Source organism: Ahaetulla prasina, chromosome 4 (genome assembly GCF_028640845.1).
Source record: "Ahaetulla prasina isolate Xishuangbanna chromosome 4, ASM2864084v1, whole genome shotgun sequence".
Taxonomy (NCBI): Eukaryota; Metazoa; Chordata; class Lepidosauria; order Squamata; family Colubridae; genus Ahaetulla; species Ahaetulla prasina.
In genome coordinates, this window is record NC_080542.1 from 45,313,615 (window position 1) to 45,457,793 (window position 144,179).

Below are 144,179 nucleotides of genomic sequence, written 5' to 3' on the forward strand. Positions count from 1 at the left end.
TGGCCAAAGGAGGCCTGGAATAACAGTATCCTAGTTTTTAACTCAGCATCTTAGCTACTACATCAAACTAGCGCTCAATACAATAATGTGCCCAATAGAGAGGAGTGATTACAGTAGAGCCAGCAATATGCAAATTAATCATTTTTGTAGTTGTATCATGCTGGTAGTGTGATGGCTCACCAGGGTATATTTATTGTTTGTACATGGTGCAATTTCTAAGGATTCCAAGTACAAAATTATAATCAAAGGAAACCATTTTTATAGACACTTTCATTGGGATATTCACCAGTTATGTTCCTTATTCACTGCCAGCTCTGATCCCAAGAATTTTCATGTGCAGGGTTTTTAAAAAATTGAATTTGATTATATAGAACTGTTTTTGATATTTTGGTGTCCAGTTTGGTATAGCGGTTAAGAGTATAAATTTAGAGGACAGAAATTTAGAGACCATGAATTCTCATCCTGCCTTAGGCATGAAGATGACTGGGTGACTTTGGGCCAATCACTCTCCTGCCTAGGAGGCAGGTAATGAGAAACCATTTCTGAAATTGTGCCAAGAAAACTACAGGGACTTGTCCAAGGGGAGTCAACACTAGTTGATGGACAACATCATGTGTCAACACTAGTTTGAAGGCACCCTCTTCTCCCTCCGAAAATACCAAGTTTGGGAAGAACCTCTTCAAGGTCTTTGACATTGTTTTGACTTTACTATCTTGAACAGTATGGGATCATTAACAAACTTTCCTACTTCAGTACTCATTCATATTTTCATACTTTGAATAACTTTTCAATTTGAAAATTGTCGGTTTATTTCTATTCTGTTTTCTGCTCTTTGATCAGTTAACAATAAAAATGCATGTCTTCCTGTTCCTTTATTGCTGAGTTTCTTTGTACCTTTTGTGAATGACCATTTATTTATTTGATTTTTATATCAAGTTTTGGAATTCCCAGTACTTGTTCTATTTAATGTTATAACACCTGTCAATCATTCTTTAGATGTTGTCAGTTTGCATTTATATTTAATAGTTGTGAACTAAATTGCTAGCACTTTTGTTAATTTAAATGTTTTTCTCTTTATTGGGTTTCTTTCTGGTTTAAACAATAAAGCATTGTTAAATGCGTATCAAATATACCATCAGGAAAGTTTTAAAGCTGTATATTATTTCTGTGGAATAGAGGCAAAAATATTCACCATTTGTCAAAAACCTTTTGATTATGTCTATTAGATTTCCTGAAGAAAGAGGCTCTTTATGTGTAGAGCCACCAGCAATAGGGTTTCTGTCCTTCATTTCTGCTGGAGGTGTTACTGGAAAATAAACACATACATCTGCTTCCTACCTCCCAAAGCTATTTATGATTTGTTTGGTTTTAGTTTTACCTCTACCATGGTTAAGCAAATATTTTCCCTCAAGTACTGTGCTGCTTCATTATGGAGGGAGAGGAGCTGTTGTTTTTGACTGGGAGAATGAAGAATTCTGGGAATTTACAAGAGGGATGAAGTTTATTCCAGCAGTCCAGTTAAATCACATAGGCAACTATATTGAGCAACAATCATATAAGAAGATACTAGAAGTAACTGATCAGTGACAATGATAGGCATCATTTCATACTGCAGGGAGAAGGCAATGGTAAACCATTCCATCATGCTTTTATCTCATCTTCAGGTGCTGGGTTCATTTTACAGATGGCTGTGAAGTTTTATGTTGACCCCTGCTCCTATTACTGTACACTCAACAGGAACAGTGCGAAGAGGAATCTTCATGATGAGGTTGCTGTTGATATTATGATGATCTCATTGCTGTTTCCTTATAAAAGTGAGGTCTAGCATTTCAGGGACATGTGCATTGCTGTTTCTGCAATGTGTGTAATGGGAGCAGTGATGGAGAATGATTTTCATAGTAGTCTTACTTTCAGTATTCATCTTGCCGTTGCTCTTCCCCCAAGCCTATTTTTCAAAAAGATCTTTTATTTTAAAAAGAGAAGGTTAGTGCTTTCTGTAGAACTCTCTCACAAATGGTGAATATGACTTTTAAAGAGGTCTAGCATCAATCATTTTTCAAGAATAGCAAATACAAGTTAATACAGGTAGTTCTTGACTTACGGTTCAATTAGTGATCATTCAAAGTTACAACGGCCCTAAAAACTGACATGTCCATTTTTCACACAACCTGTGCAGCATTCCCATGGTCATGTGATTTACATTCAGATGCTTGACAACTGGTTCATATTTATGACGACTCCAGTATTACAGGGTCATGTGATCGTCTTTTGTGAGCATCTGACAAGCAAACCCGGTGGGGAAGCCAGATTCACTTTACAGCTGTGTTACTAATTTAACAACTGCAGTGATTCACTTAACATATGTGGCAAGAAAAGTCATAAAATGGGGCAAAACTCACGTAACAAATTTCTTACTGAGCAACATAAATTCTGGGGTCAATCGTGATTGTAAGTCAAGGATTACTTGTAATGCCTCTGATTCAACTCCAACTTAGAAATATGTGGGCAGTAGCATGTAGGAGCCATGTATCTTCTTAGCCCAGCAACACAAAGTGGCCTTAGAGGATAATGCTCAACAACTCGAGTGGGGGAGGGAGCATATATAATGCAACTGAACATGGTCAGTAGAAATTGAGTCGACCTTAAGCTCTAATAGTAATCAACATGGTGTTGATGAAAGTCCAACTTTTGGATAACATTCTATCCTCAAAATCTTGCCATTGCATCCTACCGCACAACAGACTACTTGAGGATGAGCCACAATGAGCTGCACAGCTCTCCTGGATAGAAAGGGCTTGATTAAGTAAATCTAAGGCTGAAGCAGTGAGGATGCCTGAAAACAGCCATTGTATTGTATCCTCAAGTGGCGAGGGTGCCAAGAGCCAGTTGGTTTTACTTATTTCCTTGTAGAAGGCCAATTGGCTGGTTGTAAGTTGTTTTCTGGCAACAAGAATGTTTCTTGCTGTAGACATGGTCCTATCTGGGATCTGGCTTTAAGAAGACAGTTCTGTAGTTACACAAAGATACCTCTCTGAAGAAATCAGATTTTTCCTGTGAACTGAGGAGAGAGTCAAGGAGTGACAAGGATGATTAGAGAATTCCCAAACTTTCTATAAGCCCACAGTCCTACAAAATCAGTAACTTGAGTGGAAAGAAACAAGGAAGTTAGTTTAAAGAAATGTGAATAAATGTTTCATAGCTTAGTTGGTGTGGTACAAATCAAATAAACAATTTGCTTGGTTAAGTACAGTGTAATGTTTTGCTTCAAGAATTCTGAAAATAAGAATTTTCATCTGTGCCTTTTTCTGTTTTAGAAAATCATTTGTACACATTTAATAGTCTGAAAATAAACACCTACTTATAATTTTGATCCATTCATGCAAGAAAAGCTATGAAACCTAATTTTCAAACACACTAGACATGATTGAGGGAAATAAAGAGTTGTAAATATATAAGATTAGAAATATATATCACAAAACATATAGTTAGAAAAGGGTGCAAGCAACCCACATTTATTTAGATTATTTATTAGGCTTTTATGTGCTTCATCCAGACACTGAAGGGTAGCAAATTCTTAAAGTTAATTTAGTTTAAAAATAATAAAATAATGCTTAATAATCAAACCACCACAAAATCAATAGTATATAAGTATCACAATTATAACTTTTTCCATCTATCTCTCTGGTGCCTCCTTCTCAATCTTAGAATAATACCCTCATACCCCAAACCATCTGGAAGAGCCAGATTGTAGTAGCTCCCTAAAATTCTAACAGACAATGGACCTTTCCCTATTTCTAGAGCTAAGTTGTGTCAGAGAAGAGGGGCTGTAATGATGATGTGAAGTGACATGAGTGACACAAGTGGAGCATAAGTTGAACCTGACCATTATTTTCACCTTCATTTCCAGCAGTTAAGTTGTGAGTTCAGAAATACCTTCAGGTTATTTGTCTATTCTCTATAGGTGTGCAGAGCCCCATTCTGAGTCAAAGATGGGCTTACTCTAAAACCTGAAGGCTACCAATTTTCAATTCCCATAGACAGTTCAGCAGTATACTATAATTGATGGTATCAAGATTCATGGAGGTTAGCCAAGGAAAGTGGCACTTGTCCTTACAGTCCCCGTAAAGGCGATCCACAACAATCTTCACCCCAGTCTGAATCCTAATTAAAAGCATCCAGATAATCTGTTTCATCCATAGCTCTCTATAACTACTGCTTCATCACCTTCTCAATCATCTTTCCAAGAAAGAGAAAATTGGAGGCAGCATGTTAATTACCCCATAAAGCTGAGTTTATGGAGATTCTCAGTCACCCAGGTCTTTTTTCAAGAGGCAACTAAACTTTCTTGTTTTTCTTTTAAGATGTTTCACTTCTCATCCAAGAAGCTTCTTCAGCTCTGACTGGATGTTGGGGAATGAAAGGATTCATATTCTTTGCAGACAGCCGGTCATTTGCATTCGTTTAGAGAGTCATTGAGGCCACTTGGAGATTTTTCTATGTTCTCAGGGTCACCTGAATAGTGCAAATGGATGTGGAGCCAACATAGTCCTTTCAGCAGTCCCAGGAAACCACAACACAGTCCTTTCAACCGTTCCAAGAAGGCTCCACACCCATTTGCAAAGAAAAACAAGAAAAGTCCACTTGCCTCTTGAAAAAAAAACATCTTTGAAGTAAAAGAATACTTCTTAAGAATGGGTGCACTGTTGCTTCCTTCGAGGCAAGTACTATCATCCTCTCTTCCAAAGAAATATTCACCAAAGCTCTAACTTAGCCTACTTTCACCTTTCTGACTGCTTTCATGAGGAAGATGCACACAGATCACAGTGCTAGTATTACAGAGAACCTGTTCCACTTCCCTGAGATCTACAGACATATCTCATAGCTTCATTAAAATTTCTGATTTGATGTCCCATGTAGATATTATATTATGCAGGAAATTATACAGCACATTTGGAGGACACTGAACTGGATCTTACCAATAAGAAAGCTAGCAGAGTTGATGGTATTCCAGCAGAGCTATTTAAAAATCTAAAAGAATGCTGTTAAAGTGCAGCACTTAATATGTCAGTACATTTTGAAAACTCATCAATAGCCACAAAATTGGAAAAGGTCAGTTTACATTCCAGTCCCAAAGAAGGGCAATGCCAAAGAATGTTCAATTGCACTGTTCAATTGCACTCATTTCCCAGACTAGCAAGGTCATGCTCAAAATCCTACAAGCTAGGCTTCAGCAATATGTGAACCAAGAACTATCAGAAGTACAAGTTAAGTTTCGAAGAGGCTAAGGAACTAGATTGCCAATATTCATTGGATTATGGAGAAAGCAAGGGAGTTCCAGAAAACATATACTTCATTGACTACATTAAACCTCTTGATTGTGTAGATCCCAACAAACAAGAAGCAACAGTTAGAACCAGACATGGAACACTAATTGGTTCCAAAATGGGGAAAGGGGCAGTGGTGAAATCTGAACTGGTTTACTACTGGTTCGCTGGCTGCACATGCGTGCTGTGTGTGCATACGCAGTGCACTAAATGCGAGGTGTGCATGCGCAGTGCATGCCAAAAGGAGGCATGCAGTAAGTAGAACAGTGTGCTGGGGGGGTGATCAGCTGTGGCGGGCGATCTTTTTTTTACTTTTAAAAGCATTCTCCGAACCACCTGCCGCTACCGGATCGGTTGATCTGGTCTGAATAGGGAGCATTTCACCCCTGGAAAGGCATACAACAAGGCTGTATATTCTCACCCTACTTATTTAACTTATATGCAAAGTACCTCATGCAAAATATCAGACTTGATGAATCAGAAGCGTGCTGGGAAAAATACCAACAACCTCAGCTATGCAGATGATACTACTCTAATGGCAGAAAGTGAAGAAAAACTAAAGAGCCTTTTGGTGAATATGAAAGACGAGGGTACAAAAGTTGGCTTGAAACTTAACATTACAAAAACTAAGATCATGGCATCTTGTCCCCTCACATCCTGGCAAACAGAAGGAGTGATAGGTTTTATTTTCTTGGGCTTCAAAATCCCTGCAGAGAGCAATTGCAACCATGAAATTAAAAGATGCTTACTCCTTGAGAAGAATGTTATGGCAAACCTAGACAGTATATTAAAAAGCAGAGACATCACCTTGCCAACAAAGGTCTGTATAGTCAAATTATGGTTTTCCAAGTTGCAATGTACGGCTGTGAGATTTGTAGCATAAGGAAGGCTGAGCACTGAAGAACTGATGCTTTCAAAGTGTGGTATGGGGGAAGACTCTTGAGAATTTCTTGGATCCCAAGAAGATCAAATCAGTCAAGCCTAAAAGAAACCAGTCCTGACTATTGTTTGAAAGGACAGATATTGAAGCTGAAGTGCAAATACTTTGGCCACCAAATGAGAATCGAGGACTCATTGAAGAAGTCCCTGATGTTGGGAAAGATGGAAAGCAAAAGGAGAAGGGGATAGCAGAGGATGAAATAATTAGATAGTGTCATTGACACAGTAGCCATGAGTTTGAATAGGTTCAGGGAGATACTGGAAGACGGGGTCCATGTATGCTTGGGGTTCATGTGATCACAAAGAGTTGGACATGACTTCGAGACTGATCAACAACAACAACAACAACAACAACAAAAGAAATGGATCTTAAATAGTATTAAAAAGTGTCCTACAAAGAGGAGAGGTAGACTATAATAGCTCTACTAACTGCAGATTAAAGTCATGAAGATTGAAGCAGTGTAGCAGCTGAAGTAATACATAAATGAATATACAAGTAAGCAAACATTTGCTGATTTTTTGATTTCTGTACTACAAAATGCAGTCTTGAATATTTGACAACTGTTTTGCTTGGGCTGTTTTTGGAAGCCAAAACCAAGGTTTTCCTAGAGATAAACATTGGAGGAATCATAACGGGTCCATCCTTTCTACCCTCCCAAATTTGTCCTAATTTTTTTATATACCTACTGATAATGAACTTTGGTTTATGTATATAGTGATTGTCTGTAGAAAGCCAACTCCTCAAAACTGTGAAACTTTTCCTTCTGAAGATCCTGGCTAAGAAAGAACTTGCTTAATTTTTTGTTGTTGGCTCTTCCCTCCATAAAATACTCTTTAAATACAGAATTTATTTACAAAGTTTTAATAGAGCAGAGAAACATTGAATGGCATTGCCCAATACACAGGGAGAAAGGTGTGGGAGAAAGGAAAGATGGAAGATTCAACTATTCAGTGATTGGATCTTGAATTATGGCTTTCTGAGCATTGATTAGAACAATGGATGTGGGAAATAGAAGTTAAAGATCTTTCTTTAGCTAATTCAGCTGAACCCAGCTATACATTCTAATTGCTGAAATACTAAATTTTCACATTTGGTTTTTAGAAATCAAATGGCAATATCTTCAGAGAAGAAGTGCTGCCAGACAAGGAATTTATTGGGCAATCAACCTCTTTGATGAAATTTTACATGGTTTACAAAGGACATTGCTTCCAGTTACTGCATAATATCGCTTCCGTTTCTCCCTCCCACCAACACACAATAGTTTCCATTTTTTAATAATGAAAAATAACATAGTTATATAATATTTTTTTATTACTAGAACAAAGCTCTATTTGTCTGGAAGCACCTCAACAATCTGATTTCCTTAGATAATTATTAATATTGCAAACCATGGCCACATAATTATCAGGTCTGGATGGGTGAGCAGAAACGTTAAAAAAACCCCCAAGAATGATCATGCTAGATCCAACCAAATGAGCATCTAGTTAAGGGTTGAAGGTCAAACAATGAGTGTGGGGATGGCCTCCTTCCTCCCCTTGCAGTGAAATCTACTGGCAAGGCACAATAAAAATAGCCATCCTGCCACATGTCCAGAACAATAGTCCATCAGAGATACTGTATCTTGCCTTTGAACATGAAGGTTCATTTCTAGGCAGCTTTAAATTCACCTTCCTTCCTTCACCCCTTCTATTGAATAATTCACTGAACATAACCAAACACTGCCAAATAAGATACAAATTCAGAACAGAAAAGAGAGTAAGAGGGAAAACAGTTGTTAAAGGAAGTAATCCAATTGGTCTTGTGAAAAATGGGAGATTGCCATCAACAGGATATCTCCCAAAACTATCCTTCATTTCCAATGCTAGGTTGTGGTGTGGATTGGGGGTGGAGAAGAACGGTTTTCCAGTTTAACAGCACAGGGAGGTCTCTCTTTCCAGTCAGAGTGACTCTGTTCCATGTCATGATCTATGAAGGAAAGGGAAGAAAGATCAGGGAAAGGCAAAATCTGCTTTAAAATGATTATTTCAGATCAATGTAAAAGTGGTTTGTGAATTTTGGGAATCAAGTTTTGTGAAAGTGTGAAAATGTTCTTTAAAGAAAAAAATTCCAGGATGTTTATTTGAGAATCACACCATAAAAATAAATTGGAAAGCTGAAGAAGCTAATTCATAGAATCCAGACTGAGAGGGATGAAATCATTATCATACATAATTCCAACCAAGATCAGATTTCTCTTTTTTCTTTCAAATTCCCACCCAGACTAATATAAGTTGTATTTCCCAGACTACTTTATGACTTAAAAAAGGATTGCATTAATAAAGAGAAAACTTTTGAAAAGGAAACAGTTCCAGAGAGCCAAATAATCGAGTCAATTTCTCTGTTAGAAGGAAAATTCCATATTAATTGTATTAAAGGTATATATATCCTACTCTAAAGAGCAGGAGTGTCAAACTCATGGCCCAAAGCCAGATGTGTCATATGCTGGCCACACCCACCCCTTGTTTAGTGAAGGGGGGGGAAGTCGTGATACATCACATGATGACAACATGACGTTGTGAGTTTGACACTGGTGCTATAGAGTCACAACCTTGGCCTCAGAGAATGATTAGAGATTTTGCATCTATAACTCTTTAGAAAAGCCTCTTTCCTTATTTTATTTATTTATTTATTGTTTAAATTTATATACCGCCCTTCTCCGAAGACTCAGGGCGGTGTACAGCATAGATAAAACAAATGTACAAAAGAATTAAAATACAATATATATTTAAAAATCTAATTCCATGAGTCGAGAATTTAAAATAGGAAGATAAAATTATAAAATAAAATAGCCCCGCTAAAACCCCGCTAAAACCCCTTAATTAAAATTTATCATAGGCCAGCCCTGCTTGATGAAAGAAAAAAGTCTTGAGCTCGCGCTTAAAGGTCCGGAGATCGGGGAGTAAGCGTAGCAGATATGGTCTTAAAGCTGCACCTGTTTCTCAGTCTTCTTGGTTTCATGACCCATAAAAACAAAGAACTGAGTTACTTATCCTTCCATCAAGCAAAAATGGAAATAGAGAACCCCTTCGTAAGAGATAAACATGCAATCAGGTCCTTTGCAAAAGAAAACTGCCACAAATTGTTTGGGGAAAAAAGAGAAGGCCAAACATTATGCTATTTAGCAAGCATTGCAATCCAGGGCCCAGCTCCATTACCTGTTAATGGCGGATTTCCCTCTCCCTCTTCCTGTTTCACATTTGTCTCCTCTTCTGGGGCATCACCCTCTTCTGACTTCTCTGATCCAGTAGGGACTTCCTCAACAGATCCTGCAAAGGATACTTTCTGTCCACCTAAAGAGACCAGACTTCATTGTCACAAAAAGAAAGAAAGAAAAAAGCTCCTGCTCCTTCAGAAAACTCAGAGTTACGCTCAATACATATTTGCACCCCATCATGATCCAATCCTAGAATTAAACCATCCACTTTCTGTTTGAAAGGTAAGCACATAAAACTTTTATTCAAATTCCACAAAAGCAACATATATAATTTTAAAAACTCAAAGAGCTTTTGTCTATATTTGGAGGTGTTTATATTAGTTCCTCATTGTAGGTATTTAATCTAATCTACATATAAGGTCTGTATTATTCTCATCTTCACACAGGTAGTCCTCATCTGTCTACTATTCACAGTTACAATGGTGAAGGAAAAGTAGCTTTGAGATCAATCCTTGCATTTATGGCTTTCGCAGGTATTTAATAAAAGGAAAGTGAACTAAAATTGAAAAATTATGATGTTTAACCTAGCAACTGCTTTAAGGACCAAGGTGTTGATCCCAATTGAAATTGCTAAATGAAGACTATCTGTAATTGATTCCATGATTCAGAAGCTGCTGACTGCAGATAAGCTCTTGTTGTTATACTACTTCAAAAGGTAGTAGAAATAGGGGAGGATTTCGAGGTGAGACAGAAGGCATACAGTGACCTGGGCTGTGGTCCACTGATATTTTCAAAATCAGCAAATCCTAGCAGAGATGTAAAAAGCATTGTGGCTAATGCAAACGAATTGTTGTTCTGGCAGGTCTCCTTTACTCACATGCATTCCCAACACACACAAACATATTTAAATTCATGAAGCAGAGCTTCACACAACACAGTCTCAGCAGGTCCCCCTTTTCCACCTGTATTTTCTGCAGCCATCTTTCCTTGGGGATGCAGTTTCCATGTGGGAACCCTCAGTAATGTGCTGAATAATTTGTTCTTTGTTAAGTTACTGATTAAAGTGGGAACATGGAAATCTTGCGAGAATGGGATTTACACAACAGATTGTCACCAACAAAAGTGAGAGTAAAACTGCCTTAATTTTTTAATGTAAACTGCCAAAAGGAAAATATGTACAGAATGACAAGACTCAAAGAGATTCCTAAGTATTGTTCTCATTCCCAACCATGAATATTCCCCATGTAGAATGTCTTGTCAATATGACAAATTCTTTTGATTTTATAATGAACAGAACTTTCACACTTTATACAATAGTAGAATTGTCGCAAGCAGCAGCTTACAAGAGCTCAGAGAAGCAGTTACTGACAGACATTCCTGGCAAAATGATATCCCTTGGGTCACAAAAAAGGGAATGAATGGCTGAACAACTACTGCTACTTACATATCTCATTTGCTGTGCTGTGGGAGTTAACCTTTCTTTCTCAACAAGGCTTTGATTCTGATCACTGCAGTTCTGACCTTACGTGGCTAGGAATTCAGACTTGATCTCCGATCCTGTTTTGTAATTTGCCTCTGCCTGATGCTTTTTACTACCAATGGGAATGTTCTTATTTTTGTAATTTTGCCAACTACAGAATAAAGGATTCTGGGAATATTGTGGCGGAGCAGAAAAGATAGAGCTCTTTTTAAACACATGCTGTAGACTTTAATTCTTTTAATGTCTATAATCAAATATTTTATACCGTAAGTTAATTTTTATTTTGATCATGAAATCTTTTTACTTTGTTTGATGCTGTAGGAAATACATTTTAGCTTGATATAGTTATGCCCAAGATATTGTTCCTCAGAGATTATCCTCTAATTTTGTAAAGTTCAATCTCTGCTTCTATTTGTGTGTTTTATGCATTTTCTCTAGCACAAAATGCATGTGGACAAACACTTAAGCACCATGCAGTTCCCAGGCTTCCCAGTCTGGTGCTTTGCAATTGAATGGATCGCAACAATTACTTAATTCCATGCAAATATGACTTTTACAACAAATTAGAGAGCCTATTGTCTGCCATTTGATAGACTGAAGCTGCTGAATTCTGTTGGAATGGTTGTCTTTAATAAAAATAACCTTGTTTCTTGGCTGGATGACAGAAATACATGGAGCATACAGCAAACCACCAAAAGCCCTCACCAATTTAAGATATAATAGTGAAGGGAGTGGTGATTGTGATCCATAGCATGGAACTACAATATCATGAGCATCTCCCAATTTTTATGCACAAACTATTGGAGAATAAGCAATTGCTCTATTTGGTGCATTGCTTTCTGTGACATTAATCAAAACACCAGCTGCACTTGCTGACAGTTAAGCCATAAAATGCATTTCAGTGAACCTTATTGCAGTTCAATTGACTCAAATGTTCTCTCTGCAAAAGCCAGAGAATTTGATGGATAATGGCATGGGGACTTGAAGGATTACAGGATTGCTGCACTGATATTATATTATACCAATGAAGGATGGAGAACCAGTTTGGTGTAGTGATTAAAAGGCATCAGGTTAGAAACCAGGAACTACTCCTGCCTAAGCACAAAGACATCTGACCTCTCCCTCAGCTCTGGGAAGAAAGCAATGGCAAATCCCTTCCAAAATCATGCCAAGGAATCTTAATTTGTCCAGGCGATCACCAGGAGCCAAAGGACACACATACACACACACCACAATGTTTGTCCATCTACATATTATTTCCCACACATGCACATAAAGAGATTACATGTATTGTCCTGTCATATAAATAATACAAACTACAAATTGGTGCCATCCAAATGTGTTGGTTTCTGGGGAGATTATGAGAATCACTCCAGTTCATACCCAGACTAATGCATAACTTATAAGATGAATGGAAAGGTTAATTTATAACTTACAAGATGTGTGTTGTAAGAGTCCAACACCCAGATAGTTCACATCCTGTAGTGCAGAAGTTGAATTCTATGGTCTATATAAATTATGCAAATCAAGCAATGCTACATTTATTTACTTTGCATCATATTACATTTGTCTGTTGTCATATGGAAGCAGTAAGGAATATGGTGGAATCACAGAATCATCACATGTTCAAGTAGTAAACTCAGGTATGACATTGGTTTTTTAAAAAGTCAGTTTTCACAGTTTAAAATAGAAATAGATTTGCTCAAAATACATGTATTAGACTGTGATAAGATTATTTACTAAAATACTGTATATACTCACAGACAAATCTACACTTATAGGTGCCAAAATAACCCCAAAAATTGGATTGAGATTATGCATTAGTATACATAATAATTCTGGTACTAACCTATGTCCTATATATACTTGCCTGTAAGTCATTCATAGATAAGTCAGCCCTTGAATTTTTCACCAAACTACATAAAATATGGACAAATGGAATATAAGTCAATTGTCAACATTAAAACATACCAACATTTTGAGAGTTTGGCTTTTCTGTGGATACATACATTTTTCATGGTATTTTAATTAAAAAAATGAAAATCGGCTTATCTATGGATGGGCTTACATGTAATACATGGTAAATCATGTGTAGCACAATATGTGAAACCAGTGATATGCATGCTGTTCTACAGTCATAATTACTCTATATAATTATTAGAATTATTCTAAAATCTTGCTTTCAGCAGACAAAAAAAAATATCAGTTTCTAGCTTATAGGTAAAACTTTAAATTTTTGTGGCTGAAGATGCATTTGTTAAATTCAGCTTCTCAGGCCCAGCAGCCTTAGCGGATCAACATGTAAGCCCTACCCTGGGATCTACAGAGATGGGCTGGTCATAGAAGCTGTTACGATAAGTCTTGTTGGCCCTCCAAAGATCCTATTCATTTAGCCCAGGGATCTGCAAACTTGGCTCTTTTAAGACTTGTAGACTTCAACTTCCAGAGTTCCTCAGCCAGCAAAGCTTTGCAGTCCCCTGATTAGCCCTATTGGTATTCTGGCTAATGTTTTTCACGTTCGTAACTGTAGAAATTAAGTCTTTAGTTGAGGGGAGTTGAGCCACAGAGATTACAGATCTCTGTAATCACATACTTGCTTGGAGCCTGCATTGGAATCTTCTTCAGCCAAGGAAAATATTTTCATGGGAACTACATACTTGCAAGAAATATTTCTGGATGTGGTTTTCCCCATTTCCTTTAGATAACCACGTTAGCATAAGTGTTTGGATTATTCTCAAAGAACAATATTTTTTGTATATTTTATATACAATATTTTATATTGTCAGCACCATTAACCCCAGTATTAGGCCCTATGGCATCAGGAGTTCTATCTTAAACTTATTATATTGTCTACTAAAAGAATCTCCCAAGTAATCTCTCACTATGATGATGACTCCTTTGCTTGTGAAGACCTTTTATTGCATTGCTGAGAACTGCATGATTATCACTAATCCTGCATGATTATCACCAACCAGCATTTTCAGATCAACCTTCCTTTTATCATCCGATGATCTCATAAAGACAAATCCAGATGGTTCTGGATTTTGAACCATCAGCATATCCTTTCAACTTTCTCCCTGAGAATATTACATCCTGCACAAGACAGCTTCTATAATTTTGAGAGCTGTTGAATTTCATAAAGCGAATTCATCAATAAATGTATAGAAGCTATGCAGTTACATCTCTGCTTTTTCTACATGCTCGTGCTTAGAAGTTTGTTTCTATAGAGATTATATTAGCTACTGACCATTAGGAGGCACTATACAACAAGGTTTTTTTTTCCCTTATTGGGAAATTTAGGTGCTGTATAGAGAATACCTAAATCTGAAAAATACTAATAAGATGAAAAATGGTTGTGTAATGTCTCCCACTAGTTAGTAGTCAATATACTATCTAAATAATCCTAGATATTATTCCGGTTTATCCACTTATGTAGTAGAAATCATTATATTCCAGCTTTTCTGCAGTTCGTAAGAAAAAAAACATGTGGCAGCTTTTGGATGATGTACCACCCAACTTGAAAAAGCAAGAAAATTTCTATCCATTCCAAATGGGGGAGGGAGTATTGCCAGTTTTTATTTTCGACAGGTTCTGCAGTTGTGGATATGACAAAGAACAAATCTAAGATTAAACCACACTTTGTCACAGTAGATGAGGAAGAAAGAAAACTGAATTCATATGGAGACCTGCTTAAGGCCTGCTTAGCAATCTATCCACATTTTCTGTATGATAAACGTACTTCTTTATTTTATCATCTACCTTAAGAAAAATGAAAGACCAGTTTTTCTTCTCATACGCGTAAGGATTTAAGTAGATCCTTTTGCCTTAGTTCCAAGAAAAACACAGACTTCAGAGGATAATTAGAACTGCAGAGAAAATAATTGCTACCAACTTGCCTTCCATTGAGGACCTGTATACTGCACGAATCAAGAAGAGGGCCGTGAAAATATTTGCAGATCCCTCGCATCCTGGACATAAACTGTTTCAACTCCTACCCTCAAAACGACGCTATAGAGCACTGCACACCAGAACAACTAGACACAAGAACAGTTTTTTCCCGAAGGCCATCACTCTGCTAAACAAATAATTCCCTCAACACTGTCAGACTATTTACTGAATCTGCACTACTATTAATCGTTTCATAGTTCCCATCGCCAATCTCTTTCCACTTATGACTGTATGACTATAACTTGTTGCTGGCAATCGTTATGATTTATATTGATATATTGATCATCAATTGTGTTGTAAATGTTGTACCTTGATGAACGTATCTTTTCTTTTATGTACACTGAGAGCATATGCACCAAGACAAATTCCTTGTGTGTCCAATCACACTTGGCCAATAAAAAATTCTATTCTATTCTATTCTATTCTAAATTTGTGTCACAGGAAGTTAGGTCACATACAGAAGGTCTCCCTTTTTTTTTTTTATTTGCATTTATATCCCGCCTTTCTCCGAAGACTCAGGGCAGCTTACACTATGTTAGCAATAGTCTTCATCCTATTTGTATATTTATATACAAAGTCAATTTATTGCCCCCAACAATCTGGGTCCTCACTTCAAGGCAAAGGTTGCTTTCATTTACATGGGTAGATGACACCCACACATGTTGAGAAAAGCAGAATGTAATTAAAAATAGTTGTTTATAATTAATCCATAGGTCACATTTACTAGGCAATTGATTGATAGTAGTTTCATTCCATTATGTGTGTCAAACTCAATTCTACAAGATGCTCCTGCTTTTCAGGTATTATCTGGATGTTTGAACATGGGATATTCATGGACTTCACTAATGGAGTCTCCAGTTAATTGATCTCTTTTTAACAGCAGAGAATGGCCCCAGCTGCCAAGTCTGAAGAGAAAGGAATGGCAGATTCTTTTCCTGAACAGAAAGCAGATCTGATACTATATATGACAGGGATGGGTTCCACTTACCTTTGCTACCGATTTGCAATGTGCATGTGCGTGCCTGCTTTGCTTGCACATGGCGCTTCTGCGCATGTGCAGAGCATCCGTGATGATGTCCAGGTGGGTGGGTGGAGCCTCCCGCCGCCGGTACTATTGGTTCGCAAGATCCGGACCGAACCAGTAACAACCCACCACTGATACATGGTCTTTCCTATTCATCATTTACCAGCTTACTTAAGCAGCTCTCCAATGGAGATATGGTATACATCACCATCTTGTGGCTTTAATCCTTTTCCACTATCAAGATTTGTACAGATATCAGACTTTAATATTTGGGAATAAGACTAAATATTCCATTTTGACCTGTCATCAAATAATACATGGTTTATGAACCAAATTCTTTTTTACAGGAAATGATGGGTATTCTGGGTAACTCAAATAATTTTGCATTTGGATGCAGCCAATTAGCCAATTTCACCATGTTTCTGATCTCTGTGTGGACCTTATTAATAGTCTTTTTACAATTATATCCTTATGTTCCAAAGAATGACCTTTCTATACAGGTAAATGTGGCGATTATCATATGGATTTTTGCTCATTAGTTTTTGCATCTTCATATAAAATATTTTCTCACAGGATTTTCCAATTAAACTGCCTCATTAGGAGAGCTGAACCAACACAGTGGCTAACTTATATTTGTCCTGATTTGATCCATAAATATTCAAATCTTTAGCTATGAGATAACCTTAAATATGAGACTTACCTCTCATATTTAAGGTTGTCTTTTTGGGGCTGGCCTTTACTTCTTTCCTATGTGTTCATAGAACTGATCATCCACAGAGACAATTATGGCCTGCTCCGTTATATCTTCCTAGGATTTATTCTCATTTCTATTGTATTCAGCCATAATTTTCTGTCCTTTTACTATCTGCTGTTCTACACTGTACAATATTCTTCATATTACACATCTTGGTACAACGTTGACTTTGTATTTTGGATCATTGTACCTCCATCCAAGAGTCTAGGACTGTTACATTTGGTCCATAGAACACGTGACAGAAGAGGCACGTCTAATTGGCTGTCCTACTGTCCTACTGGCTGTCCTACTGGCTAATTGGCTGTCCTACTGTCCTACTGGCAACCCTCTGGCAGGAGAAAGATGTTGCCTGATTGGCTAAGCCGTCTAACAGCTTGTATATAAAGAGCTGTCAGAACGGGGAAGCCGCTTGCTCACACTTGTTGTTAGCCTAAGAGTGGGTCACTGTTAGCTCATTATTGTTAGACAATAAATGGTTTGTTGAACTGTTACCCTGTCTCACCTCAATCCTACCCGCTGTGTACAGAGAACTGGACACTGGCGATGAAGGTGGGATTTAAGGCTGAGGCGGCAGGTCAAACGTAGTCATTAACAAAAGAGCTGTCACTGTTTACGAGCTGAGCCACAGCGATAATACGTCGCACTACGAAAATTGCCTCAGAGGACCATCCTCACTGAAATAGCCACCCTAACCACATTCATGCCTTTCAATCAGGCAACGGAAACATGGGACTTGTACTTAGACAATTTTGACTGCTTCTTAGCCACAAATGACTACAAAGAGCTCCCCGGGGATAGAAAGCTAGCCTTCTTCCTAAGTGTCTGTGAACAGGAGATGTTCAAAACCGCCAGAGCCCTTCTTGCCCTGCAGAAGGTCCATGATGTGCCATGGAAGACTCTGTTAGCCAGGTTGAAGGAACATTATGCCCGCTTGCCTTCGAGAATTGCTAGACACCATGCATTTCATCGCAGAAACCAGGAATCCAGGTCAATTTGCAGAGGGACACTTGTCCCCAGCCAACTGGCTGTAAGAGAGAATTAGCCAAGCATCCTGGCAGCCAATCCACATGCCAAGGAGTTGGACTTTGCCTTCCCATTGGATATGGTGGTGCTGGGTGGGGCAGCAGTGCCCTCAGGCACTGGGGAAGTGGGGGACATGGCAGTTGCTGTGCAGAGCAACCAGGCTGTTCCCCTCCACCAGGCAAGCCTTCCTGGGGGCAGCATAGCACCCTGCCATCCCCAAAATGGAAGGCTTAGTTCCACCCAATGGCTTCTGCCACTGCTGCCACCTGTTGCATTCTGCCTAGCTTTGCTCTGCAACCAGCTCCTCTGGGATGCTCAAGTCTTTCTTTTGGGGATAAGAGGGGACTGTGCTGCTCTTGGGAAGGCACTGGCAGAAAGGAATGGTCTGATTGCCCCACACAGCAACTGCCATGTCCCTCCCTGTCTGGACCCCAAGTCTACTGCTTACCCCACCTGGCACCACCACATCCAGTGACAATATAGAGGCCCACCTCTTGGCACATGGATTAGCTGACAGGATGAGTAATTGTCCCTCACAGCCAAGTGGCTGTGGACAAGTGTCCCTCTGTGAATCACCCAGAATAAGGGGGTGGGGGGCCAGTAGTGGGGACAACCTTACTGGAAGGCCAGCCTAGGATGAATGATTGTGATGGATTGGCCAATTGTCCCATTCTGCCATCCAACAGCTGTATGTTGACTGTGAAGATTGGAAGAAAATTCTATTCAATTTCTGGGAAAAATGTTGTCCACTAACAGTCAGCTCTGTCCCTAGTCCATGTACTGTCATTAAGACTTCTGGAACTTGGTTGAATCCTTGACCTTCATCCAGAATTGCAGTTCTTTCAGTTGTCACGTGAGTATTTACATAAACCACTCAGTGCCCTCTCTATAAGTACTTCTGGAGCTCTGTTTTTCTGAAAGGCTACTAACGCTGTCTTAGAGAACTATCGGTAGTATGAATGATACCCAGAAACAAGTGTGATTTCTCCCAAAAGTTAACTGTAGTGCTAGAAGAATCCAACATATTTTTGTATGGGCACATCACCCATTTTTATAAATGAACAGAAGACCATTTGAAAAACCAGTACTGTAACAGATAAAAACATATCCCTGGGACCTGAGAAAGAAAAGCAAAAAGAAAGCACCTTATTGAAGGACTTTATCAGTCTTTGCCCACATGAAACTTCTTTCAGAAGTACGGTATTTTACCTTAACTCCCAGAATTCCCAACCTGCATGGCCAATTGCCATTCTGGGTAAGAATTCTAGTGGAATATTAGTGTACCCAGATTGCTTTACCAAATGATGAAAATACTTGATTCATGGGGACGCAAAGCTTTGGGTGAGAAAACTCTTCTGCTCTGCAGAATCTCCTAACTTGTTACATAGCAACTACTGAATTTGAGGTCTGGCAGCCACTCCGTATTATAAACTTTTACTGCTAAGTTCACATATCACACTTTTTTAACCATCAAATAAACAAAATCACACTTGTGGAGTAATATAATATATAACTTAAAATCCCAGAATTCCCCAGTACATCTAACTTAAAAATCCTGAACTTGAGAAACACTGGCTTACATTTACCACAGTAGAAGGGGAAGTTAAAATTATCATCCAGACCACCAAAATGTTTATGCTTATCACAAGTTCTATCTTTCTCTCTCAGAAAGTTTACTGTTGTGCCTTCAACTGTGAAGGCAAGAGTTGAAAATGGACAGAGATTAAAAGCATTGGAACAGATTGCCTGTAAAGGAGACTGCTAATTTTCTGTAAGTTTTTATTATCTTTCAAAGACATGTGAAAACCTCTTTGGCTATGGAAGAGAGAGAGAAAAAGAGAAAGAGAGAGAATGAAAATGACCATGACCATACTCATACCTTTGATTACATCCTCCAGCAATAAATCCCTCTTTACATTGTAACACCCACATTTACCTTTCCGTTTCTGGGATTTGGAGAGAGATGGGCAGACTGGATGCTCAGATTCCTTGGGCTTATTTTCCAAGACTTTGTGGGGGGTGATGACAATAAGAAGGAAGGAAGGAAGGAAGGAAGGAAGGAAGGAAGGAAGGAAGGAAGGAAGGAAGGAAGGAAGGAAGGAAGGAAGAAAATTATGCCTCAGAAGATAAAGCAGCAATTTTCTCAAACTTTGTGTCAGACAATTTCTTTCCATCTTCCATTATGTTTGGCCTGCAGTCTTTTCTAGAGCAATTGTTTCACCCTGCTTCTCTGTCTGCAAATGAATCCACTTATCTACAGTACTTTCATTAGTAACTCTGAGCAGACTTAGAGAGAACAGTTTTGAATTTATCTGCAAATGGGAGCAGAATATTCTTTTCCACCTGCTGGAATAATTTCCTAAATCTCCACATAGAATACATCCCTCTTGCCTGATGAAATTATTAATTATCTTGGTAAATATTTCACCCAGAATTAGCTCCTGAATTCTTCTGGAATTCCCCTGGCTAAGGAAGTCCACATTTCTGGAAGACATTCATGTTGTTTATTACAGAAGAATGAGAAAAAGCAGTCCTACTTGCAAATACTTCAAGATAAATATGGGAGAGCTATCCCTTGTTGCTCTTTAGTTTAATCATGAAATCTGCTGATTAGTTTAATCATGCAATCAAAAAACACACCAGTATGACATGACTTCTGGCATGAAAAAATGCTGGTTTATCTTACCAGTGCACTGTCTTAGCAGTCTTCCCTTGGAAGCTGGACCCTGCCCCTGGGATTCTGTAACAGACAATAAAGAAATATGAACTAGAAACACATTTTTGGTTCTTTACGGGGGAGGATTACAACTCTAAGCTTTCCTTTGTTTTTAAGAAAACAGATTTTCAACACTGATGACTGCTCAGCCTGAGAGTCCATGGGCTTTCGCTCACTTTCAATTACATTTGCATAACCCCTGGCGCCATTCCTACACCACGCTGGAGAAGTGCAACCTCTATTCTTTCTGCTGATTAAAATCAGCATTATGCAGCTAGATTTCACGAGAGTCTGAAATCCACAAAGTCTGTTTTAGAGCACCAGGCAACCAGTGTAAGTTTCAAACCTTTGCTCTGGAATAGCTAGAAAAAGCAAATATGTGGACAGCGGGCCTGGGGGTGGAAAAAAGAAAAATGTCTTCTATAGATTCCACCTCTCCCATCTTGCAGCTCCTTCCTGCTGAGGAGAAAGCTGGTTTCCTAGGAGACTGGCAGCTCCCTGTAGCCAGGATAGGAAGGTACGTGTATGTGTGTGCTGCGAGGGGGAGACAGTTACAGATTTCTCTCTGACAAAGGTGCTAAATGAAGGGAAATATATTCAGTACATACAGTATGCCCCTAGTGAGTGGGATCCATAGGTAACAGCAGGAAGAAAGCCCTTTAAGTAGAAGTGTGTCACTACAGTAACAGCCCACCTGCCTAAAACTGCTTGACCTCAGGAATCAACCCTCCTCCCTCCCTATTCATCACAATACCCTTTGCGGTATCATCCCAGGTTCAAGCAAACACCCCCTTTTTAATTTACTGCAAGTGATCATCTGATTTGGTTAAGGTTTGAAAGCAAGAACTGAAAACTCGCACACAAACACAGACAGGGATTTATTCATTTTTCAACAACAAGGAAAAATTCAGAATTCGATGCAACTATTAGGGTTACATGAAATAATTTCAGCTGTAGCCTAGGAAACTAGGCAATTATTATTTGGGCTTCTAAGGCTCCCATTTGAATGTTTCTTGGAGTATTTGTTTAAAACAAGATACTAGACTTTTTCTCTGTATCAAAGAAAAAGTCAATGCAATTCCCAAAAATGCCTTTGGATATTCTGATTGTGGATTCCAATAATGTAATCCCAAAACAGCCCTCTCTGCTTGTCAGTTCCCATTATAGCTCCCATAATGCCCAAAAACATAGTATATCAGCTGTGAATTCTGGGATTTATGGTATTTTGAAAGTTATTTAGGAATACTGTCATATAACCAAAGAAACCTGCCCTCTTTCCCTTCCTGAACAGAAACCAGGCAGACAAATATGCTAAATAGTCCAGTGTTTCTCAACCTCAGCAACTTTAAGACGTGTGGACTTCAACTCCCAGAATTCCTCAGCCAGTACATGAATTCTGAGAGTTGAAGTCTACACATCTTAAAGTTGCTGAGGTTGAGAAACACTGCTATAGAGTGTCATGGAGGCAGAGAGGCTACATAAGAAGCAATAAATTATTCCTATCGTGTTAATCAAACAAGGTAAGCAGGCACAGTCAATGCTAAGCAGTCAATAGTGGTACCTGATTGATTAATAATAAACTTATAAGAACAATTTTTGAATAGGAAGCATTTTCAAAATGTGCCTGTCTCTACATTGCAAAATTCAGCCTGATAACTCTAGTTTTCCTATTGGTTTGGTCTCTTCTTTCCAAATCGTTCTTTCTCTGGCTTACCTCCTGGTTTATACAAGCCAGTCATCTCCCTCACAGTGTCATCAGAATCCTGAGCTTCTTCCTCCTCCTCCTCCTCCTCTTCCTCTTCCTCTTCTTCCTCTTCTTCAGCATAGTCTTCATCCATCCAGGAACTATTGGATTCCAGATGGCTTTGTGCGAGGCGTTGCACAGCTGTCATTAAAGGAAAAAAAAATATGGCAAAGCAGAAATATTATAAGAGAAATGGAAAGGCGGAGGTACTCAGTTTGCTTTTTAAAGTTGTAAATATTTTTTTAAAAGAATGCTTTTTTAAAAAGATCTAACAGCATAGATAACATCAACAAACAAAAAAGCCAACTCATCCTCAAAGGATGAGGGTGCGCAACTTGGGCGTCCTCCTGGATGAATGGTTGTCTTTTGAAGATCATTTGACGGCCGTCTCCAGGAGAGCTTTTTACCAGGTTCACCTGGTGCGCCAGTTGCGCCCCTTTCTAGACCGGGATGCCCTATGCACGGTCACTCACGCCCTCGTGACGTCTCGCCTGGATTACTGCAATGCTCTCTACATGGGGCTCCCCTTGAAGGGCATCCGGAGACTGCAGTTAGTTCAGAATGCGGCTGCGCGGGTTATAGAGGGAGCCCCTCGTGGCTTCCGTATGACACCTATCCTGCGCAGACTGCACTGGCTACCTGTGGCCTTCCGGGTGCGCTTCAAGGTTTTGGTAACCACCTTTAAAGCGCTCCATGGCATAGGGCCGGGTTACTTACGGGACCGCCTACTGCTACCGAATACTTCTCACCGACCCGTGCGCTCTCACAGAGAGGGACTCCTCAGGATGCCGTCAGCTAGGCAGTGTCGTCTGGCGACGCCCAGGGGAAGGGCCTTCTCTGTGGGGGCTCCCACCCTCTGGAACGAACTCCCCCCAGGACTCCGTCAACTTCCGGACCTCCGAACCTTCCATCGTGAGCTTAAAACACATTTATTCATCTGCGCAGGACTGGACTAGATTTTAAATTTATAGTGGTTTTAATTGGTTTTAATATTTATACTATTTTTTAATAATTTGGCTTTTAGAATATGGTTATCTTAATTTGTACATATATGTTTTTTACTTGCCTGTGAACCGCCCTGAGTCCTCCGGGAGATAGGGCGGTATACAAATACGATTAATAAATAAATATAAATTTATAATAAATATTTATATAATAAATATAAATAATAAAGCAATAGTATGATGATTATGAAAATCCAAAAATCTGTAGGCAAATTTCAGCTAGCCTAAACTGCACCAGCATTATATTTGTCTTCCTCCCCCACCCTACTCCTCCCAAAAATGGTTTTGTGGTGAAAACAAACTGATGAACTTCACTGACATTGTGTCCTTAGTACAGTCAGATTGGTGGGATCAGCCTGGCATCTGCTGGCCACTTTAAGCTGGTGCAGGCATGCCCCTACCTCTCTGATGCCTGGGCATTCTGTTCCAGGACTATTCGAAACTGGGCAATGAGAAAATTCATTTCTTTTTTTCAAACTGTACCCTGGCCCCTCTGTTCTTCAGCTCTCCAAATTGATTCCTGGCTCAGAAATGGGAAACAGCCAAACAGCAGCTGAGCAATGGTAGCATACAGTGAAGCAGAGAGACACAAAGTTGGTTCATTCTCTGCAGCTTTATGGTACAGCCTTCCCTGATCCTATATGTTTTTTGTTCAGGCTGTTTTGGGGTTGGTGCTCTGCTAGAATAGTCCTAATATTTCTAACCACTGATAACAACTAACAGTGAGGTCCCTGTTAAAGCTCTTCAGATGCCTGCAATAATTCTCTTTGAAATTTAGCACACTCACAGGGAATCTAGGGCATCAGATGTCTCTATGAACATCCTTTACAATAGCTATAGCAAACTAAAATAGAGCAGCTTCTACCAAGACACATACAAGTTTTTATATAAAGACACAGTGCAAAATGAAATCTTGGATTTCTTTATGATAGCCAAAGAAAAAGGGACTTTTCTTAAGTTTGGCTATTATGTCCATCTGCACAGTGTTTTCATAACAGATTTCTCTGCTTCCAATCTTCCCTCTTCCCATCTTGCTAACTTCAACCCTGACAGCTTCTTCTGAACACACCCGCACAAAATATTTGTGCAAAACCAGAGCAAGTTTTGGCAGATGGTTCAACACACTAGTCTAGCCATCTGTTAAAACCCACTTTCTCTCCAAACTCAGCTATGCCCAACATTAAAGAGGGTGATTGGTAGATGCATTTCTGGCAGCTGGTGATGTTTGGTGGGAAGGAAGGCAAACAAAGCTGGGGGAATCCACCTGCCCTACACTTAATTTGCCCTGTTGCGCTGAAACTAAGAGTAGCAGCATTTGCTTGTGTAAATTCCTGCGGCAGAATAGGGGTAGCCAGGTAGATTTCCCCAGCTTTGTTTTATAGGGTGGGGTGGAGGAAGCACATTTTGCATTATAATTGTTTTTTGTTACTTCAAATACAAATGGAAGGCTCTTTTGCTGTGAGGAAGGGCTCTGAGTTCAAATTTCAACTCATTGAACCACACTGGGGAATTATATCTCAATTTCCCTAACCCAGGGGTCTGCAAACTTAGCTCTTTTAAGACTTGTGGACTTCAACTCCCAGAGTTCCTCAGCCAACAAAGCTGGCTGAGGAACTCTGGGAGTTGAAGTCCACAAGTGTTAAAAGAGCTGAGTTTGCAGACCCCTGCCCTAACCCATTTTTAGAATAAAAAAAGGAGAGGACAAACTTACAACCTGAACTCCTAGAGGAAAGATAGGATATGCATATAAATTTAAAGAACAATTTGAAATGAGTTTCATCTCTTCTGTGCCAGGTCTTTGCTAACAAGGTTGAAAAACTAAAGGCTATTAATCCTGAAGTCAATATTTGGAGAGAGAGAAAAAACCTCATTGCATAAAAACCTGGGTCATTCTTTCCCTGAGAATTGCAACCTACCCTGATGATTTTGAAACTGCTGCCAATGTACCCAGAACACCCACCACTACTACTACACTGGCAATCTTACAGCCTGAACTCAGGATTTGCAATGTCCAATTTGCCACAACATCAAAGAGAATTGGTCTAATAGCTATGGTCAATCTACATAGTTCTCAAAATTTCACTGTTAGTATTCCAGCAGAATTTTAAAATAAAAACATACTCTTCCAAAGTTTGCAATAAGTGTTGCAATGTATTTATTGCAGTACATTAAACTAATAGAATAGAATAGAATAGAATTTTTTATTGGCCAAGTGTGATTGGAAACACAAGGAATTTGTCTTGGTGCATATGCTCTCAGTGTACATAAAAGAAAAGATACGTTCATCAAGGTACAACATTTACAACACAATTGATGGTCAATATATCAATATAAATCATAAGGATTGCTAGCAACAAAGTTACAGTCATACAGTCATAAGTGGAAAGAGATTGGTGATGGGAACGATGAGAAAATTAATAGTAGTGCCGATTTAGTAAATAGTTGACAGTGTTGAGGGAATTATTTGTTTAGCAGAGTGATGGCCTTTGGGAAAAAACTGTTCTTGTGTCTTGTTGTTCTGGTGTGCAGTGCTCTATAGCATCGTTTTGAGGGTAGGAGTTGAAACAGTTTATGTCCTGGATGTGAGGGATCTGTAAATATTTTCATGGCCCTCTTCTTGATTCGTGCAGTATACAGGTCCTCAATGGAAGGCAAGTTGGTAGCAATTATTTTTTCTGCAGTTCTAATTATCCTCTGAAGTCTGTGTTTTTCTTGTTGGGTTGCAGAACCGAACCAGACAGTTATAGAGGTGCAAATGACAGACTCAATAATTCCTCTGTAGAACTGAATCAGCAGCTCCTTGGGCAGTTTGAGCTTACTGAGTTGGCGCAGAAAGAACATTCTTTGTTGTCCTTTTTTGATGATGTTTTTGATGTTAGCTGTCCATTTTAGATCTTGCGATATGATAGAACCTAGAAATTTGAGGGTTTCTACTGTTGATACTGTGTTGTCTAGTATTGTGATAGGTGGAAGTATGGAAGGGTTTCTCCTAAAGTCTACCACCATTTCTACGGTTTTGAGCGTGTTCAGTTCCAGATTGTTTTGGTTGCACCACAAGGCTAGTCGTTCGACTTCTCGTCTATATGCGGATTCATCATTGTCTCAAATGAGACCAATCACTGTTGTGTCATCTGCGAACTTCAGTAGCTTGACAGATAGATCGTTGGAGATGCATTCATTGGTATACAGAGAAAAGAGAAGTGGGGAGAGCACACAGCCTTGGGGGCCCCCTGTGCTAATTGTACAGGTATCTGATGTGATCCTTCTTAGCTTCACCTGCTGCTTCCTGTTTATTAGGAAGCTTGTGGTCCACTTACAAGTCTGTTCAGGTACTTGTAGCTGGTTTAGCTTAGTTAGAAGAGTGTCTGGAATGATGGTATTGAATGCTGAACTAAAGTCTACAAAGAGGACCCTTGCATAGGTCTTTGGAGACTCAAGATGTTGTAGGATGTAGTGCAGAGCCATATTAACAGCATCATCTGTTGATCTATTTGCTCGGTATGCAAATTGCAAGGGGTCTAACAGCGGATCCGTGATGGTTTTCAAGTAGGAAAGCACTAGCCTTTCAAAGGTTTTCATGACTACAGATGTTAAAGCAACTGGTCTGTAGTCATTCAGTTCCTTGATGGTGGGCTTCTTCGGCACTGGGATGATGGTAGAGTGTTTGAAGCAAGAAGGAACATAGCACATCTCTAGTGATTTATTGAAAATATGGGTGAAGATGGGGGCCAATTGGTCAGCACAGACTTTTAAGCAAGAAGGAGTTATCTTGTCTGGACCTGGAGCTTTTCCTGGCTTTTGTCTGTGAAATAGGTCCTGCACTTCCTTTTCTGAGATCACTAGGGGTTGTGAACCCAGTGAAATGAGGTCAGTTGTAGGAGGTTTGGCTGTTGTTGGTGTGTCTGAGATGGCGGTTGTGGAGATAGGTGGCTGTAGTTTCCTTTCAAACCTGCAGTAAAACTCATTCAGGTCATCTGCCAGTTGTTGATTACCTTCAGCCTGGGAAGGAGGTTTGCCATAGCCGGTGATATTTTTAAGAGTTTTCCACATGTTTGCTGGTTCATTTGCTGAAAACTGATTCTTTAGCTTTTCAGAGTAGTTTCTTTTTGCTGCTCTGATCTCCCTTGTTAGTGCATTTCTGGCTTGATTGTACAGCATTTTATCACCTTTTCTGTAGGCTTCCTCTTTGGAATGTCGTAGCTGCTTAAGTTTAGGTGTAAACCAAGGTTTGTTGTTACTGTATATTCGCAAGTTCCTTGTCGGTACACATAGGTCTTCACAGAAGCTATATGACGCAGTCTGCACTGGCTTCCTGTAGTCTTTCGGGTGCGCTTCAAGATTTTGGTTATCACTTTTAAAGCGCTCCATGGCTTAGGACCCGGGTATTTACGGGACCGCCTGCTGTTACCTTATGCCTCTCACCGACCCATACGCTCACACAGAGAGGGTCTTCTTAGGGTGCCGTCCGCCAAACAATGCCGGCTGGCGGCCCCCAGGGGCAGGGCCTTCTCTGTTGGAGCTCCTACACTCTGGAACGAACTTCCCCCTGGCCTACGCCAAGTGCCTGATCTTCGGACCTTTCACCGTGAGCTAAAAACACACTTATTTATACAAGCAGGACTGGCCTAATAGTTTTAAATTTTAATTGGGGTTTTAATTGGGGTTTTATTATTATTTTAGGGTTTTTAAATTTTAAATTTTTATTTGTTGGCCATTTTGTAATATGCTTTGTTTTAAATTTTTGTTTTGATTGTATATACATTGGGTTTTTATCTTTGGCTGTACATTGCCCTGAGTCCTTCGGGAGAAGGGCGGTATAAAAATCTAAACAAATAAATAAATAAAATAAATAAATGTTACAGTATCTGTGAGTTCATCCAGTCTGCAGAGGTATCTTCAAAAATATTCCAATCAGTGCAGTCAAAACATGCCTGTAGCTTTAATTTTGATTCCTCCGTCCAGGTTTTCACTGATTTAATTGTTGATTTTGTGGTTTTAAGTCTTTGCCTATAAGCAGGTACAAAGTGAATCATGCAATGATCAGAGTGTCCTACAGCTGCACGTGGTAAAGACCGATAAGCATCTTTTAATGTTGTGTAGCAATGGTCTAGAGTATTCTTGCCTCTGGTGGGACAATTGACATGCTGAAAGTATTTTGGTAGCTCTTGCCTTAAGTTTGCCTTGTTTAGATCTCCCAAAACAATGGCCAGTGAATCAGAGTGTTTGGCTTCAGCCTCCATGATTTGGTCAGCTAGAGTTCGTAATGCCTTGTTTACATAGGCTTGTGGTGGGACATAAACAGCAATTAGAAGAAATGAGGAAAATTCACGAGGCGAATAGTATGGTTTGCAGTTGATAATTAAAGTCTCTAAATTGTTGTCACAGAATTTGTAAATTATTTTAAAATCTTGACATTAGTTGCTGTTAATATATAGGCATAAGCCTCCTCCTTTCTTTTTACCAGTTTCTGGAATCCTGTCTGATCATTCAATCTGAAACCCTAGAATGTTCAGGCTGCTATCTTCAATTGATTCATTTAACCAGGTTTCAGAGAAGAATAGGACTGCTGAATTGCGAAAATCAGAATAGTATTTGTTTAAGAGGAGTATTTCATCCATCTTATTTGCAAGTGAGCATATATTTGTTAGGAAAATTGAAGGCAGAGTTTTAACGCGATTTCTTAGCTTGTTTAAGATCCCAGCTCGTTTACCTCTCTTCCTTCATTTCCGTCGTTTGGTTTTTTTAGTAATCCATGGCTCCGTGGGAATTGCCTCCTCCTGTGTTAGAATCTCCTCCGTGTTTGTAAAGACAGGCGGAGGTGAGATCAAAGAAAGCTGCTCCTTAAAGAAATGTTGCTTAATTTTTAGCAGATGGTCTCGTGAGTAGAAAATCCGTAGTGAGTCACAGAGAACAATTAGAAATAAAGAAACCATTAGAGAGCATTTCACCGAGGCAGCCTTTGTCGGCGCCATCTTGGAAAAAAAGTTCTTCAGCCAGCTTTCCTCAGCCAGCTTTTTAATTATAAGCTTTTCTGGCTGAGGAATTCTGAGAGTTGAAGTCCACAAGTCTTAAAGTGACCAAGGTTGGAGACCCCTGATCTACATCCAATTGCTTTTTTTGACACTCCAGCAAGGCCATTATTTAGAGAGAAAACTTCCAGATCTTGCAGCTAAAACTTTATCTTGGCTCCTTACCTTGCCCTTTTGATCAAAACACCATTTTTTTCTCAAATCATTTTAACTTGCCTGAATGATCTTATAAGATCCAAAAATGATTAGTGATATATCCATATATCCTTTATTATATAGGACAATCCTTTATTTCAGAAACTTGTCTTTTAGATGTCCTTTTGTTTTCCTTTTATTTTAGTCATCTAAATTTCACCATACCTATGGTTCAACTTTTAATACATAGTCTTTCACATTCATGTGGAAAATACGGAAATTGAATTGTCTTTTTAAAATACATTTACACAAATTCTGTTGGGTTTTACATATTCTTAGAATATGCATGTAAAGTTTTTTTGGGTTTTGTTCCTGAATTTTTCTTTATAAAGCAAAGTTATAAACAATTTTTTATTCTTATAAATCTCTTTTAAGTTTGTCCTTTATTTTTTTGAGAAAATATGTTCAGTATAATTATAAGCTTGTCCAGAAAATGAGAGCATGTTCTGACATGACTTTGACTTGACAGGTGTAAATCCCCCTACATTTGTAACCCTTTACCCACTTCTATTTTGCTTAGAGAGCCTTAGGGGTAACAACTCTCCATTTGAGAATTTTAGCAAAAGAGATTTGCATAAAATAGGCATATGATAGTTTTACAATGATGTCCATTTAAAAATTATTCCTAAATAGGTAGTCCTCACTTAAAAACTGCAATTGAGCTCTGCAATTCTGTCACTACATGATGTGGTCCTTATGTGAAAAAAATGACATGACTATGCCAGTGGCAATTCCCCTACGGTCATTTAGTGAATTACTGTAGTGAATTACTGTGGGATTACTTGACCAGAACTTTTCCCATTTACTTTACTCGTTGAAAGCTTGCAAATGGCAATCATAGCACTATGGGTTGCTGCAACTGTTTTAAATAGATGCCAGTTGCAAAGCTACCAAAATGGTGAGGACGTTGTGACAGCTACAAATTGAGGACTGGTCATAAACTTACTTTCAGCACTGTCATAATTTTGAACAGTCACTTAGTGCAGCAGTCTGTAAGCAAGAATTATCTGTAGTACAGATAATACAGATACAGTTTGAATCCTAGACTTACTCAGGGAAAAACCATTTCCCCTCTAGATCAGTGGTTCTATCTATCTATCCGGCTCAGGCGAACTGGTAGCTCAACTCACCTGCCCAGACATCATCACATCCTGTTATTGACCCTTTGCGCATGCACAGAAGGCTCTGCACATGTGTGGCTCTGCAATACACGCTCACATCTGCGAACCAGTAGCAAAGGTAAATGAATTTTAACCCTGCCCTAGATCCTTATCAAAAGTACATATCCACAACTTTTCTTTGCCTTAAACATTGCACAACATCGTTATCCAATATTCTTAGATGTTATAGTTACTGGTATGGTTATTTTACTCGATCTGACTCATCATTTTAAGTAATTAGAATATCCTCTAAACTTTCACAACACTGTAAGTCTGATCAACAAGATTGAAAACTTACTATAAGGCTTTGCAGTTGCAGAAGCTCTACAGGAAATCAAATTAAATGTACACCTCCCAATAATAACACAAGATTTGGCAGACAAAATCTCAGTTGACAGGATGAAAGATGCATGAACAAAGGTTTATTGAAAAACAAGAGATTAGCGGTTTTAGAAAATAAAGTGCTCAAGGTAGGGCAGGAATTTTCTCATACTGCCACACAACGGAGATCTACTGAGAGTTTGAGTAAATACTTTCCTTTGTCGAGCAAACTTGGCAAGAATCTAGTCCTCAGTGAGAAATGGTTTGAAGAAGAATTGCAAAGCAGAAAGACAAGGTTTTTTGTTATAAGAAGTTTTGGGGAATGGGGAGGCAGCCAGGGTCAATTCTTTTTTTAATGTGTTCTAGTTCCTTTGCTGACACACCTTGTTTTGGATTGCTTTACATAATCTATTCCTTTATCAATTGTGGTTTTATTGTAGTGTTGTTAGTTGCGAAGTCATGTTCGACCCATCGCGACCCCATGAACAACGTTCCTCCAGGCCTTCTTATCCTCTACCATCCCCTGGAGTCCACTTAAGCTCATGCCTATTGCTTCAGTGACACCATCCAGCCACCTCATTCTCTGTCGTCCCTTTCTTCTTTTGGCCTCAATCTTTCCCAGCATTAGGTTCTTCTCCAGTGAGTCCTTCCTTCTCATTAGGTGGCCAAAGTATTTCAGTTTCATCTTCAAGATCTGGCCTTCTAAAGAGCAATCAGGGTTGATCTCCTCTAGGACTGACTTGTTTGTTCGCCTTGCAGTCCAAGGGACTCACAGGAGTCTTCTCCAGCACCAGAGTTCAAAGGCCTCAATTCTTTGGCGCTCAGCCTTTCTTATGGTCCAACCTTCACAGCCATACGTTGCAACTGGGAAAGCCATAGCTTTGACTATATGCACTTTTGTTGGCAGGGTGATATCTCTGCTTTTTAGTACGCTGTCTAGATTTGCCATAGCTTTCCTCCCCAGGAGGAAGCGTCTTTTAATTTCTTGGCTGCAGTCCCCATCTCCAGTGATCTTGGAACCCAGGAAAATAAAATCTATCACTTCCTCTATTTCTTCCCCATCTATCTGCCAGGAATTGAGAGGGCCGGATGCCATGATCTTAGTTTTCTTAATGTTGAGTTTCAAGCCAACTTTTGCACTCTCCTCCTTCACCCGCATCAAGAGGCTCTTTAGTTCCTCTTCGCTTTCTGCCATTAGAGTGGTATCATCTGCATATCTGAGGTTGTTGATATTTCTCCCGGCAATCTTAATTCCAACTTTTGATTCATCCAGCCCTGCTTTTCTCATGATGTGCTCTGCATATAAGTTAAATAGGCAGGGCGATAGTATACAGCCTTGCTGGACTCCTTTTCTGATTTTGAACCAATCAGTGGTTGTGTGTCCAGTTCTTACTGTTGCTTCTTGACCCGCATACAGGTTTCTCAATAGACAAATGAGATGGTCTGGTACGCAATTAGATTTCAAGACTGATTGCAGATGTTAGCTTTTCTATGATTATTCAGGATTGCGCTGACTATAAAAGCAAAATGAGCTGCAGTTTAGATGCCTGAGCTATACTACAGAAGATGCTGCTGTTTTAAAGACCAAGAAGCAAATTTGCATAACAGTTAGAAGCTTGCAAAGTGAGAACCCCTGTGGTAGATCTATTAACATATAATTATTTAAAGTAATTGGGATATTTCTTTCTCACCTAACCTTGACCTCAGTAAAATCCTTCATTTTATTCATAATTTATTTCACTATCGTTTTAAAGGGTCCCTGTTTTACAAAGACTGAGAACCTCTGCCCTAAGCCATATTAGTTAGCTTCTGTCAGATGGCATTAAACTGGGGCTATCAGACTGGGCAGCATATTATACATAACCTTTAGATGGCAGCAAAGAGATGCTAAAAATTGCCTGCTTTGCTGCCATTTTATGGCCATCCAGATTTTTCAGATCTGCATAAATAAAATAAGTAAATGCCACACTAGGTTAGGGTTTTTCAAATTGTACTTTATAAAGCCCAGGATCCTTATTTATGGTCAAATATCACAAGTATTTCAGGGTATGAATAGACACACATACATAAGAGCACCAGCGTGCCTACCGTTCCTGTCCTAATGTTCCCTTTGATTGTATCCAATTCTTATAGTTATTTCATGCTTATGCTTATATATATGCTTATATATCGTATAGTTATTTCATGCTTATACTTATATATACTGTTGTGACAAATAAATAATTCAATTCAATATTGCTTTGGAAGAAAATCAATTGGTATGGGGGGAAATATCCACATAAATGACAATACGCATGAACTACAATAAATCAAGAATGAAACTCTAGTTTTAGATCCAAACCTTCCTAACAACAATTACAAAATGTGGCAATCGTCTTAGTTATTTCAGAAAAAAATATTAGACAGCCTGCTGACATGGGAATGTTAGTGTAGAGTAGAATATCAAAATTGTTACAAGGACCAATATAACAAAACAGATGGGAATGATTCTGTTGGAATTTCTGGCAGAGGCAGAGATGATACTGCAGAAGAATATTTTTTGTATCTTTCCTCCAAAATCACTGATATGATATAGGTAGTCCATGACTTACAACCAATTGTTTAGTGATCATTCAAAGTTACAACAGGACCGCAAAAGGTGATTTAAAAGTTGGCCCTCCTCACACAGCTGTCACAGCATCCCCCAGTTATGTGACCAAAATTTGGGTGCATGGCAGTCGGGATGTATTTATGATCCACAATGTCACAGAGACACAGGCTGGCTTCCAACAAGTAAAATCAACAAGAAAGCTGGATTTGCATTATGACTGCATGATTTACTTAACTTTTGCAGTGATTCACAAACAAATGGCAAATAAGGCAATAAAATTGGGTGCAACTCACTTAACAAACGTCTTCCTTAGCAACAGAAATTCTAGTCGTAGTAAGTCAAGTACTACCTGTACATCATTGAATATAGATGCTAAACATGCCTTTTTCTCCAAAAGCTAGTAAATAAATCAATGGGCCCTTATGATTGTAGGGGACTAGATCTTAATATCACTGCAGATTTATCTCCAGAGATGTTTTCTAATAACATGGTGAAAGCAGAACTGGGCTGGAAAAAAAGTGAGTAATGAAATCTGTAGCTGTGCTTTTTCTTCCAAGTCAACATGAACTTGTTTGTCAGAATTAAGAGTATGAGAACCTTTCATAAATTTATCTTTAGCCAATCTGGTAGGTGGCAGGTTCTTTTATGTGTTTCTGGCAAAGGAGGACCTGATTAATTGCATTAGCACATTTGGAGCCCATCAAAGTATCTTAAACATTATTCTTATATATTTGGTCTGAACAACATCTGTCATCCTCATGCAGGAAGAATTGCAATCAAGGTTTCTCAACCTTATGAACTTTAAGATATGTGAACTTCAACTCCTAATCAGCATGCACTGGCTGGGCAATTTTGGGTGCTGAAGTCCACATATCTTAAAGTTTATAAGGTTGAATACACTAGGCATATTTTTTGCCTTAAAACTGTTTGCCTTTTGCATGTGCTGGATGGAAATTTATGTGTGTTGATATCCACACATCTTAAAATTTAGAAAGTTGAGAGACATTGCTGTAAACTAACATTAGGCATAATATAGTTGCCTTAAAGAGTTTTACTAGTCCCATTACAAAATGTTCACCTCCACGGTTGGCAAAATTAACTGCACTGGATGTTCCCACCCAAGCATATTGATGTCTTTTGATGATTTGGTCCTTTGAGTTAAGGAGGATTGAAAATAATTAACATTCTCCACTTTCTCTGTGTTGATGTTGTTTCTTTTTCCACTTTGCATGCAATTGCTATATAATGTAGATCCCCTGCTTGAATCTTTGTAAACAAGGAATCTAGGAAAAAGGTGGGGAGAAAAAAACCGTAGAGCAGAGGTATCAAACTCCAGGCCCGTGGCCTGGATCCAGCCTGTGAGGTGCTTAGATCTAGCCCTCAGGGCCACCCAGGAAACAGCGAGGGACCGGCTTGGGAGCTGATCTACAATCTGGTGATGGCTGGCAGTGTGCTGGAAGAGGCTGTGGCACCTGAAAATGGAGCTGAGGAGGGCCCCCACCCCAGCTCTGTTTTCGCTGGCAGCGTACTAGCAAAACAAACTACTAGCAAAAGTGGCATTTGATCACAAGCAAGGAGGCATTGAGAAATGTTTCCCCTTTTGCCTTTGAGCATCCAAGAAGTGACAGGAAAGAAGACAGGGAAAAAGGAAAGACAAAGAACAAGAAGGAAAGATGGAAAGAGAGCAAGGAAAGGGGGAAAAAAGGAAAGAGGGGAAGGAAGAAGAAAGAAAGGAAAATGAAGAGAAAAGGAAAAAGAAGAAAAGAAAAAGGAAACAAGGAAGGAGATAATAATGAGAGGGAGGGAAGGTCTGAGGGAAGTCCTGCCTTAGCACTTGGCCACTAGTAGCCCTGCTGCCCTTTCGCCATCCCCTTGTGTCCTCCTACTGACCTCTCCTGGTGGTCTCCCATCCTATTGCTGAGGATGATTTGGTTACGAAGCTGGTTCTCCTCGCATGGAGAGGGAGCGGGCCTCTTTCTGACCCACATACTTTGCCATCCCACACACACTATGAGCAGCCTGGCCAAGGAGAGCTGAGCGCAGCAGCAGCCTTGAGGAGGAGGTAAGTGCAGCCAGGCACACTCTTGGGGAAACAAGGCTGGGCTGGGCTGTGGGGTCCCGGTGCCCTGGGAGCTCAAGGAGTAGTCTGGGTGCTTCCCCTCTGCTGCCTAGGGTTCTGGACAGCCTGTGCTGCCGACCGGGGGATCCTCCACGTGGCCTTAGGGCAAAGCTCTTCTAGAGGAGACGGTTTGGCCCCCTCCCTGATCTCACCTTCCTCCGCTGGAGACAATGGATCCCACAAGCTCCACCTGGACCACCACAGATGCCCAGACACTGGCCATGCCAACCCTGGTCACGCCCACTTGGCCACATCCACCTGCCCGCCCCCGAAGTCAAACACACCCCTGATGTGGCCCTCAAGTCGAGTTTGATACAATTTTTTCTTTAAAACTATGCCATTTTCTCCCCTATCCCTGCATAATCAAAGGAGAAAACCATTCTGTTTTGCTACTCGCACAGGAGCTCCAGATTCTTCCCAACTATATCTTGTTGGTGTACGTTTGTGTGCATGATGGAAAACATCTTTAAAAGCATAGCCATGGGACAAGGTAAAAGCTTCAGGCGTGTGTGGGAAGGCAGAATTTGCAGCTCATCCTCAAAAGATGAAATAGTTGTAGAGAAAAAAGATACAAAGAGACAGATGAGAACAATAGGTGCGGGGGAGTGATGATGAAAGCAAAGGCTGATGGGAAATGAATGAGTGTTCTGAGCAAGTGACATGAGCGTTTAATGTCAGGAAAAGGAAGGAATGGGCCTCTTGTGGTATGCATGCCTAAGAAGGGGGAAGCGTTCCTTACCCATTTTGAGACTCAATCTCATTCCAACTGCAACCAAAGACTGATACCCACCGCTGTTTCTCTGTCAGCCCCAAATCAGGATTATGCGACTGCATGTTTGAGGGTTTCACATACGTTTGAGTGCTTGTGGCACCAACTTTCCACATCTTTTCAACTATGCCTCCAGGCTACCTAAGGTAGTGAGTTTGCTCAGGTAGTCCATACCTTAATAAGTAGGTAAGAGGAAAATTAAATTTTCAGGGAGACGTAGATACCGAAATGAAAAACAGTAGGGCTAGGGCAAGGAGAAATTTGCAGGCAGACATGCACACACACACACACACACACACACACACACACACACACACACACATCAATTTACTCATTTGCAAATACCAATTTTAGCATAGGTGTCAAGGGCAATAGATACCTTCGATCCATTCAATGGCATCTGGGAGTAACTTCTGAAACAAACTCTGGAAAAGCCAAGGCAGTTTGAGACAAAATGTGTTTGACAAGCCCTATTTAAAGACCAATTATTAGAATATTTTCTGCCAAATGTTTCCTGAGAAGGGGGCATTTTAAGAACAAGAATCCAGTTACAGCAGGATTTTAAACTCGGCTCCTCAGATAAAAATTCACATCTTTAGAAAGCCGGATGGCAGGACAGAATTGATACTTTTACATTAGACATCATCCATTCATGTCTGGGGAGCCAATATTCTTGATCTCTTCATCATCAACTGAAAAAAATAATAATCCAAAGATTGCTATAAGGTCCAACAAAACAAAAGTAGAAAATCTCTGGTCACCAGGCTAAATGTGATCTCCAAGTTGTTTTTGTTCCTGAATGTGATCTCTAAATAGTAGTACTAATAGCAGTAGTAGTAGTTCCTCCTCCTCCTCCTCCTCCTCCTCCTCCTCCTCCTCCTCCTCCTCCTCCTCCTCCTCTTCTTCTTCTTCTTTTCTTCCCCCTCCTCCTCCTCTTCTTCCCCCTCCTCCTCCTCCTTTTGCCACTTTGGACATAAAATACATGCAAACTACAGTATGACCCATAAAACAGATTTAATAGCAGTCAGGCCAAGGACTCTCCCCACCTTCCAGTTCTATTCATGATCAAGCCCCTCCCATCTGTTACTGTCACAGCCGCTGCTAAAAATAAAGATTCCATTTATGAGAAAAAACAAACTTAGTGTGAATTTTTTTTGTTCCCCTTCTGGCAAGCTGCTTTGTGAGAGAAAGAGAAATAAAACCATAAAGAAATGAGATAGAAGAAAGTGAAAAGGAGAGGTGACATAAATTCTTATAATAAACAAACATAGCCACTTTTGGTTCTGGCCACACCCACAGTTTGTTTCGGCCCCACCCATTTTTGCAATGAGCCTCTTGATAGAGTCATGTGAAATCTCTGATAGAGGAAAGATTGCCCATCTGTATTCTTGTGCTCAGAATCACCTATTGTTGGCTCATTCATTAATCGATCAGTGCATTGATTGAAACTGTTTTATAGTTGCCTACCACAGAAATATTTTCACTGGGTAGTTAACTTAGGGTAGTTAACTTAGGGTTAATTAACTGGATAGTTAACTTAGGGTAGTTAATTTAGGGTTAAAAAACTACGCCGCCTTCGACGTGACCTGAGTTTAACTCATAGAATCATCTATTACAATGTCCTTCCTGTCGAGGACTACTTCAGCTTCAATTGCAACAATACACGAGCACACAATAGATTTAAGCTTAATGTTAACCGCTCCAATCTTGATTGCAGAAAATATGACTTCAGTAACAGAGTTGTTAATGCTTAGAATAAACTACCTGACTCTGTGGTCTCTTCCCAAAATCCCTAAAGTTTCAACCAAAAACTGTTTACTATTGACCTCACCCCATTCCTAAGAGGTCTGTAAGGGGCGTGCATAAGAGCACAAGCGTGCCTACCGTTCCTGTCCTATTGTTTCCTTTTGTTATATCCAATTAATATAGTTATTACATACTCATATATATGCTTATACACTGTATAGTTACTTCAAGCTTATGCTTATATATTCTGTGTGACAAAATAAATAAAATAAATAAATAAAAAATAAAATAAAGTAACCGCTAATAAAATGGCACAATGTATCGCAGCATAACTGAGGCCAAATCACAAACATATTTTAAATCCCCAAAGGATTACAGAATGGGCTTGTTCAATGCCTTGACCCAATGTTCAAGGTTTTCAAGGCCTTATAGAAAGCCACTGAGGTTGCAAATAAATGGGAGGAGGTTGAAAATGAATGGTATACTATTGCAAAGGGTAAGCAATGAGAGAAAAATCCACATTTCCTGGTGCAGTAGGGAGATCAAACACTTCCATGTCAGCTGGAACCCACCCCGTCAGGTTTCCAGCACAGATGGAGACAATTGCATCATTCCAATTCACTTCAAAACACCAACATCATACGATCCCCATACCTTCCACCATTACTGGCTTATTTGCAATGGAGAGTCAGTTTGGTTTAGTTGTTAAGGAACCAGTCTAGAAACCCGGCAACTTTTCTAGTCCTAACTTAGAGGGCAAATGATAATTAATGCAGCATGACATTTCTGGCCAAATAAAATAACTCACATATTTGGGTCAGATGTGATGACACAAATACCTAATTGTATCATTTGGACGATAAAATCATGAGCTACGTTTTCTCTTGTAATGTCACTGTGGGTCATAGTTTCAGACATCAAGGGCAGCCCAAAGCCAGGAGAGGGCCTTTAAATCGTTAAGCCCCCCCCCCTTGATCAGTGCAAGAAACTAAATTATTATTATTTTTTATTTTAAATTATTTTAAATTTTTTACAACAAACAAAAATACAAGAAACTAAATTAAGGAATCTTTATTGATGACTATTTCATTTCTGTATCAACATATCACTTGGTGAAAGCAATCTCCTTCAGCTCTCAGACTGGTTCCTTTGCCCAACTGTTTTTACAGATTGGAGAATTTAGAAACTGAAATATGCCTTCTGTATCTTAAACCCATTTTTGGGTGATCTGCAATTTGAAATGAAAGCGAGCTGGTCTTGAAATTCTGAGTGCCCTTTTTCTGAAGAGTGTTATTATACTCTATCCCCAATTCAGATTTTTTTAGTTCAAGGCTAAACATTCCTAAGACCTTTAGTGTCTCTTCAACAGACTTAATTCCTAGTCTCCTATTTATTGTTTGCTCTCTGAATTTGCCCATTTTTTCTGAATTCTATTTAAAGCAACTGCCCAGTGTGGAGGTTGATAAAGTCAGAATAAAGTGGATCTATTATTTCCCATGATTCGGAATCTATACATCTGTTTTTGCATCTTAAAACTGCATTTGCTCTTTTTTATTTTTGTAGGGACATCACATTGCTGATTCATATTTGGTTGATAATCAATTACTATTCCAAGATCTTTTTCACAAGTACATCTGCTAAACCAGGCACCCTCCATTCAGTAACTGTGCATCTGAGTTTTGTTTGTTAAGTGAAGAACATTGCTTTTGTCACTGTTAAATTTAATTCTGTTATATATAAATCTATTTATTTAGATTTATATGGCCAGTCTTATCCCCACCAAAGCAATTCTGAGTGGCAAGCCAAATTCCAATATAAAAGCCACAAAACAAAGAACAAGTAAATCATACTTTTCAGGGAGAAAATCTATTTGGTCCCTAAGACAACTTCATGTCTTATGTACCAATAACTTGATGGAACATAATGAAAAATATTGTAGTATACATTCAACTTATTAAAATTATTTTGAATTTCATTTCTGCTTTCCAGGGTATTAGTTATTCAATTTAATTTTGTGTTACTTAACAAGTGTTAGGCTTAACAAGTTAGTTCATTTTACTAAGGTCATTAATAAAAATGTTGAAGAGGTCTTAAAACTTGAGTTATCTTTCTTTCAATCACTCCAGCTTAATAAGGAACAATCAGTGAGCACATTCTGAATATAATTTTTGAGCCTACTATGTACACACTTGTCATATTATGCAATGCATACTGTCATGGAATATTTGTCATGGAGTGTTTTCTCAAGTAATTAAGATATATTAGGTCTACAATGTTCCCACATCTATTAATGAAATTCCCAATAAAAAAATCCATGCTGACAAATCCATGCTGACTTCTGCTAATTATCACATTGTTTTCAATGTGCTTACAGTAACAGTTCTTTATGGTCTTTCTAAAATTTTCTCATGTATTAATGTCAGACTTATTGGCCTTTGGTTCTTAGAATCTCTCCCCCCCCACACACACACATGTTCACATAATTTGAAGATAGGGACATCACTTGCTTTCTCTAAGGGCTAAAGCTGGAAGGTCAGGTGGACAGAATCATTATATAAAAATGGAACAGATGTCCCCATTCTCAAATCTGGGGGGGTGGGAGGACAATGGCCAAAAATACTTTAATGTAAAAGGTTGAGATCTAGGATTTAATTCTTGGAGTTCATTTCTGCAAATCATCTACATATGATTTATTTCTTGTCTGCAAGAAAGCAGCCTATTTGGCCACATCACATTTATAAGCTTTGCTCTTAGTTAATGAATGAATTTGAGATTACGTATCTGGAAAATCAAGATTCATTGCCATGCCTGGCATAAAGTCTGACATTTTTCTTTGGTCATCTGGCAATTTACAGTTCCAGTATTTTTCAGAAGTGACATATACAGTTTTGATTGTATTGCCTTCTCCTTCTCCTTTTTTCTTCTTCACTGAAGTTATCTGCAAATGAACTTTTAAAGATCTCTAATTTTAGGTACTCCCACACAGTTTTAGATTCTTTTCCAATTTTCTTGTCCTGCCCTTAGAGCTTACCTATCATTGTTCTGAGTTCATTAAAATCCCATTCCCCCCCCCCACAAATTCTAGATGTGTCTGTGTTAGTTTCTCTCCAAATGAAGAATTTCAGTGTTACACAGCTGCTTTTCACTAAATGTTTTTCAGGAACATTTGGGATGACTTTCTATTCGAGTCTTTTTTATATAGTTTTGTGTGAATAACTCATGGTTAATGTTATCCTGGCTAGAATTACATGTAAACTCATCATCTCATTTTTCTTCCACTCATCTGCCTTGCATGTTGTTAATACAAAGAAAAATAGCTCTTGCAAATAGGTCTCAAGTGATCATTTGCACGAAGTTTTTGAAATCACCCACTACTGAATCAGAGAATGCCAAATGGAATAGACCCACTTCTCTCTTTACTCCCCTCCCCAACGCACTGCTCAAACCATTCTTCTAGTTTTGGATTCAGCTTGGTTGTCCTGGGGAGTTATAATACTGGGAAAATCTACTGTGAGATAGACATGCACACTGCTTCCAATGGAAGCAGAGAAGATGATCACCTGCAGAGTTGAAAGGACACTGTGATTAACAGGACAAACAAGTTTTTTTAAAAAATGCGGACAGTGAAAGTAATGATTTGATATTAATAGATTTTATTCTTCTCATCTCATAATTTTGCTCAAATTTTTCTTGCATGACGAACAATCTTGACAGTGGTATTTCCAGGGCTGACCCAACCGTTAGGTTTTTTATAATCTTGACAAATGATCCTGGGAAGTAGAGGAGACATTGTGTGCTACAGGATATGGCCAGAGGTCTCCAACCTTGGCAACTTTACGACTTGTGGACTTCAACTCCCAGAATTCCTTAGCCAGCATGCTGGCTGAGGAATTCTGGGAGTTAAAGTCCACAAGTCGTAAAGTTGCCAAGGTTGGAGACCTCTGGATTAGACCGCACCTCTGCCTCTCCTCTGAAAGAATGGTCTTCCTTTACAAATGTTGGAGAAAGAGTCAACTACCAGGTCAGTGGTCTTTTGCTCATGAAATATTGACGAAGCTCATCATCTTATTTCTTCAAGGCAACAAAATATTTTAGTGGACTCAGTTATTTTCCATTGAAATTAATTATTATAGAGTTGTTTTTAACTGACTCCCAAGAGACATGGATAATTTTGATGATATAAAAAAACACCAATTTCTGGAAGATCTATGTTGGCATTTTGAGCAAATCTCAAATGGCAATTCATGAGCTGGATATATTGTTATTTTTTGCAAAAAATTTTTATTTTTCCATAATAATTCCCACAATTTGACCAGTGTACAATACAATCACTTATCCAACAATCAGTCCTATACTCAAATTATACTCAGTCAGGGCTGCTCGACTGCCACTCCCCCCTTTAATCCTTTCTTCCCTTCTCATCCTTCTTAAACTTCCCCCACCACCTTCTCCTCGCTTTCCTACTTCCCCTCCTCTTTCCCACTTCTCACTACCATCCTTTCTAACCCTCTATCTTCTCCTTCTTCTCCTCCTCCTATCCTTTCTTCTCCCTCCCTTCTTTCCTCCCTACCCACCTACCTACCTACTTTCTTCCTTCTTTCCTCCTCTTTCCTTACCCTTTCCCTTCGGGAGTGTTTGCCGAGCAGTCCCGACATTACACCATTCCAACTTGTTTAATTCTACCATTATTCCTGTACAATGGCAACCAATCAATTTATAGTCTTCCCTTCCCGCCTCCTTCCCCGAGACTTCACAGAACAGAATACAGGGTATTGTAACTAACAAACATAATCTAAAATATAACATAAAACATATTCCATTTCACACCATCACACTATCAATTCCCTTCTTTCTTAAACTAATACATAATAATTCCTAACTTCACTCAAAAACTAATTGATATTTTTTAATCTGATACTTATTTTGAATATAATCAATCCACTTCCTCCATTCCAATATATATTTTTCTTGTGTACAGTCTTTCAAGTAGGCAAAAATTTTTGCCATTTCTGCTAAATTTGATACTTTACTAATCCATTCTCCAATTGTAGGTAAGTCTTCTTTAGCTGGATATATTGTTAATCACATTTATTCTTCGGTCCCCAAGATTTTCATTTTTAGTTACAGGTGATGCTTCATGAAGAAACAAATATAAAGCAAGTTTCATATTTCATTGACAAGCCTATTTATTAGTTTTGAAAGATGAATATTAAAATACTTGAAATAATTACTGACTGTTCTTTACCAGTCAAACGTAAGGTATTCTGTGTCACTTTAAAAAAAAACAAAAAACACAACCCTTTTTCATTTGAAAAGAGAGAAATGTTTAAAAATTAAAAGAACAAAAAACCCCTCATCATTTCAATTTGTTTTACATATATGTTTATAACATATTAGCTTATCAATGCATGTTTCAGGTTAGCAAGCTTTAAAGGGGAGAAAGAAGAGTATTATGCCAGTGATTAATTAAAATTGCTAATTAGCCTATTGATTGTGGCCAAGATTGTACAGCAAGATACTACGAATGAAATCATGTCCCTTGTATATTAGCCTGGTGTTAGAAAATATGACATTCTCCGTAATTAAGTAGGGATAATTGGATTTACAAGGAAAAGATTTGGTTTCCTGCTTTCTGGCATGAAGGAACATACACTTCTCTTTGTGGAATTGTTTACAGTAATTTCTACGTAATCTATACAATTAGAGAAAAAGAAAAATAATTCAGTATATGTGTCAGAATCAAATTCAACTCTCTTTCAATTCCAGGCTTTCAAATAGTTTTGACCATGTGAAGAAAAAAAAATGGACATTTTTCTTTTCTCCTATGATACCAAAAACAACACATATTGTGAACTATGAGTAAAATATGCACTAATCATTTATTAGAAGATATAATTTGGATAACTAAATTAAGGGGGTGGGTATTAAGATTCAATGGGCAAGTTCAACCTGAGTCAGGCTATATTACACGTAGCCAAGATATGGTTGCATCAGAAGAAATTGTAATACTAGGACAGAATAGGGGTTTAGGTATTGAACTTATCTGGGAAACCCAGATTCAAATCTGCTTTCAGTCATGACTTCAAGGTATCATTTTTGTTTGATACAGGTATCATTGATATTTGGGCAGGTATTATTTAAGAAGAAGTGTTCCCTTCTAAATTAATATTACCTAGAGCTAATGCTTGCAATCAACAATTTGAATAAGGATTTGAATAAACATACTGCACATCCTTATAAGCGCATCTTAGTTCAGTAGGAAGACTTTTGAGTTCATTTTTAGCTCAAGTTTTTCATCAGTGAATGTAACTAATTCACTTAAAATCTGCAAGGTGAATATGTTGCTTTGAACAAACTGTACTTAACTGAGAGTGTTGAAAGAAACTCAGTATTAAATGTTCTATCCCGTTTAAAAATTAGGCAGGTTGAATGGAAGCATAGGAGAGAGAGAGAGAGAAAGGGAGGGTGGGAGGGAGGGAGGGAGGGAGAGATGAGTCATCCCATCTCCATAGAACTGAGTCTCTCTATCCATAATTAATATAGTTAATGCAAATGAATACAGAGTTTATGTATGTATAACACCCACACATATCTAGTTTTATCCACCATTTTCCCATGCCCCTAAGGTCACCTTCATTTCTGCAAAATAGTTAGTTTTGAAACAGATGGAGTTTAAACTTTTTATCAAACATAAAAATTCAAGTTAGGTGCAAGAAGGGTCAGATATCACATTCAAATTAAGTGCAAAAGAGTCTGTTTCCTTAAACTACAAGTTCTCCAGGAGCTTAGAAAAGAAATTAGCAGTAAGGGAGTTTCATGCAAGTGTGGAAGAAGCAGTTGATGAAGATGTGAGCATTTGCAGTTAACATTTTCAGAAGAACTGCATTCAGTTGGAAGCTAAGCTGTCCTGTCCAAAAATGTTAATATTACGGGTAGCTAAATTTCCAGTGTTACAAGTCTTATTCTGTCATTAACTAAGAACATTTTTAAAAGATGTATCAGTTTTTCATTTCTCTCTTAATTTAGTATATTTGAGTGTGTTTATGTGGCTATGTGAGTGCACAGGGGAGGAACAATTAATTCAAATAGAGATTATAAAGCACTATTTTTTTTAAAAAAAAATAGAAATTTGGAGATAAAGGGCTGGAAGGACCTTAAATGCGGTAATCTCAATGAGATCCTCTAAACTGGAAGAGACATCAGACTAGCTCTGGCAAGACTCTTTGAGGTTTGTTGTTGTTGTTGTTAGTTGCGAAGTTGTTTCCGACCCATCGAGACCCCATGGACAATGTTCCTCCAGGCCTTCCTATCCTCTACCATCCTCTGGAGTCCATTTAAGCTCACGCCTACTGCTTCAGTGACTCCCTCCAGCCACCTCATTCTCTCTCATCTCTTTCTTCTTTTGCCCTCAATCTTTCCCAGCATTAGGTTCTTCTCCAGTGAGTCTTTGAGGTTACTAATGTTAAAAGTTCAATATTTGTATATGTATTTGTTTACTTATATGCTGCTTTTATCTAAACAAGTCTCTTACAAATTGATGAGAACATTGCAATAAAACAATAGTAAAAATAACAATGCTCCAAGGAACTCCCACAGATTCCAAATCCATAGCAGAAGCAGCAGAGCCAACTAAAAGAACCCTTGATTTCTGCATGTCTTCAGCTCACCTTTACTGCTTTTCTATTTAAACCACAATTATTTACCCTCTCTTAAAAAATGAGGTGTACAAAGGATAAATCTTGACAAAAAATTATGATTATGCACATTATTTTCTCTCCAGTCTTGCTCCTACAATCTGCCCTGAAAGACAGTCTATACATGTAACAATCCTTAAAATAATTTTTAAATGTTTGTCAGTTTGTCATCTGTTTGTTGTTCATATATCCATGCATCTCTTTATGTAGCTCACATCCAGAGTTCTTAAAATGTCCTGCTCTCCTAAAACAAAATATTGTTTCTGAATAAAATGACTAGATTCAACTATTATTGTATGTGAAATAATGGAATATTGAATAAATCATATTTGACTTAGTCCATATAACCTGTTTAAAACCAGCAGGTTCTGACCAGTTCTGGAGAACCAGTAGCGGAAATTTTGAGTAGTTCAGAGAACTGATAGTAAAAATTCTGACTGGCCTCACCCCCATCTATTCTCTGCCTCCCAAGTCCCAGCTGATCAGGAGGAAATGGGGATTTTGCAGTATCCTTCCCCTGGATTCGTGAGGGAATGGAGATTTTACAGTATCCTTCCTGTGCCACGCCCACCAAGCCACACCCACAGAACCAATAGCAAAAAATTTTGAAACCCACTACTGGTTTAAAACCATAAATAAGGATTTCTAGGCTACAATAACAAGATTTACATTCTGTGTGCTAAGATAAAGCAAAGCAACTTATGAATTGGTATAGTCGGTATATAAACCAGGTCCACAGTATCTTATTTTGAGAAGGACAGAGGGGTTTTCCTCTTATAAACATTTTTAAAATGAAAATAAATAATATATAGTGAAATAACACCTATAAGTCATCAGCTATCAAGTTCGTACTTTTCCACCATCTTCAAGTAAAACTATAAACTTTGAATAGTCAATCTTTTGAGGCTAAAGGTCTATTTTGAATTTTGGAGAACCTGTGAATGGCACAATCCCAAAATTATGTAATGAGAGACTTGTTTAATCACACAATGGCTGCTATAAATGGTCAATAAGAAGAATACATTTAAAAGACAAGTTAGGCTTTCACACTGCTTTCTACAACTCCAGTGGGGTCTTTCTGGAGCCCAAAGTCATTACCCAAAGAGAAATAAAGTTTAGAGGCTGGGGTGCTTAGCTGTGCAGCCTGCCAGCTTCATGTTTAATTTCTTTTTCTTAGAAGAATATTTTTAAAAATGCATGTGAAGTAGGAGTTTGGGGACACTAAAAGCAATGTTTAAGGGTACTTTTGTGCCTGCAAATACCATTAACCGAACCCTTACTATGTATTTATCTATAAAGCAAGTCTATAATGCCATTCTCAGGAAGCACTGCAAATATTTTTTCCGGTGTGTCAGTTCTTGCCCTGTAGCTATTGCTGCTATGAAATCCAAAAATCAGTGCAGCAAATTTTATGGTAGCAGTGAGAAGAATTTAACTGTTTCTGCATTAAGATTTACATTGTGAATAGTGAACAATAGAGAGCTATCTTACCTTTAAGAGAAGGGGGTGTGTAGACACAGGGGGCATTCCTTTTGTTTTTAAGGTGGTATCCTTCACCCAGAGTTCTCTGGAAAAACAAGAAGAAAGAGACAAGAGATTTGAAGGCAAAACCTTTCCTAAAAAAAGATTATTTCTATGAATTAATAAAGAACAACAATTTTAACCTAATGGCTAAATTAGAGTTTTGTATTTGCTTTGATCCAGGGAGCATTTTCTATGCACATATAGGACTGTATATACAGTTAGATTGTATACTGTATATTTTTTCACATAACATTTGTTGCTTAGTTTTCCATCACTGTTTCATAAAACCACAAAACAGGGTTCTGAAACATGTAGATTACAAAAAACCCACAAACTTATGAATTTATTTTTAAATCTCAACTACCGTATATACTCGAGTATAAGCCGAGTTTTTCAGCACGTTTTTTGTGCTGAAAAACGTCCCCTCGGCTTATACTCGAGTATATACGGCTTATACTCGAGTTTTTTTTTTTTTTCTTTTTTTCACATTATACCGGCCGGCGCGAACTTGGCGGGCTTTTGCTTTAGCGCGGGGAAGCCCTGCCGGTGCAGTGAGAGGGCGGGGCGGGGGAGCCGCCAGCCTTCTCGGCCGAGGGAGGGAGGGTTTCGCCGACCGGTAGGTGCCTCATTTCCCACCCTCGGCTTATACTCGAGTCCCCAGTTTACCCCAGTTTTTTGGGGTAAAATTGGGGACCTCGGCTTATACTCGGATCGGCTTATATTCGAGTATATACGGTAATTGTGCAGATTGGAGAATGACTTAGTCATGAATTGATGCAACCTTAGGAAATCGGTCTCGCATGGAAAAAAAGGTGATGCCTCTTGTATGTAACAGTAACAGAGTTGAAAAGGATCTTGGAGGTCATCTAGTCCAACCCCCTGCTAAACACTGACTTTCAGTGTCTGTGATTTTGACATTGCTTTTACTTGCTGCCCATTTCATTCAATGCTGATCATTGAACTTTCGTCAGTTAAAACCTGGTTGCTCTGATTAATCAAATTAAGCAACTTTATATTCAGAACATTGATTTGTCAACAATGCAATCTTAATTACATAGAATAGCAGTTAAGGTCCTGGAATTGGAACAGGGGAGACCTTGAGCCAAGGTCTTATTTGACTACAACTCACGGGGCATCTTGGGCTAGTCATCCTTAGTCATTCACAGTTGTCGTGTTGGGAATTACTGTAAATAATAAATAAAATAATAAAATGCTCCCTTGAACCCCCAAAGGAAATACAGGATAAAAGCAATTGCTACTAAAATTGTAAGCAAACTACAGCATATCTCTAAACAGGACTTTCCTGACCTCTCTCCACAGGCAATGATAATAGCAGTAACAAAGCCACTCTTTGCCATCCAAATTACACTCCTGAGCAGTGAAAGACACATTTTGTTCTGAGTATCATAAGAAAAAGAAGCTTATATTCTTTTTCTGATGATATGCAGAACAAAATGTGATCGGAGTATCTGTTCATTATCATCCCGTATCTATATGGTCATCAGCTTCTGGCTGGGTGATCTCAGAGTTCCAACCAAAGGCAAAATAGACCCAGCTCATCTGAAATGTTTTCCATGTCCTAGAGTCACGTATAGACGAATGTTCTGAGTTGAATTAAGGAGATGTATAATAAAGAGAACACTGCCCTTTTATGAAAGAATTATAGCATACTACATAAGAAACTGAGCTGCAAACTATTAATCCTCCATTCAAATAATACTCTTTCCATTAAGTTATAGTTTCTCTTAAGCAAGCTGTGATTTTTTAAAAAGCCTCATGCACCTTATATGCAATATAGAGGGAGAATTAATTGGTATATTCCACAAGATAAGAGCCAGTTAGATGTATAGTAGTGGTTAAGGCACCAGGTAGGAAACCAGGAGACCATGAGCTCTAATTCTGCCTTATGCATGGGCCACTCATTCTCTTCCTTGGTCTTAGAAAGCAAGCAAGAGCAAACCATTTCTAAAATCTTGCCAAGAATACTTCAGGGACTTCTCCAGTCGTCAGAATTCAACACTGACTTGAAGACACCAAAAGCCAAACCAAACCTAGCAAAATAATCCACAACTGTAGTTTAAAAATTGCATGCATTTGTTTAAAGAACTAAAACACATTTTGTTACTTTTTGAATAGTAATAATGGAAGACGATCATGAAACTTCTCCCGATACTATGACTGTTTATTGGATAAATATAAGTGAAATCTATTCCTGAGGATGCCTAAGAGAGCTTTTGTAGGTTCAGTAGGATCCTTACAACGTTCTGTCACAATTTCATAAGAAAAGAAGTGAGAAAACAGAACATTATCCTTAAATTTTCTTTGAAACTAGGTTAGCTTTTTCCTAAATATATATGCTAGTGCTTATGCATGTTTTTGCTAAACATTCTTTACACCCTTCATATCTTGCTGAAACAACATTTGAAACATGTCTAGGTAGTACAGAAGGAATATAGTTGGAATGCATATACTGAAGTTCTATATTCTATAATCAGGAGGCAAATGTAATTGCAGGAAGAAATGTAAAATATCGACAGACGACTAGTTGCGTTTTCCACTTGAAGAAGCTATATCCTCAAAGAAGGAATTGCCATCTTAAAACCTTTTCACTGCAATATCTATTTCAGGATTTTGCTGTACTTCTTATCTTCCCATCTTGGAATGGAGAACAAATGTCCCCAAACTAATAATATCTCTCATATTAGCCCGAGAGAAAATAACAGTCGGTATGACAAATGCTTTCAGTTCCTCGGAGGCTCTCAATGTTTGAACTGTACAGAAGAAGCAATAGAAATATCCTAGTTGTCCTACAAAGTCCCATTAAAGTAATGCAAGTCAAATTATGGGTTTGCATAATAGGATAAACTCCAACCCTGTATAAGAAAACACAATTCTGTGTTCCCCTCAATAAGCCACCTGGTGGCTTAACAGGGTGGTGTAGTGACCACAACACATGGAACCACTATCAACAGAGGTGGGTTTCAGCAGGTTTTGACCAGTTCTGGAGAACTGGTAGCAGAAATTTTGAATAGTTCAGAGAACCGGTAGTAAAAAATCTGACTGGCCCTGCCCCCATCTATTCTCTGTCTCCCAAATCCCAGCTGGATTGGGGAGGGAATGGAGATTATACAGTATCCTTCCCCTGCCACACCCACCAAACCACACCCACCAAACCATGCCATGCCATGCCATGCCATGCCATGCCATGCCACGCCCACCAAGCCACACCCACCAAGCCATGCCATGCCACACCCACCAAGCCACACCCAAAGAACCGGTAGTAAAAAATTTTGAAACCCACCACTGATATCAAATGTTATTTGAAAGATTCTCCTATTACAGTGTTGGTGAATCCATGGCATGCGGGCCGGAAGCAGCATGCGAAACCATCCCGTGAAGAATGCACGGCCTCACAGGTTCCTCTGCCGCATTCCTGTGATCACACGCATACCAGTCAGCTGGCCATCACATGCGCAGGAGCGGCAAAATCGAGAAGAGAGGCATTCTGGCACACATGTGAAGGCCGGCACTAGACCTTCTGGGTTGATGTTGCGTGCAAGCGCAAAGTCCAGCTGTTCATCGGGTGCACTTCCATGCTGGAATCCAGGTGTTTGGGTGCCAGCTCATGCATGCGCGATAGACCACTGCTCTTCTGGGTATCGGCGCCCCTGTGCATGCGAGGGCCAGTGGGGCCACACATACCTCGTGGGATTGTTTTGTGTGTCACTTCCAGCACGCAGGCCGGCACACGGGAACATCAAAGGTTTGCCATCACGGTCCGATTACATCCCTCTGGCCCACCAGAATGAGAAGGCAGGACACATCACATGTTCCACTGATTAAGGATTGTGCTCCGGTGGGACCCCAAAAAGGGCCTTCTTGGTGATGGCCCTTCTTTATGAAACATCTTTCTCCCTGAGGTGTACCCAATTTTTATTGGGTTATTTGGGTAATTTTATTGGGTTATTTATATTTTAATATTTTAATTCGTTTTAAATCTGGCCACTTTATAATATGTTTGTTTTAATCTCTTTTAATATTGATACTGTGATTTTTTACTTGGCTGTACACCGCCCTGAGTCCTTCGGGAGAAGGGCGGTATAAAAATTGAATAAAATAAATAAAAAATAAATAAATACCGAGGCCCCACCCTGCAGTCCCTAAAAACACGGCTTGTCAGCAGGTCTGGAGACCACAAATAGAGATGGAGCCAATCCTGGCTGATTTGAATGGGTTGTTTTATGGGTGTATGGGGTGGGATGGGGGTTAGGATTAATGGCTCTGATTGTATGGTGGAATACTTTTTACTTTTTTAGAATTTTGTAAGCCAGTCAGAGTTATCTATGTGTGAATTGGGCAACCAACCAACCAAACAAATAAATCCCTGTTTTAGCTAGGATTAGTGGTGGTGGTATTCCAATTCCACCCTGTACAGGTAGTCCAAAATTTCTGTTGCTAAGTGAGGCAGTTGCATATGTTAAGTAAATCAGTACGTTCCCATTGACTTTGCTTGTTAGGCAGTGATCACATGACCTGGGGACATTGCAATTGTTATAAATGTGAGTCATTTGAATTTTGATCATGTGACCATAGGGAGGCTGCAATGGTCATGAAAAAATGATAGTAAGTCAATTTTTCAGTGTCATTATAACTTCAAATGGTCACTAAATGAACTGTTATAAGTCAAAGACTACCTGTAATTCCTTCTGATACTAGCATCTCATTGGTGTTTCCCCATCGAAAGTCACATGGGTTTAGCATGGTGCTACTCTAATTAACTATTATCCCTACACCAGAGGTGGGTTTCAGCAGGTTCTGACCAGTTCTGGAGAACCGGTAGTAGAAATATTGAGTAGTTTGGAGAACTGGTAAATACCACTTCTAACTGGCCCCGCCCCCATCTATTCTCTGCCTCCCAAGTCCCAGCTGATTGGGAGGAAATGGGGATTTTGAAGTAACCTTCCCCTGGAGTGGGATGGGAATGGAGATTTTACAGTATCCTTCCCCTGCCATGCCCACCAAGCCATACCCACCAAGCCACGCCCACAGAACTGGTACTAAAAAAATTGAATCCCACCACTGCCCTACACCAAAGAAACACTGTAAAACTTGTTGGTGCTGCTAGAGGGAAAGTTACTTAGTGGTGGAATCTCCTGCTTTTTCCTGCCTCCCAGTTCTTGAGAATGTCTCTCTTTCTTCAAAATACTGTCTTTCTCATCCTCCTTAGCTGCTCTGAGCAGTGATTTTGCCACAGCACAGTGGATGCTTATTAGGAGGTGGGAAGGTTTTGTTTTTTTTCTCCTTTGCTTTGAAAAGCAAACGGAAGGAAGATCACATTCGGGGAGACCCAAAAATGAAGTGAGGGGCCTTGTGCTGAACAATGTTTTAGGGAAAGAAAACGGGAAACTCAGAAACAGAACTACGGAAGTAATTATATCAAAAATGGCATTTTGGTATTTTAAAATTCTGGCCTGAGTGTGAAATTAATAAAAGAGATACAGTTGTGTGAAATATATTGTGCAGACAACAATTTTTAAAAAGGGGAAGGGGAAGAGGAAGGGAAAGGAGGGGAGGGGAGGGGAGGGGAGGGGAGGGGAGGGGAAAGGCAAGGCAAGGCAAGGCAAGGCAAGGCAAGGCAAGGCAAGGCAAGGCAAGGCAAGGCAAGGCAAGGCAAGGCAAAGCAGGGAATATATGCATCTTATAGGACTAGTCTCTGTTCTTGTTCTTTTTGCTTGTATGGATTATATCATTAATGGAAAAAAGGGTAAAGAGTGACTTTTGAAATTACTGCTTCTTACAGTAATTTCAAGAGGCATCCTGATATTTTATTGCTCTTTACCCCCTTTTTTCTCCCCCCCCCTATTTTTTTTAGTCTATAATCTAAGTAACAATGTAGTGGCCTATGAAAAGGGGCATCTGGTTGTAGCCAAAGGCAACAGAACAACATCATTAGGCTCTTTTAACACTCTTGGTAAGGCTGCAAGCTTTAATAAGTAAATTCAGCAACTGAAGTGTTAGTTGTTTAATTGGTGATTGAAAACTTCAAAAAGTAGAGCTGAGAATGAAATTCACACTTTAATTTTTGAGTCTATTTTCGTTCTTGCGATACTGTAATACAAATAGATTTTATTTATTTATTTTAAAAAACTGCCTTTAGATCATACATTTTCATACTTTCCTGTCTCTCCTATATTTCAGTAACTTGAAAAGCATTGATATTTGGCCATTTGGTAAAAAAGAAAGATTTTAATTGAACTAATTATTCTGTTCAACGGCTGATAACTATTTAAGTCAGCCTTCATTTTGCTGCTAACCGTTAGTTAGCAAACCTCCACGGTTTGATGTTTAATGATGTTTTGGAAAATGTCCACAGTTCCTTTGCTCTCCATTGGGAAATAGGTGAAAAACTGACCCCTTCCATCTGACCTCTGCTAAGGGTTTTAGCTTTGTAAAATAAACTGTGTGGTAGGCGGGGAGGTTGAGCAAAGGGAACAATTAGACAGATAATCTGATAAAACAGCAGGCAAGTCATGGGGTGAGTTTGAAAACCAGCCAGACTTTTTCAAAGGCACTAAGCTTCTGGCTCCCAACTCTGTCCCCATAATTTCATTACAGCAAAGTAGTTTGCCTTGTGTTAAAGCAGGAATTTAATATAACAAGTTAATAAAAAAAAAGTGGTGGTAGAAGTCAAAAAAATCAAGGCAAAATATATTATATTGCACTAGTGAGATTGCACTTGAAATATTGCATCCACTTCTGGTTACCACGATACAAAAAAGATATATCCCTAGAAAGAGTGCAGAGAAGAGTCACAAAGGTGGTATAAGGTCGTGATGGCGAACCTATGGCACGCGTGCCAGAGGTGGCACGCAGAGCCCTCTCTGTGGGCACGCACGCTATCACCAGCTGCTCTTCTGGTTTCCGGCACACGCTTCCACACCGGCCAGCTGGACTTTGCGTGCGCCGGAGCACCAGAAATCCAAAGACCAGCTGTCCAGGGTACAAGCGCATGCGGGAAACCTGAAGACCAGTTGGCTGGCATGCACAGGGGCACTGGCCAGTTGGTCTTCGGGTTTCCAGCACGCTGGTGCTGTGCAAGTTCCAGTTTGGGCACTTGGTGCAGAAAAGGTTTGCCATGATTGGTATAAGGGGTCTGTAAACTAAACTGTATGATGAATACTTGCAGGAACTGGGAATGTCTAGTCTAATAAAGAGAAGGACTAAGGGTAATATGATAGCAGTTTTCCAATATTTGAGGGCAGTGGTAAAATGTAAAATTTGTTACTATCGGTTCTGTGGGCGTGGCTTGGTGTGAGCATAACTTTTTTTTTTTTACTTTTAAAAGCATTTTTTCTACAACCACTTCGGTCGAAGAGATTGTAAAAAAATGCTTTAAAAAGGCTCTGATGATCCCAGCTGAGTTGCCTGATCATCAGAGGCTTTTCTTTTCTTTTAAAAGCATTTTTTTTGCCTTTAAAAGAAAAAAAAGTCTCTGACAATCAGGCAACTCAGCTGGGATCCTCAGAGCCTTTTAAAAGCATTTTAAACTGAAGAAAAAATGCTTTTAAAAGTAAAAAAAAGCCTCTGATGATCGTGCGGCTCAGCTGGGCATGGGGTGGGGGGCAAGGATTTTTTGCTACCGGTTCTCCGAACCTCCCGCAGCCATCACTACTGGATTGGGCGATCCGGTCTGAACCGGGAGTATTTCACCCCTGCTTGAGAGGCTCTCAAAGAGAAAAATGTGTTGACCTATTGTCCAAAGCACCTGGGAGTTAGAGTAAGGGATGGAAGATTATTAAAGAGAGATCCAACCTAGAACTAAGGATACATTTCCTAACAGTGAGAACAATTAATTAGTAGAAGAGCTTGCCTCCAGAAGTTGTGAGTATTCTATCACTGGAGGTTTTCAGGAAGAGAATGTTTTATTTAATCATAATGGTATAGACATAGGGTCTCCTGCTTGAACAGGGGTTGAACTAAGAAACCTCCAAAGTCTCTTCTAACCCTATTATTCTATGTTTAAAGTATGAAATCGAGAATTTTTTTTGAAAAAGAGCAGGTAATAGGAAAGGAGTTTTGATGGCAATTGAACTTTAGTTTTTTCTCCCAGGGAAGGACACTAAGACAAATTCTCATTTTTCTGTCTCTTTCTGGTTGGGCACCATGCTTGATACCGGAATGACGTATTATCCAATTGACATAACTTGGCTCTGGAGTGATTCAGTTTCTGTGAAACGGTTTTAGGATTTTACGCACAGATTTAGTTCTGTCATTTTTTGTCTTTATTTTTTCACTAATGATCTCAATAATTGCCTAATCCCCTTAAACTGAGGGAAAGTTTTCCTCCTTGTTGCTGTTAATAGATTGCAATAAACGAGTCCCTTTTTCTGTGGATCCAAGAGTGGATTGTTCCAACTACCTTCAGGTATTGCCTATTTATATTTTATTCCCAGGTATTGCCTATTTATAAATTATTCCTATTTATAACTCCAAAAATGTCTACAGCAGATTCCAGTAATCTTGATCTCATTCACTTTCACTTCTCCTCTCTTATAAATGCTGTTTCCCACTTGAATTTGAAATATTTTAAGTGCCAGAATCATTTCAAGTAATTTTAACTTAGTCTCATACATGTTTTACCTTTGAAAGGCAAAACGATGAAAATAGTCACAGAAGTCTAAAAGGACTTTGAGAATGAAGTGGAGTGGCTTTAGTGCTATTTCATATCAAGAATATCCTAGGGGATAACAAGTCTGTTAAATCTGCAAAGAAATGCTGCACACCAGGATATTGAAGTGGTTTAGAATGGACACATTTCATGATTATCTCTATGAAGCCAATTTTGTGTTTAAAGATAATAATCCACCCACATGTTAAGCACTTGAAAACTAAATGCTATATGCTAAATACTATAGGACACAGATGGCTTGCAGCTCCATCCCTGTAAGTTTTTAGACTTCAGTATCAACTAGGAAAAGTATTTTGGCATATCATTGACTCCGTGGTCTCATCCCAAAATCCCCAAAACTTTAACCAAAGACTATTTACTGTTGACCTCACCCCATTCCTAAGAGGTCTGTAAGAGGCGTGCATAAGAGCACCAGTGTGCCTACCGTCCCTGTCCCTAATGTTCCCTTTGGTTGTATTCAATTTGTGTGGTTATTTCATGCTTATACTTATATATATTGTTGTGTTTGACAATATAAATAAAAAATAAATAAAATAAAATAAATAAATATGTATAATAGAAGTAGGACAGCTGTGTGGATTGAAATATTAAATGGAGTAATGAAAGTATTATATCAAACTGTGAAGATTGAAGGACATGTGAGAAGTTGTGAGTAAAAGACTGTTGGATTTAGTGAGTATATTCCTTGCCTATTGATAAGAACAATGGCATCTGAACTATACTTAATCATTTCATATATTAACCCAACAATGAAAAACTGTCGTAAGATTCTGTAAAAATAGTACATTAGAACTGTCAGCTATCATTCCATCAGAGCAAGGACAAGATTTTGAAAATAAATGTATTAAGACAAGTGTTAAAGTTATGTTAAATGTTCCTACCACTAAAGAAATTTTAACTTATGCACCACTTCTTATATCCCCAGGGTGATCAGAGTAATTTAACAGAACTCTGCTACATGTATTGAGAGGCACAGAATCTTAACAGATGCGTCAATGGAATTTATATTAGTTTTTTAGTTCATTTTTATAATTGTGCTAAAATAATGCAAGTGGATGTTTTCTTAAGTGACTTTGAAAACATTTAGGCACATTAGAAAATATAGAAAATGGCAAGTGGAGTTCTAAACCTATGAAGCTGTGATGAAATCTGAACCGGTTTACTACCAATCGCTGGCTGTGTGTACCATGTACTAAATGCAAGGTGTGCGTGCATGCAATGCACACCAAAAGGAGGCATGGGGAAAGTAGAACAGCGCAGGGGGATGGTGATCAGCTGTGGTGTGCAATCTTTTTTTTTAACATTTAAAGGCATTTTTTTACAACCTATTCAGTTGAATAGGTTGTAAAAAAATGTTTTTAAAAGTAAAAAAAAAGGCTCTGATGATCAGGTAGCTCAGTTGTGATTGTCAGAGTCTTTTTTTTACCTTTTAAAAACATTTTTTAAAAGAAGCGGCAAGCGGGCAAGCTGGCAATTGGGTGGGCATGGGCGGGTGTGTGTGTGGATTTTTGCTACCGGTTCTTCGAACCACCTGCCACCATCGCTACCGGATCAGCCGATCCGGTCCAAACTGGGAGCATTTCACCCCTGCTATGAAGCCGTAGATCAACTTCCCAATCTTCCCATGTATAAAATCTGGTATGAAAGATATAAAGGACCTGTTAATACTATCTGAATCAATTATTTATTGCACATTGATCTACTTAAAATATTATTTGATGAAGGAAAACAAAAAGGTTCATTCATCATCTGGAATATAAAACAGATTACAGTAAAATTAAAATCAGGACTAGATTTGACTTTTACAAACTAGTTACAATTTTTTTTTTTTGCATGAAAGGCTGAAGTCATTTTACAGGATTTTATTCATGAAGATCAGGCTTTTACCTAAAAGACAACTATGAAATAATATTTGGATATTCTGGAGTACAGATAATCCTCGATTTATGATCATAATTGAGCCTGCACTTTCTTTTCTTAAGTGAGACAGTTGAAGCTAAGTAAGTCAGAATCTGAAATACATTTTTATACTAATGATAAGTATATAATTGCTAAAATTACAACAAAGTAGTAACTTTGTTAAAATTTGAAATAGAAAGAAGAGGTTGAGCAACGTATGATAAAGTAGGCCGAATTTTTGGTTTTAATATATAGATTGATCATTAGGAAAATAAATGGTAAAAAGAATTGAAATTTATGTTGTGTTTGATTCTACAGTAGAAGACAACAGAAAAATTATGTAGATTGCATAAAGGCATGTCAGATGCATTTTGAAAATGTGAGCATGAAGGAAGATTTTATCCTGTTTGGAGAACATGTAAAAAAAAGTTTAAAAAAAGAATGGATTCAATTCAAAGCATACTTTGATATGAGGATTTTAGATCAATATTCAATTGAATCAGGAACTTTTTGTGTTAAGATTAATGGATAAACAATTTGCCAAAAGCCATTGAAGATTATTTCAATATATGATTGCTGCAGCAAATGCACAGAGATTCAACACTACTCTCTATGGAGGAATGATTAATGAAGTTGATATATTTTCCTGAAATTGATAACGGGACTTCTTTGATTAGAGAAAAGGCATCCTCTACATTTAATGGTGACTGGAAAGAGTCATGTTTAAAAATGAAAAAATCAACTCCTTGCATAAAAATGAAAAAACAAATGAATTTTTGGTTTCCATGATTAGACAGGATAGATTATAGAAAGAAGAGTAAGCTTTTAGAAAGACTAAAATATATTTGTACTTATATCTGCTGTGAAAAATATTGGAAGCCATTTCTTTACATTTTTCTTTCTTTCCTATTTTTCTTCACTTTTTTCTTTTCTGATACTTTTTGCTTTCTTTGATTGATTTTCTTCCTTCCTTTATATTAGTTTGTGTTAGTTTTTATCTTCTTGTTTAAAAGTTTTAATTAAAAATCATATACCAAAAATAATAAGGAAGAGAGTTTGAAGAAATCTAAAGGAAATAGAATAAAAAGGACAAATGAGAAAGACAGAGCCTTTACCTTATTGCTGAGTCTATCATCCTCACGTGTGAAATTTATGAAACACACACCCCCATTATCAATTCTATCCCGCCCCTGTTGTGTTAAGCGTGTAATGGCACTTTTTGGATTTGATTCCTTCAACTTACCTGACTGCCCTTTCTCTCTCTTTTCTGTACACCATCAACTTCTAGGAATCACATCTGCCAAATGCAGCATTGCAGCAGGAATTTTATTTCTTTTTAAGTTTTTTTTAAACTTGGACTTATATGCTATTCTAAATGCACGACACTGAATTGCTTACAGTATGATAACATACTGTATACTAATATAAACAATCACATTATTTAGCAATAGATGCAGTCAGACCAATAACTGAAACAAATGGTCCTACTGCAAGAGCAATTAAAACTGAAGGTCTACCCCAAAGGCCAAAATGTAGTTTTATAAGTTTTCAGAACCTTCACAAAGTTGGAACTGGTGTAATACCAGGGAGAGCGCTGTCCAGTAGAAATGGGACAGCAACTGAGAAGGCCTACTCCAGCTTTCCTTCCAGGATATCAGATGGGTAAATGCCATTGGGAACAACTGTTTCTATAGATACCCATTTCATAGGGCTTTAAGATGACAACCAGTACCTTGAATTGCACTCAGAAACTCACTCATTCACAACCACCAGGTTGTGGTCCATTTGTTCATTCAGTTCAGCTTAAACCCTGAAGCTCTGCTTGATTCTGGACTCCGTATGGCTTTGCCAATTAAGTTTTTGGCAGCGTGTCAACGGGAGATAAAGGTGGGTGAGTATCCCAAAGGACTTCTCCCAAAAGACTCCTTATAACTAATTGGGACTCATCTGTGAATGAACAGAATTCACAGCTGTTGCAATAAAAGAGGTTTTTGGGACTACTCATATGTTTCAATGACTCAGGGAGCCTAGGTCAGAACAGAAACCAAGTCGTAACTTCTGCAGCTCTCTGAGAAGCAATGTTCTGTGGGCCATCCAAGTGACCCCCACAGAACTACTCAAGCTGTCACATTATCTAGAACAAATCTGGCTTTCTGTTGATCTTTAAGAGCAGCCTCCATAAAAAGTATATTGCAATAGTCTAATCAAGAGGAGACTCATGCATGAATAACTATGATCCAGAAAATGGGTGGGTCTGACTACAGGACTCCGTCAGCGGTAAATTTCAAAAATTTTCACTACCGGTTCAGTGGGAGTGACTAGGTTGGAGGGCATGTGACTGAGTGGCCGTGGTCAACTTGTTGCCACTCACACTCATGCCCACTCAGTCACATGACACCCCCCACCTAGCCACACCCACAGGAAAAGGTAGGAATTTTTTTTGGAATTTCCACCTATCTATCCCCGCCCTCCCTTTGCCAGTTGCCCCTGTTTCCCCTCCTTTAATCCCCCTGGCCCTAGCCCCACTTCCTCCCCCACCACTGCCTCTTTGTTCAGCCTGCTTACCTTCCGCGGTGGCTGGTCCAGAATCTGGAAGGCAAGCTGACCAGAGTTTTTGGCAGCCCCCATCCAGCTGCCGCTGCTGGAAAACAGCTGGCATAGAAGCCTCCCAGCTAAGAGCCACTTTGCAAAGCAGGCAGCTGACCACAGGTTGCCAAAAAGTACCAGAGGTCGCGGAAAAAGCTGCTGCCGTTGCCGCCATGTTCTTCGCCCATGCGCATCCTATTGGACTTGCAAGACAAAGGGATGCACATGTGCGAAAAACATGGCAGTGACGAACATGGTGGGCGGGGTGAGCGAGCGGTGACCAAGGGACCGGTTCGGGGGCGCGGCCAGCTGGCCATTGCTACTGGTTCGGCAACCTTGGCTATATTTCCACCAATGGTTCGCGTCAACCGATGCAAACCAGCTGAATACCACCTCTGGACTCCATTATGTCTAAGTTCCTTCCTCCAACCATCCTCCTACACTCTTCAACTCAAATAGAATGCAGGATTTAATAAATAAATAAATAAATCCCCAAAGGAGGTGAGTCACTACAGCACTTTTATTTAGATTCCCACCACCACCACCTTCCTTTCTATGCTTTATTTGGGCAGAATATGCCAGTTTCCAGATTCTTCTGTATTTTATTCTGGAGGTAGAGGGTCCTGTCCTGTCATGTGCTATTTCAACCTGTTACTGCGTTTCACTGCTACACTATTTCAAGTCCAGGCACTTCTCTTTATTTTCCCCACTCTTCAGTGTCCACTCTTTAAAAAAAAAAAAAAGAACAGCACAATCATAGCAAATGAAGCTGATTTAATTGGTGGTGGTGGGGACACAACAAGATGCTGGGCATCAGAAATGCCCAGCAAATCTGCCTCTTGACCCCATTCCTTGCTGATTACCTAACTTGTCGGAAAAAGAATGGCAAGGTAAAATAGGGTTTTTGCATAACTTGATGTTGTTGTCGCAAGAGGAAAAGGTTGTATTAACATGCTAAAAATGATGCTAGGAGTTTCACCCATGGGCTGGAGACATGATAAAGGCACCATCATGAGGACATGGCGGGGGGGGGGGAAAGAAACATTTTTCCAGTGTTTGTGCTGTGGTTAGGCACAACTGGAGAAAAAAGACAAAAAGGAACCATTCAGCAACATGACTGTAGAATGGACTGCATCAGAGAATAAACACCAGTTTTTAAAAGCCAAGTTCTCTTCAGTACTACCAATAGACTGAACTCCGTTTGTTCATACTGACTTTTAATTTTAATACATAATACTTGTTTTAGACGTGACTTTTATGTAGCGTGCTGCATGTTTGGTTTCTCCCTCCCCCTCCCACACAATCCTCCCCAAAAATAACCCCAAAAAGAGATCTGGGAGGTCTCTTCAGGAAAACTACACTCAATAAAGACTACGTTAATGTGATTGAAGATGAAGGAAAAGTCATGGAAAAATGCAGGCCAAAATAAATTCGCTCTGCGGGAGGCTCAGGTGGAGGTGGGGGTGGCAGCAAAGCTCACAAGCTGTGCTTTAACAGCAAAAAAAAAAATTTTTTTTAAGTAAATTCCAAAGTCTCTTAGTGTAGCAGAGCCATTCTGCAGCCTGCAAAGCCTTTTGTTTGAGTAAGGAAATGCAGAGCTGCAGAATTCTCATCTATTGACCTTGACATCTTTCTCTCACCCCTGCTTGCTGTTACTGAAGGGAAGAGACCAAAGATACCCAGAAAACTGGGAAACAAAAAAGCTGCTATTCACACTCTATGAAGCCTTTAGTTCTGGTGCTACTTTTTGAAGTCGGCTATAATAACATTTGTTCCTCCATCTCCTTGCTAAAGATTTAATTTAGTGGGGTTGCATAGCATGTCAAATTCTGATTTATTTTTGTTGACCAGATATATATAACTTGTTAAACTAGGAGGAATTATTTATAAAGCTCAACTGTTTTAGTGTAGTATCTCTAAGTTAGATCAACTCTCTTCCATTTTGTAATCCTCATGTCCTATTCTCTCTGTCTCACACACACATCAGAGTTACCAGGTATCTGAACAGGCAAAAGAAGACAAAAACAATTGGAAAAGAGGACAAATGGGAGGAAAGAGGACACACGTTTAACCCTCATGACATCCAGAACATTAAAAAATTGAAAAAAGAATACTTAGACCTGCATATAATATGACATTATTTTTTCTAGCATCAGAAAGACTGGTTTTTCAATAACAGGAATGTGCTAGAACCAGCTAGGAGATTAAGGTCTTGTCAATTTCAGGCAGCAGCCCAAGCTTAGGAGGGTAACTAATCAAGGTCACACAGCGGAGCTTGGTAACTTACGTTAACATTTATTAGAGATATTCCCTGACATGGAGAAAAGGTGCTCAGGAAAAGATTCTCAAGCAACTAGACTAGGGGTCTCCAACCTTGGCCACTTTAAGACTTGTGGACTTCAACTCCCAGAATTCCACAAGTTGAGAGTTGAAGTCCACAAGTCTTAAAGTTGCCAAGGCTGGAGACCCCTGAACTAGACAATATTTAATTTTCAAGGCTATCCTGTGGGACAGAGGAAAAAAGGAGGACATGTCCTCCTTTTTCCATACATCTGATCACCCTACTCTCAACAAACATCTGCAGCAAAATGTTTAGGCCACACTGACTATCATATTTTAGTACAGGAATGTGATTTTACTGGTTCTCTTTTACAGCAGGTGACCACATTTAAAAAAACAACCCAGGCCAACTTCTCCTTAACTGAGATTAGCAGCAAGAAGGATCACATACAGCCAATGTAATCCATTTGTTTTTAAATGATAAAAAAAAAAATCGCTGTAAAAGATTGCTAAAACTATTTTCTCTATTAAATAAACATGAATAATATGAACTATGGTCAGCTCTCACAATTGTGAAACATGGCTTATCTCAAAGCAAATGACTGAAGGCAGGCTGGTAGGCTGTCTTTGCCCAACCGGACGACTGTCTACAATTTTTGCCATGCCACTTGTTTGCTGCATGGAATTTGCTTCCCGCCATTGTATTCAAGTAGTGTGCTTGAATAAATAAATATTTATTCAATTTCTATCGCCACCCAACTCAATGACTCTGGGCAGATTATAATACAATATATATGAAATAGATTGCTACCGATAGATTGGTGAAATCTGTTATGCACAACAAAGAAGCAGCTGTCTTCATGTTTAGCTATTTAAAATTTGGGCCATTAATGAACAGGGTTGTAAGTGGACTGATACCAATATGTCCACATTAATCCTCCCTCCATTTGACTGAAATTGTAGGAGAGGGAGTGGCAGAATCTTGGGGGGAGAGTTAAAAGAGAGATCAGCCTAAAATCCAGTGGTGGGTTTCTACCAGTTCGCCCTGGTTAGGGGGAACCGGTAGTGGTGGCAGCCGGAGGCTCTGCCCAGCAGCCAGACGACATCATAGCGCAGAAGCGCTGTGCACGAGTGCTCACAGTTTTTAACCAGTAGCAAAGGTAAGTGGAACCCACTACTGCTAAAATCCCTATATAGCCACAAGCAGCCTAATTCCGTTGAACTTATCTAACACCATGCAGGTTCTAACTTTTAGTTAAGAATATTCCTGTGGATAGGCATGATTATTAATAAATCAGTTTAACTGGACTCTTCACTGTGGATCTGATCTTTCACACCTAACATTAATCTTCTCAAGGGTCAATGGGCATTCAAGAGGAGTTGGATTTTGTTCACTTGTGGCTATGTGGAGATTCTAGGCTGATCCCCTTTAAACTCTGTCCTCAGGTTCTGTCACTCTTCCTCCTACAGAAATCACCTCTTCCCATCTTCGCTGTTATTCAAACCAATCTGAAGGCTAGCTGATACATGATACTGTGTGGAACTCACAACTGCCTTTATCCTTCTTTGATTGTGACTCACGGATCTATATTTTCTGTTAATTAAAACAGGAGAAACTTTCAACTGTTCCACTTCAAATGACAGAGTCTGAGAATCTGCAAGATTTAACTTTTACATGCCTTTGGAGGTTTCACAACCCCTTATTCTCCTGAATGAATCATGGACTTGAGTAAGCTTCCAAGTTGGAAGGAGATAAACCAAGAGCACTGAGTCATGCACAGGTCTGACATGTGCATCTTTGTAATTGAGAATAGTTTCTGCATCCTCAACTCTTAGAGACACTTTTGTCTACCAATCTATTGATTAGAAAAGCTATTATCTATAGCCTGTGTAGGGGACGCAGTGGCTCAGGGGCTAGGGCGTTGAGCTTGTCGATTGAAAGGTTGGCAGCTCGGTGGTTCGAATCCCTAGTATTGCCATGTAACGGGGTGAGCTCCCGTTACTTGTCCCAGCTTCTGCCAACCTAGCAGTTTCGAAAGCACATAAAAATGCAAGTAGAAAAAATAGGGACCACCTTTGGTGGGAAGGTAACAGCGTTCCGTGTGCCTTTGGCATTGAGTCATGCCAGCCACATGACCATGGAGACATCTTCAGACAGCGCTGGCTCTTCGGCTTTAAAACGGAGATGAGCACCGCCCGCTAGAGTCGGGAACGACTAGCACATATGTGCGAGGGGAACCTTTACCTTTACCTTATAGCTTGTGTGGGTCCTATTTATTTATATAATTTATAATGCCACTCTCAGAAAAATATCTCTGGACAACATACAAAGTAAAAAAACAATAACCACCTCCTATCCTATGATACCTGAAGCTAAACATTAAACCAAAATAATAAAAGCTGCATTGACAGAGGAGTTCCCTTAATTTCCAGATCCAAATGCTTAGTTGACCAGCCAGAATTAGGAGCCCTTAAAAGGTTAACAAGGTCTGGCATTTGGATTTCAACATGAATGCTGTTTCACAGAGGAGGTACAATTCCCAGATTCAACATGATGGCACTGTTTGATGGAAGAAGTCCCATGCATGCCCTCTCTACTGGTTGGAATCATGATGTCTTGTAGTGGTACTTGAGCCTTCAACTCTAAGAATTAAATTAGAAAGGGTCTTTCTAAAGCAGCATCTCAGTAGGAGCTCAGGAATTCTAAGGAACAGCAGGCAAGCAGCATTATTAGCCAAATCAGTTTTTCCCCCTCTCCTTTTTGTGCTATTTATTATTCTAAGGAGCCCTGGTGGTGCAGTGGTCCATGCAAGGTCAGTAAAATGAGGACCCAGATTGTTGGGGACAATATGCAAATAATGCTGCTACATTGTAAACAGCCCAGAATATGCTATAAAGCTGTGGGATGGTATATAAATTGCTAATTTGTGGTTAAATCTGACCAGTTGCTCCAATTTAGCGATGAGTTGTTTTAATGGTAATGGTAAAGGTTCCCCTCATACATATGTGCTAGTCATTCCCAACGACTAGCTAGTCAATGAAAACTGACTAGGGCGCAGTGCTCATCTCCGTTTCAAAACTGAAGAGCCAGAGCTGTCCAAAGACGTCTCCTTGGTCATGTGGCCAGCATGACTAAATGCCAAAGGTGCACGGAACACTGTTACCTTCCCACCAAAGGTGGTCCCTATTTTTCTACTTGCATTTTTTTACGTCTTTCGAACTGCTAGGTTGGCAGAAGGTGGGACAAGTAACCGGAGTTCACCCCGTTACATGGCACTAGGGATTCGAACCGCTGAATTGCCGACCTTTTGATTGATAAGCCCAGCCTCTTAATGTTTTAATGATAGTTAGCAGTACTTCAGTTGATAGCTCTATAGCAAAGGAAAATATAGTGGTATACATTTAGATTTATACCACAATTTTCCTTCAAGTAGCTCCGAGTCATATACATAACACTGCCTTCTCCAATTTAATATTCACGATGATCACCCTTTGAAATAAACTCGGATAACAGATAGGAACAGTCCTGAAGAAATCCAATGAGTTTATATGTCTGAAGATGGCCTTACTCCTGGGTCCCCTGATCCTGTCCAACACCCTACACTACTACATGAGCCTTGACCATTCAGGCTTGGGAATGGTGAAATCCAGCAGGCTTGTCTTATAGCATCTTAAATAATCCACAATACTGACCTGATATGGGGATGCTTCATCTTCTGTAGCAAGCAGTGTGAAGAGTATAAGGAGGGCAAAAGAAAAAGAGAACATTATGAGTAAAAAAAAAGAAAGAAATGTAAAGCACACTTTTCTTTGACAACATAGGTCCAAAAGATTAAAACGATGGCTCTTGACTATGTTATACAGATAGCCCTTGACTTACAACCACAATTGGAGCAAGAATTTCCATTGCTAAGCAAAGCGGTTGTTAAGTGAGTCATGCCAGTTAAATGAATCACCACAGTTATTAAGTGAATCATAGGATTGTTAAGGGAAGGTGGCTTCCCACACTGATTGATGGCTGGGAAGCCAGCTACAACCATCATAAACAGGGGTGGGCTGCTGGGGGTTTGCAAGGGTTCGGAAGAACCTCTAGCTAAGATTCTGAGAACCCTCAAATCCCACTCCTGGCTGCCCCGCCCACCTAGCCCCTCCCCCTCCCAGGAGGCCCCACAGGGCCTGTTTTGGATGCAGGCAAGTGCAGGGGGCATGTGGAGGCTCAGAGAGGGCAAAAAACAGGCCTAAAGGAGCCTGGGGAAGCTGTTTTCGCCCTCCTGGAGGCTCAAGGAAAGCCTCCGGAACCCCGGGAGGGCAAAAACGGCCCCCCTGCCATGATGCAGGAGGCCAACCAGGCCACGCCCACCATGGTCAGACCCACCCAGCAACCGGGCAGAGAACCCCTTGCTAAAAGTTTTGAAGCCCACCCCTGATCAAAAATACATGCCGGTTGCCAAGGGTTCAAATTTTGCTTACATAACCATGGGGAGGCTGCAACAGTCGTAAGCGCAAGGACCAGTTATAAGTCAACTTTCAGTGCTTCTGTAATTTTGAACACTCGCTAAACAAATGATTTACCAAATGTGGTATACCAAACTCGCACTGGTGTTATAGCTTAGTTCATTTCCATAGCTAAGCAGCTGGGCTGATGGTTTCTTCAAATGTAACTATTTCAAGGCGACACATGCCAATTATTTGAGTGAACGCCTCCACATAGGCAGTTACTTTTGGTAATATTTATATAAGCGTGTGTATATATCCATACAGTGGACATTCATAGCCAGAAGTAGAATTGTCTCAGCCGCACCGTGAGGCGCCAATTATACTTGTGACTTGGTTGCTGCAAAGAATTTTCCTCCCACCATTAGATTCAACTACTTAGATAGGCTAAATGTTAATTTCTGTTTAATAATCACTTGGTTAAATCCATTCCCTGCAGCATGGAAGCAGCATGGAAGCACCTGTGTTTAGCTGTTAAGAATGTGATCCATTAAGGAACTAAACCATAAATGGACTAAAGTCAGTATCCAGCTAAGTAAGTAAATAATAAAAAAAAACCTTCTTTCTCTTCCCCTTTCCCCTTCGCCCTCAGAGTAGTTTGAGGGTGCTGTTTTGGCATTTCTATCACTGATATATAGCATTTGTGATCAAATAACTCTTTAGGTGCAAAAAAAGGGGGGGGGGGTTTGGTTTACAGGGCAAGTTTCCTTGTGTAGCCCTGAAGTGGTAGGTTGCCAATCTCTTCACAAGAAAGAAAAGCACTGTATCACCCACACAGTTAAAAGCCACACTTTTAATACCCAACTCTTAAATATGAAACACAGCCAACTGCAAGCAAATTCAGCTGAAATTAAGTTAAAAAAATAAACTGTTTATTCACTCCCGTGTCTGTATAAATCTCTTAGCCAAACAAACTTTGCTGGAAAAAGCATTAAGGAATGCTCCCTGGGAGGAAGCAGGCTATGGAATAGGTAAGGCCTGTTCTGAACACCATGCCTTTCCGCGTCCAACAGCAGGGCTATTGTTAAGAAAAGGGCTACAGAAGATACCTTTCCTGGTTCCTGGAGCTAAACTTTCAGGAGAAAAAAAGAAAGAAAATAAAAACCTCCAGGGATAAGCTTTACTGAAAAAAGGAATACGCGTTTTGCTAGGAGGAGGAGAAGTTGTTTTAATGAGGAGGAGAGCAAATGCTTGCCTGTGTAGATCTCGATCTCTCGCCCTCATTTTTCTCTTTTCAAATATAGAAATGCTCTATTTCTGAATTGGTATTTCTTTGGCCCAGGTTTGGCAGCAGAAATATATTCACAAAGTGAATCCCATTGACTCCCAAAGGGCTTACTAGTAGGAAATCAATGTGACTGGAGTCACAGTGAGCTAAAGCCAAAGTCATGGCTGTTTTTGCACAACACATTTAGCTAAACTCAAATAAACAACATGAATCCAAGACTCTTCTTGCTAAGTCATGCTAAGCAATAAAAGTGGTGAAGGGACAAACTGATACTTAAACCAATATAAAATCACGTGCACTGGCACAAAAGGTTCTGAGCTGGCAATGCATAATCAGGAAGGGAGTCTTATAGGAATGGCGGACAGCAAAATGAAAATGTCATTTATGTGTGAATGTTAAAACAAAGAGGGGCAAATCCCATACTTGGGATTATTAGAAAGGGAGTTTAAACAGAGGTGCTAATATCATATGTTGTGAGGGAAATCTATAGTAAACTCCCTGTGCGAAACTCTGATCTCCCCTCAAATACAAGTAGGCCTCAACTGATGACTATGACTGGGACTAGAATTTCCATTGCTAAGCAAGATGGTAGATAAGTGAGTTAAGCTTACTGATTTTACAGCCTGTTTTGCCACCATTTTAAAGCAAATCACTGCACTTATTAAGAGCTTTACATGGTCATTAAATTAATCCAGTTTCCCTCACTGACTTTGCTTGATGGAAGCCAGTTGGGAAGGTCACAAATGGCAATCATATAACCCTAAGATGCTATGGCTACTGTAATTATATGGAGGTTGCCAAGTGCCTGAATTTTGATCATGTGTTGTGGGGATGCTGCAATCGTTATAAGTGTGAGGACTGGTGATAAGTCATTTTTTTCAGTGCCTTTGTAATTTTGGTCACAGAGCGAATGGTTATAAGACAAGGACTACCTGTAGAAGATTTTAGAGTTGCAGATGTAAAAAAGGGCAGTCAAAATGATTATGGGACTGGAGCAACTCTCCTATATTGAAAGACCACAGCAATGAGAGCTCTTCTAACCTAGAAAAAAAATGATAACTGGAGACATGAGAGAAGTATATAAAATTATGCGTGCCACAAATAGTGAAAAGAGAAGTACTTCTGCAAAATCAGTTTGGATCTCAAGATCATCTACTCCCACTAAATATTGGGAGATTCAGGATCAAGAAAAGGAAATGCATATTTATAATATATAATGAAACCATGGAGTAGCTGCTAGCAACTTTAATAATGGCAACCTATCTGGTTGTTTTTTGAATAGGAACGTAATGGTTTTGTGGACTTTCAGGCTACCAATGGCTAGCAGTAGATGTTCAAAGTAGGTGTTCTGGAGCAAGGAAACTGCACCAAGATAATTGAGCAAGAAACTGTTGAGCTCACATATATCAAAGAATTTGAAGCCATCTCAGAAGATTTTAAGAAATACAATGGACTTGTAACACTTTATAATTGACACTTGATAATGTATTTATAATATGTCCTGCATGTAACCTGCATATACATAACCACTTTCCTACCCTTTTATTGCCTTCCAATGCATCCCAATTTAAATCCTATATGAGTTTTAGCCCCTCAATGGATCTGATTAAATGAGCTGTGGTTCAGAAATTCTTTTGCTTCTTAATAAAATGTATTAGCCTGAAAAGGTGCTATCAGACTCTTTCTGATTAATGGTCACTAGCAGTAATACTGGTGGCTATTTACAACATCCTAAATTGCAGTTAGCATGCTTGAAATATTGTTTGCTGCAAAGCAATATTAGGAGAATCATTCCAAAATGAATCCAGTGGGCAATTATAATATTTGACATAGTGCTGGACAAGGTGATCTATAGCCTGTTCCAAGGGGGCTATTCTTATGTTCATGCTGGCTCCTCTATGGCCTGTTAACCAAGTTAACACATTGCACAAATGCAGGATTCTGGCTTTGCCTGCTTGGAAGAAGCCAGAGAATGAAGCCATTAAAAACTAAATGGAGCCACAGCTTTGTTCCCTGTTTATTTCAGGCAGACAAAGCCAAACCCCCATGTTTCAATTTCACACTAGGCTTTGCTAAATAAGCTATGTGTACCTTCTCACAACCCAGGGACACATGCAAATATGCCCCTTACTGAACTAGCCCTACTGAACTAGTGAAAGGAGAGGAATCTCAAATCACTTTACATTTGCAACCTATGAAATATTTTTCAGAAATGCACAGTTTTTGACACATTTACAGGTGGGTAAAACCAGAGCCACGCCTGAAGGTTCAGTTTAATTGATTTTTTGCTAAAAGCCTATGCACAGGAATATTCTCAACTAATGGTCAGCACCTGATTATAGTTAGATAAGGGTCAATAACATCCAAGGGAGAATTAGATTTAGTTTGTTTGTGACTATGTAAGGATTCTAGCCTGATTCCTCTTTTTACTCTTCCCCTGCCAATCCTTCTTCTACAACGTTATTCTATATGGGGCTAAGAGCATTAACTAATTTTACATAGAAATTGTAAGTGTTGCTGATAAACAAGATGCTCTTAAATGTTCCTTGTAAATGGAATAATCAAACAATCCCAGAAGAAAATATCAAAATCTAGAGTTAAAAGAATTGAATTTAATTTCTCTCATGAAGATACTGGAAATAAGCATTTGATTTAAAAAATAGTTTGACATTTCTTTTCAACAGTGCTCTGCCCCTGGCATTTCCTGGTAAAGAGCTTTCAGGATCATTGCTAGATAAGAAAAACCCATGCATTAGCTTCTGGGTGCAAGCCAATCCAGAAGTGACAAGAATACTCTAGATCAATATTTTTCAAACTTGTCAACTTTAAAATGCATGGATTTCAACTCCTAGAATTCCCCAGCAGTATGCTAGATAGACTAACATTCTAACCTGGTACTGCAGCTAAGTGTATCAATGCTTATTCTTGCACCTTTGCTCCCCACACTCAAGCCTTCCATTCATTTCTTCTGGTTTAATAAAAAAAAAAATCATGACTCACCGGGGGAGGAAGTTTCTGAAAGCTGGAAAAGCAAAGCTGGGGTTGGTCTCCGACGGCGGATCTAGAATAGAAATCAAATAGAAGTTTTGTTTTGCTTCTCAGAACAAAGGATGGGATAAAATATGGAGGAAGAGTCAATGCATATTTTGGGGCTACAGTTATGACTTCTCCATCCCTATTGTTTTTCCGTGAGAAAAGAATAACAGATGCCTGTGTAGATTGTTTGGAATCTATGATTCCACTTTTTAGTACTGAAATCAATTGCCCAGCATTGTTCCAAGATCTTACAGCTTGTGGGGCACAATTAGGAGGTGCCTTTCCATTCCACCAGGAATATCAACCATCACAAGAAAAAAGGAGTGTGTGGTTCCCATTGCCAAAATTCCATGGCTATAATTCCTTGTGCTATATCCATGCCTTGAACACACAGTCATAGCCTGCAGCATTGAGGGAAAGCATCCAGTAGCTGCATAGTTGGATTAAGGGTATTTCTTTTATGCCAGAGGACTGACTTGCTGATCTCATTAGCAGTCCAGAAAGGAGGAAAACATAGAGCGTGGGAATCAGAAAAAGACTTCCAGCTGCACTGTTACTATCTTTCTGTTGTTGATTCTACTCCACTTATGAAAACATGTGGAGGAATATAGAGGGTGGTGGGACAGCCTATGGACTTTAGCCACATCACTCTTCAGACTAAATTCTCAAAACTAGGGTTTTCCAGATTTGAAAATTTAATTTCACCTGTACTTTTGGTATCTGGGTGTAAGGGAAATCTGTAATTCAGCACCCTTGAAGGCTGCAAGGAAGGGAAATCTATAGTATCAACAATGATAGTAAAATTAATGTACTATATGTCTTGAGCCTGATAAGAGAGCTGAGGATCCTTCTCACATACAGTTCATGAGACAATTTATGCAACCCACAGATTCAAATGGAAAGCAAAGTGGCTTATACAAGCCAGGCCACTGACTATTCAGGCCTGGATAGACAATTGAAAGTTGTTTTGTGTTCTTGATGCCTCATTGGTACTATCAGACTCCCTTTTCTCCTGAATCACAGAGAGAGCTAGAAAGATGCAATGTTGAAACAAAATCCCAGGCAGTCCAGTGCTTTATTTTTAAATGTGCCCATTTATGCAAACAAAAAGTAAGCCATGGATGGTAAGATGTATCCTGGAGAGTTGGAATATGTGGCAAAGGATTGCCTTATATAAATGGTTATTATAGGCCATTCCTCCTAATACAAATAGGTCTGTGTATAGACAAATTGCTTTCATGCCAGCCATTTTATGAGAGTGTTCCTAACAAGTTTTCAAAAACCCCAATATTTGCCTGGCGTTATGTTATCCCAATAAAATCTGCATTCAGGTGTATGTTGAATGTCAAAGATTACCATCAAATTCTTCCAATGGAAAGTGTTGGAGATCAAATTTGGGGAATTTCACATTGATGCCATATTTTGGTAGCTAGGATTCTGAAGAGGGAATGAGTGACCTGTGTCCTTGTAAGCATTCGTGAGGCAACTGTTGAGTTTCTCATGCCAGACATTACCTACCTTGCAGGCCTGTACTCTGTGTTTCCAGATCAGTCTACCTGTTCTTGCTCTTCTCAGGTTTATCTTGAACAAGCAGCTATAATCCACTGCCTGGAAATGTGAGGGGGCATAAAGTCTTTCTTACCCAGAAAGAGATTTAAGACAAAGCTTGATTATGAGGCATCGAAGAGGAGATGGGTGAGAGATTTTTCTGGCCTCAAGCTCATTTAAATGACAGGGTCTGTTCTGAAAACACTTGGTAAACCTGGAACCAAATATTTCCTTACAACTGGCTCATGTTCACACCACAAATTATTTCAGCTGCTGTGTATATTGTTTTTATTATAATGTGTTTTCATTTTAATTACAGTATATTCTTGAATTGTAAGCTGCCCAGAATTACTGATTGAGATAGATGGATATAGAAATTAAATAAAGAATAAATAAACTCACTTAAACAAGTCAGATACAGACCTAGTAGTGGAATTTATACACTCTACTAGGCTTCGCTATTTTTAATCTTGTGTAGTTAGAATTTGGGTTTTTATTGTGCTGTTTACTATGTTCTACAAAACCAACCTGCTTGGTGAGTTTATGGTTCAGTGATCTAGACAATAAACTAATTTAGTAACCAAATTCAGCATATTGACATGAATACAACCACCAGGCCGTTTTGAACACTGAGCCTCATTTAGCAGCCTAGATGTTAAATCTATCTTAGCTATCTTCTAACTCTTTACCTTAAACTGCTTATGCACCAAAGCTAGAGGGAGAAAAAAATCAAACCATCAGGCCTTCAAATATAAAAAAAAAATAAAACATTTTGACATTGTGTGGTCTTTCTACCCCATTCTTTACAAATTTGGCGTCCTTTCCCCTATGTTCCTATGTATATTTACCAGTGAAGGACAATGTATGCTCAGTCTTTATTGATTGGGTGCAGATACATTATCATACCTGGATTTATTTCACAGCACTAGCGTTTTCTACCATCCTACTCTCCTTTCTCTCTGCAGAGCTACATATTGCATTCAGTCGTAAAGTGGTATGTGTGGGGGTTAGCTTAATTTGAACCCAGCTTTGTAACCGTGGTTTATTCTTTAGCACAATATTTGAATCCAGTTTTAACAGGTAAAGTTAGTTAGTGTGATGTTGCAATTGCTGTAGGGTAGATCAGTGAGTGTATGAATATTTAGTTCCATAGATAACATAACGATTGATATTGTTTGCATGATAGTCAATGATAAAGCATGAACTCACCATGTCCCCAAAAACAAACCTTAGATTCTATTGTTCTTCTAATATGCAAATTCTGCTATTTGTTACCCAAAATGTAACAAATTATTTATATTTTGCAGAAGGGTAACCTTGGTTGCAGGTCCATGACTAAATTAAGAAATCACCTGTTTGTTATGAGGAGGCCAGGAGCCTCAAAGCTGAATCCTTGACCCCTTGGCTTTGGTTGTAATATATCTTCCTTAATGTCCATATTTTTGATACAGCAATTTCATCAGAAATCTAATTTCTGATATAGTGACTTCTTCAGTGATGACTGGGATGTGATGGGGATTTAATATAATATAGAGATTATCAAGCTGAGGAGTTAGGAATGATGCATTTATTACAAAAGAGGTGAGCTAATTTTTTCAAGGCATTTTTCACCACTTGGTGTGAAAATCTATTCAGGAATCATAGAGATCACATTGGCAAGTGTGAAAAGCTAAGAGGTCTAGATGTGAGAGGTCTAGATTCTCTCAGATGTGAGAATTTGCATACAAGAGGTTTCTAACTGTGTAAAAAAAGTTTGAGCAGGTGCAGACTTAAGATGGGTCACTATACATAATTACTATAAATTTGCCTCTGCACATCTATAAGAAAAGATCTTGCTTCCAGTTGTGACCAATTTAGACCTATACAGTTTATGAATTATATGTACTCTTACAAAGGAAAGGAGTACTGTGTTTTTCCCCATTTTCTTGGTTCATAGCAGTTTTCTGATATGCATTCACATATTTGTCTTTCTGTGTCTTTATATATTCAAGTACTACACAAATATGAAGACCCATATGATGTTAAGAAATGTAATAAGTATTAAGCAATGAATTATTTAGTTATCTGTCACATTTACAATCTTACATACCCCTGGGAAAAAAGCTTTCCAAAGTGACTTATTAAAAGTTAAACAGTATAATAAAACCAATTAGAAAGTAAACAAGAATAGTCATAGAATATGGTATAAAAGAAAACTAAGCACAAAAAGGCATTATTTATAGGCAACATGTAAGGTTTTAATAATCGCCTTATATAAACTATTTGAGAACATAAAGGGATGATTTGGAAGTAAGTCCAAAACAGTTTCTGGAGATCTTGTTTTTCCTCTGTGGGCCAATGCTTTGGAAATCTACAGTTGGTAACTAATTGAAGTCTCAATGATTTTAGTCTGGTTCTAAGCAATGCTAAGTCACCTAAGTGCCTGCAAGTAGCATGTGCGTGTAAGTTTGTATTTAAACAGCAGTCAGTGCTCTGGGTGCACTTCTATGAACAGAAAGACTTCAGAGAAGAAACTCCTCAGAAGGAAAGGAAAGGAAAGGAAAGGAAAGGAAAGGAAAGGAAAGGAAAGGAAAGGAAAAGAGATTGACCATTGTTAATTTCTCAACTTCTTTCCACACCTCGAATCCCTCCCTTCGCTGCGCCCCCCCCCCCCATCGCTCTTTCCTTACCATCTCCACAGCACGAGGATCCAGCTGGCTGGGCGGCGCAGGTACAGAAAACTGGATTTTCTTCCGTTCCTTGGGGTCCATCACGAAGTCCGGGAGTCACACAGCCTCCTACCTCCCACAAGAAAAACTCTCCCTCTGGATTCCCCCCCTTTGTCTTTGCCTCTTTTCAGTCCCGCGGGATCCCCTTAGCAGCAAGAGCTGCCCGGTGCCAACTTCCTGCGCTGCAAAAAGCAACTGAAGGTGGCAGAGCTCAACTCTCCTTCATGGCTGCGTTAGGGGAGGCTGGAGGTAGCGATGGGAGGGCAGGCGAAGAGGAGGCGGCAGGAGTGGGGGAGAGGAGGGGAGGGGAGGGAAGCTTGGTCTCTTGCCAGCTGCCGCCTGAATTATTGAGTCCTCCCGAGGAGGCAGGTAGGCATCAGGACTAGCTCCTAAGAAGCCCTCAGCTGGGCGCCTATTAAAATAACGCCACTCAAAAGAGATCAGTAGCTGCCCGTCTTAGCTCGTTCCGAAGAGCAGAAGAGTGCCACGGGAGGGAAAAGTTAACCAAGAAACAGTAGCTTTCTTGGCAAGTCTTCATCAAGCCCCATATCTTTCTTTCTCTGCCCTTCCCTCCCAGTACAGTGCCCCCACACCTCTTCTTTAGGTTTCATTCCCCGGGGATTAATAATTGTATTGCAAGACATTTGAAATCATAAACAACCAAGAAGTGTAGAGCTGGAAGGGACCAGATGAATTGCCTACTCCAATTCATTCCAATCTTGACAACTTTGAGATATATGAAGTTCAGTTCCCAGAATTCCCCAGCTAGCATGTTAGCTGGAGAATTCTGGAAGTTGAAGTCCACAGTCTTATGGTTGCTGAGGCTGGGTCAGTATGGATTAGTCCAACTCTCTGTAATTTGTACAAAACCTATTTTGTTAAACTATTAAACTATTGTGAGTTAAACTATTCTGAGAAGTTGCTGTCCAGTTTTTTAAAATATAATTCTCCAGGGATGGATAGCCAAAAATCTCCATTGATAAAGTATTCTGCCCTTGGACCGATTTTACAACCAGGAAGGTTTCCCCTACATTTAAAAAAAATCTAAGTAGTTGCAATTTGACCTCTTATTTCTGATGCTGGTTTGTGCCCAGGAATCTTGTGGCTTTTGAAGAGGAACAATGGCTTGTACCAGAAATCCACCACTTGATTACCAGTGAGTCCTTGATGTGCTGGACTACAGCTTCTGTGACTTTACACAAATGTCTGCACTCACATATCCTGAACCATGTAGGAGTGAAAATAGGATCAGTGAAGTCAAAAGAAAACAGCAGTGGCTTTTTGCAGAATAGCTGTTGAGTGACAACGCAATTTGCATTTATGAACTAAAATATGAATAATTGTTCAAACAATTCTTCATGAAGTGAAGATAGTCTCTTTCAAGGAATCACTGGATTAAGATTCTTTGTTTAAGAATGGGCCATCTTAAGGCTAGTGGCTAATAGTCATGGAAAGTATTTCTCCCTTGGGAAGACTGCTTTTCAATGTCGCTATTGCTAATACTCAGTTTCGTTGTCTACAGCAAATTTAGCTTGCTTTTCTGCCAAAAGGAATCAGAGGAATTAGTTTATGAGCCCTGAGAATCTCTGGATATCTGGGATATCCTACCTCTACTAAGTCCCTTTGTAGCCTTTTTGATTCAATAGCTTTTGAACAGATTTAAATTTTTGGAAAATTAAGAACTAAACTGTGCAGGAGCAGGGTATCTCTGGCAGCATTTAGGATGTTGGTCAATATAAGCAATTTCATAACCAACAGAGGTATATATGGTACAGTTCTTGTAATCAAGTATCTCACCCTGTTGAGCTAAAGTTGGACAGGATATGTTCAGAAAATGGGCATTTTAATTTATTTCATTGGGACACACTTGTGATGAGAATCTGGTGGGGCTTTGTGTGTTAAACTGGCAATTCTCAAATTGTTAAATCTGAACTTCAGAGAAAATTGTGCAAGGTACTTGAATGACTAATTTGCAAGAGAAAAATACATACATGATGACTTGGTGTCATTCCTGAGTTCAATCCTATCTTTTATTCCTGGTCTGATGTGATTTCAGTGTTCTCTAAGCACCCTGCAAATTCACCACTATGGTAACTGAGTTAAAATAGAGTAATATACAGATATGTGTCTGATAGAATAAAATGCACAGTTCCTAAAAAGCAAATGGCACAAGGAAAATTTGGAAGAGTTTTCTTTGATTACATCTGAATTCGGTCTGAGTTTCCAAAAACAAATTCTAAGTAAGCAGAATTCAATATGAGTTTTGCATTAACTATCAAAATCCAAAAGATAGAGGGGAAAAAAATGTGACAGTAATATTCATGGCCATTGATGTCTGTGCATTGGATCACCCAGATACTCCCATGATTTTTTTCAATTTGCTCTGTTTATTTGAAGATAAATAAATCCTACCTTGACCAAGCAAGGAACACAACAGAAACCACTATTCCATTCAAAATAAAAAACATCATTCATTTCCCTATTGCAGACAAATAGGCTCATTAGCAGCATAGGATTATATAGTGCTGACACATGAGCCCACAATATCCTGGTCTGGCCACATATGAAGGTTATCTGAGTTAAATGCTGTCATACTTATTGAAACAAATAGAAACCTAAGCCACAGTAATAGTTTAGCACAGTGTTTCTCAGTCTTGACAATTTTAAGAAGTATATGAGCTTCAACTCCCAGAATTCCTTAGATGACATCAGAGGTTGGTTTCAGCAGGTTCTGACCAGTTCTAGAGAACCTGTAGTGGAAATTTTGAGTAGTTCGGAGAACCTATCTATTTTCTGCTTTCCAAGTTCCAGCTGATCAGGAGGAAATGGGAATTTTACAGTAACTTTCCCCTGGAGTGGGGTGGGAATGAAGATTTTACAGTATTCTTCCCCTGCCACACCCACCAAGCCATGCCACACCCACCAAGCCACACCCACAGAACTGATAGTAAAAAAATTTGAAACCCACCACTGGATGACATATATAGGTAGAGGTAGTGAGAAAGTATTCAGAGCATTGTTCTTATCCTCTAAAGACCTAAACTACTTAGAATCAGATTGTTTGATGCTCCCACATAATTTTTCTGACGTATTAAGATCTATCTCTCCAAGGAACTTTTCAAGTATTGGTTAGGTAGGGTATATCTACAAGAGATTGGATTTTCTACCAGAACTGGAATTTCCTTTCCCTTTTGTGTAGGACAAGCAGTGAAACCCAAAAACCTCTTTCAGTATTGTCTATTACCTGAAGCTGCAATAAGTTGATGAATACTAGCAAAAGTGAGCAAACTATCTGATCAAGGAAGTGAATGGAGGCCTCATTCCCTGCAGTAACTTCTTGCAAGGATTCAAATCTCCAAGCCATTCTACAACCATAAAAAATAGTTTATTCTTCAGGCCAATATATCCCACTATGTTTATCCTTAGCTTTTGTTTTCTGGAAAACTTCTACATTTTGAGGTAAACATCCTGCCCCATCCCCTGCCTTCCAAACCCATGGATTAAAAATACCAGGAAGTAAGAATAAGTGAGACATTGGGTTAGTGTGTTAATCTGATTTGTATTCCAACTGATTCGTGATGCAATGTGACTCTCTGGAAGCAACACTTAATATTCGTTTCCTCCTCAAATATATTTTGATTTGTTAAGGCATAATCATATAGACCTGGAGGAGGAAAATGTATGCATTTATCTGTGTGTGCGTATATATGTGTGTATGTATCAGTGGTGGGTTTCAAAATTTTTTACTACCGGTTCTGTGGGCGTGCCTTGGCTTGGCGGGTGTGGCTTGGTGGGCATGGCAGGGGAAGGATACTGTAAAATCTCCATTCTCTCCCCAATCCAGGGGAAGGATACTGCAAAATCCCCATTTCCTCCCGATCAGCTGGGACTCGGGAGGCAAATAATAGATGGGGCCAGTCAGAATTTTTACTATCGGTTCTGCAAACTACTCAAAATTTCCACCTCCAGTTCTCCAGAACTGCTCAGAACCTGCTGAAACCCATCTCTGATATGTATGTATCTATACATACAAACCCAGACACCCACACCCCCACACCCATAGATATATGTATATACTAAGTATCTTATTGAATGCAACTATTTCCATTTGTGCTCTGTAATAAGTATACAGAATATTATTATTAACGTCCATGGTGTAAAAACAATTCTCACATAAAAAAACAATTCTAAAGATCAGGAGGGGTGAGGGCATCACTCTACATGGATTTATAGTTTTTAGGTACATTACTCTATATAATTCATCATCCCAAGTCTGCATATCTGAAGATTATAGAAACTGCTGTCCCACACTGTATTCTGTTTGCTGTGTTTTAATTAGCAATCATACATATTTGCTGGTTAGTAATTGGATGAAGAATCTCAGGAAATTCCAGCAATGGCATATAGGCCCATTAAGCTACCTAAATTTGCCTATTTATTCAAAACATTAAAAGAAATCAGGCCAGCATTCCATATAAAACATTTATTTTTCTTTGTGCTTGATTCTGAGACTAACTGAGTTAGTAACCCTGCAGTTTTCTTGGCAAGATTTTTCAGAAGTGGTTTGCCATTGCCTCCTTCACTAGACTGAGAGAGTGTGACTGGCACAGGGTCACCAAACTGGTTATGTGATTAAAGCAGGTCTAGAAATTACAGTCTCCCAGTTTCTAGTTTGATGTCTTTACCACTGTACCAAACTGGTTCTCAATATAGAAAACATACCTTTCACACACACACACACACACACACACATATCAGCAGATCAAATGGAAATTTAAAAGAGAAATGAGTTGCAATCCTCTATATCAGTGGCCCCCAACCTTTTGGGCACCAGGGTCCAGTTCCATAGAGAGAGGTTTTTCCACGGACTGTAGGGTTCTCATTTGCTGCCTGCATCTCATGGTTGGGCTTTGCTTGTTTGCATGGCCCAGTTCCTGGCATGCCACAAACCAGTGTCAGTCCATGGACCGAGGGTTGGGCCCCCTCGCTCTATATATTTCCAAGAGTAAGGTTTGTTGTGAAGTCAATGTGATTTATTTTTGAATAGTTATGCATAGTTGGTGTGCTTAATAAATCAGGTTGGGAGAAGTAGGATAGAAATTACCTGAAATACAAAAATATTTTTAAAAACAGAACTTAGATAGTTGGAATATTAAATTCTGTGTCTAGTGGGAAAAAAATTCTAGATTTTTATAGTATAGCTTCGGAAGTAATACATTTAGCCCTGCTTGCTTGCCAACTATTCTGCACTGCCACATCTTTTCTTTCCCTTGTCCGATCCATCTGTCCTCTGCCATCACCTCCTTTTTATTACATTTTAGTTCAACTTTCCTTTGGGAAGCAGAGACTGTCAGCACATTCCTACACATGTTTATTAAGACATAAGCAGCATTCAATGGATGTTTACTTAGTCACTTATGTGCAATGTATGCCTACATCTATGCACGAGATTGTGCCACTGCTAATGCCCCAAAGCCCCTGTGAAATAGTGTCATTCCTAGAATGGGGGAGGGGGGGCACTTAAGGACATGTTGACTTACAGGAAGCAAAATGTACACAGCCAACTGGTAACATATTCATTTCAGAGCTTGCTTCCATAAACAAGTTTAGCAACTTTCAGGCTCCAGGTTAATCCTTTTACCCAATAGCCACATCATTACACGTTTGGCCTGCATATTTATTCTGGAAGTCTCTGATGGAATAAAATAAGCAACGGGAATTGGGTGGGATTCAGAAGAAAACTTTCTTGCTGGCCATGAGAAGTCAGTGAATGAATAAATGGCAGTAAATGGGAAATGTTGTTATTTTTACAGCCCAATTGATTATCCCCTTTTCTTTTGAACAAACAGAGCAGAGACAAGATTCTGCAAGCCAGTCAGACTGCCACTGTGAAGCGGTATATAAGTCTATGCGTTGTTGCTATTTACTCTGAGATGTATAGAGATGTTGGGTGTCAGTTTTTTTTAGAAATCAGCTTCTTAATTCTCTTGAGAGGATAATAATGATACAGCTGTTACAGTAAGCAGAAATGGACTGGACCTCTATTAAAGCCAGAATACAAAAAAAACCCTGTTATTTGTTTATTTTTTTAAATCAAGTTTTATCTTGAAAGGAAGTTAGATACCTTAAGTGACTAAGAAAAGATCCCAGATTGGAATCAGGAAAGGGAAAAGCAAGAGGAGAAATCCACTATGGATTTCTGCTGACCCAAGGATGTACTGTAATTTGATAATGGCAAAAAATTCTCAGCATAATTCAGGCTTTTGTTTAATTTTTTTTTATTCAAATGGCACTAACTGGGAACATCAAATGGCATCAAATTGGGCTGCTGAGCTCCAAGTGGCCATTTAATGGCAGCAACAAGTCAGAATTTTCTGTGTCTCTTGCCCATCCAGCAATCATCTAGATGTTTGCAACCCAAACCTGGTAACCATAAGATGGCAAAAAAAAGGAACCAGTGGCAGTGAACACATGGATCAGGAAAAATTTTTGCTTTAAACTATCTAAAAATGAGGTTATATTCCTACGTGCTTGTCTCAGCAACCTAATTATTCAAATAATTAGCAGCTACAAGATTTGTAAATGTTGATCTTCCGGTTGATGTCGCGGTGAGAATGGCTTGAAAAATAGTGGGCTCGGCTGAGCCCTGCAAATCTAGCCAGTAACCGCTGTCAGGAGGCCCTACGGGGTCAAAGCCACCTTGTAGGGGTGGCGAAGAAAGGAGAGGCATTTTGTGGACCATGAGGAACTCATAATTTCCTCGTTAGGTCTGATGCAAGCTCTCCCAAACAGCAGTCACAAGCTGGGACAACCGAGACCATAAGATTTGTGCTGGGCAGTCCATGGACAGAGCATTGAAACTGGGTGAGATAACTTCCAACTCTTACTCTAAATATTTAATTTTAGTACAGGAATTTTAAAAGATAATCTCCAAGCATTAGAGAAGCTGTGATTAGACACACAGAGAAGATTAAAGACTGAAAATTAAGAGGCGAAAGAAATACCCAAGGGAAACTTTAAAATGCAGAAAGCCTGGAAAAAAGTTTAAACAATTTGAAAGGTGATTTTTGGGAAAAACTGTCTTGCTTATTTGTATTTTTAAACCCCCTGGACATATTGGATAATCAGTATGTTTTTGACATACTGTTTAATGTTGGATTTGGGAGTAGGAGAGCCATCTATTGGAAGAAGAGGAGCACTACAGCACCACAGCATCAATACTCAGTGAAAGATTGGATTAAGATTAATCAGTGGATTAATTTGGATTTGGATTATTAAGGCTGTTTTGACAGAACATTCTATGAGGCAAAAGAAGAAAGGTGATAGAAGAAAAGAGAAAAGAAGAAAATTTAAATAAGACTTTAAAATTTGGACAATTGGGAAGATATGTAATTAGAAAATCTCAAGGCTGTAAACCACTAAAGAATTTTAAAGATTATAAATTTAGAGGATTTGGAGGCCTAACTATGGGATTGATTGAATTTTATTAAATTGGAGTTTTTAAATATTGAGACATTGGAACCAAAGAAATATACTGAGTAATCTTTATTAAATTGTTACAAAATGGATCTACAGGGGATAATAAAGGCAAAAGAAGAAGTAATTTTGATGCTCAAAAACATGCATTAAACTATAAAGAACAATAAGGAGACAAAGGAATTGTCTAAAGATAAAGAAATGAGTGTAAAAACCATTCAACAATTGGGGAAAAAAGATGAACATGATATTCAGGAAATAGATGAGAAATTAGAAGCAGTGGAAGGGAAAAATCACAACGAGCTGCAAGACGATAAAGATAATGAAGAGAAAGGATTAATAAGTAGGATTCAGTCAGATAATTCCTTAAACGCTTATAATAGAACAGAGAAAAAAAAGTAAAATCACTTCAAAAAAAAGAAAGATTTAGAGAAAAAAAAGAAAAATATCTTTAAAAAAAAGAAAGTCTTACTGATGGATGTTCAAATAATACAGCAGAAAGAGACAAAGGGCAACCCAAACAGAATGTTCAGTAGCTTTAAAAATATCAAAAAGAGTGATAAGACTCCAAGAGAGAGAAATAAAAGAGTGATTAAAAAGTTAATAAATGATGCAACTCCAAAAAAGTTAAGAGATGATGATATATTAATAAAAAAGAAAAAATAGAAAATACAAATAGGGAAAATAGTAGCATACATATTAACATATTAATAGTAGCATACATATTAGCAGATAGAATCTATTATACTTAAAAATAAACTAATCTTAGTAATTGGAAGTTTAGGATTAGGTAATCTAATTGTATTATTAATATTAATAGTGTGTTAAAGTATATTGTGAACTTAAACTCTTAAGGGTTAGAAATCGTGGGGATTTTGAAATATATATTCCTGGGATTGATTAAATTTTGTTAATATTTGGCCTTATTAGTAGTCCTAGACATTTGGGATATTGAAATTATGGTGGAATAATGACTAATTTTCAAAATATTAAATATTAGTAACTTAGTAGGGGATAACAAATACATGGCGCAAAGAAATGTTATTTATGTTTAAATGAATTAATGGGGAAAATGATAAAGAATTATAAAAAGAGAATGATACTGTTGAAATTGGAAGATCAGGACTATGCATACTTATTTGTATTATTATTGTTAGCGTTGTTTAAAAAAGATTTGACCCAGTCAATACAATGTCTACAAAATACATATGGTGTGTATTATATTAAAAAATAAAAAAATTATAAAAAAAAGATTTGTAAATGTTTTGCAAATCCCTCAAAGAACAACCAAACTTGTCCATCTCTATGCTAAAAAATGATTGCTGGAGCGAATTACCAAATAGACTTGGTTCACACATCTCACTAGACCAGAGATTCATAAATATTTGTCCATCACACCAGGGATGGGTTCTACTTACCTTTACTACCGGTTCGTATCATGCCCGCGCATGCACAGATCACTTTTAATGACATTTAGGTCAATGGGTGGAGCCTCCTGCTGGTTTTACTAGCAGTTCTATAGAACCAGTCTGAACCGGGGACAACCTACCATTGCATCACACCTTCTTTTAGTGTAACCTGAATGTAGACACCTACTAAAAATCCGGACACCAGTAAGGATCACAAAGGGGTACTCAATAATCGTTCATACCTCTCCTGGTTCTCTGTCTGTACTTTTCCAAAGGAGGTAGACCTCACAATTTGGGAACCTTGCTCTAAATCATAACATGGATGCCTCATCTAGGCTTAGCCCATGCAATTACTGACTACTGTGGCCAGTAAATTGTGCTTTATATTTCAATGTAATCTATTAATCCAGCTATTTGGGAGTACATTCAATTGATCGTGATTAAGGAACTCATATGTGATATGTGAACCCAAGGATGAAATGCTACCAGTTCGGACCAGTTCACCCAAACTGGTAGTAATAAAAGCTACTGGTTCATATGAACTGGTATTTCCGCTGATCAGCTGTGCTACATTGATCAGCTGTGCTGTGCTGAAATCCTGCTTTCTAGCAAATCTAAATCATGCGGCACAGCTGTTCCCCCCCCCTCGATGTTCTACTTACCTTCTTAAGCATCTTTTTTCAGTGCTGCACGGTAGCACCTGCGGTGCACCTGCATGTGAAGTGCATGTTTGGTGCGCACTGCACAGCGTGCATTTGGTACGCACTGTGCATGCACATGCAGCAAATCAGTAGCAGACCTTGGAGGATTTCACCACTGTGTGAACCCTTTGGAAAGGCTGGGCAATACAGGTTAGAAGTCTCAAGCTAAGTTGCTCCCTGTCTACAAGTATCTTAGGCACAACAGGTATTATCTCTGTATTCTGTATTATCTTTAGCCTTAAACCAGCCTTGGTTTAAGAAATATCTAGTATAAGAACTCATATACAGTTAGTCCTCGACTTACAGCAGTTCATTTAGTGATTGCTTGAAGTTACAACGGCAGTGAAAATAAGTAATTTAAGGCCATTTTTCACAGTTACGACCTTTGCAGTATCCCCATGATCACATGATGAAAATTCAGACGCTTGGCAACTGGTTCAAATTTATGACAGATGCAGTGTCCCGGGGGTCATGGGGTCACCTTTTGTGACCTTCTGACAAGCAAAGTCAATGGGAAAGCCAGATTCACTTAACAACCATGTTACTAGCTTAATAAAGGCAGTAATTCACTTAACAACTGTGGCAAGAAAACAGTGGTTGTAAAATAGAAATTTTCTGCTGAATTGTGTTTGTAAGTCAATGACTACCTGTATGTATATGAGACCATACATGCATGCGCACACACATGAAAAGAGGTCATGGTTTTTTCAAATCCAAGCTATTAATCCTTGCTCTCTCCTCACTCTTAACACATACAGACAACTAGTTTTTGTTTCTCACTCACTCACCTCCAGCTTGTACATATTCAGACATATTTTAGTCCAAGTCTTCTTTGTGGCGACGTGTAAGGAGCCACCTTACATGAATAGTTTGATAGCTTCATGGGTAAGAGGCTTGTGTGTAAGTGAGAAAATCCTTGATTTTGCTGAATTCAGTTCAGAATGGAGTATTTTGCCCGGCTCAGAAGAAAATTTGTGAAAATTTGTGAAATTTAAAGGCAACTCATCTGCCTCTGTGGCTTATTTCCAGAAGCTCTAGCAAGAAGGAAAATATTTACCCTGACAGAATGGCCAGCCAGCAGCTCCATTCTGTCTTATACCTGGATGATTGACAAAAAATAAATATATGTGTGGGAACAAATCTGTCTGTTCTCTTCACTGTATTTTTAGAAAAAAGGTAGGCAATCCCAAGAGGATTCCATACTGTGAATCTTGCTGTGCTGTTAACTTCTTGGTCTTCTTCCTTCGGTAAGAAAATACATCTGCAATTCTACGTCACTTACAGTGCATTCCTATAATGTAAGACTTTCATAGAACAAACTGAAATTCCATCTCCAAGGGCAAAGAAATAGAAATCCCAACTCACAAGGAGGGCAGATTCAGCCTTCACATTTCCATCTATCACCTGCAGGAAGATACACTTGCTTGCCTTCTTTCTTTCTGACGGCACAGCAGTAACATCAGAGACCAAGAAAAGGGAGCCACTGACTGTTCCAAGTCTTCTTCTCCTAAATATTCCCTCAACAAAATGAAAATTGCATGGCAGGCTCTAGACCTCTTCTCTTCTGCTCTGCCAAGTTCAGCCTGGCAGAGATCTGAAAGCTGTGATCATACGACACTTTGCAACAGCTGCCAAAATTGATCTTCTTCTAAGTCATTTTGACTGGGTCTTTCTAAAGTGAGTGTCCACCAGATGTGCGGGATTATATTTTTTATTGAGTCAGTTGGGAGTGAAGGAAGTTGTCTTTTATATCTGGAAGTCATCAGTTTGGGACAATACATTTTCAAAATTTGGATAACTTTTTAAAAAAGAAAATATATTCAGTTAATATGTATATCAGCATAAATTTTCATTTGGAGGCTGGAAAAATTTCCCAACCATATGACTCTGGCACAAAAAACTGAAGTACAGCTAGTCCTCAACTTATGACCACAACTGGAACCAAAATTTCCATGATTAAGTAAATCACACCCAGTTTTACAATCCTTTTTGCCATGGTTTTGTTAAGTGAATTACTGCAGTTATTAAGTGCATCACACAGTCATTAAGTGACTCCAGCTTTCCCCATTGACTTTGATTGTATGAAGCCAGCGTGACCCTATGACACTGATTGTTTGAAGCCAAGGACTGTAACTATCATAAATATATGTCGGTTGCCAAGTGCCTGAATTTTCATTGTATGATGGGGATGCTCTGAGGCTCATAAGTGCAAGGACCTGTCACAAGTCAACTCTTTTCAGTCAGTATAACATTGGACAGTCACTAAATGAATGGTTGTAAGTGAAGGATTTCCTTTAAATTGGAAAAATACTGGCTTACTAATGATTAAGAAGAAATTGAAAAATGGACGATACTACCATGCTCTGGCTATAACCATTGAGATTTTGTTACGAGGTACTCCAAATGATAATCAGGGCAAAAATGAGAGTATTCACTCCTAATCCTCCAACACAATGGGACACAAAATATATTCTGAATGTACTAGGTACATCAAATATAAAAGGTGAGATCCATGACTTGGCAACAAGAGTCTCACCTGGTATTCTGTGTTCTGTTTCGGAATGCCTTTGAAGCTTTCTCTGAAAGGAAATATCAGAGGAAAGAGTTGAGCAAACTTAAACATTGGCTACAAGAAGCCACAAACAATTATAACGCCATGCCAACCTTTGGGATTCCAATAAATTAATGAAACACAAATTGCTTTTCTCTCAAGTTGAATTTGCCTTGACCTGCATTAAAGTAGAATGATTGGGAAGGGCGAACAGCCTGGTAAATTGTTTAGCTTTTGGACCTCAATAGACAGGCAGATGTAGCTCAATTAAAGACACTCAGGGACAGATTCATGTTACTAAGACAGCAATTAATATTCAGTTTGAAAACAATTCTGCTGAGTTCTTTATTGTGCAGACAAGACATCTAATAGGAGAATTCTACCTCTGGGGACAAACCGAACTCTCATCTTTGGATAACCAGCAGCAATAATTTTACAGCTTTATTAACTGTGCCTAAAACTGGACAAGAAATTAAATTATAAAAAATGATAAGTTTCTGATTCAGATGGTTGTCTTGTTGAGTAGTTGAGGGCTGTAATGTCTTGCTCATTTTTTCCCCTTTGAATGAAATTGGGGGAAGGAGGCGATATGGCAAGAGTAAAATGTTTTTTGAAACAGTCGTCCATTTTTCACATCTGTCTGCTTCTCATTGCTGACATGCCCTCCTGGATGTGCTTCTGGATGTACCATTGCCCTACAACCAGTGGTGGGATTCAAATTTTTTTACTACCAGTTCTGTGAGCATGGCTTGGTGGGCATGGCACGGTTTGGTGGGTGTGGCTTGGTGGGCATGGCTTGGTGGGTATGGCAGGGGAAGGGTTCTGTAAAATCTCCATTCCCTCCCCACTCCAGGGGAAGGTTACAAAGTCACCATTTCCTCCAGATCAGCTGGGACTTGGAGGCAGAAAACAGATGGGGGCAGGGTTAGTCAGTTCTCCAAACTACCCAAAATTTCCGCTACCAGTTCTCCAAAACTGGTCAGAACATGCTGAATACCACCTCTGCCTACAACCATCCATTTCCTGTTCTCAGGAAGTTTCTGCTCCATTGCCCTCAGTTGACTTCACGGTGCCAAACAGAGGAGAAGTACAAAAGGTGGTTAAAACCACCAGGAAACCTGAAACCAGAGGCCTTTTCTTGGGAGAGGCTAGTGGTTGTTGTTTTTTTAATATGTGTGTTTATTTGAAAATAAATGTAGGAAGTTAGTATCCACCCCTCCTGGAAAAATGAGATATTTTAGAAAATATTAAAAGGGCAGAATATTTCTCCCAAAAGGAAGGCAGAAACTCAGCACCCCCACCCTTGTCAATGGGCCAATAGAGCCTGAGCCAGTCCATTCTACATAACAAAGATAGGATTAGTCTAAAGTGACCAGATTTCAGAGATGGCAGAGCGGGACACTATTGACCGGGGGGGGGGGGGGGGTGCGCATGCGCACTGAGTCTTGCCACCTGCCTGAAGGAGGAGGAGCGGCTGCTGCTTCTCCGCTCTTCCAGGCAGGCTCGGCTCTCCTCTCGGCTCTTCCAGGCAGGCTCGGCTCTCCTTGGCTCTCTCCTCGGCTCTTCTCTTCCTCTCGGGTGAAGTCAAGCAGCGTCTCTCCTCCCTCTCGCACCCCCTTCTCCGCCACTCCCCCTTCTCCGCCCCCTCCTCTTGCATTGCCACCTCCCATTTTCAGAATGGGAGTGAAACAAAAAAAAAATCGGGACTTTTTGGAATTGCCGCGGGACGCGGGACAAATTATTAAAAAGCGGGACTGTCCCGCCAAAAGCGGGACATCTGGTCACTATAGATTAGCCCTCTACCCATCTAGCAAAAGATCTCAACCATATGACTCCTGGGAAGATTACATCAGCCAGCAAAGCTCCAACCAAGCCTGGGAGATAGTCTACAAAGTTAGCTAAGACTCCTGCTCCCAGGAGTCTGACAACCAATCAGGATGCTTTTTTTACACAGGAACAGGAAACTCTAGGGTGGGGCCCAGAGAGGGCACAGAACCAAAGCACTCTCAGCATCTCTCCCCATTTTTTCCTGCTCAGGAACTCAAACCATGTGATCCTGTCCACCATTTAACCATCTCTCCAAACAGTCTCCATGTTTCCAGTGTCTTTTTCCCCACTTGGAACTGAAACCAGAAGGATATTTCTTCCAAAATAAACAAACTGAGAGGAGCTGGAGTTTAAACTCTGCAGCAGGTAGTCAATATATACGAATAGTCCTCGACTTAAGACAGTTCATTTAGTGGCCAACATTACATCACTGAAAAGGTTGTAATACTTATGACCACTGCATCATCCTCACAGTCATGCGATCAAAATTCAGATGCTTGGCAACTGATTCATATTTGTGATGATTTCAGTGTCCTGGGATCATGTGATCATCTTTTGCAATCTTATGACATGCAAAGTCAATGGGGAAGCCAAATTCACTTAACAACGTCATTATTTAATTTACCAACAGCAGTGATTCACTTAACAACTGTGGCAAGAAAAGTGGTAAAATGGGACAAAACGCACTTAAAATGCTTCACTTAGCAACATAAATTTTGGGCTCAATTGTGGTCATAAGTTGAGGACTATCTGTATTGCTTCCATGCTAGATTTCATGTGCAGATCAAATCCCTATAAACACTTGAAAATATTTGAAAAGCACAACAAAATAATTTCCCAGCTCTCTGTTAGGAATGGGGAAAGGAAACAAATAATCAATCAGCTATAATCATCACCCAGTCAGTTTGGAACTTCATAGCTCCTACAAAATGCCCTCATTATTATTATCCACATTTTTTGCAAATTAAGACAGAGGGGCAAGAGTTGCCTCAAAATAACAAACAGTGATAACCTCCTGGGAGAGATCTGATGGGCACTTACAACAGCTGTATCTAGATAGGCAATTATTAGGGAAGATAATGCAAGACTATGTTTATTTCCTTGGCATTTGGTGTTTGTGAGCAATCAAGCACATGCACTAAATCAAGATGTAGCTGCTTCCCCTTCCCCAGATATCTGGAAGGAGGTCAAAAAGGCAACTCATGAATAAGTGCATTTGGTGTTTTATAAGCATTCTCAAAACACATTCTCACCATTTATCCAAAGGTGCTACTGTGATAATGGTTTACTTTAATCAGCCTTCAGAAAAGATGACGCTTGCCAAGTAAGGCTTGATGATAAGAATATATTTATTACCTTTGCTGGCATTTCTAGACCCACAGCATTATTTTAGATCCTCAAAATATCTAACTTTAGGATCTTTGGAGGATTATCTCTGAGAGCATCACTAGGGGAAATAGCTGCCTGGGGTTTTATTTAATGGTGACCCTCATGGCTCAGAATGTCTTATCTCTCACCAGGAAAGAACTTTTCATTTTTCCAACCTTCAATTTTTATTCACTATAAGTTGCTTTCACTTTTTCAACCTGTGATTTTAACATGATTTTCTTAGAAATAGAATAACTGTGGCAAAAGCAAGCAAAGGAAGTACCAATGGTAATAGGTGCCTTGGATTCAATCCCAAAATAACTAGAGCACCACTTAAACACTATCAGCATTGACATTCACCAGCAGTCAATTGCAAAAGGAAACTTTACTCAGAACAACTTACATCCTGTGACAATACCTGCAACACCATCAACCATCCAAATCTGCCTACCCCAGGTCCTTGGAAAGGACTCAGTAGGTAGACAAAAATGCCAAATCCAATCTGAATATCTGGCTGACTATGCAACGAACCATATAATAAAAATAAAAATATCTGATCTGGACAAGGTCTTTCTTCCAAGACCTTGTATCATCTTTTTTTTTCAATTTAGATGTCCTTTTGTCATAACTCATGTTCTCTTGTTCATTTTAGAAGCTCTGCTTTTTGTTCAGTTCTTGCTTTTATTTCAGTCCTCAAATAACCTGCTATAATGGATTCTTTATTAGGCATAGTGCTTGCTTTTGTTAGCTATTTAAAGCATCATTAGAATGGCTTCATAAACCAAATATCCTCTGTCTCTACCATGCTGGCTTTATCTTGTCCACATGACTTAGGCACTTATCCTGTTTTGTTCGGTTCTGGTTTGTTCTGTAGTGCCAACTGCAAAATACGTAAGAGAGGAATTAATATCATACACAATCATGCTGGCAGCTTTCTGAAGTTGTCTTTATGGCAAGAATCAGGTTCTATTAAGACTATTTGGTATTGAAAGGTTCATTTTTTGGCCATATCACACAGCCATATCACAGATATCGCACACATATCACATTCCTTCTTTCCTCAGTCCCAGCTCCAGCATTTTTAGTAGCTGAATGATAGGCATAAATATAATTGACTTTTGAGATGAAAGTGTATCTTTATTTTCACTGACAAAGGAGATACCCTTCTATAGTATAATCTCCTCCACCCTATGTGTTGGGAAGAACTTCTCAGGGATGCAATTTCAACATATCTGAAAGGCAATTTGGGAACACGGCTTTAAAATACACTATCAGTCTTTCTCATCATCTACAACTTCAAAACAATTCATGAAGAGCCAGAAAATCAACTAATTTAGAGTAGGAATGAGCAACTCAAGGCCCTGAATACATTTTACAGCAACCAGTAAGCTCCCTGGTCACCAAGACCGAAAACTGGTAGCATAGTTTCCTGCCATTTATGAGGGCAGGAGGAAACTCATGAAAACTTTAAAGGGAACTTCTAAAAAGATCTATATACAGTTTAAAAAGGGACCTCTGTTTTAGTCCCTATTCTAATTAAGGACAATATAGAATATTAAGATGCTATTTATGTATATGATTTTGTTTTGTCCATTTGGCATCTTTGCAGCCTTTGTACCCCAAAAATGTTATATACGATCCCTGGCCAACCCAAATGTTGCCCATTCCTGCATCAGATTTTAAAAGCTTTCTAAAATGTCTCTGTGTCAATCTGGCATTTTCAGAACAATCCATTAATTATGGCATAACTTTTGTGGATTATACCCATTTCCACAAGGCATCAAATATTATATTCTGTCTGTTATCATCTTTTGTCTATTACTTTCTTAGAAAATTCCAGATTTCCCAAAGTGATCCTAAAGGACAGATACATCAATTTTGCTTGCAAGAGGTCAGTCACAATTTACTGATAGGTATGAGATTATCTGGAGATGCAGACTTTGCTTTCATGTTGTGCAAGAATGGTGGTCATTCTTTGCTGATTGCTGGTTATTCCTGCCTGATAATACAGCCTGTGAGTCTTTGCAGAAAAGCTTAAGAATGTAAAGACAGCAACTAAAAAAATCATAAGAATCGTCCTAAAAGAAAAGGTGGGGTTTTTATTTTGAGGACCTGCATGGTTTGATGACTCTGTTTGTGGGGCTGATCATATAAAGAATTTTTTGATTACATTATGGTTAAACGTAATCATTTAAAGTTAGTTAGATTTCCTATTCTTTTCTTTTTCTCTGTTTTGTCTTTATTTTGTCTGTTACATTTCAGTCTTTTTCCCCATACTTTACTGAAGTTTGGATACCCTGAAAAAATAGCATACAGATTATATAGATATAGATATATATAATCTTTATGCTAATACACACAAACCTCAAATGTAGTTATGTCAGGAAAACAAAATTATGAACAGAGATTATGATGCTGCATGGAAAAAAACTAGCTCAGATAGCCTTCTCAACATTAGACTGGTTGCCAGATTTATTTATGCATATACAAAAACACTATTTTGGGACCAACTGCTGATATACTGAATTTCAACAAAACTGACAATTGGAGATAAGTATTAATTTGCTATGCCTATTAGTGTGGTATGGCTCATACATTGACATTTCATTTTAGTTCTAGCACCCCATTTTAACTGATATTGAGTTTCATTCCTCTATCTCTCTGCAATATATAAATAGATATTCCTCAACATAGACAAGCACTGGTAGCAGTTTAAGGTACAAAGTAAGATAAGATACTTCTTTATATTGAACCTGATATTTGGTCCCTATTCTAATGGCAGCAGCTGTTTAAATTTTTGGACCACTGTTTTTTCTGGCTCTTTGAATAAGTCAGATCAAGATCCAGACACTGCAAGGATTACTGGATTTTTGCTTTATTATTGGGAGATATAATAAAAGAATCTTGACAACTTGTTATAATTTTCATCTTCATCCTTTTACAGAATTATCTTGAGTTTCTTTCTCACTCTTTCTTCCATCCATCACAATGTTAATATTTACTTTCCATTTTTTGCATCCTGTTTTCAAGGTTATTTCTGTGCTCCTGGTTTCTCCTTCTACATGAAGACACTGAGACACTGGAAATTCTTGGATGCAGAACTTAGCTATTTGCTGATGAGCTGCATGGAATGGTTTTTGCCACTTCTTGACAGCTAAAAATAATGGAATCTTATACCACTTTAAAACTAATTCATGTATTTGTAAACAAGGTTGATGCAGTAACTTTCTTAATACCAAGCAGGAGATAATTTGTGTATCTGATGAACGGGACATCTCAAAAAACCATATCATTAAATGTACTGATCTTTAACATGCTGTAAGGTGCTGAATTGGTTCAACAGATTAAATTCCATTGTTTCCATTAAGTCAGAACCAATAATGTGGGAATAAAAACTGTCAGCTATTCTTTCTGAAGCCATAAAATGGTACTATTTTAGTCTGGAATTAGCAATTTCACAAGCAAAACAGAAAAATCCAAGTAGGGCAATCTGGAGTCACATGTACATGGAATCTGAATGGTTTCAGAATGGTGTTGTGTTAACTGCTATGCTCAGCTGCTGAACCACATTAGTTTGATCTCACCTGTAATAGTTAATACTGCAGTAAAACAGGTCTTTTCTGTAGGAAAAGTTCATTTCTTTATTTGCAGTAACTCTTGCCTCATTCCAGCTCCCAAACTTCTTCAGCCATCCTAGGCATTCTTTGAGGAGAAAAGGTGGCTCCCAATCAAAGATTTGTGTGTGTGTGTATACAACCAGATAAACGAACACAACATGAAGATCATGAGTGATGGCATGCAAGAATTTTTTTAAAAAAATATTTTTGAAGGGAATGTAGGTAAGGGGATTTATGATCTATTGTAGCTTGGGGTACGGGCAGGACAAATTTAACAGTAACAGAATTGGAAGGGACCTTGGAAGTCATCTAGTGCTCAATGAGATCCTTAGTCCAACTGAGATCATAAACCAAACGAAGAAATTAAAAGAAGGCAAATATACATGTTCCAGGATAATGCTTCAGGATCCAAACTAGGTCATTCACTGTGATCAGAGAGTTAGTCTTCTGAGCTTTTGAACTTGTGCTTGAGCTCACCCTCAGGAGAAAGAAGAAATTAAACTTTGTTTAGCCAGGTTGAGTCAGTTGATTGAAGAGAACTGTGACATTGAAACTCACTTGGAATTCTGTAGACCAAATCCCAGCCTTTGCTTTCTTGATTTATTTATTTTATCCCCTGCCTTTATTGTTTTCATACTCAAGGCAGCAAACATACCTAGTAATCCTGTCTCTTCCTATTTTCTCCACAACAACAACCTTGTGAGATGAGTTGGGCTGAGAGAAAGTGACTGGTCCAAAGTCACCCATCTGGCTCTCATTCCTAAGGTGAAACTAGAACTCACAGTATCCCAGTTTCTAACCTGCTGCCTTAACCATTATACCAAACTGGTTCTCCTGGTTGATGGCACTAGGGATGAGAAACTAGAAGAAACTGGGCAGAAAACAAAATATATCTTTGCTAGAGAAAAAATAAGTTTAAGAAGCATGGATAGGATGAAGACTGGGGATTAGAAAAATAATACCTGGTGTGAAATTGGAAGAGTTACTACTGTATGGATAAATATCACCAAGGATTGATTAAACAGGTCAGAAAACTTTTCCTCCCATTTTGAATCAAGTTCTACCTTGAGATGCTTCTTGCCCAGTGAAGACAGAACAGACTGCATGGTTGTTATAGCAACAAATGGTGCACATGCACGCACATATGTATTTTAAGGAGTATTAGATAATGTTTCTCTGATTTTTTTTTTAAATGCAGAAAAACTTCTCCGCTAAGATTACTCCCCCATCTTTGCTTTGACAGAAATTTTTGCTTGACAAGTATGCAGCATGACTTCCCCCCACTTCTCTTCTATCCCAAAAATGGGAGCTGTGATCACAACAGCTCCCTGAATAATTTGTTGATTGCCTAGCATCCCCTCAAATAATTTCAATGGAGTTTCTTGGCTCCTACTTGCAGTGCAGTCCTATCTACTTATTTCTTGTTTTGTTAGATCTTTCTTCAGAAAATATTTTTGTTTTGCCCTTGGGGGATATTTTAGGGATGCTTCTTTTTAAAAAAGTTGCTAATGGATGGTAAATGAGTTGTCATTTTCCACATTCAGCCTCTTTCCTTCCAAATCTCTTGAACTTGACTTTACATCCAAGCCCCCTACCAACATCTGGCATCGTTGGGTAGATACCAAAAGCCAACTGACAACTTGCCCCAGAGTGTCAACATGTCAAGGCATTCTGGAAATCAAAAACTGAGGGCATTTTGCAGGTTCCCACTAATGCTTCTGTTGCCAGCAAGAAGCTTACCTGTGGAGTTAATGTTGGGAGAGTTGGCAGGCAGTGGAAGCCCTTGAACCCTGAAACCTTTTGAAGTTGGCTCTTCAAATCTGTCTCTAAAACCCCTAGGTGTAAATGAATGCATTAACGAAGCCTATATAGACATATTACACCACCCTTTTCAAACCTGGCACCTTCCTGATGTGTTGGACTACAACGCATCATTCTCTGTAAGTGGCAAGGTTCACGCTATTAGATAATTTTCCAGCAGTGAAGCTGTAGTAATTTAGCATTCATCCCATGAGCAAAGCAAACTATGCATATGAGTGATGTTTCCTGGACTATTGCCTCTCCAGCTGGTCAGTTACCTAGGTCCTTTCCAACTGACACCTTGACAGATGTGACCGTGAAAACGAACCAATCTACCTGGTCAACCAGGAGCACCCAAGGAGGATTGCCACTATGGTATTAGGTCAGGAAAATTGAAACAGTAGAAAGCTTAGAAGGAATGCCTCTGCAGGTTCAGGAAGTAGCTAAACCTCTTCGTGCTGTTTGGCTTAAATACTAATGCAGTTTTTAGGTTTATCTTGAAGTCAAAAATTAAGTCCAAGTTTTTATACAGTTAAAATCATGACTCATTGGCAGAATGCATTTTACAGAGACTAAGAGGAAATCCAGAAAAAGCATGTCAATTTTCTAGAACAAAAGTTCTGGATAGAAAAGCTCTAAAGCAAATTCTGATGACCAATTTTTAGGTTGACAATGTTGCAATGAAATACTAAGCCCTACATATCAAGAGATCCAGATTCCATTCGCTCATAGCTAGCTTGGTTTAGATCCAGCTTCATATAGGGTATTCCTTAGTAACCTTGTGAGCTCCATCTGTCCCTTAGCAAAGCCAAGCATTCCTCTACTTTTCTGTTTTTGCTTTTCTGTCTTTAGAGGCCAACACTTTTGAAGCCTCTAGTCTTGGCCAGAATCTGGGCCAAGGTAGGAATGATGGGGCCAATTGCTGTCTTAGTTTCATTGCTAAGCAGTAGTAGATATGCCTATCTTTTGAGATGTTTCCTGTGGTCATCATCTGAGGAAAACTCTAAAGACTAAGTCATGATAAATAAACAAGGGCAATTTCCAGGTCCACTTCCACTATCACTTTCTAAACTATTTATCCATCTCCTTCTGTTTCACTTTCTTATGGTTCTGATTGACCCCCATCGTTTATCCATATAGCCTCTGGGATATTTGAGGAGTATTTTTCTGCAACTGTGGGAAAAGCTGCATTTTGCCATAATGGCAATTTCTCATGGAAAGAGAATGAGAAAGACAGTGCATAAAAATAGAAGAACATTTGCGATAATTACCACTTACAGCCTCACCCTTCTCAGGGAATTAAATTATATTTTATGACTTTAGGTTATTTTGATGGGATAGGACATAATGTGTTTCTTTTTGTTTCAGAAAAAGTTATCAACTTTAGTGAAAAGGAGAGAAATGATGGGGTGGGAGAGTATTGAGAATCAAGGGCAGCCTAACCTATCAAAGCAATATACAAAGAAGGGAATAAAGTTCGACCTGGAAGGCTGAAGTTCTGTCTTACTAATTTTCAACTTCTTCTGTCCTCCATCTGTGTTTTCTTATAATAAGCAGCTCCCAAAAGAAAAGTCTAAATTTTGATTATGCATTCACATGTTTTGTTGTCTGGCCTTGGTGATAATTCAGCAGCAATTTTTTTATGAACTGGCATGTTCCCCACTGCTAAGACAGACAGTACATTCTGAGCCACCACTGAATTGGTTAAAGATTTCTACTTGATATAATCTCCACTTTCAGGGACCAAGTGGGATCAGATAGAAAGAGAAAGGAAAAGAGGATTGCAGAGAGAAGAGGTACGGTAGGTCTGATCAGGGGAAAGAAGCCTGACATACCATTTACATAACCAGCCAAAGGTTTGACTTTATTCCTAAGTTATGTAGGTGCTGACATGGGTCAATTAAAGACCCAGCCGCAAAATGGAAAAGAGATGAGGGGTCCTTGGTGCTCTCTGAGCTTGCTTGTTTTCTTTCAGACATTTCATTATCCAAACTTTACCCAAAAGTTAGTTATTCTAAGTTATTCTAAACTAGATGACATCATCAGTGCTAGCAAAAAGTGCAGTTTGCTGTCAGTTTACATTCTAGGGGCTTGTCTGTCAGTGGTGGTGGTGGGGTGTCTTAAAGTTTCTTTGGTTGGGCTGTTTGCTGTTGACTTCTTTGGCAATTTCTTGATTGAATTATTGTTTACTTGGTTGTTGGTCTAATGTTAACCTTGGAGTTAATCCATACTGATCTGGGTGCTGATTGCTGGTGGAGAGGTGCTTGGGTCTATTTGTTCCCTTCTGGGCTGGTTGACTGTCTCTTTTGCATAGTCTATAGATGTAGTTAATGTCTACGTGTCTATTGATAGCTGATTTGTCGGAGTGCCAGGCTTCTAGAAATTCTCTGGCATTTTCGGACTTGGTTTGGTCTAGGATTGAGACATTTTCCCAACCGAAATATGCTTAAATCTGTCTAAATGTGAAATTAAAGAATTTTCATCATGTCTTCTGACTGCTAGTTGGTGTTTGTGGATGCATTCTGCCAGTCTTCTACCAGCTTGTTGTCCTACATAGTGGTTGTTGCAGCCCTTACATAGTATGCTATAGATGACTTCTGTTTTTTTCTTCTAGGGTTTTTGAGTCTTTTGGTCTGCTTAGGAAGTTTTGAAGGGCTTTAGTTGCTTGTGTGCTATGCTGATTCCATGTGGTTGTAGTAGTCTGTTGATGGTTTCTGAGATATTCTTGATGTATGACAGTGTAATTCTTTTTAGGATTTGTGTTGGTTGTGCTGTATTGGGCTGAGTGGTCAGGCATTTTCTGAAGAGAAGACGTTGATAGGTTATAGGAAGCAAAGGATCTCCATAGTACTGAGTGCTTAGTGCTCTCTGAGCTTGGTTGTTTTCTTGCAGATATGTAATTATCCAAGTAGGTAACATTCTTTAGGGCTAGTAGAGAGTGGGGCTTGCTCAAATTGGCCTCCATTATTAATATATCACCACAGTGATGGCTAAGTGCCTGAAAGGGGCATTATGTGCCCATTGCTGGAGGCTTTTAAGAAGAAACTGGACAGCCACTTGTCTGAAATGGTATAGGGTCTCCTGCTCGAGCAGGGGGGTGGACTAGAAGACCTCCAAGGTCCTTTCCAACTCTTATTCTATGGTATAGGTGTTAAATAATATCAAGAGGGCTCCTGTTGTGCAATTGAAGCTCTAGCCCCTTGCTACCTATATAATAAGAGATCAGGGGTCCAATTTGTGTAGTTGTATTCATTGTCTAAACTTTTAAAACTCCTTTCCCCAAAGACACCACCAATTCCTGAGATGGATAGTTCTTATTTCATGAAACAATTGTTATTCAAAAGTGTTTTTCCTTTGAGAAGCCATGTAAGAAAATGCAAGTTATTCATTGGGGATGAGTAGAGTGAGATCGTGGCTCCCTAGTCTCTTTTCTGCTGACCCCTAGAATTCTCTAGCAGAGGGAGGGACTGGTTTTGTTCTTATTGATTCCTATTCACTTCCATTGGACAAACTAACAGATAAAAATTTCTAGGTTTCAGAGGTTGGAAGGAAAGAAGTCTGCTTCATGTTTTAGGATCACCTGTATCTAGTCTCCATCTGTAGCCGTTCCCGTATCACGGAATTGGCAGAGTACTTATACAGTTAAATGGGTTGAGAGCTAAATCCACAAGGAGAGTTCACATCTTCTCTAGAGATCTTGTAACTGATTTATTCCTCCCTTCCACTGTTTATCAAAGATGGTTGGTCTCCTGCTAAAATAAGTTGGCATACTGAGCTATTAATAAGTGCTTTCTTAAAAATTCATTTAACACTGTTACAATGCAAAACTTTAATCTGTGGCAGGTGCTGACGCAGAAAGAAGCAATGCCAGGACATTCTGAACATTAATTACCAGGTGACATTTTATTTACCCTAGTATGGGATCCAGGGTTTTGGACATATCACATGGGTTAACCAAACAACAGCTGTTAATGACAAATATTAAATAGGAATTGACTTTGCAACACAGGAGGGCACCGGTTATTGGCTTCAGTTCATTTCACAACTTTTTGCTTTTTAACAAAAGTTTTGTCAAGAGCTTAATTAGAGCCTGATCTTGCTCTTTAGACATTTGATTTAATGTACACTCAAGCACCACAAGAGATTGTTTTGGTAGATGCACAGAAGTGCAAGTGGGCATCCAAATAGTTTGTCTCATTTAAGATTTGTAAATGCAATATCTTATTCCTGTCTTACAGGGGTGTACTTTCAATTAAAACAATAATATCTGAAGCATAACATTTTGTTCCTGTTTGCTGAGATATTTTTCACAGACAACAGAAAAAATATCCTAGACATAACAGGATGTGATTTTTCTTTAGTTTGTCTTGCAAGAAAAAGGGACAGAGGTGAGACAGATATTAGAGAGCACTTCTGGGCATGTGCAATTTATATTTCCCTGATCACTGTGTACAACACACATACATGCATGTACAGACACAAAATCAATCATTAAGTAGGGTTGGCTTTTATTTAAGATGGCCACTTAGATATTACTCAACTAGAAAAAAAGAGGGGGGGAAGGGAAATTCATGTTCAAATTAAAACACAATGAGTGAAGGAGACCTGGGTAAACAATGTTCATAAGGATTTATGTATGCCAAAGATGCCAATTCAAAAATAATTGCTCTGATTTAAATAGAACCACACAAGTCTTTTATATTTTTTTTCAATATTTGAACTAGATAAAAATATTCAGATAGGAGATTCTGTAAAGTATGAAACATAATCTGTATAGCTTCCAGTCACAAAAAAAAAATGTGTGTGCAGGTCACCTGTAAGTTTTCTGTAATCCTTCCCTAAGAAACAGTCTGATATCAGTGTGCTAATAAGTGGTGAAACCAGATGTGGGATGGGAAGAATTCAGCAGGATTTGAAGGAAAATAATATTCAAACTAAATTTGTGGTCCCCACAAAATACAGGTTTGCTTAACCATGATTTGAATGAATTACAACTTGATAGATTCCTAACCAATAGTTTACAGTACTGAATCCTGGTCCTGTGATTGCCTTTTGCAACCTTCCCAACCAGTATCCAACAAGTCAATAGGAAAAGCTATATTTGTTAAATAAGATGATCTACTTAATTGCAGTGACTTGCTTAACAGCAACCAACTTGCTTAGCAACAGAAATTCTAGTGCCAATTTTGGTCATACGTCAAGAACTATTTGTACTGAGAAACGTCTTAACTGCCAACTCTATGAATTTTTGCAACTCAGCTCTAAGACTCCTCAATCACAGGAAATTAAAGTGATTTACTTAGAATGAAGCTCAGCAAAATCCTTATCACTTATAGGAAAGCCGGTTGAGCATCCCAGCTATTGAAGGAAGAGTGCTGCACATTATTCTACAAATCCCTGAATTGTCTCATCTTTATGGGCGACTTTCATTGAGTAGTTGTGTTTGTATGACATACTTAACTGTAGTTAACTTTAGCATGGTTACTCATTTTTATAGGTTTGCATGATACATTAAAGCCAGCAGCACATCAAACTATAATGCCAACAGAATTTAAAACATGAATGCAATTATGTGTGCCCCAACATCTGGCCCAAGTATTTGCATCCCACATTCCACACATGTTGGTGCTGCCCCTTATTTCTCACATCCCTTTGTCAATATCCATGAGTAAAAAACAGACCATCTGCACAGGTTTTGCTTGTAAAGTAGGGTAGGCAAACATTTGAGCAGATAATCTTGGGTAGTTGGGTCAAAGTATATCCTATCCATCAGTGACATATAATGAGAGAAGCTCTAGACAAATGAGGAGCAGCTATATCTGACGGCTTCTTAAACCACCACAAAGTTGACTACTTTTCATCACTTTTTAAATTAAATCTTCAAAAAAAAAAAAAAAAAGGTTAAAAGCCATGATGGCCTGATTCTGATTAGCATAATCAGAGACTGATTTGGGGGACTTATCCACCATGTCTTCTTTCATCCCATGTTTTATCCTACCTTGAAAAAATGATGAGGAAAGGGAATTCCTCGAGCACAAATAATTTTATGAGGTTACTCTAGGATCATCTCTGTCAGCGGGACAGAAAAAAGTATTAAGCCTCCATTAATCTTCTCTTCACCATCTTTGCAATATGTTTGACAGGACAAACCTGAAGCAATCCTGGATTTTGGGGGATAAAACTAACCTCTCTAAACCCTACGTTGAGTGAGTTATGTTTATACAACATGGTAACTTTGGTTATGATTTAATTAAATCTGCTATGTGGGCATAGTCAACAAATGGCTTTTTATGTGGTTAAGTTAGTTGACCCTCCACTCATATCTAGAAGATGAATAATTATGCCTGATTTCACAATTAGCAATATGGAAGTAAATTACCATCGCCTTCTTCTGATTCAGGAAGTTTTTCAACTTCCACCTCTAATATACGGGCTTGGAGTTTCCTAGTCTTCTCCATCCAAGTCAAATAAGGCTTAATCCTACTAGAGTTTTATCATCAACCAAGTTTAATCAGGTTCTGAATCAAGAATAGCTGTCTTGAACTAACTGAATTACTTGAGAAATGTCTCTATTAAGAAGACCACATCGGGGACATTAAGCAGAAATAGTTTCTGGAATTCTTCCTAACTCCTTTACTAGCAATGGCTGTCTCCTCAAGATACATACATGTATATGTTGGCATGTATATGTGTAATGGGAAGCACAGGGTGGGCTTTGTGCTTTTTCATGAATGTGTCCATGTGTCCATGTGAAATACATGTGTCCCAAGATAAAGTTGCAGGATTCAATATGGGTAATTCACCAAGATCAGAGAAGATGTTCTTTTTGCTGTAGGTCCGGAGAGAACTGAGAGCGAGCCTTAGCATGAATGTGAACACATTCTAATTTGTTTCCTAATTTCTTGTCCATAGGGAAGGGAAATCTTTGGGGCAAATGTTTTACAATTTTTTCTCTCTCCAATCCAAAGATATATTTGGCCTATAGGCAGTCTTTGACTTAAATCATTTGTTTAACAATGATTTTAAGATATGAGGTCTTGGAAAAAATGACCTATGAACTGTCCTTGAATGTATGATTCACCTTTAGGATGACTACAGAGTCTTGTGATCATGTAATCATGATTTTCGACCTTCTCAGGCTGCTTCTGACAAGCAAAGTCAGTTGAAGAAACTAGATTTGGTAACAAAAGTCGTAAAACCGGGTTAGTCACATGATGACCTGCTTAACAGCATCATCGTTTAATGACCAAAATGCCAGTTCCAATTGATCATAAGCCAGCTACTTATATTTTCAAGTTCAGATTCTCCTTTGCTGGTTTCTGTGTCAAATTTTGACGCAGTCTGTTGCATTTTAAGAGAGCTACCCTCCTGACTACAGACAGAGTGCCTGACTTGATATCCAAATCTTTTATATAATTGCTTTCAACATTCTACTGGATTGGAAAGAATCTAAGTAAAATAGTATTTGGGCCACGATTGCCCTCTGCTGTTACATCCTGGGATTGACTAAAATGTTTGCTTTGTTCTAATCGGGAATGAATCTCAAATTTTAGTTTGAAAAAAATGTACTTCACTCTCATTCTAAAAACCAGCCTCCCATTTTTCACCTTAGTTGATGAGCTTCATATCAAATCGAAACATTAAAAATAAACAAGCAGTCTTATATGTGTCGAATTAAGGTGGTTTGTATGTCAGTTAACCTTTCTAGGAGATATGAAGGTATTAATCTGTAGAATATACTATTAGTCAGTATATACAGATTTTCAAATGCTTGATAGAAAACAAAGAGTATTCTTCCAGATATTAGTAAACTCCAACACCCATCAACCAGTGCTGAAATCCAAATTTGTTTACTACCAATTCTGTGGACGTGGGCAGAGTGTGGCTTGGTGGGTGTGGCAGGGGAAGGATACTACAAAATCTCCAGTCCCACCCCACTCCAGGGGAAGGATACTGCAAAATCCCCATTCCCTCCCCACTCTGGGGCCAGCCAGAGGTGGCATTTGCTGATTTGCTGCATTTCCGCTACCAGTTCTCCAGAACTTGTCAGAACCAGCTGGATTTCACCTCTGCCATCAGCCGTAACTACTGTGACCAGTGGAATATGACAATTGCAGCCAACAAGATCTGTGAATCAGCACATTCCCTATTCCACTGGCAAAGCCAACTGCTGCATGTTAATACACATGCAATGGTTTTCAGACCCAAACTACAGGGATTGGTTCCCTGTGATCAAGGGCCTTCATGAAGCTCTTGGCTTAATTAAAGTCTCCTTCTTCTTAATTTAAAAGGCCCTATTTCATGCATTTATTAAGAGTTGGCAGTCCTTTCACTGCAGCCTACTGCTTGGAAAGAAAGAAGAGAATGGTAGAAAGAAATTTGGGGGGGGGGGTGTCGTGGATACAGGTGGGTTTTTTTTCAGGCTTGTTCCAACTTTTCTCCATGCAGAATAGAATTACCAGATCTGGGCTGCAAAAATCCATATTGACATTAGATAGTGTTTAGCACTTAGCCTTATATACCTCTTCACAGGGCTTTATAGCCCTCTCTAAGCGGTTTACAGAGTCAGCATATTGCCCCCAACAATCTGGGTTCTCATTTTACCCACCTTGGAAGGCTGAGTCAACCTTGAGCTTGGGGAGATTCGAGCTGCCAAATTGCAGGCAGCAGAAGTAGACTACAGTACTGCACTCTAACCACTGTGCCTCCATGCCCCTTATCAGCAAAGGGTAAGTGGCATCCTCTCCCAACAGTTTATTTTTGTGGAAGAAAGGGTCTTAAACCTAAAAAGTAGCACATGAAAATAGAGGACATCCATTCCTTTATCCATTACCACTACCTTTAAAATAAGAGGATTGTCTTACGTGAAGTGACAGTACAATACTGGTGGCAGATAAATTTTCTTTTGCCTATTCTGTAGAGACTCTCAGTCATGGTTGTCTCAAAGGTGCTTTTTCAGGAGGCAACTGGACTTCCTTGTTTTTTCTTTTGAAGATGTTTCGCTTCTCATCCAAAAGGCTTCTTCAGCCCTGACAGCAAGGGTGGGTTCTACTTACCTTTACTACCAGTTTGCTTCGTGCCCACGCACTCACTCTGCTCGCGCACACTCTTCTGTACATGCACAGAAGAGCTTTGATGACGTTTGGGTCAGTGGGCGGAGCCTCCCGCCGGTTTTACTACCGGTTCTATTGAACCGGTCCGCACTGGGGGCAACCCACCACTGTCTGACAGGATAGTGGGGATAGAATTCCATTCCCCACTATCCTGTCAGAGCTGAAGAAGCTTCTTGGATGAGAAGCGGAATGTCTTAAAAAGAAAAAAAAAAACCAAGAAAGTCCAGTTACCTCCTGAAAAAGCACCATTGGGTCTTTTGCCTATTCTTTCCTTTGAGATCAAGGGAAGATTATTTTATATTCAGGGCTTCTTCTTCTTCTTCTTTTCTGGTAAATACAGCATTGGAAGAGAAAACTGAGACAATCATCAACAAGTTTGGAAAGAAGCTGCCACCAGATGCATAATCACATTATGGAAACCATCACAAGTTATTTCTTAGGAATTGCTAAATGAAGGCTCCTTACTGGTGGCCACTGTAGCATATCATCATATTGATTGGACCAAATGCTACAACTTGGAGAATACAGGCTCCTTGTGACTATATCTAGAAAAAGCCTAATATTACATGAGGTCTTGCACAGGGGTGGTATTCACTTACCTTCGCTACTGGTTTGCAAATGGGACCGCACGTGCCGCCGCGCATGTGCAGGACCTTCTACACATGTGCGGAGTGTCAAAAACAGGACATGATGACGTCCAAGCGGGTGGGCAGAGCCTCTGGCAGCCGCCACTTCGTTTGCCCAAACCGGATCAAACTGGCTGAATAGCACCACTGGTCTTACACAAGAAAAGTCCTTTCAATACATCATTTGCCACCTCCAGTTGTCATGGGGCAATAAGCATACCTTGGCCACTGTAGCCAATCAATGTCTCAAAGATCTCTGTTGCTGGATAAGGTACATGCGATCTTCAGTAGAAAAACTTGGCTCTGTCAACTCGCAAAGCATCCCTGGCCTGCTCTCGAGTTGCCATATGCAAGGGGGATGGGAAAATGAACTCTGCAGCTGCGGCAAGGCAGCACATCAGTCAAAACAAAAGCACATTCCAGCCATATCTCTGTCAAGGCTGTCTCCATAGTTACTCACAGTGGCCGGAGGGGAGTGATCTCTACAACCATGAAATTGCTTGGAGAATGTGACTGATGACATACATTGGGTAGAAGGGGAAACAAAGTCAGAACTGGAATGTAAATTATGTGGGGTCAGAGTTGGCTTCACTTGGAATGTGCCGACATGAAGCTCCTAATAAATAACTGGATTTCTTTTGAAGCTTGGCTCAAGGCTCATGATTTAATTAGGGCATCTGTTGGAACCCTGATAGCAAGCCAATTCTCTCAAAACTAATCAAAATAACCGCGACTCCTGAGCCCAGGGCTCTCCTGTTGCTCCCCGACCCCTGGAGTGTGTGGAGAGAAACTCTGGCTACCATGGCAGAGGGCGGACTATTCGAAGAGAGCCTACTTCAGGTGACCCAGAAAGAGGCAGAACTTGCCTCCACCAGGGACTTCCAGGACCCAGCAGCCCAATCGAAACCAGAGTGCAGCCCTCCCTGACCATCAAAGCCAAGATGCCTGCCCCAGCGACCAAAGCAAAAAGGGATGAGTATTGGTGAGAAAAGAATCCTTAAAGCAGCTGAGGTTGAGTTCTCCCACCCTAGTGCCCAAGGCTGGGGAAGTCCCATAAGCGAGTTAGGAAGAGTAGAATGGATGTGGGATGGGGTACAGGCCAGGTCCCAAAGCCCCTGAGGGAACCCTTGGGGAGATCCATAGAGCAGCTGAGGGAGGAATTTGATGGAGTCACCCTTCATGATGAGGGGATGTCATGCAGCCCCAAAGAAAAGGGGGTTGCAGCTGAGCCCTTTGAAGTGAGGAGACATAGATGGGAACACAACCCCCCTTCTCCACCCACTAGAAGGAGAAGGAGCCAAAGGCTGCCTCCCCCACTTAACAGGCAAGCTGCCCAGGGCAGACACCCCTTCCCCTCTCTACGAAGAGCTGAGGAAGACTGCCAGCCACATCAAACTCAGGCATACAGGGGCCAACATGAGGAGGGAGGAGCAGCACTGAACGAGCCACCCCGATTCAGGGGGAAATTCGATAGGAACTTAGATCAGCTGGCTCTATTCTTTGATTTGGCTGAGATCCACCTAGAGCTCTGTGGTACCCATCCCACAGAGCCATGGTGAATACCATTGCCAAGTAGCAAGGGAATGGCGAGCAGCCCTCCGCAAGAGAAGAACCCCTCAATTGCAAGACATCGACAACTTCCTATGACAGCTAGAAGCCAGATTTAAGGAGGCGGAGGAGGATCTGTATGCAGAATATGAGCTCTGAAACCTAAAGCAGAGACAGCGACCCATTAAGGAACACATCCGTGAGTACAGGAGAGTCATGGGGAAGCTATCCCCTTTCCTGGAGCCTGGATAAGCAAATTGCCCAGGTAACCCCCTATTGGGACATCCCAGACTGACTCTTTGAGTCAGATTGCATGCCAATGACATGAGAAAGTAACCGGACACCAAGGAGAGAAGACAACCAGACCAGAGACCACCTGGCTGACCGGAAGCCACAGCACCACAGCAGGCCCCAAAACCTACTCTCCCATGAAGCCAGCTGAAATGCTACAGATGTGGAGGGATAGGCCACATGGCATCAGCATGTGTGACCCCAGCCCCGAAACCAAAGCCAGAGCCACCACCCAAGGCACAACCAGAACAAGACTCCAGGTATGCCACTGACATATCCCAAAAAGCCCTCCAAGCTGTAGATGTCCCTCCCCACCCAACCGAAGCAAGGGGGGAAGACTCCAACCAACGATGACTAGTTGCCAGATTCCTATGACAGCAAGGACAAAGGTGAAAATGACCCAATGGTGAGTGAACCGATTCACCTTTTCGTCTTCCCAATATGCCTCACAGCCCTAAAAACAGGAACCCAGGGGACTTTTCAAGCCCTAATAGACTCAGGTTGCACTAGATGCTTGATAAACCTAACCATGGTCCTAAAACTAGGGATTAGAGCGAAAAGACTGGCCCACCCGATCAGGTTCAAACAGGTCAATGGATCCCTACTGGGGGGAGCCTGACCAAACCAGTGAAGCTAGCCAATCACTGGGAAGCAATTTGATTCATAATATCATACTGGGGCTCTCCTGGCTAAACAAGTGAGGCCCGACCATCTGGTGGCAAGGAGGCAACCAAAGGCTGAGGATAGCAAGGAGACCCCCAACCCCCTCCACACCAGCATTGCCCACACAAGGAACCCTCCCTAAGGGTCCACCAGAACAACTGGCAGCAATATCCCACAAAACCCCAGAGGCCAAACAGATCCCCAGAAAATATCAGGACCTCACAGATGTATTCAGTGAGGCCAAGTGTGACGTCCTACATCCCCACCCCCACCCCGCCACCAACACCATGAGACAGACTCATCAAAATCATCCCTGGGCAAAACTACTGAAACCCAAACTGTACGCCATGATGCTCCGGGAAATGCAGAAAATGCACAAATAGTATACAAAAACCTAGCAAGGGGGTTCATCAAGCCAGCCAAGCCATGGGTCGCAGCCCCAGTCCTCTTCCAAGAAAAAAAAATGGAACTATGAGTTTATGTGTTGACTTTAGAAGTATAAACTGCATGTGCATACACAATTTATACCCCCTCCCTCTCATGAAGGACATGCTATCTCACCTAGCCAAGGGAAAAGTCTTTACCAAATTAGACCTCAGATAAGCATACTACCGAATCCGCACCAGGGAGGGAGATGACTGGAAAACAGCATTCAACTGCCCGCTAGGGAGCTTCCAATTCAAAGTGACGACTTTCGGACTGCAGGGGCCCCCAGCAGTTAAAAAATGAGGTGATGCATGAGCACCTCTATAAGGGGGTCCGTGTCTACCTGAGTGACATCCTCATCTACACTGAGACCCTGAATAACCACATACCCCTAGTCTGCCAGGTACTGGAAAAAAATCTGGCAGCCAACCTGTATGTCAAGCTGTCAAAATGCAAATTTTACTGTGCACAGCTAGACTATCTGGGCTACCGAGTGTCAAATGATGGCAAAGAGATGGACCCAGCCAAAGTACAAGCTGTCCTAGGCTGGCAGTCCCCTTGCACCCACAGACAGCTACAAAACTTCCTAGGGTTTGCAAATTTCTACAGGCAATTCATCCCCTCCTTCACGAAAATTGCCAAACCCATGACACACCTCCTAAAGACAGGGGGCCCAGGGATTAAGCCCTGCCCGGGACAACCCCTGCCGTGGGACCTAACCTGCCAAAAGGCATTCACCGCCCTGAGTCCTTCGGGAGAAGGGCGGTATACAAATTAAAATATTATTATTATTATTATTATTATTATTATTATTATTATTATTATTATTATTATTATTATTATTATTATTATTATTATTATTATTATTATTATTCGAAACAGTAAAATAACTTTTTGCAAAGGAACTGGTGCTGCAGCATCCTGACTCAGAACAAGCTCTCATTATCCAAGCAGATGCCAGTGACATGGCAGTGGGAGCAGATAGCCAAGGAAACCTGCACCTACACCTCCTGCAAACTCATGGACACAGAGGGGCAATAGGCCACATGGGAAAAAGGAGCTTTTGTGGTGAAATGGGCACTGCTAACCTGGTGCCCCCTGCTGGAAGGGGGCAGAGACCATTTGAAGTCTGGACTGACGACATAATCTGGAGGCCCTTAGGACCCCCCGAAAACTATCACCCAAACAAGTCTGATGGGCTCAATATTTCAACCGGTTTGACTTCATGCCAAAGCACATCCCAGGGGGAAGGAACTTCCTAGCTGATGCCCTCTCCCGCATTCCCCAGTACAAATGTGAACAGGAGGAGGTAGTGGACACTATCATCCCCCCTACCCAAACAACCGCCCAAGTGACCATCAGATGGCAACACTGTGACTGGAAAGATTGATCAGCAAGTGCCAGCAACCATGACACTCAAAACTGAACTGCTAGCAGACCCCTGTTTCCATGACAACCAACAGATCTTGACAAAAAGAAATGACCTAGTTTGGAAGGGGATGAAACTCTATGTCTCAGAATCCCGACACACCCTAATCCTCCAGAGGAGCCACGATGTCAAATTGGCAGGCCACTTCGGATTCCTAAAGACTTTACACTTAGCACAGAGGCAATTCTGGTGGCACGGCATAAAGAAAGTTGTGGACAGTTATGTAAAAAGTTGCACCATCTGCGCCACAATGAAAAAGTAACCAGGAACCCCATCCCGCCCCCGGACTGCTGCAGAGCCAATGAGGCCATGGGAGGAAATCGCAATAAACTTTATAGTGGAGTTGCCAAAAAGTGGGGGGAACACAGAGATCTGGACTGTAATAGACTTATTCTCCAAGCAGGCACACTTCATACCCTGCAGTGGACTACCCTCAGCCCACCAGCTAGCCAAACTGTTCCTGAAGCACATCTACTGCCTGCATGGAGTACCACAAAGAATTATCTCAGATAGTTCACGGCTAAATTCTGGAGGGAGTTCTGCAGTCTATTGGGTCGTCCCAGGGCCTTAGCTCAGTTTTTCATATGAGCACCAATGGGGGCTGGGCAGAGAGACTGAATGCCATGGTAAAACAGTACCTAAAGTACTGTTATGTGAACTATCAGCAGTCCAATTGGGCGGACCTCCTGCCTTTCGCTGAGGTTGTGTATAATAATGCTGTTCACAGAAGCACAGGACTAACTCAGGTCAGAGTATTGAGTGGCATGGACTTCGTTCCAATGCTAGAATATCCAAAGGATCCTCTCTTCTCAGTCAGCTTGATAGACGGGCTATCAATGCTGAAAGCAACCTGGGAGAATGTCAAGAAAGTGCTAACTAAACCGGCACAGACCTATAAGAATAAGGCAGACAAACATGGAGCCCCCACAACAGTCATTCCAGCTGGGGGAGAAGGTCTACCTCTCCACAAAGTACATGAAGTTGAAACTCCCCAGTAAGAAACTGGAACAAAGTTTATGGGGGCCATTTCCCATAGTGAAGATCATCAACCTGGTCATGGTGCAATTAAAATTGCCCCGATTGCTAGGGAAAATACACCTGGTATTCCATAGCAGCCTCTTAAAACCCATGGTTGGCTTGGAGGCCACTACCCCATGAGCCCTTGGGCCGCATAGTCATAGGGGGCCAAACTCATTATGAGATGCAACGAATCTTTGACTCAAGGTGGTACAGGAGACAGCTCCAATACCTAATCAAGTGGAAAGGCTATCCCTGATCAGAGGCATCTTGGGTAAAGAGTAGGAACATCCAGGCTGACTGCCTCATAGCTAAATTCCACGCAGACAACCCAAACAAGCCTGGGAGAGAATCTCAACCCTAAAATCTATACCTGTACTCAAATTGTTTTTGCTTTGCACAGGTTGCCTTCAGGAAGTGAGGGGAGCTGAATGTCAACTTGCAAAGCATCTCTGGCCTGCTCTCGAGTTACCATACGCAAGGAGGATGGGAAAACGAACGCTGAAGCTGCGGCAAGGCAGCACGTCAGCCAAAACAAAAGCACATTCCAGCCATATCTCTGTCAAGGCAATCTCCGTGGCTACCCACAGTGGCCAAAGGGGAGTGATCTCTACAACCAGCAAAATTGCTTCGTTGGAGAATGTGACTGATGACACACCTTGGGGGGAGGGTGGAAACAGATCAGAGCTGGAATGTAAATTACGTGGGGTCAGAGTTGGCTTCACTTGGAACGTGCTGACTTGAAGCTCCTAATAAATAACTGGATTTCTTTTGAAGCTTGGCTTGAGGCTCGTGATATAATTAGGGCATCAGTCAGAACCATGATAGGTTCTTTCTCTTGTTTTGGGTTTTTGGTGGATGTATGTAAAAGAGTCAGTTGACTGGGTATAGACATCCTCTGAGGGGGTGAAAATAGTTTATTCCTATACATGACTGGATCTGATTAAAGGTAATGCCCTATAGGTTAATTGACTGTTAATTAACCCCTTTTTGTGACCTCACAATACACTACATTGCTCCAGGCACAAACATGATCCTTTAAGTTAGATGACCTTGTAGAAACATAGACATAGTTTGTTTACATGAAGAACAGACTGCATGTCTGCCTGCAGTGTGCTTTCTCATCTAGATACCAAAGATACACATTATCACAGACATCCAGCAGATGTCACTGTGTGGCCAGATTTGTTGGCAGGACACAGGCAGGCATCTGGCTTTTGGCAGAGCCCCCATGTCACAAGTTAAGAGCTGGGCATTAGATCAATGACCTTGGCAGACAGAGATGCGAATGGGAGACAGGGTTGGATTAGACGGAATTTGGCAAATTGCAACCTGCTAGGCTGTGCCAAGCCTTGCTGGGCAATCAAGGTCCTTCTTCGGGTTTTCCCGTTAAGATAGGCAAATTGCGATTCAAAGGAGAGCAGAATAAACACCTCTTTCTAATCTTTTTCAGTCCAGGACTCGGTCTGAGCCAGAAGGAAACTCAGAAATGCTTTTGGGTTTAATGTAAGAAATTCATCATTATGTTCCTAAATCATTTCATTCACAAATATAGGAAGGGCTTCTAAGTCAAGGTCAAAGGTTGCTGAAGTCAAAACAACACATATCCCACTCCCTCAAATGCCTAGCATTTAAAATCAGACTAGGGTTGTTGGAACCTGATTTAGAAATATCCAGAGATAACGTTCATCATTCACAGCAAAATTAATGAATAAATATTAAGCTCCAAGCAGCTACCTGAAATGTCAGCTTTGTTCTATTTAACAGTACAACCAGCTTTGGCTAAGGATCATTGTTTCTGGCCATTATAAGTTGTGAGCTGGGTTGAACACACACATACCTATTCACATCCATGGGTACATGGAAGCACATGTATTGACAAATATATGACATGCTCACTCACTAACATCATAATTATTCAGAACTAGACAACTGATTAAAGGATGCACCAGTCATTTTGGATGAACTATCTTGGGCAACATCACAATCATTTTGGATGAACTATCTTGGGCCGTGGTGGTTCAGGCTGTAAGATAGCCTGTTATTAAAACACAGCAGCCTGCAATTACTGCAGGCTCGAATCCCACCAGGCCCAAGGTTGACTCAGCCTTCCATCCTTATAAGGTAGGTAAAATGAGGACCCAGATTGTTGGGGGGGCAATAAGTTGACTTTGTAAATATACAAATAGAATGAGACTATTGCCTTACACACTGTAAGCCGCCCTGAGTCTTCGGAGAAGGGCGGGATATAAATGTAAATTTTAAAAAAAATCATTTGGGAGGCTGGCAAGCTAATTCTCAAAATAGATACACAGAGATTGGGTCATCAGAACACTCCATGGTGGACCAATTATAGAGCCATCACAAAATCTTGGTTGCCTGGGTTTGGCAGGCAAAATAATAAAAAGTCCGAAGCATCACAGACAAGGTTACTGGAGTAACCTCAATCTAGTGGGTCCCCTCTAATCTTCTACCTTGTTGCCACAAGCTGAAAGTTGATTTAATCTTTCGAATTCTAATGACAGGCTAAGCTCCAGATTTGATAAAATTCCCAAATTCATCTTGGCTACTAAAAGGGTGAAGTTGACTTCCTCCTAGCCTGGGTTCCCAGGATTACTGTATATATTTATTTGTTGGTTTACTTATATCCTGCCTTTATTATTTTTATAAATAACTCAAAATTGTGAACATACCCAACACACTTTCCTCCTCCTATTTCCCTAATGACCCTGAGCTGCCTTAAATGACTAAGGTGGGATTTGAACTCACACTCTCTTACTTTCTAGTCTGGTGCCTTAATCATTGGCCCAACTGGCTCTTCAATTTGTATATTCAGGTTTTATATTCAAATTGTAGATCATCCTGGCTATCATTGGCACAGGCTTAGTTAGGAATGGATAGTGGGGGTTCATTTTTATTGGTCTATCTATAACCTTTCTCTGACCTTTAAATCTGATTTTTTTAAATTTATGGTTATAAAACTTCCATAATGACTTTATTCAAATATAATATTTAGCTATAACATATCAAGCTAGGATAAATGCAGACAAACTATAAGGCGATTTAACATTTTGTGTTAACCAGTTTTACATGAATATCAGTAAAATAGTCTTGCCAAACTGGGCAGCCTCCAGATGCATCATAATTCAACATAGCCAATGGGTGTTGTATGAGGGATTGGGGAGCTGAATTCTGGAAGATTTAAAGCACATCAGGCTGTAAGAAAGCTGAAATAAAACAACAGCATTCTGAAGATAATGTTAGCATTATTTGCACTATGCAGTTTATGGCCAAAGGGCATCTTATATTTGCTTTCTTTACCTACACTAACATTCAACATATGATTTTCCTCCAGATATCTTAGGCTACAAGTCCCACTCGCTGCAGTCAACACTTAAAGATGATTGTTATTGTCTAACACATCAGGCAGGCACAGGTCAGGAAAGACCATTTTTTTAGGATCTGATTTAATTTTCAGCCCAAAAAAGGTCACAGAAATGGTATTTTTGGATTAAGCATTGGCACACATGACATGATATAAATAGGATTGTCTCTCTAGATACAATTCATTAACAGCGTCAGAGTAACTACCATTTAGTTCCTCTCTTTTAAATAAATTAATTGTTTACATAATGGACATAATCATACTGTACTTACTTTATTTGTTATTTGTGAGATTTATGGAAAGTATGTGCGGGAGCAACTGTATTTGCATTGAATAGGTTTAGTAAATGAATTGCTCAATCACAGGGCGCCCTCTATTAGCCTTTCAGAATAATGCAATGTATCTTTACAAGTTTAATCTTTGCTTTACTTAGAACATCTAGGAAACAGGCATTTTTACAAACAGAGTCAAGATAATGAATCTCTCCAGCAACAAAGGAAAGACTTAGTGGTTATATATATATAATGCACTATGCTTCACTACATCAGTTAAAATTGGTATTCATGCAACAGGCAAGTTTGATGTCTTTTTAATTTTGGTGGTTTATTCTGTTTGTTGAAAACCCAGTTTGTTTAGTTCATACATTTGTTCAATGTATTATGTTAACCCAGAAAATAATTTAGTGCATTAATGATAGTGTATAAACAAAGCCAGGAATAATCTATTTACTTTTCTAGCAGAAGAAACTCCCACCCTAGGTGCTACTTTCTGTACAGTTCTTTACTTACCCATCTTTTAGGCTGACTTAGGAATTTCTTGGGGAGGACTCCCAAGATTAATCCTGGAGTTTAGCAGCTACCTGTTTCTGAGGAATAAATAAATAAAAGGGTTATTAAGAGTCATCTTTCATTTTGAGAACCTATTTTGAATACTTGGACTTTAATATTGAACATATATGGTACAACATTGCAATGTCTCTCAATCTTGGCAATTTTAAAACATGTTTTAAAACATGAAACATATTTACAACCTTGACATGTTTCAAATTCCCAGAATTGGAGGACTGGGGAATTCTGGGAGTTGAATTCACACATCAAAAACATGCCAAGCTTGTGAAACACTGCCATACTCTATGCCATTGCATAAAAGTAATATTTCTTTTTAATGGAGTTCAGCTCCTGATAACTTTTCGTTTTCTTGGCATGATACAGCAATGATTCACCATTGTCTTCCTTCCTCCCTCCCTCCCTCCTTCCTTCGTCTCTAGTTCTGGAATTCCATAATAATCTTCTAGTCTTTCCTCAACAGATATTATTGCTCTTGTTGCTATTATTATTATTATTATTCAAGTTATATTATTATTTCCATCAATTTCTTCTACGGTTCTCAGAATAACTATTACAAGCTTTATGCAAACTTTCAAAGTGCACTGAATTGTTTTCTAGGCAGACAAGAAAGTTGGCAGGATTTAAATGGTACATTCTTTTCCCTGATAATTATTGGTGGATGCTATCATATCATTAACTATCCTAAGAAAGAGCTAAGTCCACAATTACTCCAAGCACACAATCAGTTTCAAATTTGTCTTGAGGTCAGAATGAGAAACATTAACCTCTCGGGATAGAATTTTCAAAATATGTTTGGAAATTTGGGGATGGGAGTAAGCCGCCCTTTGTCTTACTGTCTACCCTTCTGGATAATCTATCTGGAAAATTCTTTTGTTGATAGAGATGTAAAAGGGGTTCTCATTTCAAAACATTCATTTCAGTAGGTTTAGCATACAGTAATTCAAAACAGAATTAATGAATCAGTATAAGAAAATTATCAGTATAAGAAAATCTGGTCCTGTTTTTTCATGTATTTATAAAAGCATCTTTTTTCTCCAAAGTGTTGTTATTCTAGGAATAATTGTGTGAGGAGAAACTACTACATCCTGTACTGCACTAGAAGAAACCTAAATCGATGGGTTGCCTTATTCATCTGCATATATAATCTCATGTATGACAGCCAATATTTATCTTCAGTCAGAACTTTGGATTACTGCCAAGATTTTAAAATGTCCCAAATATCAAAAACTCTTGCCGAAAATCTTTTTTTTAATTTTTTTTGAAGTAACTGAAGAACAAAATGATATACTTTCTAATGTCCTGTCAATACATCAGTGATTTTGAAAGATGTGGCCTCTAACGCACAATTTCTGAATGCCTCCAGATTTCTTTTAATCATGGGGATGGAACTTGGCCTTAACAGATATACTATAAATCTTTTTTGGGGAAAAGCGTGGGAGGTGGAGGAGCTATCAAAATATTGCCCATGTTTGAAATGTTGGAAGTCATTTTAAGCCATCCCAAAATAAGAGGTTTTAAAAATAAATATGTTAAGGGGCAATAAATTAGTGTGAATATTTTGCTCAGCATCTACCAATTTGTTAGCTGCTCAGGAAAAATGTATTTTAAAGAGCCTTTCCTTTGTGATCCTTACTGCCAAAGGAAACCCTTTAGGTGAGCCAGTATTTTAAAAATAGCTTGCTTTTGGTTTAATGATCCTTTGGACAGAGAGGCTTTCTCTGCTGGACTGTCTTGCTTAGGGCGATGCCCCCCGCCCCAGTGATAGTCTTTTATACCAATATTATTTTTCTGAAAAACCATTTAATGCTCTTAAAAAATAGAATATATGTGTTTGAAAATAAAATGCAATTTCAAGCTGTCATCATTTTTAGGTTCAACCTCATCCCAAGTTTGTAATTTTATATCACCAGTATAGGATACCATTTTCAAATGCTGTCAACATAGTGGGAAATAATGCTATTCTTTGGAAATATGCAAAGATGTTCAAAACACAGAGGAAGGGAAAGCAGGGAATCATTTTCCAATGAAACCTAACTGCTAAAACTTGCAACATTTCATGGTGATGGTGCTTGTTTTTTAATCCTCAGAAATGTCATTGGGCACAGTGTCAGGATTATGTGTTTCCCGTGCTGTTTAAATGGAGCTGGAGTTTTTTTGGGAAACTTTGAATAATAAAATCAAAGGTATGAAATTCAAAAACAAATTGCTGTGGCATTGCATTTGCAAAAAAACAGCCTGGCATGGCAGAATTGTGTGTTTTGTAATCGCCCCCCTCCCACCCCCCACCCATCCACCCACCCCCGCAGGATGCACGAACGCACACATACAATTCCACTCCAGTTGCTTGCAGCCGATTTTGGGTCCATCAATAGCAGACAGGACTTGGGAGCTGAGCCAAGGGAAAGACCTGGCACGTGTCATGGGCATGGGGCAACGGCGCCAGGCCCACCGCCTCCTTGCAGGAGCGACCTGCTTTGCCACCCCATATGCCAAGTCCCCTGTGCCACTGCCAGACAAGTTTGAACGGCAGCCAAGAACCCAAGATGGAGTCAGCTGCGGCTTTGACCTCTTCTCTTCACCCTGCACAAACAGCTCTCTCTTTTCTGCGCAGCTCAAAGAAAGGAACCTACTGGGAGAGGAGTGAGGGAGGCCTGGAACTGCAGACAAAGCTGATCCCAGTGCAGCGCGGATTCCGAGATGAGCCAGCCCTTGTCTAGAGGTCAGAGAGACCTTATATAGAGGTGCATGTATTGTTACTCAAAGGCCCCCTTTTTAAACACAAAGCTGCTCCTGAAGGAACAGTCAAAAATGGCAATGCAAGGTGATTCCAAACCTTTCTTCACCTCTACCCTTTCTGTATCCTTACCTTCTTTGAATACAAGGTGATCAGAATATATTCAGAGTAGCAGGATTCATACGGGGGGGAGGGGGAGTGGAACATTGAAGAGGATATGGGGGGAGGAGGAGATTCCTGTGTAGTCTCCAACCATAGCTGGGTATCTGGATTTTGCTCCCCAGCCAGGAAGGAAAGAGATATATGGACAAGGAATAGAAGTTGCTCTATTCAAGCTGCGGTTTTCCAGTCCAGATGTTTTAGATTGGAACTCGCCCAGTCCCAATTGACCACCCTGGCTGGGGCTGACATATAGAGCTTGAATATACTTGAATCTCACCAGTTTGCTCTATACCATTATGGGATGGGATATTTGGAGGGGCTTGGAAGCTGCTGTTCATTTGGAATAGGTGAGTTTGGGCCACATTCTGTGTCTCCTCCCCTTTAGTATTTTGGGGTTTTCCTTTGTATTTCAAATGCATTTATGAAGTTTGTTTGGGAGCCTACACCTGGTACTGAGTTATCTAAAAATGGCAGGAAATCAAGCCATCAGTTTTCAACAATAGCACCAGTGTTGGGTTGCTCCCGATTCTGTCCCTTTCTATTGAACCGGTAGTAAAATTGGGAGGAGGCTCCGCCCACCCACCCAGACATCATAATTGATGATCTGTGCATGCGCAGAAACGCACATGTGCGCAGCACCGTTGCGAACCGGTAGTAAAGGTAAATAGAACTCACCCCTGAATAGCACATATAGGAACTGGTATATAGACAGAGACAGTTTTAAGAGTGAAAAATGGGGTTAATCTGTGTGGTTCTAGGATACAGGCTGCCATTATAGAATCAAACCCTGGTTTCTTTTCTTTGACTTGAAAAGGAGGCGGAAGCTGTTGAGATCTAACAAACAAAAAATGAATCTAACACATATTTGATTCAGATATCAACCTGATGGAATTTGCAATGGTTGCGTGATTTTGTACATGTGAACAAGAAAGAAGCACAAGTATTCTTTCACTGCATAAAAATAGAATGAAGTCCTGCCATTGAGAAAGTTGGTGGCTTCTATAGAAGCTCACTCAACATTTGCAAATTATGATCCAAACAGTTTCTAGAATGGCTTGGAAGATGATTTTTGAGGGCCATATCCCAAACAATATACAGTTGTTCAACCAACCCACCCACCCCCAATTATGTTCTGCATGTTTCAAAAAGATTATCTATATTCTTCAAGTTCTAGTTGGCTACACAAATATTGGCCTTTTTATATATATTAAAGACAGACAATGTGCATATTGTAAACCAGGCAAGAATACCAGGGCAGAAATTGTTTGCCCAAATTAAATGGCATGTGATGTTTTCATGGTAATTTTATAGCTTCTTCTTCTTCTTTTTTTTTTTTTTGCTCCATTATCAATAGTTCTGCTTATCTCACACTGTAACTTTAGGAAAGAAGGGAGAATACATAATACAGTCCTAGAGTAAGCAAGTAACTATAAAGGCTAGAAATTTGTGGGCTTTTTTCTTAATTTATGCTTAAGGAAAGTGAGTTTTTCAGCAGTCTAAATCTACTCTACCTGTCATCTCATTCTAAATAGGATCCTACAGTCATAGAATTACAGAACAGGAATACATAATGGCCCAGAGAAGTAGTTTTTTTTTTTAAAAAATCCAACACAAAACAAATGCCCAATACACAAATTCCTCTTTGCTTTCCCTGCACCATAAAATAAGGTTTGGGTTGACTGGTCCCGGTGGATCTTTTTTGACTCCTGATGAATTTAAAGGTGAGCACAGGGGACATGGGAAGGAAATCCTCTGCTTTTGCCAAGGGGGGAGGGATTAAATGGCACTCCAGTGGGCTTTTGCCCCATCCATTGGTTTCACAAATCCCTCAACAGCACTGCATGTAAAGCAAGTGCTTATGTGTGTAGGGGTGTGGTTTGTGCTTGTGTGCGTGCAGCTTGCCTACAGAAAAGGGGGGGGAAGGAGGCCTAAACAGCAGGCTTTTTTTTTTTTAAGTAGTCTGTTGCTGCCAGCTCTACCAGCTTGAGAGGTTGACCCCCTCATTTTAAGACTCACTTACCTCCCTACTGCACTGGAATCTGAACAGCTTCTGTTTGTGTGTGTGTGTGTGTAGGTGGGTGTGTAGGTGGGTGTCGTGGGCAGGGAGAGTAGAATTTGGAATCTGCATTGTTGTTGTTGTTTTATTACTGTGACAAGACAGCATTTTCCTCTTTTCCTAAGTTATTAAATAAGATTTAATTCAACTGTAAAGTATATTGGGGTTTTGTCAAATTACAGCAGTATAAGTAATACAGCAGACTTCCTCCTCCTGTCTTACATGGATGTTGACATGAATAAGGGAAGCTGATCTGGGAAAACGTTCTTTAAAATCTGAGATGAGCAGTTTAAAAAAAATTATTATAAGGGGATGGTCAAAGGCAGCAAGAGTGATAGAAATCATCATTGCTATGGGAAAGAAATTTAAAAGAGGGTTTATATATTGTTCTTGAGTGAGTGAAGGCAAATCTCACACAAAGCAACTGCCTTCATTAACGAAGAAGAAAGAGATTGGCATAAGAATATAAATAATCAGATGTTCTGTACTAATGTCCATAGTAGAATTTTAAAAGTGCTGCTACCACATCTAAGGTCTCCAAGCGCTAATTAAATCTTTCCTATCTCTCTAGTGTTTACTTAAAAGTGTTACTTGCATTTCTCTCTTTCCATCAGTTTGATCTACTTCTACTTTTTCTAATCAGGGAGAGTTTGGTTATTATTTTCAAAGCCCTCCAGGTTCCCCCAGGGAAAGCAATTCTGCTGCTCCTGTTGTGAGAGCGGGCTGGACTGGAAGACCTCTGAGGTCCTTATTTGTACCAAAAAGATTGTAATCCAGTATTTATTGCCCTGTGTATAAACTTCTTTAAAATCAATAAGGATTACTTTTATGAGAGACAAGAGAATAACAAAAGAAGAATGAGACATTGGCTAAAGTCTAGGTGAAGAGAAATTTTGCATTTTATTTTTTATAAGACATTTTTTTAAAAATTCCTTAGTTAACAAAAAGAAACCCTAATATCAGCCAAACAAATTTTGTAGATGTGGGTATTAAATGTGCATTATACATTTAATGAGGACGTCAGATTTACCAGAATGCTCAACTCCTATAAAAGGATACACTTTGGTGATGCTTAATGGATCATCATCCTATGTACTTTAAAAAAAACCAAATAAATAAATCCCAGCTTAACTTCCTCTGCTTCGATTCTAGGTGTTTCATGGGGGGGAAAACGTTGTGCTTCAACCATCTATCCCAGTGGTGATATTCAGATTTTTTTACTACTAGTTCTGTGGGCATGGCTTGGTGGGCATGGCATGGCTTGGTGGTGTGACTTGGTGGGCATGGCAGGGGAAGGATACTGTAAAATCTCCATTCCCACCTCACTCCAGGGGAAGGTTACTGCAAAATCCCCATTTCCTCCCAATCAGCTGGGACTCAGGAGGCAGATAATAGATGGGGGCGGGGCCAGTCAGAGGTGGTATTAACTGGTTCTCTGAACTACTCAAAATTTGGTCAGAATCTGCTGAAAGCCACCTCTGATCTATCCATTCATTTTTACACAACATATATGAAAATGACATCTACTTGCCATCCTCTATGCTTTCTGTTCTTTCTTCCTCAAAAGAGGAAAAAATCTGGGGAGGAGATGAAGAGAACTGTAGTGCAATGCAATTTTCATAGCATGTGATTAGTGTTCAATTTCCAATTTACCAAAAGATGCAGTTTTAAAGTGTGCAATGATACATGTGACAGATTTGCCTGTTGCCATTTAGTTATTCATTATGAATGCCTACCACCTTATTAATTGTTTAATTGATAATATAATTCACATTAAAATGTGTAGATTTAATGGATCCCCCCATTTTATAGACTTTGGGTACAAAGGACACATTGTGGTCCAGACCTTCTCCCCAAGTAATGCGCAATCATATCGCATCTAACATAGATCAGATTTCAATACCACTGTATGACATTGTTGTAGAGGAGAATTGGTGAAATCTACTTACCTCCCTTACTGGCTCAGAAGTGCAAGCATGCACGACACGTGCAAACCTTCTGCGCATGCGCAAAACCTTCTGCAAAACCTTAAAATTAGGAAGTAATGACGCCCGGGTGGGTGGGTGGAGCTTTGCTCCGCCATCACTACCGGATCGTGAAACTACCAGCCATGATCGCTACCGGATCACACGATCCGGTCTGATCTGGTAGCATTTCACCCCTGGAGGAGAAGCACTGTATGATCACAGTCAGATGCTACATGAATTCATCACCACATGAGATCCAAAGCCCTCTTGGTTGTTATTAATTTAGCAATACATATTTGAGTAGGGCAGGGATATATCTCCTGCCCTACTCAATCCACTATCTCGGTCACAAACCTCTATTCTAAAAGTTGAGCTCTGAAAAAAATAGATATTTTATAGAAAACTTTCTTACAATCCAGAACAGATAGTGGGCAATTACAGTGCAATTTCAACAACAGATTAAAAACAAGCTCCAGGAATAAACACTGTGACTCCTGTTTTTGAAGATAACAGCTCAAAAGAAGTAAATATTATCTACCCTGGATACAGCTACATTCCTTCAGCTTTTGTGGGTGGGACACACAGAAAAACCTGTGTTCTTCTGAGAGTGTGTCAGATAAATTAAAACGTGGCTTGTACAATACAGCACTAGACACACAACTTTTGCGCAGCGGTGGGCTGCACTTCAAAGACAGCTTGGACCAGAACAGAGAAATGGGTCAGGCCAGGACAAAACCCAACTTGATTTAATTTAAATTAAATGTGAATTAAAATGAAATTAAACACAGTTAAAATGATTACTCTCCATATATTTAATCATCTCCCCCTTCTGTTACATTAAAAATTACATATGATGGCAACTCTTGGAAAGGCTCTAGGGGCTGCACTCAAAGCTTTTACAGGCCAGCCGTGGCTACGGAGCCTCATGTTGTGCTTCGATGGAGGGGCAAAGACTGAGTAGCCTCAGGAGCAACTTTTCTAGCAGTCTTCTGCCATGACTGCCCCCAAAGAATTGTGGGGATTGTAGTTTGGTAAGATATTGCATATTCTCTATCACGGAACTAGGATTCCTTGGAAATTTCCCAGAAGCTCCTGTTCCTAAGGAAAAAGACAATAGTAGCCAATATATTTCTTTGAAGGACTGCTACTAATACTGTTCTTTGCTTGTATAAGGAAGAGTGTGAAAGTGTGAAAGATCAAGTCCACACATCAAGGTCCAATTAAATTGATTTAATGCTACTGGACTTCAGAAATTTCAGCAATGGGTTCTCTATCATGGTGTGGCCATGGTGGGCACAGCCTAGTCAGCCTTCTGCACCATGGCGGGGGGGGCATTTTTGTCTTCCCAAGGCTCTGGAGGCTTTCCTCGAGCCTCTGGGAGGGCAAATACTGCCTCCCCCAGGCTCTGGAGGCCCTCTGGAGGCTGGAAACGAGCCCATTTCTGGCCTTCCGGAACTTCCAGGAGGCCTGTTTTCCCCCCTCCTCGAGCCTCTGTGTGGGCTCTGCACTTAACTCACATCCAAAGTGGGCTGTGTGGAGACTCCTGGGAGGGGAGGGGCAGGGTATGCGGGGCCAGCCAGGGGTCGGATTTGGAGGTTCTCTGAACTGGCCATAACATTAGCTACAGGTTCCCCCGAACCTGGGTGAATCCGTAGCAGCCCACCCAGTGGTGGGATTCAGCCAGTTTGCATCACTTCGGGAGAACTGGTTGTTAACTTTCTGAACAGTTTGGCAAACTGGTTGTTGGAAGAAATCATTAGGGCAGAGAACCGGTTGTTAAATTACTTGAATCCCATTACTGAGCCCACCCCGGCTTAGGCATATTCTCAACTAATGATTAGCATTTTCTAGGAGTTAGGTAAGGCTCAACAGAATTCAAGAGGGGTTGGACTTAGCCTGTGTGTGGCTACTTAGAGATTCCAGGCTGATTTCTCTTTTAATTGTCTCCCCAACTTCTGCCACTCCTACACCCTACAGAATGCTGAATATATTCTGGATCTCACTTCAGAGGCAAGAGCCTGGAATGCAAATAAGTCGATAGTATTAGTTTTGCCCCCTCAAATAGAAAGTACTGGACAATGCTAAGGTCTTTGTATCTGTCCAATTCCTATATGTTGTTGGGGAAGTTCAATCAAATAGTGTTAAAGATGTTACAATTGCTATAAAAAAAAATTAAAAATCCCATAGTAGGCACATTACAATACAGATTATATTCAGTGAAAGTTGCTCAATTAACAGTTATTCCATAGTACCACATCATTAGGCCGGACCCACAACATAACACTTCTAATTATTTAACACATTTTTTGATGCTTCTCTATCTCTGCATGTCTTCAGTTCTCGCATGTACATAGTACCAGCATGGATGAGCTTCTCCCCACAGAGCTCAGAGGAGGATTTTCCCCTTATATCAGGGAGAACCATTTTGGTGTCCTCTTGTTAGCCTGGATTTCAAATATTCTGTCATTGTGTCATATGAAAAGGCTATGAGAACTGTAATTCAAAATAATGGAGAAACACCAAACTATCCATGACTCAATGTGACGTTTTACTATTTCATTGCTCCTTCAAAGCTCTTTAGGTACATATTGGACAGACTGAAAGAAGACCTACAGTATTCTTATCTAAAGATTTGTATCAAGCAGACCTTGTAGATGCTTTTCAGGGGTGCTTTTTTATTTCTGTATGATCTCTATTTCTATCCACCTACTCCCCAACTTGGATTAATGTCATGCAACTTTTTTTTTTTTTTTTAGTTTTCCATCCCACTTTAGAAATTTGGACAGTTTTTGACACATGCACCCTTTTTTTTCATGCTCGTTCAAAAGGACTATAGGGGGTCCAATGGCTCTTTGTTGACAATTAAGCCAATGAAAAGATCTTGATTCCTTTTTGTAAAAAAACCCATGATACTAATGACTTAGAAAGCAGACAGAATTAAAGAAGGAACTGGTATAGAAACCAAGCCAGAATCAATGCAAAACCCATTGCTGAAGTACTGTAGAGCAAAACAAATCCTGAAACTTCGGGATATTTCTGTGGGAAGACCTAAGGCATACTTAGCATTATTAATGAATATTACTGGTCTCTGAAATGTACATATGGGTTTTCCAGAACCTAGAATGATCAGCCAATTCAGTAAATTTATTACAAGGCCCATAATAATATTGACTGTATCTCTCTGTAGGAGTGACAAGGCTGACTGATATTTTCTGATTCCTGCAAGAATCTCAACTGGGCATCCCACATCCCCAAAATGTAGCACTCCTTCTTATCCTGTTCCATGTTTGGCTGATGAAGATGTGAGCACTAAAAGGAGGAAAGTTAATGATGCATCACGGCCAGCCTGCTTACACCAGGCAGAGTCACCCCACAGGACCGACCTGCTGTCCATGGACAGCTCTCTTGATGGGCAAGGGCTTGCGGAAAGGAGCTAGGGCAGAGGCTTCCCTCCCTGCATCCTCTCCTCCCTTGGTCCCAACCTGATGTTGACTTACAATCACCAACCAGTTTGCAGCTTCCAGTCCCCAAAGAAAGACTAAAGTTAAAACATCTGTTAATTTATAAACCAATTTAACCATGACTGGTTAATAAATAGCGAACAGCTGCCAATTCCACTACCCCTTAGCTCAGAAGAAGGGCACTCTGGGAACTAGGATGGGAACAGATTAATTGAGCTGCCTTTTTAAAAACTCTGCTCTTTCTTGGGCACACATGTGGCTTTCTTTCACCCCTCCCCATCAATTCTCTGGTTAGAATTATTCCCCCAGAACTGAATAACTTTCTTTAGGAAATTGAAGATTTGTAAGCAAGACAGATAGAAGAATAACAAATGGAAAGATGTTCATTAATCTGATGGCTGTTGGTTTTCCGAAATAGAAATGCTAAAGAAATGAGATTCCAACCCTTTATGGGATGTACTTTTTGTTCTGAATACCTTTGCTTCTAGCCTCTGCATGAATGAGGGCTGATAATAATTCCTCACCTGTTAAAAAGAGTAAACTTCATATTAAATAACTTAGAGACAAAGAAACTTGAATGATGCATCAGTTTCCCCGCAAAACCTATAAAGGGCCAGTGATCTATAGCTTATGTGTAACAGACTAAACTATAATGCAGAAACTGGATATCATAAATCATTATACGGAAGCTGGATATCACGTCTAATATTGTCCCTCTCATGTATTTCAGCTCTGAGATAACTCATATTTGAAATGTTTCCTAAGGCAGGGGTCTCCAACCTTGGCGACTTTAAGACTTGTGGACTTCAACTCCCAGAATCCCTCAGCCAGCAAAGCTGGCTGAGGAATTCTGGGAGCTGGAGTCCACAAGTCTTAAAGTCGCCAAGGTTGGAGACCCCTGTCCTAAGGCATACTACAGGTTGAACTTGGGACACACCATATACTGTTCCTGTTTCTTTGAAAGGGCATATGGAGAAACAACCTTGGCACTTTTAAGATGCATGGACTTCAATTCCCAGAATTCCCCATCAACATCTTAATAGTGCCAAGAAAAACACTGCAGTAATGGATCAATAGCTGCTTAAGTCAAAGGCCTATTAGGACAAAAGCCTGCAAGTCAAACAAAGTCTTCAACTTTCTCCCTGATATGCTACCTTTCTAGATGTAGACATTGGAATGCGCCTTTTTGCAGATTTCCACTTCAAACTGTGATTCTATAATTTTAAAAAGTCATCCATCTTACTGAATGGCTTACATGATATTCCACACTTTGTGGTTTCTTAACTTTGCCATCTAAAGCAACTCTCTCATTACAACACGCAGTTTATTTATGCATAAGAGGACAGCCACTTGGTATTAGGGCTGCCCCATGATAATTTGCTACCTAAGGCAAATGACAATACGGTATTGTTGCCCACCAATTTCAAGTACAAAAAGCAAATAGATTGGAAGATGATCCTATTCTGGTAACAAGGGAGTGTCCCTATGATCAGGTTAGCAGGCCAGTCTATGATAACAATCAGGGGTGGGTTCTACTTACTTTTACTACCGGTTCGCAATGGGTTCGCACATGCGCAGGGTTGGTGGGCAGGGCCTCCCGCTGGTTTTACTACCGGTTCTATAGAACCAGTCCGAACCAGGGGCAACCCACCACTGAGAGCAATAAAGGCTGAGTCGCATCCTGAGCCTTTATTTTCTGAGCCCTTCTCCCTGACCCACAATCCTTCCTCAAAATAGAATAGAATAGAATAGAATTTTTTATTGGCCAAGTGTGATTGGACACACAAGGAATTTGTCTTGGTGCATATGCTCTCAGTGTACATAAAAGAAAAGATGCGTTCATCAAGGTACAACATTTACAACACAATTGATGATCAATATATCAATATAAATCATAAGGATTGCCAGCAACAAGTTATAGTCATACAGTCATAAGTGGAAAGAGATTGGCGATGGGAACTATGAAACGATTAATAGTAGTGCAGATTCAGTAAATAGTCTGACAGTGTTGAGGGAATTATTTGTTTAGCAGAGTGATGGCCTTCGGGAAAAAACTGTTCTTGTGTCTAGTTGTTCTGGTGTGCAGTGCTCTATAGCGTCGTTTTGAGGGTAGGATTGAAACAGTTTATGTCCAGGATGCGAGGGATCTGCAAATATTTTCACGGCCCTCTTCTTGATTCGTGCAGTATACAGGTCCTCAATGGAAGGCAAGTTGGTAGTAATTATTTTTTCTGCAGTTCTAATTATCCTCTGAAGTCTGTGTTTTTCTTGTTGGGTTGCAGAACCGAACCAGACAGTTATAGAGGTGCAAATGACAGACTCAATAATTCCTCTGTAGAATTGGATCAGCAGCTCCTTGGGCAGTTTGAGCTTACTGAGTTGGCGCAGAAAGAAACATCAGGTAGATGATTCACTGAGCTGCCGGGCCTGGCTTTCTAAAACGATCTAAAACAATCGTTGGGAGCCCAACTACAGTTCTGCTGATTGGATTCATAATTTATCTATCCCCCAAAGAAAGCAAATCTGAACCACAGATCCTCCACTCCGTTTTAGAACTCAGAAAATAAAGGCTCAGGATGCGACTCAGCCTTTATTGCTCTCAGTGGTGGGTTGCCCCCGGTTCGGACTGATTCTATAGAACCGGTAGTAAACCCAGCGGGAGGCCCCACCCACCAACCCTGTGCATTGCGAACAGATGCAATCTGTAGATTGGTAAGTAGTAATTTTCAGATAAGGGCCTGCCTATCCAACTTGAACAATAAAGGTCAGGATACAACTGTAGAAATTCCCAATGCAGGGGTCCACCAGGGTTCAAAGAGCTCATTTTCAACATTTGCAGTGCATCTGGATTCTTTTTTCCCAACAATGCACCTCTGTAAGATTGAAGGCATGAGAACATTGCATGCGACATGAGAACACTGGAGGATTGAAGATATTGTTTTCCATCCATGTGGTAGGTTCCTGAGGGTGACCTTAATCTACTTGTGTTGCCAATTTAGCCTGGTCACTATGAAAAATAAATCAAATTACTTGACCATATCCTGCATATTAGTCTAGACACAAGTCTGATTTAAGAGGTCACACTCAGAATGTGATTCAAGGTCAATATTTATCTGTCTAGGTTGATGTAACATTTTTGCAGGTGTTCAGATATTTTTTTTAAAAAAAATCTAGATATAAAATCGAATGTGTAAATGTGTCAAAAGTACTCTAGGGAAACCACATTTTCAACCAACATTTGCATGCTTTTATAACTTATATCTTGCTTCATTTTGGGAGCCTTAGCAGCTTATAGTATTAATATAAGAAGATTTTAAAAATCATATAATACAGTCATAATCAAGCAGTCTGATGTACCATAATTTGTGAGCAGCATTTTTTCATCCCTAAATGCCAGTCCAATCCAATCAGAATAGAGCTGGAAGGGACATTGGAGGTCTTCTAGTCCAACCCCCTGCTCAAGTAGGAGATCATTTCAGATAGGTGGTTGTTCATCTTTTCTTAAAAACTTCCAGTGATAAAGCACCTACAACTTCTGAAGGCAAGCTATTCCATTGGCTAATTTCCTCAGTTAGGAAACTTCTCCTTAATTCCAGATTGTTTATCTCCTTGATTAGTTTCCATCCATTGTTTCTTATCTTGCTTTCTGGTGCTTTGTAAAATAAATCGATCCCGTCTTCTTTATGGCAGCCCCTATTGCTATCATGTCACCCCTAGTCCTTCTTTTCTCTAGATTAGCTATATCCAATTCCTGCAACTGTTCTTCATATGTTTTTGCCTTCAGGCCCTTAATCATCTTAGTTCCTCTTTGCACTTTTTCCAAAGCCTCAACATCTTTTTTGTAATGTAGTGACCAAAATTGGATGCAATATTCCAGGTGTGATCTTACTCAGGGATGAAATCTAAAAAATTTCCCTACTGGTTCTGTGGGCGTGGCTTAATTGGTGGGCGTGGTTTGGTGGTCAGATGACTGGGTGGGCATGGCCAATAACAATAAATAATAAAAATAATAAAAAATAAAAAATAAAAAAATAAAATATACAAAACAATAAGAGGTACCAAAAACCAACTTTCACACTTTACACACAGACAACACAACACCACTGACTCACACACAATGTAAAAGCAGCTGCACTTCACCCAAAATGGCCCCTGCAACAAGCAGGAACCTCACACAGCCACAAAAAGCTCAAAAACAAACTTTCACACTTTACACACACACAACACAACACAACTGACTCTCTCTCTCACACACACAATGCCAGATATAGCTTTGTGAAATTTTGTGTGTTTGTGTAGTTAGAGTGAAACACTACAGAAACATACCAAATCTCAGAAAGCTGCACAAATATTTTATAATTTTATTTTATTTATATTTTTTAGATCGGGGTCTCCAACCTTAGTAACTTTAAGGTTTGTGGACTTCAACTCCCAGAATTCCTCAGCCAGGAAAGCTGGCTGAGGAACTCTGGGAGTTTAAGTCCACAAGCCTTAAAGTTACTAAGGTTGGAGACCTGTTTTAGATAAAAGCAGCTAAATTTAAAACTTCCTTAACTTTAAATTGCTGTCTAAGAAAAATAAAACTCTTTTAAAAAAACCCAATTAACTATTTTTTTAAAGCTTCCCCCTTCCCAGTTACTTACCCAAGGGACAAGGCAGGCAATTTGAGTTGCTCACCAATGAGATGGATTGCAGGCAGGAAGATTGAGTTGCTAGCTGATGCAACTGATTGCAGCAGCCAAAGCAAAGCAAGGCTTAGCGAGCCTGAAACAAGCAGCAATTAGGTAAGTGGGGGCGGGTGATTGGGTGGGCATGGGCGGGGGCTGTTGCAATAGGTTGTAAAAAATGATTTTAAAAGCCTGTGATGATCAGGCAACTCAGCTGGGATCGCCAGAGGAGCCTTTTAAAAGCTTTTTTTTTTTACAATCTCTTCGGCCAAAAAGGTTGTTTTAAAAAAACTTTTAAAGGGTTCTGATGATTCCAGCTGAGCCGCGTGATCATCAAAGGCTTTTTTTTTCTTTTAAAAGCATTTTTTCGGCTGAAGAAAAAATGCTTTTAAAAGTTAAAAAAAACAAAACCTTTGATGATGGTGCAGCTCAGCAGGAGCAGGGGGCAGGGGGCAGAGATTTTTGCTATCAGTTCTCCGAACCACCAGCTGCCATTGCTACTGGATCAGGCGATCCGGTCTGAACCGGGAGCATTTCACCCCTGGTCTTACTAAGAATTTATAAAACAGTATTAATACTTTACATGATTTTGATTCTATGCCTCTGTTTATATTAGCTTTATTAGCTGTATTAGCTTTTTTGGCTGCTTCCACACATTACTGGCTTCTGTTTAAGTGATTGTCCAGTAGGACTCCAAGGTCTCTGTCACTGTTATTGTTTTTGAGCCAGGTTTTACTTAATCTGTACTTGTACCTTTGGTTTTTCTAGGTGTAAAACTTTGTTTTTCTCCACATTAAGTTTCAAGTTGTTGGATAAAGACCATTGTTCAAGTCTGTCAAGTTCTTTTTGGATCCTAAGCTTGTCTTCTGGGTTGTTGGCTATTCCTGCCAGCTCAGTGTCATCTGCAAATTTGATGAGTTCCCTTTCTATTCCATCATTTAAATCATTTATGAAGAAATTGAACAGTACTGGGCCTAAGATGGAACATTGTGGTACCCTACTGCTTACTGCCTTCCATGTAGATGTAGTACCATTAAGGATTACCCATTGAATATGGTTTGTCAGTCAGTTAAAAATCCATCTGATTGTGATGCTGTCTATGCCACATTTTTCTAGTTTACCAAGAAGTAGGTTGTGGTCTGTTTTGTCGAATGCCTTGCTGAAATCTAAATATACTACTATCTCCACAGCATTTTGCTGGTCTACTAACTAGTCACTCTGTCAAAGAATAAAATAAGATTAGTTTGGCATGATCTGTTTTTAATAAACTATGCTGGCTACTAGTTATGACTTTATTTGTACTAGAAATTCACAGATACATTTAAAATTATTTTTTCAAGTATGTTCCCAGGTACTGATGTTAGGCTGATTGGTCTGTAGTTTCCTGGGTGTGTTTCCCTCTTCCTTTTTTTTTTTTTAAAGATGGGAACCACATCAGCTCTTTACCAATTCTCTGGGTGTTCCCCAGTGCTCCAGGATTTTTTTATAAGCTTTGGTACAATGGTTGTGAGATAACATCTGCCAATTCCTTCAGAACTCTGAAATGTAATCTATCGGGTCATGGTGATTTATATTTGTCAAGATAAGACAGGTGTTCTCTTATCATTTTCTTGCTTATTTTTATTTCTGATCTGTCTTTTACATATATATTTTTGGTAGGTCGGGCTATAGTTTCTTCTTGTGTGAAGACTGATGCAAAGAATGAGTTAAGCAGCTCTGCTTTCTCTCCACTGCCTGTTACTTCCTTGCCATATTCTCTCTTTAGTGGGCCAACTGTTTTCTAGACTTTTTTCTTGCTATATATATATTGAAAGGGAGCTTTTAAATTATCTTTGACTTTTGTTGTTCATTCTGAGCCTTTGCTTTCCTGACTTCATCTTTGCAGATTCCAGCTATCTGCTGATATGTGTTTCTTTTTTTATTTTTTGTACTTATCCTTTTTGTTTTTCAGTTCATCAGAAAGATCTTTATGCAGCAATATTGGTTTCTTCTTGGATTACTTGTTTTTCTTTTTCAGTGGCATTGTTCTGGACTGGGCTTTTATGATCATATTTTTTCATTTCCCATGTTTTTTGAGTTGTTTTCCCCTTTAGGATTTTTATCCATGGACTTTTTCTTTGTCTCTCTCAAAGCTTGTTAAAATTAGCTCTTTTAGACACTGGTTGGATTATATTCAATTGCTTGTGTTTGCATTATGTTGAATTCCAATATGACATGCTCATTCTCACCCAAGGTTCCTGCAACTTCAATTCCCTCTATCACTTCTTAGATTTAGGTGCAGTATAGCTTTCCCTCTAGTTCCCTCCTCTATCTTTTGGATGACAAAGTTGTCAGCTAAAAGTTGCCATTTTGAAGAGTCATGTTTCTATGGTTCTCCAAAAATATATTAAGAAGTATATTGGAGGAAGTAGTCTGGATATCTGGCAGTAAGCCATTCCAACAGAGGGGGTCATCACTGAGAAGGATGAAACCCAAGGTTGCTGAAGATGGCACTCCTTTGATTATGAGACCTTCAGTAAACCCTTTCTCCCAGACTGATAGATCCAACTTAGTCACAGAGATATCCATGTCCATGTCCAGAGTAATCTAAAGATTTAAAGATGGTAAGAATACATTAACACAGAAATCTAATCTAAAAATAAAAGGGCATGAATGACTGCAAATAAAGCTTTTGATAGAGTAAAGACTATAACTGACATACATCATGTAATTGTGAAAAAGCCTTTCTGGCCACAACCTCTGTCTGTTACTCAAACAGGAGCTGGAGATCCAGGGTGATCACCATATTGCAGGTCACTTCAGTCGGGGCTATTGAGAATTAATTCCGTATCTAGAATGAAACAGACTATTTCTGGGCTCAGATGATTTCCAAATCTACAGGGACTAAGAATAGGATTCAATTGAAGCTTAGTTTTCTGCTTTCAGATGCATAGCTTCCAGGAACTGGGTCTAAATTTTTACCACATCTGCTTATCCCAAAGTAAAGTTATATAAATGCAGAGATATAGGGATATACCGCAAGATACTATACATTAATTTATTAATTGAGCCATTCTAAGACAGGACTGGAGAATCCATGTGGAAACTGCAATTTTCTAGGTTACAAAATAGTTGTCTCTATTTGTGCAGCCTTTTGACCCTAGATTAGAATTGTACTTCAGACTTTAAATAATATTTGCCTTTTTTCTGGTTTTAAATTACATTTTGTATGGGGCTCTTTAAGAATGAGCATTTTCCTCCTTGGCAATGATGAAGTGACTTCATTTTTGAAAACCACACAATGGGAAGCAATTTCCAACATCCTTTGTTCTGTACATGTTGATAGGGGCTGATGGGATTTATACATCAGCAAAATCTGGAGAGCCACACATTCCCATTTTTCCCTTAAAGAATCTTCAGCCATATGGGTATCTGGAATAATGGCCATTCTAGAATTGGCTACATCCCTTTTTGGGTTGATGTAATGCAGCTGCCTACCAACCAGTGTACATGATGAGAGTTGGGCAGTTGAAGTAGAAAATTAGAAATAGATCTAGCAAATGGGATTCAGCATTAAAAGTCTAACCTTTTATGTTGTTGACTTTTTCAAATGAAAACAGTCTACTCTGTTTCAAGTAGCTTTGATATCAGTAGGACATATTCTTTCTTTCCATAAAATCTCACTGAAGATATTATGTAGGTGGTGACATTATGTTAAATTAGGTTATCTTCGTTCAATTTGATTTTACAAATTTTGACACCAGCAATTACTTCTGTAAACACTGTGCAGCAACAGCCTAATCATGTGCTTTACAAATAAGTGCTGTTCTGTAGGATGCCTCAAATGAAAACAGAAGGCCTCGGAGGTTAATCTTAATATCCATACAGCAGGAGGAAATTCTTCAGAGACTCTAGTCCCAAGTTATTTAAGGCTTTAAAGTTTTAAAACCAACCATTTGAATTATGCTCAGAAAGCTGGCACCAATACACTTGATTAAAAATTGGCAAGATATATGTTCAATGTATCCAATCCAAGTCAACAAATGCGCCACTGCATTTTGCATTAACAAATGTCCAGACAGTGGACAATCCCATTTACAACACATTGAATTAGTTTCTAGGATACATTATCTGTGGATACTTAAATGGGTGTTAAGAGGAGAAAGTTACTTGGGCCACCAATGGTGGTTCTAAATCTCAAAGCATAATCTCACACTCCATATCTGAACTTTGAGGAATAGTAGAACTTAGTAGGGCTTAGATTTTAAATTTATAGGGGTTTTAAATTGGTTTTAATATTTATATTTATATTTTAAAATTTGGCATTAGAATAAGTTTTTTAATGGTTATTTTAATGTGTATATAAATGTTTTATTTGCCTGTGAACCGCCCTGAGTCCTTCGGGAGATAGGGCGGTATACAAATATGAATAATAAATAAATAAATAAAATAAAATATTAATATCTAATGAATTCAGTACTGTTATTTTTACATTATTTTATTATTATTATTTTATTTTATTCAGTAAATATTCTACAAATACATTGATTTTAATTTTTATAGATAAATATTGATCAGTATAATATACACAAAAGCTTAAGAAGTTTAAGAAACATTGTTCTAGAATAGAGATTTGTGAGTGATTTCTTGCACTCAAGGATTACAAGTAGCAATGGGAAAAACACAGTTTTTCATCTCTCTGGTTTTGGTACTGTTGAATATAAATGGCAGCAGAAATAACCATGTCAATAGATCATACCATGCTCTACATCAGAGATGGGGAGCAGTAGCCTCCTTTACAACTCCCAGAATTCCTGAGCCAGTACTTCAATTCTGGGAACTGAAGTCCCCACTCCTGCTTTAGATCTAACATCAACTTTCTTCAGTCAAGAAAGCTTGCAGTGATTCAAAAAGTAATAATAATGATGATGACGACAACAACAACAACAACAACAACAACAACAACAACAACAACAGAGTTGAAAGGGACCTTGGAGGCCTTCTAGTCCAACCCCCTGCCCAGGCAGGAAACCCTACACCATCTCAGACAGATGGTTATCCAACATCTTAAAAATTTCCAGTGTTGGGGCATTTACAACTTCTGCAGGCAAGTTGTTCCACTTATTAATTGTTCTAACTGTCAGGAAATTTCTCCTTAGTTCTAAGTTGCTTCTTTTTTTGATCAGTTTCCACCCATTGCTTCTTGTTCTACCCTCAGGTGCTTTGGAGAACAACCCGACTCCCTCTTCTTTGTGGCAGCCCCTGAGATATTGGAACACTGCTATCATGTCTCCCCTAGTCCTTCTTTTTATTAAACTAGACATACCCAGTTCCTCCAACCGTTCTTCATATGATTTAGCCTCCAGTCCCCTAATCATCTTTGTTGCTCTTCTCTGCACTCTTTCTAGAGTCTCAGCATCTTTTTTACATCGTGGCGACCAAAATTGAATGCAGTATTCCAAGTGTGGCCTTACCAAGGCATTATAGAGTGGTATTAACACTTCACGTGATCTTGATTCTATCCCTCTGCTTATGCAAACCAGAACTGTGTTGGCTTTTTTGACAGCTGCTGCACACTGCTGGCTCATATCTAAATGGTTGTCCACTAGGACTCCAAGTTCCCTCTCACAGTTATTACTATTGAGCAAGGTACCACATATATGGTACCTGTGCATTTTGGTGCACTTTTTTCACTGTTGAATTTCATTTTGTTAGTTAGCGCCAAATATATATGTATTATATATATTATATAATATATTAACATATATGAACTTTGAATCATTGAAAGTGCTGTATAAATGTGAAATATTGTTTATTGGCATAGGAGCCTGACAGCCAGAAATAATCCTGTGGAATTTGCAGTTTGAAGTCACTGGTTCCTATAATTTCAGAGTTTGAGATTGATTGATAATGTGACAATAAAAGATCATGGTTCAAAAGATATGTACGGTTTTTTCAGCCTGTATTTTTATACTCTGAGTTGGTAAGTGGATCACAAGCTTCCTAACAAACAGGAAGCAGCAGGTGAAGCTAAGCAAGATCACATCAAATACCTGTACAATTAGCACAGGGGGCCCCCAAGGCTGTGTGCTCTCCCCACTTCTCTTCTCTCTGTATACCAATGACTGCATCTCCAATGATCCATCAGTTAAGCTACTGAAGTTCACAGATGACACAACAGTGATTGGTCTCATTCGAGACAATGACGAATCCGCATATAGACGAGAGGTCGAACGACTAGCCTTGTGGTGCAACCAAAACAATCTGGAACTGAACACACTCAAAACCGTAGAAATGGTGGTAGACTTTAGGAAAAACCCTTCCATACTTCCACCTCTCACAATACTTGACAACACAGTATCAACAGTAGAAACCTTCAAATTTCTGGGTTCTATCATATCGCAAGATCTCAAATGGACAGCTAACATCAAAAACATCATTAAAAAAGGACAACAAAGAATGTTCTTTCTGCGCCAACTCAGTAAGCTCAAACTGCCCAAGGAGCTGCTGATCCAATTCTACAGAGGAATTATTGAGTCTGTCATTTGCACCTCTATAACTGTCTGGTTCGGTTCTGCAACCCAACAAGAAAAACACAGACTTCAGAGGATAATTAGAACTGCAGAAAAAATAATTGCTACCAACTTGCCTTCCATTGAGGACGTGTATACTGCACGAATCAAGAAGAGGGCCGTGAAAATATTTGCAATCCCTCGCATCCTGGACATAAACTGTTTCAACTCCTACCCTCAAAACGACGCTATAGAGCACTGCACACCAGAACAACTAGACACAAGAACAGTTTTTTCCCGAAGGCCATCACTCTGCTAAACAAATAATTCCCTCAAACTGTCAGACTATTTACTGAATCTGCACTACTATTAATCATTTCATAGTTCCCATCGCCAATCTCTTTCCACTTATGACTGTATGACTATAACTTGTTGCTGGCAATCCTTATGATTTATATTGATATATTGATCATCAATTGTGTTGTAAATGTTGTACCTTGATGAACATATCTTTTCTTTTATGTACACTGAGAGCATATGCACCAAGACAAATTCCTTGTGTGTCCAATCACACTTGGCCAATAAAATTCTATTCTATTCTATTCTATTCTAATGTTGGTCTGAATGAAGTACCACCTTCTAGAAAATACTTCCCATGCTCTGTGCTTTAATTGATTATGTACATCAGGCTAGAAATGGAGTTTTGGAATTTGGTTTGTCTCTAATTACAATGATCACATCCACCTGAACTCTCCTATTCCCTTCCCCCCCTTCTTCTCTTCACCATCAATAATGCATGGCTTTGTGTTTATTGCTACTTAATTAATCCACACTTAGGAAAATTAAAAGCCTACAGAATTCCCCAAAGTGGTTTGGAAGAAGGGGCAATATGCCATCATCATGACTATAGGCCAGGGGAAGTTGACAGGAGGAAATGGTTGAAACGGGAAAACCCATCTAGCTACGATCTCCTGTGGATTCCCAGGAGTGAGATCCCTATCTCCTCATGTAGAATGATGGGATACTGCAAGCTCCAAAGCATCAGACAAAAACCACTCACGGTTGTAAATGAAAATCACAAGCAATGTCAATAGAGGTTCCAACAAGAGATAGGGCTGGCAAAGGTATTGGACATGTGAAATTACTTTCATTGGTCATGTTGGTACGAATTTGTGAAGTAAATAGTTCCATATCTGGAATGTCCCAGATGGGGAAATAGACTGACCTGTGGTCAATCCAATTCTTCCCTCAAGTGAATTAGGTGCAGTTCTGTTATGAAACACTGAATGCTTACACACAGAACCTGTTCAGGTTACTCCTACCTACCATGCAGCCAAGCTCATGTAACCTCTGAGGAGTCTTCCCTAATCTTGTACTATTCAAGTCCAAAGCCTTATCTATCTGAAGTTTCTTACTTAAAAAATAAAACAAAACAATAATCCTGTCAGGTGGGTTGGGCTGAGAAAGAATGACTGGCCCAAAGTCACCCAGCTGGCTTTCATAGCTAAAGTGGGATTAGAACTCACAATGTCTTCCTTTCTAGCTTGGTGCCTTTACCATTAGACCAAACTGGCTTTCTTTAAATCACTTCATCATTTACCCATCCTTAGATTGTAAAAGCTGTAAGAGATGCAGTGGTTAGAATGCAGTACTGCAGGCTACTCCTGTTGACTGCCAGCTGACTGCAATTTGGCAGTTCAAATCTCACCAGGCTCAAGGTTGACTCAGCCTTCCATCCTTCTGAGGTGGGTAAAATGAGGACCCAAATTGTTGGGAGCAATATGCTAACTCTGTAAACTGCTTAGAGAGGGTTGTGAAGCACTGTGAAGTGGTATATAAGTCTAAGTGCTAAGGGCTATTGCTAGTAGGTCCTGAGGAAGGATAGGAATATAATAAGAAACCAAATGAATTAGGCTAAGATCCATCTCAGTTTCTCATTTTGTTTCTCACAGTGGCCAACCGGTAGCTCTGCTTGCTTGCTTGCAAATAGGAAGCATAGACATTTCCTTCCCACTATTATTGTCCTCCAACTCTTATTTGGATCCATGTTGCTTCCAATCTGGAATATTGAAACATCAAGATAAACAATCTTTGACACATCTGTATAAATGTATTTATCTACTTCTAAAATCATTCATTAGTGACCATCATCCTATATCTTGAATATTCCAGTGAAATGAAATGTTGCACGAGGAACCCTTTCTTTTGATTGCATTAAAAATTCTTTGAATGGCTTCTAGTTCTAATATTTTGGGGTGAGGGATTTTTCCCAGTCTTCTTTCTACATTTGATACACCATAGTCATATCCCTTCCCACCATCAGTTTGCCAACATAAAGACTTCCAAATAGCCTAAAAATTATTCATAAAGAAGATATTCAGGCTCTCTAATAATTTTAATTGCCATCTTCTGCATTTCTTCCAGCTTTATTATACCCTGTTTCAAATGTGATTATCAGAATTGCACACAGTACTCCAGATGCAGATGGATCATATTTTTGTATAAGGGCATTATAATGTTGGCATTTTTATTTTCGTTCCATTTCCTAATGATACTGTATGAAATTTGCTTTTTTTCACTCTGCCACATATTAAATTAATATCTTCATTGTGTTATTCATTCTTTCTTTCTTTCTTTCTTTCTTTCTTTCTTTCTTTCTTTCTTTCTTTCTTTCTTTCTTTCTTTCTTTCTCAATCAAACTTCTTAAATGCCCATCTCCCTTGTAGAGAGGCTCTGGGTGGTGTACAATTTAATTAATAGAATAAAATGTTAAAAACCAAATAATTTAGGATTAAAATTTAAAAAAATGTAAAACATTATAAAATTACAAAAATAGAGACATTCAAGATGGGGGAGACTAGGGGTTGTTAATAAAGGTGGAGAGTGGGGTTCTCATGGGACCAATCAATCCTGTGGCTATATGGGGCCCTGTGTCCCCCAGCCAAAGTTTTGACTCTTTGCAGAAGGGCAAGAAATTGGGAGCTTTCTTCAACTCTGAGGGAAAAATGTTCCCACAAAACAGGGGTAGCAGCAGTGGCAGAAAAGGTCCTTTTCCTTGACCCCATTATAACTCCAAGATCTTTACCCTGAATATAATCCATCAATCTGTACCTGATATTAGTGCTTTTGACACTAATCCACTTTATTTTATGTTTGCATTTGACCATTGAACAATTTAAAGAGATTCTGGAGAACTTCAGAGTTATTTATTTTCTTTACCCTGAATGGCAGATTTGGCCCACTCACATCTTCCTTCTAAGTCAAGGTCATTCATCAACAAATTTTAAAAATCCCAACACAGATACTCCATTTCTGTCCATTGGAGAAATGGCTTATTTATTTGTATTCTTTTCTTTCTCTTTGTTAACATGTTAGCAGATGACAAAAAGAAAGTCTTCTTCTTATTGGCCACTAATTACACCAAAAAACCTTTGATGAAGAAGCTTGTCAATAGCATTTTGAAGCCTTTGATAAACTAATGACATTAGGAAAAATAATCAAGAAGGCAACCTAATTAGAGACCAGACTTTTCATCATAAGTCACTGGGGTTGTAAATCGAGTTGGATCCAATTTTATGACAATTTTTTTAGTGGTAATTAAGCACTGAAGTTGTTAAATGAATCATATGGTCATTGAGTGAATCCAGCTAGGTGTGTTTTGCCATTTTTTTTAAAGGAAGTTGGCAAAAAAAGAAGACAAATCTCACTCCTATGGCTGCAGAATGCTACAACTGATCATAATTGTAGGCCAAATTGAAATCATGCACCCAATTGAAATCATGTGACCATGGAGATGGTGCAACAATTGTAAATGCAAATAAAGGTCATAAGTCACTTTTTCTGAAAATGTTGTAACTTTGAACTGTTATTAAATGAGCAATTGTAAGTTAAGGGCTGATATTTCCCACACCCCACACCCGACATCCTATAATTCCTCTAGTGTTCATGAGCCAGAAAGGACTAAATTTCCAGACTTCCTGGAAAATTCCAATGAATTTCTTCCTACTCTTCTTTCATAGAACTTTGAAGAAACTTGCCCACTGAAGTATATTTAGAAAGAAAGAGCCATTTTGTCTAAACCCAGAGACAGAATGTCCCCAACAGAGACCTAGTGAACAATGTTAGTAGTTCTTAGGCAACTGCCAAGGTGTTGCTTTCCTCCTTTCCTTAGAACCTGCAAAGCAGCTGGTGGGATATATAATCTGGAGAAGTGTTAATAATTGTTCTACAGAACTTGGACTGAAGATGAATGCCGTGGTTGCTATGCAACTACCAAGTGCTTCCTCTGTATGTGAGTGTGTGAAAGAGAATGTTACATGTAGAATTAATAGAAGAAGCTAGCAGAAGCTAAAAATTGACAGATGTGAGAAAATGAGGAAATTAGCTTGGGAGGCAGATATCAGTCATGGGATGGGGTAGTGAATCCGAATTCTGAAGGAGGAGTATAAACCTTCTTCCAAGTATAACAGAGTTTTGGTCCAGGTTCTTCTGCCCCATGGCAATAATAACTCAGTTACAACTACAGTTTTAAATTACAAGACATTAAATGTCAGCTGTAGTTACTTTACAGCTTAGAAGGACATAATATCCAATGATATTAGTTGAGGAAAGGAAAGGAAAGGAAAGGAAAGGAAAGGAAAGGAAAGGAAAGGAAAGGAAAGGAAAGGAAAGGAAAGGGGACACAGTTAAGATTTCTGGGATTCATTGGAACAGAAGTTGGGATAGCCTTGCAGAAAATTAAGGATGATACACTGCTAGTGGTTCCAGCATTCAATGGAAACCTATAGTTTTGTTGTTAAAAACAAAAATGTTTTACATTCTTATCTGTATAGTGGAAACTCATTGACAATCATGTTCAGAAATACTGGAAAATTGTTCAGAGATGGTAACTTTGAAAAAGGAAGCCATGACATGGAACATCAGTAATGTCTATATGTGGCTAATAGTTATGACATGTAACTGGAATTTCATTTACATTTTTAAAAATTGGACAGATCTTTCATTTGAGTTTACGAATTACATTCTTGATGATACATTACTTTTTTCAGATTAAACATTCTGGTTCCTTCTGCTTAACCTGTCTATCTGTGTGTCAATCATTTATCTCACACTCCTTTGATCTGTCATGATTCAGATCACCAGAACTGGGTTTAGTTTTCTTTTGTGTTTGTCTAATTATCTCTCTCTCTCTCTCTCTCTCTCTCTGTCTTTCTCTCTATCATATCTATCTATATCTATCATATCTATCTATCTATCTATCTATCTATCTATCTATCTATCTATCTATCTATCTATCTATCTATCTATATCTCATCTTCAAGACGGCCTCTGTCCCTTTAAGATGCTGCCGTTGTCCTGGATCAGCCCAAGCGCCTATTAAAATTTTATGCGAAGTGTAAATGGGGCAAGTCTCCAGCTTCCTCGCTCCCATCGAATGATTTATTACTCGCAAATACCACAGAACTAATTAGTATAGTAATTAATTAATACGAATTTGCATATTTGCATGTGCAATTAGCGCAGTGGAGTGATTACTCTGAAAATGAGAAACTTGGGCTTGTCAGATGTTGGTGTGAACTGGACTGGAAAGGGGTGTGCAAATGAACTTTAAACAGCCTCATACGCCAAGCAAAGGAGACACACACACACACACACACACACACACACACACACACACACACACACATACATGGAGACAGATAGAAAGAAGACCTTCATTAGGAGAAAAACAGAAGGAAGGAAAAGGATTAGATTCTTTGTGTGTGTGTTTGGATATGTATGTGTATGTGCGCATACAAGGAAGCATGAGGCACATTTACACTTTGCATGAACACATGCTTGGCACTATTCTCCTGCCCTGCAAACTTAGGTACGTGCTACATCAAAGCTGTCGATTTTATAAAGAAAAACTCTTCCCCCCCCCCTCTACTTTCTACTAGAAAGAAAAAGGTCCGTTTTATTCATGCATTTCTTTCTATGGCACAGCTCCAATTTTGCCGAGATCCAACCTTATTGTCATGCATTGCGCTTTCCTTTACTGGCTAAGCTATGTGTAATGGGATGGTGCAAGCTGTTTTCTAACCCAGGTCTAGAATTGTAGTGGTGACACCTTTAAGGTGCCGGACTATATTCGTACTTACTTCTTCACCATCTCTTTGGGAATATCTACATTTTCCTCACTTGCAAACTGCAGAATCTTCCAACTTATACAATTAATTGTGGATGGTTTGGTGTTTTTTTTTAAACATTTCATTTCGTGTTTTTTTTTTGTTTTGTTTAATAGAAAAACCACATAAACCTATGTGCAGCATGCAAGCATGCTTTGTATGCTGTGCTGACAGTTGTGCTATTCGATGGTGGAAATAAGTCCCCTATATGCAGACAGTTATCATTATATCTCCACCTCTGGCATTAGCTTCCATGATGCTGAATGTTTATGAAAAAAAGGCCCTTATCAGAAGGAGTGGTTGCCTTAAAATTGCATTCACTCATATTTATTTTATTTTATTTATTTTATTTTGTCACAACAATATACACAAGCATCAGCATAAAATATCTACATATCAAATAAGCATATATATGAGCAAAAGTATGCAATAACTATATTCATTTGATATAATGAAAGGAAACAATAGGACAGGAACGGTATGCACGCCCCTTATAGTCCTCTTAGGAATGGGGTGAGGTCAATAGTAGACAGTTTTTGGTTAAAGCTTTGGGGATTTTGAGAAGAGACCACAGAGTCAGGTAGTGTGTTCCAAGTGTTAATAACTCTGTTGCA

At 39.4% G+C, this 144,179-nt stretch overlaps 1 protein-coding gene across 4 annotated transcripts; it reads right to left on the bottom strand.

Moving 5' to 3' along the window:
• Positions 1-3,482: 3,482 nt before the first annotated feature.
• Positions 3,483-86,703, bottom strand: PPP1R1B (protein phosphatase 1 regulatory inhibitor subunit 1B). 4 transcript variants are annotated; one of them, XM_058181126.1, is made up of 8 exons: positions 75,727-76,515; positions 71,474-71,534; positions 66,445-66,467; positions 47,265-47,340; positions 22,117-22,287; positions 20,373-20,426; positions 9,459-9,593; positions 3,483-8,229 (listed from the first exon to the last, which is right to left on the bottom strand). In XM_058181126.1, exons 1-8 carry the CDS (start codon positions 75,805-75,807, stop codon positions 8,126-8,128), a joined length of 705 nt encoding a protein of 234 aa, XP_058037109.1. In that variant the 5' UTR covers positions 75,808-76,515; the 3' UTR covers positions 3,483-8,125. The 4 variants fall into 4 exon arrangements, with proteins under 4 accessions (XP_058037109.1, XP_058037108.1, XP_058037107.1 ...); XM_058181125.1 differs by lacking the exons at positions 3,483-8,229; positions 9,459-9,593; positions 75,727-76,515 and adding exons at positions 12,809-19,694; positions 86,140-86,703; XM_058181124.1 differs by lacking the exons at positions 3,483-8,229; positions 9,459-9,593 and adding an exon at positions 12,809-19,694 and having other exon boundaries at positions 66,445-66,464; positions 75,727-76,569.
• Positions 86,704-144,179: the final 57,476 nt, after the last annotated feature.

Coding starts and splice junctions, on each gene's coding strand:
- PPP1R1B (XM_058181123.1), bottom strand. CDS start 75,807: ATGGACCCCAAGGAACGGAAGAAAATCCAGTTTTCTGTACCTGCGCCG. Junction 20,427..22,116: donor TGGCTTGTATAAACCAGGAG/GTAAGCCAGAGA, acceptor TGTCTGTTACAG/AATCCCAGGGGCAGGGTCCA. Junction 19,695..20,372: donor ACTGCTAAGACAGTGCACTG/GTAAGATAAACC, acceptor CCCCCCACAAAG/TCTTGGAAAATAAGCCCAAG.